Genomic DNA, 122,553 nt, shown 5'->3' on the forward strand with positions numbered 1-122,553 from the left:
TTAAAGAAGGAATAATATGTTGGGATGTAAATAACATAGTTTGATGGTTTGTTGTTGTTTTGAACTTCTATTCCTTTTCTGAAAGGATGTCATGTTAAAGGTTAGTCTGTGTCGTCTTTTTGAGCAGCATGATCCATAGGACTGACTATAACCAGACAACAGCATTTTATACCCAACTGTTACTCACAATTCAGCTTGACCAATGAGGACATGTGATTGGTAATGCTAACCTGCCTGTTAACTATATACTGAACAAACATGTCAATTATTTAAACTCCGTTACAGTTCATTTAATGAAATCAGTCAATTGAAATAAATTCATTAGATCGTACTCTATGGAATTCACATGATTGGGCAGGGGTGTAGCCATGGGTGGGCCTGGGAGGGCACACACTCAGAATGAGTTTTCCCGACAAAAGGGATTCATTACAGACAGATACTCCTCAGCACCCCCCCCCCTCACGCGATCCCGCAGGTGAAGAAATCCGATGTAGATGACCTGGGCAGGCGTGGTTTCACCTGCAGTTGAGGCGGGTTGGACAGTCTCCCAAATTCACTCACTAAAACGATGTTGGACGCAGCTTATGGAAACAGCTCTGGTGGACATTCCTACAGTCGGCATGCCAATTGCATTCTCCCTCAACTTGAGACATCTGTGGCATGATAACACTGCACATTTTAGTGGCCTTTTTGTCCCCAGCACAAGGTGCACCTGTGTAATGATCATGCTGTTTAATCAGCTTCTTGATATGGATCATCAAGGAGAAGTGTTCACTGAAAGGGACGTGAAACAAAGTTGTGCACAACATTTCTGGGATGTTTTATTTCAGCTCCTCCCAGGAACCGACGTGTTCCGTGTCCTTGAATCCCAGTTATTTTCTACCGTAGTGTTGAGTCACTCAGCGTCAAAAACACTTTCAGTGGGGGGTTTCGCTCCTCCCTGATACTTGATTATATCTGATTAGGAACTCCCCTGACCTGGTTGTCTCTAAGTCTGAAAGGGAGACACCAGGCCCCTTCATGGAATGCGTTTGGCATAAGCCGGCAGGAAATGAGCCGGGTCAACAGGAGGGCCTCAAAACATTTTGGATCGCACCGTTGGCCACGCCCACCACCTCAGCTCCATTTTGAACCTGAAGAACCTGCAGTAAACACCATGTTCATCCAGCTGTACTTACTGTCCAGCCTCTGTAGAATAATCAATACAACGTTAACACATCTCCGTGTTGCACCGGATGTTGAGCTGTATTTGAGTGGTCTGTTATTTATGCCATTGTTACAAATTAATCTTCTTCAGCCCCAGACCAGACTAATGGATATTCAGATATGATCCCAGACAGCTTACCTCCAGACCAGACTAATGGATATTCAGATATGATCCCAGACAGCTTACCTCACTAGACCAGACTAATGGATATTCAGATATGATCCCAGACAGCTTACCTCCAGACCAGACTAATGGATATTCAGATATGATCCCAGACAGTTTACCAGACCAGACCAGACTAATGGATATGATCCCAGACAGCTTACCTCACCAGACCAGACTAATGGATATGATCCCAGACAGCTTACCTCACCAGACCAGACTAATGGATATTCAGAAATGATCCCAGACAGTTTACCAGACCAGACTAATGGATATTCAGAAATGATCCCAGACAGTTTACCAGACCAGACCAGACTAATGGATATGATCCCAGACAGCTTACCTCACCAGACCAGACTAATGGATATGATCCCAGACAGCTTACCTCACCAGACCAGACTAATGGATATGATCCCAGACAGCTTACCTCACCAGACCAGACTAATGGATATGATCCCAGACAGCTTACCTCACCAGACCAGACTAATGGATATTCAGAAATGATCCCAGACAGTTTACCAGACCAGACTAATGGATATTCAGAAATGATCCCAGACAGTTTACCAGACCAGACCAGACTAATGGATATGATCCCAGACAGCTTACCTCACCAGACCAGACTAATGGATATGATCCCAGACAGCTTACCTCACCAGACCAGACTAATGGATATGATCCCAGACAGCTTACCTCACCAGACCAGACTAATGGATATGATCCCAGACAGCTTACCTCACCAGACCAGACTAATGGATATGTTCCCAGACAGCTTACCTCACCAGACCAGACTAATGGATATGATCCCAGACAGCTTACCTCACCAGACCAGACTAATGGATATGATCCCAGACAGCTTACCTCACCAGACCAGACTAATGGATATGATCCCAGACAGCTTACCTCACCAGACCAGACTAATTGATATTCAGAAATTATCCCAGACAGCTTATCTCCAGACCAGACTAATGGATATGATCCCAGACAGCTTACCTCACCAGACTAATGGATATGATCCCAGACAGCTTACCTCCAGACCAGACTAATGGATATTCAGAAATGATCCCAGACAGCTTACCTCACCAGACCAGACTAATGGATATGATCCCAGACAGCTTACCTCACTAGACCAGACTAATGGATATTCAGAAATGATCCCAACCAGCTTATCTCCAGACCAGACTAATGGATATGATCCCAGACAGCTTACCTCCAGACCAGACTAATGGATATTCAGAAATGATCCCAGACAGCTTACCTCACCAGACCAGACTAATGGATATGATCCCAGACAGCTTACCTCACTAGACCAGACTAATGGATATGATCCCAGACAGCTTACCAGACCAGACTAATGGATATTCAGAAATGATCCCAACCAGCTTACCTCCAGACCAGACTAATGGATATTCAGAAATGATCACAGCCAGTTTACCTACAGACCAGACTAATGGATTTAAATCAAGATGATCCAGACTGGATCTAAATGTGGTGTTGGAAAAACAGAACGGATCAAATCTGGCCACCCAGCACCAGGACCGGTTGTGGAGGGGAGACTGAAGGCAGTCAAATGTTTTGGCGGACTGGAGAAGGAAACACAGCACATTTACGAGATATATGTTCATCCTGTATTAATCTGTCTTCATATCTTTATCGGTTCATCAAAACAACATTGAGTGTTTCCTAATCCAGACACCAGGGTTTCTCCTACCAATGGGTGAGAGGTAGTGAGGGAAATCAATCTGGTCAGAGAATCGAGTTCCCAAACGATCTCCTCACCCTGTGAAGCTTTAGTGTTTGTTTTCTTCAGATGTTGGAACAAAGTGACTACCAGGCATTAAATGCAAGTAGATCAATCTGTCATCTTGTATTTTATTATCTGTGGTTAACCTGAATCTCAAGGTTATTTTCCACAGTGATTTTGCCATGAATGAAAAGTAAATCCAAGACACTTCACCCTCTCAAACTTTACAATATTAAAGAGCCCATCCAGTCCAATTAAATTGATCACTCAACGGACAAATCACCCCCCCATGCCAAAATAATCATACTGGTCATAAACAGGAAGTGGAGCGGAGGAAACCGATCCCTTGTCAAATCAGTCTATGAAGACGGACATGCTCACTCGCAGTCAGACACTTCCCCATTGGCTCCTCCGCCAGCTCTCTGCCTGGTGATTGGCTCCTGGAGGGAGTGCCATGGCCAATGCCGTCACTAGCAGATTGGTGCAGCCTTATCCCTTGATCACAGCGATGGGTCGTAGTTTGATGGCTTTCTTGCTGATTCCAGCATCGTGACACGTGTTGACGACATCACACACGTTTTTGTACGACTCCGGAGCCTAGAAATGGTAAGAAAATACTGTTAGCCTTTAAAACACAATAGCCACGACCCCCGCCCCACTGTAGCTATAGCATGACTAGTCTGGGTGAAGCCTACCCCTTCCACGACCCCCCCCCCCACTGTGTAGCTATAGCATGACTAGTCTGGGCGAAGCCTACCCCTTCCACGACCTCCCCCCACTGTAGCTATAGCATGACTAGTCTGGGCGAAGCCTACCCCTTCCATGACCCCCCCCCCCCACCACTGTAGCTATAGCATGACTAGTCTGGGCGAAGCCTACCCCTTCCACGACCTCCCCCCACTGTAGCTATAGCATGACTAGTCTGGGCAAAGCCAACCCCCCCCCACTGTAGCTATAGAATGACTAGTCTGGGCAAAGCCAACCCCCCCCCCCCACTGTAGCTATAGCACGACTAGTCTGGGTGAAGCCTACCCCTTCCACGACCTCCCCCCACTGTAGCTATAGCATGACTAGTCTGGGCGAAGCCAACCCTTCCATGACTAGTCTGGACGAAGCCTACCCCTTCCATGACTAGTCTGGGCGAAGCCAACCCTTCCATGACTAGTCTGGGCGAAGCCAACCCTTCCATGACTAGTCTGGACGAAGCCTACCCCTTCCATGACTAGTCTGGGCGAAGCCAACCCTTCCATGACTAGTCTGGGCGAAGCCAACCATTCCATGACAAGTCTGGGCGAAGCCAACCATTCCATGACTAGTCTGGGCGAAGCCTAACCCTTCCATGACTAGTTTGGGCGAAGCCTAACCCTTCCATGACTAGTTTGGGCGAAGCCTAACCCTTCCATGACTAGTTTGGGCGAAGCCTAACCCTTCCATGACTAGTTTGGGCGAAGCCTAACCCTTCCATGACTAGTTTGGGCGAAGCCTAACCCTTCCATGACTAGTTTGGGCGAAGCCAACCCTTCCATGACTATCTTGGGCGAAGCCAACCCTTCCATGACTATCTTGGGCGAAGCCAACCCTTCCATGACTAGTTTGGGCGAAGCCAACCCTTCCATGACTATCTTGGGCGAAGCGAAGCCAACCCCTTCCATTACTTTTTTGGGCGAAGCCAAGCCTATCCCTTCCATGACTAGTCTGGGCGAAGCCTACCCCTTCCATTACTTTTTTGGGCGAAGCCAACCCCTTCCATGACTAGTCTGGGCGAAGCCTAACTCTTCCATGACTAGTCTGGGCGAAGCCTACCCCTTCCATGACTAGTCTGGGCGAAGCCTACCCCTTCCATTACTTTTTTGGGCGAAGCCAAGCCTATCCCTTCCGTGACTAGCTTGGGCGAAGCCTACCCCTTCCGTGACTAGCTTGGGCGAAGCCTAACTCTTCCATGACTAGCTTGGGCGAAGCCTAACTCTTCCATGACTAGTTTGGGCGAAGCCTACCCCTTCCATGACTAGTCTGGGCGAAGCCTACCCCTTCCATGACTAGTTTGGGCGAAGCCTACCCCTTCCATGACTAGTTTGGGCGAAGCCTACCCCTTCCATGACTAGTTTGGGCGAAGCCTACCTCCTCCATGACTAGTTTGGGCGAAGCGAAGCCTACCTCTTCCATGACTAGTTTGGGCGAAGTGAAGCCTACCCCTTCCATGACTAGTTTGGGCGAAGCGAAGCCTACCTCTTCCATGACTAGTTTGGGCGAAGCCTAACCCTTCCATGACTAGTTTGGGCGAAGCCTACCTCCTCCATAACTAGTTTGGGCGAAGCCACCCTGATGGCGATACCCTTGTCTGCCAGCTTATCCAACACGTCCTGGAAGTCGATGTTCCTGCGGGATTTGGCCCGAGACAGAGCCCGACCCTGGAGACAAGAGTTCAATGTTGAGGAGTAGATAAAACATGTTCTTGATAATGAACAGATGGATGCAGTCCATCGTTACTACTTGTTATAGTATGGGCATACCTAGGAACACAGCGACAGAGAGGTGCAGTAAAGCGACAGAGAGGTGCAGTAAAGCGACAGAGAGGTGCAGTAAAGCGACAGAGAGGTGCAGTAAAGCGACAGAGAGGTGCAGTAAAGCGACAGAGAGGTGCAGTAAAGCGACAGAGAGGTGCAGTAAAGCGACAGAGAGGTGCAGTAAAGCGACAGAGAGGTGCAGTAAAGCGACAGAGAGGTGCAGTAAAGCGACAGAGAGGTGCAGTAAAGCGACAGAGAGGTGCAGTAAAGCGACAGAGAGGTGCAGTAAAGCGACAGAGAGGTGCAGTAAAGCGACAGAGAGGTGCAGTAAAGCGACAGAGAGGTGCAGTAAAGCGACAGAGAGGTGCAGTAAAGCGACAGAGAGGTGCAGTAAAGCGACAGAGAGGTGCAGTAAAGCGACAGAGAGGTGCAGTAAAGCGACAGAGAGGTGCAGTAAAGCGACAGAGAGGTGCAGTAAAGCGACAGAGAGGTGCAGTAAAGCGACAGAGAGGTGCAGTAAAGCGACAGAGAGGTGCAGTAAAGCGACAGAGAGGTGCAGTAAAGCGACAGAGAGGTGCAGTAAAGCGACAGAGAGGTGCAGTAAAGCGACAGAGAGGTGCAGTAAAGCGACAGAGGTGCAGTAAAGCGACAGAGAGGTGCAGTAAAGCGACAGAGGTGCAGTAAAGCGACAGAGAGGTGCAGTAAAGCGACAGAGGTGTAGTAAAGCGACAGAGAGGTGTAGTAAAGCGACAGAGAGGTGCAGTAAAGCGACAGAGAGGTGTAGTAAAGCGACAGAGGTGCAATAAAGCGACAGAGAGGTGTAGTAAAGCAACAGAGGTGCCGTAAAGCGACAGAGGTGCAGTAAAGCGACAGAGGTGCAGTAAAGCCTTACCGCGCCGTGGCAGGTGGTGCCGAAGGTCTCCGTCATGCCCTGTTCCGTGCCCGTCAGGACGTAACTGCAGGTGCCCATCGTGCCCCCGATCAACACCGGCTGGCCTGTCAGCTGATTGGACCAGAAACAGGAAGCATTTTAAAAACAGTCTCTGCATCAAAATGGCACTACTTTAGAGCCAGAGCCACATAGGGCTGTTAGATTGGCCCTAAAGCAGATATGGATTAAGGTTATATGGATTAAGGTAGTCTACAGGGATGAGGGTGGGCACCTGGTAGTCTACAGGGATGAGGGGGGGGGGGGGGGGGCCTGGTAATCTATAGGGATGAGAGGGGGGGGTGGGCACCTGGTAGTCTACAGGGATGAGGGGGGGGGGGGACCTGGTAATCTATAGGGATGAGAGGGGGGGGGGGGCCTGGTAATCTATAGGGATGAGAGGGGGGGACCTGGTAGTCTACAGGGATGAGAGGGGGGGGGGGGTACCTGGTAGTCTACAGGGATGAGAGGGTGGTACCTGGTAGTCTACAGGGATGAGGGGGTGGTACCTGGTAGTCTACAGGAATGAGCGGGTACCTGGTAGTCTACAGGGATGAGAGGAGGTACCTGGTAGTCTACAGGGATGAGAGGGTGGTACCTGGTAGTCTACAGGGATGAGAGGGTGGTACCTGGTAGTCTACAGGGATGAGAGGGGGTACCTGGTAGTCTACAGGGATGAGAGGAGGTACCAGGTAGTCTACAGGCATGAGGGGGGGGGGGGTACCTGGTAGTCTACAGGGATGAGGGGGTGTACCTGGTAGTCTACAGGGATGAGAGGGGGTACCTGGTAGTCTACAGGGATGAGGGGGGGTACCTGGTAGTCTACAGGGATGAGGGGGGGGTACCTGGTAGTCTACAGGGATGAGGAGGAGGTACCTGGTAGTCTACAGGGATGAGGGGGGTGTACCTGGTAGTCTAAAGGGATGCGAGGGGGTACCTGGTAGTCTACAGGGATGAGAGGGGGTACCTGGTAGTCTACAGGGATGAGAGGGGGTACCTGGTAGTCTACAGGGATGAGAGGGGGTACCTGGTAGTCTACAGGGATGAGGGGGGGTACCTGGTAGTCTACAGGGATGGGGGGGGGGGGGGGTACCTGGTAGTCTACAGGGATGGGGGGGGGGGGGTACCTGGTAGTCTACAGGGATGGGGGGGGGGGGGGTACCTGGTAGTTTACAGGGATGAGGGGGGGGTACCTGGTAGTCTACAGGGATGAGAGTGGGTACCTGGTAGTCTACAGGGATGAGGGGGTACCTGGTAGTCTACAGGGATGAGAGGGGGTACCTGGTAGTCTACAGGGATGAGAGGGGGTACCTGGTAGTCTACAGGGATGAGGGGGGGTACCTGGTAGTCTACAGGGATGGGGGGGGGGGGGGGGGTACCTGGTAGTCTACAGGGATGGGGGGGGGGGTACCTGGTAGTCTACAGGGATGGGGGGGGGGGGGGGGGGGGTACCTGGTAGTTTACAGGGATGAGGGGGGGGTACCTGGTAGTCTACAGGGATGAGAGTGGGTACCTGGTAGTCTACAGGGATGAGGGGGTACCTGGTAGTCTACAGGGATGAGAGGGGGTACCTGGTAGTCTACAGGGATGAGAGGAGGTACCTGGTAGTCTACAGGGATGAGAGGAGGTACCTGGTAGTCTACAGGGATGAGAGGGGGGTACCTGGTAGTCTACAGGGATGAGAGGGGGTACCTGGTAGTCTACAGGGATGAGAGGGGGTACCTGGTAGTCTACATGGATGAGAGGGGGTACCTGGTAGTCTACATGGATGAGAGGGGGTACCTGGTAGTCTACAGGGATGAGAGGGGGTACCTGGTAGTCTACAGGGATGAGATGGGGTACCTGGTAGTCTACAGGGATGAGGGGGGGTACCTGGTAGTCTACAGGGATGAGGGGGGGTACCTGGTAGTCTACAGGGATGAGGGGGTACCTGGTAGTCTACAGGGATGAGAGGAGGTACCTGGTAGTCTACAGGGATGAGGGGGTACCTGGTAGTCTACAGGGATGAGAGGAGGTACCTGGTAGTCTACAGGGATGAGGGGGTACCTGGTAGTCTACAGGTATGAGAGGGGGTACCTGGTAGTTTACAGGGATGAGAGGGGGTACCTGGTAGTCTACAGGGATGAGGGGGTACCTGGTAGTCTACAGGGATGAGAGGAGGTACCTGGTAGTCTACAGGGATCAGAGGGGGTACCTGGTAGTCTACAGGGATGAGAGGGGGTACCTGGTAGTCTACAGGGATGAGAGGGGGTACCTGGTAGTCTACAGGGATGAGAGGGGGTACCTGGTAGTCTACAGGGATGAGAGGGGGTACCTGGTAGTCTACAGGGATGAGAGGGGGTACCTGGTAGTCTACAGGGATGAGGGAGTACCTGGTAGTCTACAGGGATGAGGGGGTGGTGTGGAGGGAAGGCCCGGGTGGATCCCTTGCGATGCAGCAGTAGAGTCTTCTGTTTCCCATCTACCATGTGTTCCTCCACCTTGGCGATGTTATGAGACACGTCATAGATCACATGCATGTCCAGGTCATCAGGAGTGGTGGTGAACACCTTGGCAAACGCCTGGAGGAGACAGAGACACGGAGAAGTCAAACTGGAGTGGTCAGTTACCTGGGTCAGTTACCTGTCTCAGGTGGGGTCAGTTACCAGTCTCAGGTGGGGTCAGTTAGGGTCAGTTACCCGTCTCAGGTAGGGTCAGTTACCTGTCTCAGGTAGGGTCAGTTACCCGTCTCAGGTAGGGTCAGTTACCTGTCTCAGGTGGGGTCAGTTAGGGTCAGTTACCCGTCTCAGGTAGGGTCAGTTACCTGTCTCAGGTGGGGTCAGTTAGGGTCAGTTACCCGTCTCAGGTGGGGTCAGTTACCTGTCTCAGGTGGGGTCAGTTAGGGTCAGTTACCCGTCTCAGGTGGGGTCAGTTACCCGTCTCAGGTGGGGTCAGTTACCTGTCTCAGGTGGGGTCAGTTAGGGTCAGTTACCCGTCTCAGGTGGGGTCAGTTAGGGTCAGTTACCTGTCTCAGGTGGGGTCAGTTAGGGTCAGTTACCCGTCTCAGGTGGGGTCAGTTACCCGTCTCAGGTGGGGCCAGTTACCTGTCTCAGGTGGGGTCAGTTAGGGTCAGTTACCCGTCTCAGGTGGGGTCAGTTAGGGTCAGTTACCTGTCTCAGGTGGGGTCAGTTAGGGTCAGTTACCTGTCTCAGGTGGGGTCAGTTACCCGTCTCAGGTGGGGTCAGTTAGGGTCAGTTACCTGTCTCAGGTGGGGTCAGTTAGGGTCAGTTACCTGTCTCAGGTGGGGTCAGTTACCTGTCTCAGGTGGTGTCAGTTAGGGTCAGTTACCCGTCTCAGGTGGGGTCAGTTACCTGTCTCAGGTGGTGTCAGTTAGGGTCAGTTACCTGTCTCAGGTGGGGTCAGTTAGGGTCAGTTACCTGTCTCAGGTGGGGTCAGTTACCTGTCTCAGGTGGTGTCAGTTAGGGTCAGTTACCCGTCTCAGGTGGGGTCAGTTAGGGTCAGTTACCTGTCTCAGGTGGGGTCAGTTACCCGTCTCAGGTGGGGTCAGTTACCCGTCTCAGGTGGGGTCAGTTACCCGTCTCAGGTGGGGTCAGTTACCCGTCTCAGGTGGGGTCAGTTACCTGTCTCAGGTGGTGTCAGTTAGGGTCAGTTACCCGTCTCAGGTGGGGTCAGTTACCCGTCTCAGGTGGGGTCAGTTACCCGTCTCAGGTGGGGTCAGTTACCTGTCTCAGGTGGTGTCAGTTAGGGTCAGTTACCTGTCTCAGGTGGGGTCAGTTACCAGTCTCAGGTGGGGTCAGTTACCTGTCTCAGGTGGTGTCAGTTAGGGTCAGTTACCCGTCTCAGGTGGGGTCAGTTAGGGTCAGTTACCTGTCTCAGGTGGGGTCAGTTAGGGTCAGTTACCTGTCTCAGGTGGGGTCAGTTACCCGTCTCAGGTGGGGTCAGTTACCTGTCTCAGGTGGTGTCAGTTAGGGTCAGTTACCCGTCTCAGGTGGGGTCAGTTAGGGTCAGTTACCTGTCTCAGGTGGGGTCAGTTACCAGTCTCAGGTGGGGTCAGTTACCTGTCTCAGGTGGTGTCAGTTAGGGTCAGTTACCTGTCTCAGGTGGGGTCAGTTACCAGTCTCAGGTGGGGTCAGTTACCTGTCTCAGGTGGTGTCAGTTAGGGTCAGTTACCCGTCTCAGGTGGGGTCAGTTAGGGTCAGTTACCTGTCTCAGGTGGGGTCAGTTAGGGTCAGTTACCTGTCTCAGGTGGGGTCAGTTACCCGTCTCAGGTGGGGTCAGTTACCTGTCTCAGGTGGTGTCAGTTAGGGTCAGTTACCCGTCTCAGGTGGGGTCAGTTATGGTCAGTTACCTGTCTCAGGTGGGGTCAGTTACCAGTCTCAGGTGGGGTCAGTTACCTGTCTCAGGTGGTGTCAGTTAGGGTCAGTTACCCGTCTCAGGTGGGGTCAGTTACCCGTCTCAGGTGGGGTCAGTTACCTGTCTCAGGTGGGGTCAGTTACCCGTCTCAGGTGGGGTCAGTTACCTGTCTCAGGTGGGGTCAGTTACCAGTCTCAGGTGGGGTCAGTTAGGGTCAGTTACCAGTCTCAGGTGGGGTCAGTTACCTGTCTCAGGCGGGGTCAGTTACCTGTCTCAGGCGGGGTCAGTTACCTGTCTCAGGCGGGGTCAGTTACCTGTCTCAGGCGGGGTCAGTTACCTGTCTCAGGCGGGGTCAGTTACCTGTCTCAGGCGGGGTCAGTTACCTGTCTCAGGCGGGGTCAGTTACCTGGGTCAGTTACCTGTCTCAGGCGGGGTCAGTTACCTGGGTCAGTTACCTGGGTCAGTTACCCGTCTCAGGCGGGGTCAGTTACCTGTCTCAGGTGGGGTCAGTTAGGGTCAGTTACCCGTCTCAGGTGCGGTCAATTAGGGTCAGTTACCTCTCTCAGGTGCGGTCAGTTAGGGTCAGTTTCCTGTCTCAGGTGCGGTCAGGTAGGGTCAGTTACCTGTCGTGTGAGGAAGGTCATAGAGGAACGGTTGACCCAGGCATAGTTGCCGGCGGCGGCCATTCCTTTCAGGTAGTCTTGTCCCTCCTCTGAAAAGATACGGGCGCACGCCAGCTGACGATCGTTCACCTGGATCTTGTCTCGCTTCATCGCCTTCTCCATGGCAACCAGGGCATCTACCAGAACATATACAGTACCAGTCAAATGTTAGGACCCCTAATCATTCAAGGGTTTTTCTTCAGTGGCTTCAGGAAGTATTCAGACCCCTTGACTTTTTCCACATTTTGTTACGTGACTTATTCTAAAATGGATTCAATTGTCCCCCCACAATCTGTGCACAATGCCCCATAATGACAAAGTAAAAAGGTTTTTACTAATTTATAAAAAAAGTATTCAGACCCTTAATTCAGTACTTTGTTGCAGCACCTTAGGCAGTAATTACAGGCTCGAGTCTTCTTGGGTTTGACCCTACAAGCTTGGTACACCTGTATTTGGGGAGTTTCTCCCATTCTTCTCTGCAGTTCCTCTCCAGCTCTGTCAGGTTAGATGGGGAGCATCGCTGCACAGCTATTTTCAGGTCTCTCCAGAGATGTTCAAGTCTGGGCTCCGGCTGGGCCACTCAAGGACATTCAGAGACTTGTCCTAAAGCCACTCCTGTGTTGTCTTGGCTGTGCGCTTAGGGTCGTTGTCCTGTTGGAAGGTGAACCTTTGCGCCCCCCCACCAGTCTGAGGTCCTGAGTGCTCTGGAGCAGGTTATCAAGGATCTCTCTGTAATTTGTTCTGTTCATCTTTCCCTCGATCCTGACTAGTCTCCCAGGCCCTGCTGCTGAAAAACATCCCCACAGCATGATGCTGCCACCACCATGCTTCACCATAGGGATGGTGCCAGGTTTCCTCCAGACATGACGCTTGGCATTCAGGCCAAGAGTCCAATCTTGGTTTCATCAGACCAGAGAATATTGTTTCTCATGGTCTGAGTCCTTTAGGTGCCTTCAGGAAAACTCATAGCGGGCTATCATGTGTCTTTTTACTGAGGAGTGGCTTCCGTCTGGCCACTCTACCATAAAGGCCTGATTGGTGGGGTTCTGCAGAGATGGTTGTCCTTCTGGAAGGTTCTCCCATCTCCACAGAGGAACTCTGGAGCTCTGCCAGAGTGACCATCGGGTTCTTGGTCACCTCCCTGACCAAGGCCCATCTCCCCCGATTGCTCAGTTTGGCCAGGCGGCCGGCTCTAGGAAGGGTCTTGGTGGTTCCAAACTTCTTCCATTTAAGAATGATGGAGGCCACTGTGTTCTTGGGGACCTTCAATGCTGCAGAAATGTTTTGGTACCCTTCCCCAGATCTGTGCCTCGACACAATTCTGTCTCGGAGCTCTACAGACAATTCCTTCGACCTCGTGGCTTGGTTTTTGCTCTGACATGCACTGTCAACTGTGGGACCTTATATATAGACAGGTGTGTGCCTTTCCAAATCATGTCCAATCAATGTCATTTATGACAGGTGGACTCCAATCAAATTGTAGAAACATTTCAAGGATGATCAATGGAAACAGGTTGCACCTGAGCTCAATGGAAACAGGAAGCACCTGAGGTCAATGGAAACAGGATGCACCCGAGCTCAATGGAAACAGGAAGCACCCGAGGTCAATGGAAACAGGAAGCACCCGAGGTCAATGGAAACAGGAAGCACCCGAGGTCAATGGAAACAGGAAGCACCCGAGGTCAATGGAAACAGGAAGCACCTGAGCTCAATGGAAACAGGAAGCACCTGAGCTCAATGGAAACAGGAAGCACCTGAGGTCAATGGAAACAGGATGCACCTGAGGTCAATGGAAACAGGATGCACCTGAGGTCAATGGAAACAGGAAGCACCTGAGCTCAATGGAAACAGGAAGCACCTGAGGTCAATGGAAACAGGAAGCACCTGAGCTCAATGGAAACAGGAAGCACCTGAGGTCAATGGAAACAGGATGCACCTGAGGTCAATGGAAACAGGATGCACCTGAGGTCAATGGAAACAGGAAGCACCTGAGGTCAATGGAAACAGGAAGCACCTGAGCTCAATGGAAACAGGAAGCACCTGAGCTCAATGGAAACAGGAAGCACCTGAGCTCAATGGAAACAGGAGGCACCTGAGCTCAATGGAAACAGGAGGCACCTGAGCTCAATGGAAACAGGATGCACCTGAGCTCAATGGAAACAGGATGCACCTGAGCTCAATGGAAACAGGATGCACCTGAGCTCAATGGAAACAGGATGCACCTGAGGTCAATGGAAACAGGAAGCACCTGAGGTCAATGGAAACAGGATGCACCTGAGCTCAATGGAAACAGGATGCACCTGAGCTCAATGGAAACAGGATGCACCTGAGCTCAATGGAAACAGGATGCACCTGAGGTCAATGGAAACAGGAAGCACCTGAGGTCAATGGAAACAGGAAGCACCTGAGCTCAATGGAAACAGGAAGCACCTGAGGTCAATGGAAACAGGATGCACCTGAGGTCAATGGAAACAGGAAGCACCTGAGCTCAATGGAAACAGGATGCACCTGAGCTCAATGGAAACAGGATGCACCTGAGCTCAATGGAAACAGGATGCACCTGAGCTCAATTTCAAGTCTCACAGCAAAGGGTCTGAATACTTATGTAAGGTATCCGTTTTTCTAATAAACCGTTTTCCCTTATGGGGTAGTGTATTTATGTGTATTTATGTGTATTTGTGTATTTATGTGTATTTGTGTATTTGTGTATTTATGTGTATTTATGTGTATTTATGTGTATTTGTGTATTTGTGTGTATTTATGTGTATTTATGTGTATTTATTTAGTCCATTTTAGAACAAAGCAGTAACGTAACAGTCTTATTCTAAAATGGATCAATTATTTTTTTCCCTCAATGTATATTTTTACCTTTATTTAACCTGGTAAGTCATAGAAAAACACACCATTTACAACAACAACCTGACCAAGACAAGAACCAATACACCGTGCAGGAAACGCAGACAGGAGACCACGTTACAGACAATTCTTTAAAACGAAACAAAAATGCATATTTCCAACATGGGTAGAGAGAGCAGTCCTACCTGTCGCCACCTGGTGGCCCAGCCCCCTGCTGCCACTGTGGATCATCACACACACCTGGCCCTTGTGGTCGATGCCCATCTTCTTAGCAGCATAGTCATTATAGATCTCATCCACCACCTGGATCTCAGCGTAGTGGTTCCCTGCCCCCAGAGTACCTAGCTGGAATAAGGACAGGTCATTATAGATCTCATCTACCACCTGGATCTCAGCGTAGTGGTTCCCTTCCCCCAGAGTACCTAGCTGGAATAAGGACAGGTCATTATAGATCTTAGCCCCCAGAGTACCCAGCTGGAATAAGGACAGGTCATTATAGATCTCATCTACCACCTGGATCTCAGCGTAGTGGTTCCCTGCCCCCAGAGTACCCAGCTGGAATAAGGACAGGTCATTATACAGTGCCTTGCGAAAGTATTCGGCCCCCTTGAACTTCGCGACCTTTTGCCACATTTCAGGCCTCAAACATAAAGATATAAAACTGTATTTTTTTGTGAAGAATCAACAACAAGTGGGACACTTGACATTCGACATTTATTGGATATTTATTGGATATTTCAAACTTTTTTAACAAATCAAAAACTGAAAAATTGGGCGTGCAAAATTATTCAGCCCTCTTAAGTTAATACTTTGTAGCGCCACCTTTTGCTGCGATTACAGCTGTAAGTCGCTTGGGGTATGTCTCTATCAGTTTTGCACATCGAGAGACTGAAATTTTTTCCCATTCCTCCTTGCAAAACAGCTCGAGCTCAGTGAGGTTGGATGGAGAGCATTTGTGAACAGCAGTGTTCAGTTCTTTCCACAGATTCTCGATTGGATTCAGGTCTGGACTTTGACTTGGCCATTCTAACACCTGGATATGTTTATTTTTGAACCATTCCATTTTAGATTTTGCTTTATGTTTTGGATCATTGTCTTGTTGGAAGACAAATCTCCGTCCCAGTCTCAGGTCTTTTGCAGACTCCATCAGGTTTTCTTCCAGAATGGTCCTGTATTTGGCTCCATCCATCTTCCCATCAATTTTAACCATCTTCCCTGTCCCTGCTGAAGAAAAGCAGGCCCAAACCATGATGCTGCCACCACCATGTTTGACAGTGGGGATGGTGTGTTCAGCTGTGTTGCTTTTACGCCAAACATAATGTTTTGCATTGTTGCCAAAAAGTTCAATTTTGGTTTCATCTGACCAGAGCACCTTCTTCCACATGTTTGGTGTGTCTCCCAGGTGGCTTGTGGCAAACTTTAAACAACACTTTTTATGGATATCTTTAAGAAATGGCTTTCTTCTTGCCACTCTTCCATAAAGGCCAGATTTGTGCAATAGACTACTGATTGTTGTCCTATGGACAGAGTCTCCCACCTCAGCTGTAGATCTCTGCAGTTCATCCAGAGTGATCATGGGCCTCTTGGCTGCATCTCTGATCAGTCTTCTCCTTGTATGAGCTGAAAGTTTAGAGGGACGGCCAGGTCTTGGTAGATTTGCAGTGGTCTGATACTCCTTCCATTTCAATATTATCGCTTGCACAGTGCTCCTTGGGATGTTTAAAGCTTGGGAAATCTTTTTGTATCCAAATCCGGCTTTAAACTTCTTCACAACAGTATCTCGGACCTGCCTGGTGTGTTCCTTGTTCTTCATGATGCTCTCTGCGCTTTTAACGGACCTCTGAGACTATCACAGTGCAGGTGCATTTATACGGAGACTTGATTACACACAGGTGGATTGTATTTATCATCATTAGTCATTTAGGTCAACATTGGATCATTCAGAGATCCTCACTGAACTTCTGGAGAGAGTTTGCTGCACTGAAAGTAAAGGGGCTGAATAATTTTGCACGCCCAATTTTTCAGTTTTTGATTTGTTTAAAAAAGTTTGAAATATCCAATAAATGTCGTTCTACTTCATGATTGTGTCCCACTTGTTGTTGATTCTTCACAAAAAAATACAGTTTTATATCTTTATGTTTGAAGCCTGAAATGTGGCAAAAGGTCGCAAAGTTCAAGGGGGCCGAATACTTTCGCAAGGCACTGTAGATCTCAGCCCCCAGAGTACCCAGCTGGAATAAGGACAGGTCATTATAGATCTCAGCGTAGTGGTTCCCTGACCCCAGAGTACCCAGCTGGAATAAGGACAGGTCATTATAGATCTCAGCCCCCAGAGTACCCAGCTGGAATAAGGACAGGTCATTATAGATCTCAGCCCCCAGAGTACCCAGCTGGTATTAGGACAGGTCATTATAGATCTCATCCACCACCTGGATCTCAGCGTAGTGGTTCCCTGCCCCCAGAGTACCCAGCTGGAATAAGGACAGGTCATTATAGGTTAGGGAGTGGCATTACCTGAGGCAGGCCACTCTTCTTGGCCTGGGAGGAGACCTTGTTGGGGGTCAGGGGTCACTTAGGGAGTGGTGTTACCTGAGGCAGGCCTCTCTTCTTGGCCTTGGAGGAGACCTTGTTGGGGTCGGCCTGCAGCATCCTGCCATACTCCTCACAGTGCTCCTTATCCTCTGCCCAGGCATAGCCTTCTCTCAGGGACCAGTCCACTCCCATCTCTAGAGCCTCCTCTAGATCCCTGTAACAGACACCAGGTTATAGTCTCTACACAGCCTTCTCTCAGGGACCAGTCCCCTCCCATCTCTAGAGCCTCCTCTAGATCCCTGTAACAGACAGCCTTCTCTCAGGGACCAGTCCCCTCCCATCTCTAGAGCCTCCTCTAGATCCCTGTAACAGACACCAGGTTATTAGTCTATAGACAGCCTTCTCTCAGGGACCAGTCCCCTCCCATCTCTAGAGCCTCATCTAGATGCCTGTAACAGACAGAGCTTGAGAGGATCTGCAGAGAAGAACAGGAGAAATTCCCCAAATACAAGCTTGTAGCAACAATTTATAAACCTGTTCTTGCTTGGTCATTATGGAGTATTGTGTGTAGATTGTTTTTTACCTTCATCCATTTTAGAATAAGGCTGTAACGTAACAAAATGTGTAAAAAGTCCAGGGGTCTGAATACTTTCAGAAGGCCCTAACCTTAACCCCTAACCCCTAACCTTAACCCTGCTCTATCCAAAGGGATTGGGTTAATGTTGTATTGGTGTCTGCGGACAGCAGGGTATTGGTGTCTGTAGACAGCAGGGTATTGGTGCCTGTAGACAGCAGGGTATTGGTGTCTGTAGACAGCAGGGTATTGGTGTCTGTAGACAGCAGGGTATTGGTGTATTGGTGCCTGTAGACAGCAGGGTATTGGTGTCTGTAGACAGCAGGGTATTGGTGTATTGGTGCCTGTAGACAGCAGGGTATTGGTGTCTGCAGACAGCAGGGTATTGGTGTATTGGTGCCTGTAGACAGCAGGGTATTGGTGTCTGTAGACAGCAGGGTATTGGTGTATTGGTTTCTGTAGACAGCAGGGTATTGGTGTATTGGTGCCTGTAGACAGCAGGGTATTGGTGTATTGGTGCCTGTAGACAGCAGGGTATTGGTGTCTGCAGACAGCAGGGTATTGGTGCCTGTAGACAGCAGGGTATTGGTGCCTGTAGACAGCAGGGTATTGGTGTATTGGTGTCTGTAGACAGCAGGGTATTGGTGCCTGTAGACAGCAGGGTATTGGTGCCTGTAGACAGCAGGGTATTGGTGCCTGTAGACAGCAGGGTATTGGTGTATTGGTGTCTGTAGACAGCAGGGTATTGGTGTATTGGTGCCTGTAGACAGCAGGGTATTGGTGTCTGTAGACAGCAGGGTATTGGTGTATTGGTGTCTGCAGACAGCAGGGTATTGGTGTATTGGTGTCTGTAGACAGCAGGGTATTGGTGTATTGGTGCCTGTAGACAGCAGGGTATTGGTGTCTGTAGACAGCAGGGTATTGGTGTATTGGTGTCTGCAGACAGCAGGGTATTGGTGTATTGGTGTCTGTAGACAGCAGGGTATTGGTGTCTGTAGACAGCAGGGTATTGGTGTCTGTAGACAGCAGGGTATTGGTGTCTGTAGACAGCAGGGTATTGGTGTATTGGTGCCTGTAGACAGCAGGGTATTGGTGTCTGTAGACAGCAGGGTATTGGTGTCTGTAGACAGCAGGGTATTGGTGTATTGGTGCCTGTAGACAGCAGGGTATTGGTGTCTGTAGACAGCAGGGTATTGGTGTATTGGTGTCTGCAGACAGCAGTGTATTGGTGCCTCCTTACTTGGCGGTCATAGGGATGACTCCCTTGGAGCCGACTCCTACAGGGATGTGGTCAAACAGGGCCTGAGCCAGCTGCTCCTTGACAGGCTGGACGTCTCCCTCGTCTAGGTTGGTCCTTAGTAGACGCACTCCACAGTTAATATCAAACCCCACACCACCTAGCTCACACACACACACACACACACACGGTTAATGTCAAAACCCACACCAGAGATTAGACAGGACAGCCTGTTGGACTGTGTGTATCCTCTGTACCTGGGGATACGACAGCGTTGGGGTCGCTCATGTCGAAGGCAGCCATGTTTCCGATGGCGAACCCATACCCCGAGTGGCAGTCTGGCAGGCCGATGGACCTCTGAGGGAGAGAGAGAGAGAGAGAGAGGTTTGGGGACACTATTAGGCCTTGTTTCCTGGACACAGGTTAAGAGAAATCCTGGACTGACAAGCAAACTCATTGAATGTGCTTCTTAGTCTGTGACAAGGCTAAATATGTCTGGGGGAAACCGGTGAGATATTACAGAGGTGTCAATATGTCAGTTTATAGCTGGTTAGATAACGGCTGTCAGCGTCATCTCCACTGACTTGTGTTAAGGACTGATCCGGACCGGACATCTACTTACATGGACTATACCCGGCAGAGCTGCAACGTTTCCAATCTGTTTCATGGCAGGGAGAAACCCACCAAAACCTGACGACAATAACAACAACAACAACAACAACCAAATCAGTCAAATCAACTGGGGAAAACAATACAGGAGCGGGCTTGTCTGTTAACATGGCATCATGTGTTGTTGTTGTTGTTGTCTACCTCCTCCTTTACACGCGTTACGCAGCTCCTCAAACATCAGCTTCTCCAGGGACTCGTTGACGTAAAACACCCCTTCCACCTGGAATCAAAGGGGAAGGATTTGATGAGCTGTCAAGTCCATAGGCCATAATAGGTTAGCTAAATGAGATAGCTTAGTAAGCTACTATGCTCTTACACCTTATCTACATACAAAAGACAAGAGCAACAATAACAGAGTCAAGCTGGATAGTAAGCAAGCCACGTCTGAAGCTATCAAACTACGGACATGTGCTAACGTTAATTCATTCCATTTAAGTTCGTTTTAGCTAATCACCTGCATATTTGGGACGAAACCTTTCTTGATTCGCCAGCAGTTCTTGTCAATCTTGTCCAAATATTGTAACTCGTCATTGTACGATCGACTCATGATATGATTATGTAGCTCGCTGTTTATTTCACTTATATTTCAGCAGTGTCTGATTCTGTTCTGAACCAACAAACTACAACTACGGCAACTCAGAGGCGTTCGTACAAAACGCGTTTTTGGAAAACTGAATAATGACGCAGCTGTAAATGTTTTTAAATCTATCGCGTTTATTTTTTAATGGATTGAAATATTGATCTTGGATAACACCATCTTATAGTCGTTCCTAACAAATACATGTTCCCTAATGTCCTAGCAAAGTTTTATTTTTTGAAAACATTTGTGGTTATTATTTTCCTATATTAGTATTTTTTGACTTTCCGTAGTTGAAGTCAGAACGCTCATTTCTTTCCGTAGTTGAAGTCAGAACGCTAATCTCTTTCCGTAGTTGAAGTCAGAACGCTAATCTCTTTCCGTAGTTGAAGTCAGAACGCTAATCTCTTTCCGTAGTTGAAGTCAACTATTTGATAACATTTTGTTGACCATCTAGCTTCTGTCAAAGCCTCTTCTACTTCTCGATTGTAATACGTGGAAATCTTCAACCATCTCTACTTGCAATTAAGACCTCTTTAGTTAACATGAACTGTATGGTGTGACATGATTAAGGCTTGCAATAAGTTAACAAGAGACAACAACTAAACTAAAGTAAGTGAAATGCTGCTGGCTAGCTAGCTACCAGATAGGTTAACCAGCTAGCTGCTCTTCTACATGTAGGTTTGTATTGTTCTCGCTAGATAAACACCATCATACCAGAAGTGTGCTGTGCATAATGAAACGTATCTGTATACTATATGAATTTCTAGGCCAGTGTACCTGCTATAACGTTAGATTGTTACACTGATGAATGTTACCATTTTACCTTCATAATTCAGTCTTTCTTAACACAGTTGGCAGGAAATGAAAGTGAAAGAATTCCAGCTAGCATTGTGTTTCTACTGTAAAGAGGTGACTTGGCGTTGCCAAGTGTTTTCTACTTCAATGTGAATACTGACATCATGCTCAGAAAGTTGGGCGTTTTGTGAAAGGGTGTTTTGGAAGATGACCGTAATGATTCATGATGAACCAGGGAGAGAAGACCACAATTAAGTGTCTTGGGTCTGAATGATTGAATTTGTGTCCTTAACCTGTCTGATCGTGTTCTGTGTGTTGGTTACCTAACCCTGTCCCATCAGTCTCTCTCTCTCTCTCTCTCCCTCCCTGTCCTTCTGTCTCTCTCTCCCTCCCTGTCTGTCTGTCTCTCTCTCTCTCCCTCCCTCCCTGTCCGTCGGTCTCTCTCTCCTAAGCATGAAACTACGTGTGAGGATAAACAAGCAGACCAGCCGGGTGAAGCTGGAGGGAGAGGAGCCCACTCTGACAGAGCTCAACGTTCAAATCAGAGAGATCCTTCTGCCTTCACATGGCCTCAGGTTAGTTAGTCCCTCAGGTTAGTTAGTCCCTCAGGTGAGTTAGACCCCCAGGTTAGTCCCTCAGGTTGGTTAGTCCCTCAGGTTAGTTAGACCCTCAGGTTAGTTAGACCCTCAGGTTAGACCCTCAGGTTAGTTAGACCCTCAGGTTAGTTAGACCCTCAGGTTAGTTAGACCCTCAGGTTAGTCCCTCAGGTTAGTTAGACCCTCAGGTTAGTTAGTCCCTCAGGTTAGTTAGTCCCTCAAGTTAGTTAGTCCCTCAGGTTAGTTAGACCCTCAGGTTAGTTAGTCCCTCAGGTTAGTTAGTCCCTCAAGTTAGTTAGTCCCTCAGGTTAGTTAGTCCCTCAGGTTAGTCCCTCAGGTTAGTTAGACCCTCAGGTTAGTTAGACCCTCAGGTTAGTTAGACCCTCAGGTTAGACACTTTCTCCTTCTGTTGCTAAAGGGCAATTCCATGGTAGACTCAGATTTTCACTCTAAAATGTCTGCCGAACAAAAAACATTGATTTCAAGGTTTAACAAACCATACAACTCTATGCACAAGGACGACTTTTAAAAATGCCCACTTACAATTTTCCAAAAATAACTTTAGAGGAAAAACTGGGCAGAAACTAAGTTTGCTAACAGAATAAAACTAAGGGAGATTTTACTGTAATTCTGGAACCAAACTTTGCATCTGGTGTTTTTCCAGTAAATGTGGTCTTTTTATAAATGTATTGTGTAAATTATTCAAAGAGGTCATTGTTCATAGTTGTATGGTTTATTAAACTTAGAAATCAATTGTTTGTGTTTAGCAAACATTTCAAAGTGAAAAATTGATGTCTCGGTGTAATTCCGTTAGCATGGAAGAAGTAGCAGTAGCTGTAGCAGTAGCTGTGTATTATTTGTGTTTATATATTGTTAGTAAAGTATGAGGACCACATGTTGAATGCTGTAAAGTTTACCCATAGTGGTTGGGGCTCAGATCCTAACTCTCCTCTGTCCCCCACAGCCCAGACACAGAGTTCACCTTGTCCCTGAACGGCTCAGATCTTCTATCTGACTCTGGTCAGACTTTGTCCTCCTGTGGCATCGTCACTGGGGACCTGGTCTGTGTCATCTTGCCTCCATCTGTGGCTGTGCCCTCCGCCGCCTCTGCCCCCTCCGCTGCCCCTGCTCCCTCCACTCGCCAGGCTGTGCCCTCAGGCTCCTCTGCCCCCTCCGCTGCCCCTGCTCCCTCAGCCCGCCAGTCATCCAGCAGCAGCAGCAGTAGTAGTAGTCCTGGGCTGTACCAAGCTGTACACCCACCAGCCCAACGCTCCAGTGAGGTGAGCCCTCATCTCCTAACACCAGTAGTATATTATATTACAGTGTAGTAGTAGTAGAATATAGTAGTAGTAGTATATTACAATACAAGTATTCAGACCCCTTGACTTATTCCACATTTTGTTAAGTTACAACCTTATTCTATAATTGATTTTTAATAATTCATTTTTTCCTCTTCAATCTACACACAATACCCCATAATGACATCACAATACCCCATAATGACATCACAATACCCCATAATGACATCACAATACCCCATAATGACATCACAATACCCCATAATGACATCACAGTACCCCATAATGACATCACAGTACCCCATAATGACATCACAATACCCCATAATGACATCACAATACCCCATAATGACATCACAATACCCCATAATGACATCACAATACCCCATAATGACATCACAATACCCCATAATGACATCACAATACCCCATAATGACATCACAATACCCCATAATGACAACGTGAAAACTGATTTTTTTGAATGTTTTGCAAATTTATAAAAAAAATAAAAAAAACAGATACCTTATTTACACAAGTATTCAGACCCTTTGCTGTGAGACTCAAAATTGAGCTCAGGTGCATCCTGTTTCCATTGATCATCCTTGAGATTTTTCTACAACTTGATTGGAGTCCACCTGTGGTAAATTCAACTGATTGGACATGATTTGGAAAGGCACACACCTGTCTATATAAGGTCCCACCGTTGTTGCCAGTGCATGTCAGAGCAAAAACCAAGCCATGAGGTCGAACTAATTTTCCACAGAGCTCAGAGACAGGATTGTGTCGAGGCACAGGTCTGGGGAAGGGTACCAATCAATTTCTGCAGCATTGAAGGTACCCAAGAACACGGTGGCCTCCATTTTTAAATGGAAGAAGTTTGGAACCACCAAGACTCGAGCAGGGCCATGGTCAAGGAGCTGACCAAGAACCCGATGGTCACTCTGACAGAACTCCAGAGTTTCTCTGTGGAGATGGGAGAACCTTCCAGAAGGACAACCATCTCTGCAGCACTCCACCAATCAGGCCCTTATGTTAGAGTGGCCAGATGGAAGCCACTCCTCAGTAAAAGGCACATGACAGCCCACTTGGAGTTTGCCAAAAGGCACCTGAAGACTCTCAGACCATGAGAAACAAGATTCTCTGGTCTGATGAAACCAAGATTGAACTCTTTAGCCTGAATGCCAAGCGTCACGTGTTGGAGGAAACCTGGAACCATCCCTACGATGAAGCATGGAGGTAGCAGCATCATGCTGTGGGGATGTTTTTCAGCAGCAGGGCCTGGGAGACTAGTCAGGATCGAGGGAAAGATGAACGGAGCAAGGTACAGAGATATCCTTGATGAAAACCTGCTCCAGAAACCTCAGGACCTCAGACTGAGGCGAAGGTTCACCTTCCAACAGGACAACGACCCTAAGCACAGAGCCAAGACAACGCAGGAGTTGCTTCGAGACAAGTCTCTGAATGTCCTTGAGTGGTCCAGCCGGAGCCCGGACTTGAACCCGATCGAACATCTCCGGAGAGATCTGAAAATAGCTGTGCAGCGACGCTCCCCATCCAACCTGACAGAGCTTGAGAGGATCTGCAGAGAAGAATAGGAGAAGGGTCTGAATACTTATGTAAATGTGATATTTTAGTTTTTTTTAATGTCTTAACCTGTTTTTGCTTTCTCATTATGGGCTATTGTGAGGAAAAAATAGAATGTGTATGTAAATCGTATGCTTGTACTGTGAGTTTTGTTTTACTCTAATAGGACACTGCTGTTGACTTTCTTCTCAGTACCAGATAGTCACCATGGTGATTTGTGTTGTTGATCCAGGCCAGCACGAGCAAGGGGGCGGAGCCTCAACAGGAAGTGGTCAGAGAGGAGGAGGAGCAGGAAGAAGAGGCAGGTCAGTGGGTGTGGGAGCCCATGCTGTGTGGGGAGGCAGAAGGAGGGAAGGTACCCCATTCCCTGGAGGTTCTGTACCACCAGGCTCAGAGCAGCAGTACCTGTGATGCCCTGATGGTGGCAGTCCACCTCCTGATGGTGGAGACTGGCTTCCTGTGTCAGGTAAGCCTCTACAGGAGACTGGGGGAGACAATCTCAATTGAATACTCCTCGCATTCCTCTCTGCTTCCTTCCTCAAAACCCATTGGAGGAGAAGGTCAGGTGGGAGGGACCTCTGGCTTTCTCATCCAATGGGTTTGAGAAGGAGGCGAGGAGAGAGGACGCTAGGAGTATGCAATTGAGATTCTCTCTGGGATTTGCATCCCAAATGGCACCCTAGTCCCTACATAGTGCACTACTGTTGACCAGAACCCTATTCCCTAAATATGTGTGTGTGTGTGTGTGTAGGGCTCTGAGGGGCGTCCTGGTGAGATGCCAGCTGGGTGGAGGGCACCAGGAGGGCTGTACAGACTGCAGTATGCCCATCCTCTCTGTGACGACAGCCTGGCCTTGGTCCTAGCTGTCCCCATGGGACCCGTTCTGGTTATCAACGGTCAGTCTCACTGTTTCTCAAAGCTGTGTCCCAAATGGGGTTTATTACTTCTGACCAGGGACCATAGGGCTCCTCTATAGGGGCCATCTGGAAGGGCTCTATAGGGGGCCATCTGGAAGGGCTCTATAGGGGGCCATCTGGAAGGGCTCTATAGGGGCCATGTGGAAGGGCTCTATAGGGGTCCATGTGGAAGGGCTCTATAGGGGGCCATGTGGAAGGGCTCTATAGGGGGCCATCTGGAAGGGCTCTATAGGGGCCATCTGGAAGGACCATAGGGCTCTATAGGGGCCATCTGGAAGGGCTCTATAGGGGGCCATCTGAAGGGCTCTATAGGGGGCCATCTGAAGGGCTCTATAGGGGGCCATCTGGAAGGGCTCTATAGGGGGCCATCTGGAAGGACCATAGGGCTCTATAGGGGCCATCTGGAAGGGCTCTATAGGGGCCATCTGGAAGGACCATAGGGCTCTATAGGGGCCATCTGGAAGGACCACGGGGCTCTATAGGGGCCATCTGGAAGGACCATGGGGCTCTATAGGGGGCCATCTGGAAGGACCATGGGGCTCTATAGGGGCCATCTAGAAGGGCTCTATAGGGGGCCATCGGGAAGCCCCATATAACTCTATAGGGGCCATCTGGAAGGACCATAGGGCTCTATAGGGGGCCATGTGGAAGGGCTCTATACGGGGTCATCTGGAAGGACCATAGGGCTCTATAGGGGCCATCTGGAAGGGCTCTATAGGGGCCATCTGGAAGGACCATAGGGCTCTATAGGGGCCATCTGGAAGGACCACAGGGCTCTATAGGGGCCATCTGGAAGGACCATAGGGCTCTATAGGGGGCCATCTGGAAGGACCATAGGGCTCTATAGGGGCCATCGGGAAGGACCATAGGGCTCTATAGGGGCCATCTGGAAGGTCTCTATAGGGGGCCATCTGGAAGCCCCATATAACTCTATAGGGGTCATCTGGAAGGACCATAGGGCTCTATAGGGGCCATCTGGAAGGACCATAGGGCTCTATAGGGGGCCATCTGGAAGGACCGTAGGGCTCTATAGGGGTCCATCTGGAAGGACCGTAGGGCTCTATAGGGGGCCATCTGGAAGGACCGTAGGGCTCTATAGGGGGCCATCTGGAAGGACCGTGGGGCTCTATAGGGGCCATCTGGAAGGACCGTAGGGCTCTATAGGGGGCCATCTGGAAGGACCGTAGGGCTCTATAGGGAGCCATCTGGAAGGACCGTAGGGCTCTATAGGGAGCCATCTGGAAGGACCGTAGGGCTCTATAGGGGCCATCTGGAAGGACCGTAGGGCTCTATAGGGAGCCATCTGGAAGGACCGTAGGGCTCTATAGGGAGCCATCTGGAAGGACCGTAGGGCTCTATAGGGGCCATCTGGAAGGACCATAGGGCTCTATAGGGAGCCATCTGGAAGGACCGTAGGGCTCTATAGGGAGCCATCTGGAAGGACCGTAGGGCTCTATAGGCCATCTGGAAGGGCTCTATAGGGGCCATCTGGAAGGGCTCTATAGGGGCCATCTGGAAGGGCTCTATAGGGGCCATGTGGAAGGGCTCTATAGGGGGCCATCTGGAAGGACCATAGGGCTCTATAGGGGGCCATCTGGAAGGGCTATATAGGGGGCCATCTGAAGGGCTCTATAGGGGGCCATGTGGAAGGGCTATATAGGGGGCCATCTGAAGGGCTCTATAGGGGGCCATCTGGAAGGGCTCGATAGGGGGCCATCTGGAAGGGCTCGATAGGGGGCCATGTGGAAGGGCTCTATAGGGGGCCATGTGGAAGGGCTCTATAGGGGGCCATCTGGAAGGGCTCTATAGTGGCCATCTGGAAGGGCTCTATAGTGGCCATCTGGAAGGGCTCTATAGGGGGCCATCTGGAAGGGCTCTATAGTGGCCATCTGGAAGGGCTCTATAGTGGCCATCTGGAAGGGCTCTATAGGGGGCCATCTGGAAGGGCTCTATAGGGGCCATCTGGAAGGGCTCTATAGGGGCCATCTGGAAGGGCTCTATAGGGGCCATCTGGAAGGGCTCTATAGTGGCCATCTGGAAGGGCTCTATAGTGGCCATCTGGAAGGGCTCTATAGTGGCCATCTGGAAGGGCTCTATAGTGGCCATCTGGAAGGGCTCTATAGGGGGCCATCTGGAAGGGCTCTATAGGGGCCATCTGGAAGGGCTCTATAGTGGCCATCTGGAAGGGCTCTATAGTGGCCATCTGGAAGGGCTCTATAGTGGCCATCTGGAAGGGCTCTATAGTGGCCATCTGGAAGGGCTCTATAGTGGCCATGTGGAAGGGCTCTATAGGGGCCATCTGGAAGGGCTCTATAGTGGCCATCTGGAAGGGCTCTATAGTGGCCATCTGGAAGGGCTCTATAGGGGCCATCTGGAAGGGCTCTATAGGGGCCATCTGGAAGGGCTCTATAGTGGCCATCTGGAAGGGCTCTATAGTGGCCATCTGGAAGGGCTCTATAGGGGCCATCTGGAAGGGCTCTATAGTGGCCATGTGGAAGGGCTCTATAGGGGCCATCCGGAAGGGCTCTATAGGGGCCATCCGGAAGGGCTCTATAGTAGCCATCTGGAAGGGCTCTATAGTGGCCATCTGGAAGGGCTCTATAGGGGCCATCTGGAAGGGCTCTATAGTGGCCATCTGGAAGGGCTCTATAGGGGCCATCTGGAAGGGCTCTATAGTGGCCATGTGGAAGGGCTCTATAGGGGCCATCTGGAAGGGCTCTATAGTGGCCATCTGGAAGGGCTCTATAGGGGCCATCTGGAAGGGCTCTATAGGGGGCCATCTGGAAGGGCTCTATAGGGGCCATCTGGAAGGGCTCTATAGGGGCCATCTGGAAGGGCTCTATAGTGGCCATCTGGAAGGGCTCTATAGGGGCCATCTGGAAGGGCTCTATAGTGGCCATCTGGAAGGGCTCTATAGGGGGCCATCTGGAAGGGCTCTATAGGGGGCCATCTGGAAGGGCTCTATAGGGGCCATCTGGAAGGGCTCGATAGGGGCCATGTGGAAGGGCTCGATAGGGGCCATCTGGAAGGGCTCTATAGGGGGCCATGTGGAAGGGCTCTATAGGGGGCCATGTGGAAGGGCTCGATAGGGGCCATGTGGAAGGGCTCTATAGGTGGCCATCTGGAAGGGCTCTATAGGGGGCCATCTGGAAGGACCATGGGGCTCTCTAGGGGCCATCTGGAAAGGCTCTATAGGGACCCATGTGGAAGGGCTCTATAGGGGCCATGTGGAAGGGCTCTATAGGGGGCCATCTGGAAGGGCTCTATAGGGGGCCATCTGGAAGGGCTCTATAGTGGCTCTCTAGGGGCCATCTGGAAAGGCTCTATAGGGACCCATGTGGAAGGGCTCTATAGGGGCCATGTGGAAGGGCTCTATAGGGGGCCATCTGGAAGGGCTCTATAGGGGGCCATCTGGAAGGGCTCTATAGGGGCCATCTGGAAGGGCTCTATAGGGGGCCATCTGAAAGGACCATAGGGCTCTATAGTGGCCATCTGGAAGGGCTCTATAGGGGCCATGTGGAAGGGCTCGATAGGGGCCATGTGGAAGGGCTCTATAGGGGGCCATCTGGAAGGGCTCTATAGGGGGCCATGTGGAAGGGCTCTATAGGGGGCCATGTGGAAGGGCTCGATAGTGGCCATCTGGAAGGGCTCTATAGGGGCCATCTGGAAGGGCTCTATAGGGGGCCATCTGGAAGGGCTCTATAGGGGCCATCTGGAAGGGCTCTATAGGGGCCATCTGGAAGGGCTCTATAGTGGCCATCTGGAAGGGCTCTATAGGGGCCATCTGGAAGGGCTCTATAGTGGCCATCTGGAAGGGCTCTATAGGGGGCCATCTGGAAGGGCTCTATAGGGGGCCATCTGGAAGGGCTCTATAGGGGCCATCTGGAAGGGCTCTATAGGGGCCATGTGGAAGGGCTCGATAGGGGCCATGTGGAAGGGCTCTATAGGGGGCCATCTGGAAGGGCTCTATAGGGGGCCATGTGGAAGGGCTCTATAGGGGGCCGTGTGGAAGGGCTCGATAGGGGCCATGTGGAAGGGCTCTATAGGGGGCCATCTGGAAGGGCTCTATAGGGGGCCATCTGGAAGGACCATGGGGCTCTCTAGGGGCCATCTGGAAAGGCTCTATAGGGGCCATGTGGAAGGGCTCTATAGGGGGCCATCTGGAAGGGCTCTATAGGGGGCCATCTGGAAGGGCTCTATAGTGGCCATCTGGAAGGACCATGGGGCTCTCTAGGGGCCATCTGGAAAGGCTCTATAGGGACCCATGTGGAAGGGCTCTATAGGGGCCATGTGGAAGGGCTCTATAGGGGGCCATCTGGAAGGGCTCTATAGGGGGCCATCTGGAAGGGCTCTATAGGGGCCATCTGGAAGGGCTCTATAGGGGGCCATCTGAAAGGACCATAGGGCTCTATAGTGGCCATCTGGAAGGGCTCTATAGTGGCCATCTGGAAGGGCTCTATAGTGGCCATCTGGAAGGCAGTCTCAGTCTTTAACATAGCTATATGTTTGATCCATCTCTGCTTATTGATTGGTCTCCCCCCTGATTGATCGGTATATTGCTCCCCTCTGCAGCCACACTGAAGATGAACCAGCAGGTGGACACAGTGAGGAAACTGTCGCTGAAACCCTCCACCTATGTGACTGACCAGTGGACAGGTTAGTGTGACTGACCAGTGGACAGGTTAGTGTGACTGACCAGTGGACAGGTTAGTGTGACTGACCAGTGGACAGGTTAGTGTGACTGACCAGTGGACAGGTTAGTGTGACTGACCAGTGGACAGGTTAGTGTGTCTGGTGACTGACCAGTGGACAGGTTAGTGTGACTGACCAGTGGACAGGTTAGTGTGACTGACCAGTGGACAGGTTAGTGTGACTGACCAGTGGACAGGTTAGTGTCTGTCTGGTGACTGACCAGTGGACAGGTTAGTGTGACTGAGCAGTGGACAGGTTAGTGTGTCTGACCAGTGGACAGGTTAGTGTCTGTCTGGTGACTGACCAGTGGACAGGTTAGTGTGACTGACCAGTGGACAGGTTAGTGTGACTGACCAGTGGACAGGTTAGTGTCTGTCTGGTGACTGACCAGTGGACAGGTTAGTGTGACTGACCAGTGGACAGGTTAGTGTGACTGACCAGTGGACAGGTTAGTGTGACTGACCAGTGGACAGGTTAGTGTGACTGACCAGTGGACAGGTTAGTGTGACTGACCAGTGGACAGGTTAGTGTGTCTGGTGACTGACCAGTGGACAGGTTAGTGTGACTGACCAGTGGACAGATTAGTGTATGTCTGGTGACTGACCAGTGGACAGGTTAGTGTGACTGACCAGTGGACAGGTTAGTGTGACTGACCAGTGGACAGGTTAGTGTGACTGACCAGTGGACAGGTTAGTGTGACTGACCAGTGGACAGGTTAGTGTGACTGACCAGTGGACAGGTTAGTGTGACTGACCAGTGGACAGGTTAGTGTGTCTGGTGACTGACCAGTGGACAGGCTAGTGTGTGCCTGGTGACTGACCAGTGGACAGGTTAGTGTGTGTCTGGTGACTGACCAGTGGACAGGTTAGTGTGTGTCTGTCTGGTGACTGACCAGTGGACATGTTAGTGTGACTGACCAGTGGACAGGTTAGTGTGACTGACCAGTGGACAGGTTAGTGTGACTGACCAGTGGGCAAGTTAATGTGACTGACCAGTGGACAGGTTAATGTGACTGACCAGTGGGCAGGTTAATGTGACTGACCAGTGGACAGGTTAGTGTGACTGACCAGTGGACAGGTTAGTGTGTCTGGTGACTGACCAGTGGACAGGTTAGCGTGTGTTAATCTACAGTTGGTAGTGTCTGTTCTGTCTGTCCTGTTCCAGGTGATATTGTCTGTCCTGTTCCAGGTGATATTGTCTGTCCTGTTCCAGGTTGATGGTGTCTGTTCTGTCTGTCATGTTCCAGGTTGATAGTGTCTGTTCTGTCTGTTCTGTCCCAGCTGATAGTGTCTGTTCTGTTCCAGCTGATAGTGTCTGTCCTGTTCCAGGTTGATAGTGTCTGTCCTGTTCCAGGTTGATGGTGTCTGTTCTGTCTGTCCTGTTCCAGGTTGATAGTGTCTGTTCTGTCTGTTCTGTCCCAGCTGATAGTGTCTGTTCTGTTCCAGCTGATAGTGTCTGTCCTGTTCCAGGTTGATAGTGTCTGTCCTGTTCCAGGTGATAGTGTCTGTCCTGTTCCAGGTTGATAGTGTCTGTCCTGTTCCAGGTGATAGTGTCTGTTCTGTTCCAGGTGATAGTGTCTGTTCCGTTCCAGGTGATAGTGTCTGTTCTGTCTGTCCTGTTCCAGGTGATAGTGTCTGTTCTGTTCCAGGTGATAGTGTCTGTTCTGTTCCAGGTGTGTCTGTTCTGTTCCAGGTTATAGTGTCTGTTCTGTCTGTCCTGTTCCAGGTGACAGTGTAAGTTCTGTCTGTCCTGTTCCAGGTGATAGTGTCTGTTCTGTCTGTCCTGTTCCAGGTGATAGTGTCTGTTCTGTCCCAGGTGACAGTGTCTGTTCTGTCCCAGGTGACAGTGTCTGTTCTGTCCCAGCTGATAGTGTCTGTCCTGTTCCAGGTGATAGTGTCTGTTCTGTCTGTCCTGTTCCAGGTGATAGTGTCTGTTCTGTTCCAGGTGATAGTGTCTGTTCTGTCTGTTCTGTTCCAGGTGATAGTGTCTATCCTGTTCCAGGTGATAGTGTCGGTTCTGTCTGTACTGTTCCAGGTGACAGTGTCTGTTCTGTCTGTACTGTTCCAGGTGACAGTGTCTGTTCTGTGTGTTGATCCACAGGTGACAGTGCAGCGGCCGTCTACACAGAGCTGAGGAAGTTGTCCCGGGTCTTCAAAGACCAGCTGGTGTATCCTCTGATATCTTCAGCCAGAGAAGGTACTGGGATGTAAATATATAGTACTGTTATTAAATAAATAGTACTAGGATGTAGATATATAGTACTGTTATTAAATAAATAGTACTGGGATGTAGATATATAGTACTGGGATGTAGTAGATATATAGTACTGTTTTTAAATATATAGTACTGGGATGTAGATATATAGTACTGTTATTAAATAAATAGTACTGGGATGTAGATATATAGTGCTGGGATGTAGATATATAGTACTGGGATGTAAATATATAGTACTGGGATGTAGATATATAGTACTATTATTAAATAAATAGTACTGGGATGTAGATATAGTACTGGGATGTAGATATATAGTACTGTTATTAAATAAATAGTACTGGGATGTAGATATATAGTACTGTTATTAAATATATAGTACTGGGAGGTAGGTATATAGTACTGTTATTAAATAAATAGTAATGTTATTAAATATATAGTACTGGGATGTAGATATATAGTACTGTTATTAAATATATAGTACTGGGATGTAGATATATAGTACTGTTATTAAATAAATAGTACTGGGATGTAGATATATAGTACTGTTATTAAATATATAGTACTGGGATGTAGATATATATAGTACTGTTATTAAATATATAGTACTGGGATGTAGATATATAGTACTGGGATGTAGATATATAGTACTGGGATGTAGATATATTGTACTGTTAAATATATAGTACTGGGATGTAGATATATCGTACTGTTAAATATATAGTACTGGGATGTAGATATATAATACTGTTATTAAATAAATAGTACTGGAAGGTAGATATGTAGTACTGTTATTAAATAAATAGTACTGGGAGGTAGATACAGTATGTAGTAGTACTGGGAGGTAGATATGTAGTACTGTTATTAAGTAATAAATAGTACTGTGAAGTAGATATGTAGTACTGTTATTAAGAAGGAAATATCTGGAAATATGACATTGGTCTCAGATCTCACTGCAATCATTTAAAATAATTTAATAGCAAATGTTAATGACCAATTTGTCAAATCCATTACTCCCTGTCTCCCCCTGTTGTCTAGTGGTGGTATAACAGCCATGGCCCTGCCAGCAGTGTTGTAACTCTCTGTCTCCCCCTGTTGTCTGGTGGTGGTATAACAGCCATGGCCCTGCCAACAGTGTTGTAACTCTCTGTCTCCCCCTGTTGTCTGGTGGTGGTATAACAGCCATGGCCCTGCCAGCAGTGTTGTAACTCTCTGTCTCCCCCTGTTGTCGGGTGGTGGTATAACAGCCATGGCCCTGCCAACAGTGTTGTAACTCTCTGTCTCCCCCTGTTGTCTGGTGGTGGTATAACAGCCATGGCCCTGCCAGCAGTGTTGTAACTCTCTGTCTCCCCCTGTTGTCTGGTGGTGGTATAACAGCCATGGCCCTGCCAACAGTGTTGTAACTCTCTGTCTCCCCCTGTTGTCTGGTGGTGGTATAACAGCCATGGCCCTGCCAGCAGTGTTGTAACTCTCTGTCTCCCCCTGTTGTCTGGTGGTGGTATAACAGCCATGGCCCTGCCAGCAGTGTTGTAACTCTCTGTCTCCCCCTGTTGTCTGGTGGTGGTATAACAGCCATGGCCCTGCCAACAGTGTTGTAACTCTCTGTCTCCCCCTGTTGTCTGGTGGTGGTATAACAGCCATGGCCCTGCCAACAGTGTTGTAACTCTGTCTCCCCCTGTTGTCTAGTGGTGGTATAACAGCCATGGCCCTGCCAGCAGTGTTGTAACTCTCTGTCTCCCCCTGTTGTCTGGTGGTGGTATAACAGCCATGGCCCTGCCAACAGTGTTGTAACTCCCTGTCTCCCCCTGTTGTCTGGTGGTGGTATAACAGCCATGGCCCTGCCAGCAGTGTTGTAACTCTGTCTCCCCCTGTTGTCTGGTGGTGGTATAACAGCCATGGCCCTGCCAGCAGTGTTGTAACTCTCTGTCTCCCCCTGTTGTCTGGTGGTGGTATAACAGCCATGGCCCTGCCAACAGTGTTGTAACTCTCTGTCTCCCCCTGTTGTCTGGTGGTGGTATAACAGCCATGGCCCTGCCAACAGTGTTGTAACTCTCTGTCTCCCCCTGTTGTCTAGTGGTGGTATAACAGCCATGGCCCTGCCAGCAGTGTTGTAACTCTCTGTCTCCCCCTGTTGTCTGGTGGTGGTATAACAGCCATGGCCCTGCCAGCAGTGTTGTAACTCTCTGTCTCCCCCTGTTGTCTGGTGGTGGTATAACAGCCATGGCCCTGCCAACAGTGTTGTAACTCCCTGTCTCCCCCTGTTGTCTGGTGGTGGTATAACAGCCATGGCCCTGCCAGCAGTGTTGTAACTCTCTGTCTCCCCCTGTTGTCTGGTGGTGGCATTTCGCTACACTTGCATTAACATCTGCTACCATGTGTATGTGACAAATAAAAATTGATTTTATAACAGCCATGGCCCTGCCAACAGTGTTGTAACTCTCTGTCTCCCCCTGTTGTCTGGTGGTGGTATAACAGCCATGGCCCTGCCAGCAGTGTTTGGCCTGCCAGTCCTTCCTCCAGAGCTGTTACTGAGGGTCCTGAGACTGCTGGATGTCTCCTCTCTCCTGGCCCTCTCCTCGGTCAACAGACACCTCCACCAGACCACCACAGACCCGGCCCTCTGGAGACACCTCTACCGCAGAGACTTCCGAGGTAGGACGAACGCACACACACACACACACACACGGATATATTTATAAACACACATAAAAGACAGGAGGTTTCTGGTCTGTCTCGGGGTCTCTGGTCTGTCTCGGGGTCTCTGGTCTGTCTCGGGGTCTCTGGCCTGTCTCGGGGTCTCTGGTCTGTCTCGGGGTCTCTGGCCTGTCTGGAGGTCTCTGGCCTGTCTGGAGGTCTCTGGCCTGTCTGGAGGTCTCTGGCCTGTCTGGAGGTCTCTGGCCTGTCTGGAGGTCTCTGGTCTGTCTGGAGGTCTGTGGCCTGTCTGGAGGTCTCTGGTCTGTCTGGAGGTCTCTGGTTTGTCTGGAGGTCTCTGGCCTGTCTGGAGGTCTCTGGCCTGTCTGGAGGTCTCGGTTCTGTCTGGAGGTCTCGGGTCTGTCTGGAGGTCTCTGGTCTGTCTGGAGGTCTCTGGTCTGTCTGGAGGTCTCTGGTCTGTCTGGAGGTCTCTGGTCTGTCTGGAGGTCTCTGGTCTGTCTGGAGGTCTCTGGTCTGTCTGGAGGTCTCTGGCCTGTCTGGAGGTCTCTGGCCTGTCTGGAGGGACTCTGGCCTGTCTGGAGGGACTCTGGCCTGTCTGGAGGGACTCTGGCCTGTCTGGAGGGACTCTGGCCTGTCTGGAGGGACTCTGGCCTGTCTGGAGGGACTCCGGCCTGTCTGGAGGGACTCCGGCCTGTCTGGAGGGACTCTGGTCTGTCTGGAGGGACTCTGGTCTGTCTGGAGGGACTCCGGTCTGTCTGGAGGGACTCCGGTCTGTCTGGAGGGACTCCGGTCTGTCTGGAGGGACTCTGGTCTGTCTGGAGGGACTCCGGTCTGTCTGGAGGTCTCTGGTCTGTCTGGAGGTCTATCTGGAGGGTCTCTTTCCAGAGTGTCTGTTAAATGACATGTCGGTGTCTGTATTAAAGATATGTTAGTTCTGCTCTGACATGTAGAATCTAGGTCTGTTCTCCTGAGACGTCTGTATTATAGATATGTTAGATTCTACATGTCAGAGCAGAACTAAGTCTATTAAATATATGTTAGATATTGAGTGCATATTGTGTAATGGAGATTGTTATTTGACTGTTGCAGACGGCCAAGACCACAGCAGAGCCAGAGACACTCAGTGGAGAGAGGTGAGTCAGGTCCCAGTATTCTCAGCTCTATTTATTCTATACATCATCCCTGTAATCAACCCACAGATAGTAAGTCTCTAGTCATTAGTGACTGTTTTTAGATATCAATAGAACTACAATCTGACGTGACTGAAACCCCAGCTACAATCTGACATCACTGAAACCCCAGCTACAATCTGACATCACTGAAACCCCAGCTACAATCTGACATCACTGAAACCCCAGCTACAATCTGACGTCACTGAAACCCCAGCTACAATCTGACATCACTGAAACCCCAGCTACAATCTGACATCACTGAAACCCCAGCTACAATCTGACATCACTGAAACCCCAGCTACAATCTGACATCACTGAAACCCCAGCTACAATCTGACGTCACTGAAACCCCAGCTACAATCTGACATGAATAAAACCCCAACTACAATCTGACATGAATAAAACCCCAGCTACAATCTGACATCACTGAAACCCCAGCTACAATCTGACATCACTGAAACCCCAGCTACAATCTGACGTCACTGAAACCCCAGCTACAATCTGACATGAATAAAACCCCAACTACAATCTGACATCACTGAAACCCCAGCTACAATCTGACGTGACTGAAACCCCAGCTACAATCTGACATCACTGAAACCCCAGCTACAATCTGACATCACTGAAACCCCAGCTACAATCTGACATCACTGAAACCCCAGCTACAATCTGACATCACTGAAACCCCAGCTACAATCTGACATCACTGAAACCCCAGCTACAATCTGACATCACTGAAACCCCAGCTACAATCTGACGTCACTGAAACCCCAGCTACAATCTGACATGAATAAAACCCCAGCTACAATCTGACATGAATAAAACCCCAGCTACAATCTGACATCACTGAAACCCCAGCTACAATCTGACGTGACTGAAACCCCAGCTACAATCTGACATCACTGAAACCCCAGCTACAATCTGACGTGACTGAAACCCCAGCTACAATCTGACGTGACTGAACCCCAGCTACAATCTGACATGAATATAACCCCAGCTACAATCTGACATCACTGAAACCCCAGCTACAATCTGACATCACTGAAACCCCAGCTACAATCTGACATCACTGAAACCCCAGCTACAATCTGACATCACTGAAACCCCAGCTACAATCTGACATCACTGAAACCCCAGCTACAATCTGACATGAATAAAACCCCAACTACAATCTGACATCACTGAAACCCCAGCTACAATCTGACGTCACTGAAACCCCAGCTACAATCTGACGTCACTGAAACCCCAGCTACAATCTGACGTCACTGAAACCCCAGCTACAATCTGACGTCACTGAAACCCCAGCTACAATCTGACGTCACTGAAACCCCAGCTACAATCTGACGTCACTGAAACCCCAGCTACAATCTGACGTGACTGAAACCCCAGCTACAATCTGACATCACTGAAACCCCAGCTACAATCTGACATCACTGAAACCCCAGCTACAATCTGACATCACTGAAACCCCAGCTACAATCTGACGTCACTGAAACCCCAGCTACAATCTGACATGAATAAAACCCCAACTACAATCTGACATGAATAAAACCCCAGCTACAATCTGACATCACTGAAACCCCAGCTACAATCTGACATCACTGAAACCCCAGCTACAATCTGACGTCACTGAAACCCCAGCTACAATCTGACATGAATAAAACCCCAACTACAATCTGACATCACTGAAACCCCAGCTACAATCTGACGTGACTGAAACCCCAGCTACAATCTGACATCACTGAAACCCCAGCTACAATCTGACATCACTGAAACCCCAGCTACAATCTGACATCACTGAAACCCCAGCTACAATCTGACATCACTGAAACCCCAGCTACAATCTGACATCACTGAAACCCCAGCTACAATCTGACGTCACTGAAACCCCAGCTACAATCTGACATGAATAAAACCCCAGCTACAATCTGACATGAATAAAACCCCAGCTACAATCTGACATCACTGAAACCCCAGCTACAATCTGACGTGACTGAAACCCCAGCTACAATCTGACATCACTGAAACCCCAGCTACAATCTGACGTGACTGAAACCCCAGCTACAATCTGACGTGACTGAACCCCAGCTACAATCTGACATGAATATAACCCCAGCTACAATCTGACATCACTGAAACCCCATTTACAATCTGACATCACTGAAACCCCAGCTACAATCTGACATCACTGAAACCCCAGCTACAATCTGACATCACTGAAACCCCAGCTACAATCTGACATCACTGAAACCCCAGCTACAATCTGACATGAATAAAACCCCAACTACAATCTGACATCACTGAAACCCCAGCTACAATCTGACGTCACTGAAACCCCAGCTACAATCTGACGTCACTGAAACCCCAGCTACAATCTGACGTCACTGAAACCCCAGCTACAATCTGACGTCACTGAAACCCCAGCTACAATCTGACGTCACTGAAACCCCAGCTACAATCTGACGTCACTGAAACCCCAGCTACAATCTGACGTGACTGAAACCCCAGCTACAATCTGACATGAATAAAACCCCAGCTACAATCTGACATCACTGAAACCCCAGCTACAATCTGACGTCACTGAAACCCCAGCTACAATCTGACATGAATAAAACCCCAACTACAATCTGACATGAATAAAACCCCAGCTACAATCTGACATCACTGAAACCCCAACTACAATCTGACATGAATAAAACTACAATCTGACATGAATAAAACCCCAACTACAATCTGACATGAATAAAACCCCAGCTACAATCTGACGTCACTGAAACCCCAGCTACAATCTGACGTCACTGAAACCCCAGCTACAATCTGACATGAATAAAACCCCAACTACAATCTGACATGAATAAAACCCCAGCTACAATCTGACATCACTGAAACCCCAGCTACAATCTGACATGAATAAAACCCCAACTACAATCTGACATGAATAAAACCCCAGCTACAATCTGACGTCACTGAAACCCCAGCTACAATCTGACATCACTGAAACCCCAGCTACAATCTGACATCACTGAAACCCCAGCTACAATCTGACATCACTGAAACCCCAGCTACAATCTGACATCACTGAAACCCCAACTACAATCTGACATGAATAAAACCCCAGCTACAATCTGACATGAATAAAACCCCAGCTACAATCTGACATGAATAAAACCCCAACTACAATCTGACATCACTGAAACCCCAGCTACAATCTGACATCACTGAAACCCCAGCTACAATCTGACGTGACTAAAACCCCAGCTACAATCTGACATCACTGAAACCCCAGCTACAATCTGACGTCACTGAAACCCCAGCTACAATCTGACATCACTGAAACCCCAGCTACAATCTGACATCACTGAAACCCCAGCTACAATCTGACATGAATAAAACCCCAGCTACAATCTGACATCACTGAAACCCCAGCTACAATCTGACGTCACTGAAACCCCAGCTACAATCTGACATCACTGAAACCCCAGCTACAATCTGACGTCACTGAAACCCCAGCTACAATCTGACGTCACTGAAACCCCAGCTACAATCTGACATGAATAAAACCCCAGCTACAATCAGACGTCACTGAAACCCCAGCCACAATCTGACATCACTGAAACCCCAGCTACAATCTGACATCACTGAAACCCCAGCTACAATCTGACATGAATAAAACCCCAGCTACAATCTGACATCACTGAAACCCCAGCTACAATCTGATGTCACTGAAACCCCAGCTACAATCTGACGTGACTGAAACCCCAGCTACAATCTGACATGAATAAAACCCCAGCTACAATCTGACATCACTGAAACCCCAGCTACAATCTGACGTCACTGAAACCCCAGCTACAATCTGACATGAATAAAACCCCAACTACAATCTGACATGAATAAAACCCCAGCTACAATCTGACATCACTGAAACCCCAGCTACAATCTGACATGAATAAAACCCCAACTACAATCTGACATGAATAAAACCCCAACTACAATCTGACATTAATAAAACCCCAGCTACAATCTGACGTCACTGAAACCCCAGCTACAATCTGACGTCACTGAAACCCCAGCTACAATCTGACATGAATAAAACCCCAACTACAATCTGACATGAATAAAACCCCAGCTACAATCTGACATCACTGAAACCCCAGCTACAATCTGACATGAATAAAACCCCAACTACAATCTGACATGAATAAAACCCCAGCTACAATCTGACGTCACTGAAACCCCAGCTACAATCTGACATCACTGAAACCCCAGCTACAATCTGACATCACTGAAACCCCAGCTACAATCTGACATCACTGAAACCCCAGCTACAATCTGACATCACTGAAACCCCAACTACAATCTGACATGAATAAAACCCCAGCTACAATCTGACATGAATAAAACCCCAGCTACAATCTGACATGAATAAAACCCCAACTACAATCTGACATCACTGAAACCCCAGCTACAATCTGACATCACTGAAACCCCAGCTACAATCTGACGTGAATAAAACCCCAGCTACAATCTGACATCACTGAAACCCCAGCTACAATCTGACGTCACTGAAACCCCAGCTACAATCTGACATCACTGAAACCCCAGCTACAATCTGACATCACTGAAACCCCAGCTACAATCTGACATGAATAAAACCCCAGCTACAATCTGACATCACTGAAACCCCAGCTACAATCTGACGTCACTGAAACCCCAGCTACAATCTGACATCACTGAAACCCCAGCTACAATCTGACGTCACTGAAACCCCAGCTACAATCTGACGTCACTGAAACCCCAGCTACAATCTGACATGAATAAAACCCCAGCTACAATCTGACGTCACTGAAACCCCAGCTACAATCTGACATCACTGAAACCCCAGCTACAATCTGACATCACTGAAACCCCAGCTACAATCTGACATGAATAAAACCCCAGCTACAATCTGACATCACTGAAACCCCAGCTACAATCTGACATCACTGAAACCCCAGCTACAATCTGACGTCACTGAAACCCCAGCTACAATCTGACGTCACTGAAACCCCAGCTACAATCTGACGTCACTGAAACCCCAGCTACAATCTGACATGAATAAAACCCCAGCTACAATCTGACATCACTGAAACCCCAGCTACAATCTGACGTCACTGAAACCCCAGCTACAATCTGACGTCACTGAAACCCCAGCTACAATCTGACGTCACTGAAACCCCAGCTACAATCTGACGTCACTGAAACCCCAGCTACAATCTGACATCACTGAAACCCCAGCTACAATCTGACGTCACTGAAACCCCAGCTACAATCTGACGTCACTGAAACCCCAGCTACAATCTGACGTCACTGAAACCCCAGCTACAATCTGACGTCACTGAAACCCCAGCTACAATCTGACGTCACTGAAACCCCAGCTACAATCTGACGTCACTGAAACCCCAGCTACAATCTGACGTCACTGAAACCCCAGCTACAATCTGACGTCACTGAAACCCCAGCTACAATCTGACATCACTGAAACCCCGGCTGACATCAGAGTAACATGCTGTCTCATCAGTATCTGTTCCTGTTTACAACAGATGGATATAGATTCTATAGATACAACACATATCCACTCATCTATAGATACAACACATATCAACATCGGATCTGGTCTATAGTAGTGCACTATGTAGGGTTCTGGTCTAAAGAAGTGCACTATATAGGGAATAGGGCTCTAGTCTAAAGTAGTGCACTATATAGGGAATAGGGTTCTGGTCTAAAGTAGTGCACTATATAGGGAATAGGGCTCTGGTCTAAAGTAGTGCACTATATAGGGAATAGGGCCCTGGTCTATAGTAGTGCACTATATAGGGAATAGGGCCCTGGTCTATAGTAGTGTACTATATAGGGAATAGGGCTCTGGTGTAAAGTAGTGCACTATATAGGGAATAGGGCTCAGGTCTAAAGTAGTGTACTATATAGGGAATAGGGCTCTGGTCTAAAGTAGTGCACTATATAGGGAATAGGGCCCTGGTCTATAGTAGTGTACTATATAGGGAATAGGGCTCTGGTCTAAAGTAGTGCACTATATAGGGAATAGGCCTCTGGTCTATAGTAGTGCACTATATAGGGAGTAGGGCTCTGGTCTAAAGTAGTGTACTATATAGGGAATAGGGCTCTGGTCTATAGTAGTGCACTATATAGGGAATAGGGTTCCCTTTGGGACTCAGACACTGTCTAACTCTCTGGTATCGTTTAGGACTCAGACACTGTCTAACTCTCTGGTATCGTTTAGGACTCAGACACTGTCTAACTCTCTGGTATCATTTAGGACTCAGACACTGTCTAACTCTCTGGTATCATTTAGGACACTGTCTAACTCTCTGGTATCGTTTAGGACTCAGACACTGTCTAACTCTCTGGTATCATTTAGGACTCAGACACTGTCTAACTCTCTGGTATCATTTAGGACACTGTCTAACTCTCTGGTATCGTTTAGGACTCAACCACTGTCTAACTCTCTGGTATCATTTAGGACTCAGACACTGTCTAACTCTCTGGTATCGTTTTAATTTCAGCTCTACAAGAAGAAGTACAAGTGGAGGAGAGAAGCAGCCAGTTACCGGCACCACATGCCCCGTTACCACCCTGTCCCCCCACCGCTCTACCCCCTCCACCCCCTCCCCAACAACCCCTTCCCCTTCTACCCGCCTGGCATCATCGGTGGGGAGTACGACCAGAGACCTGGCATCCCCGGTGGTATTCTGCCCCGCCCCCGCTATGACCCTATTGGTCCGCTCCCGGGTCACGATCCCACAGCAGGAGGGCTGATTGGACGAAGGGGGCTGAGACCTGCTGGGAACCGGCCGGCTGACATCAGAAGAGGGTTCATATGACCTCCCTGACCAGTGACCTCTAGTGGTGGTGTAGGAGTATGACCACCACACAGAGAAGCTTAAATAAAACAGAGATGTTGAAGACTGACTGATTAGCCTACCTTAAATAAGGTGCTATAGTCACAGATAAATGGCGTTGTTCGGTCTATAAACACTAACCCTCACCCAGCCTGCTTATTATCCCCTAAACCTCATCCCGGTGTTTTTTATAAACCCTATCCTTGACCCAGAATCAGCTTTTAATAGCTCATGTTCTCCTGTGTGTGTTTAGTAAGTGATGAGGTCAGATCATACCGATCTGCTATCTTCATTTGATCTCTCTGTTGTTGCAGAGAATGTTGCTGCACAGCAGGAAATGTAAACTTCTAAAAGTTTTCCCGTGAGAAACCGGTCAAATTTAAGATAGTAGATCTGTAAGGGTGCCTGGGGGATTGAGGTAGGCCGTTTCGATCTTCCACCATTCACTATGAAGACATTTTGTACTTGTTTCCTCGCAGACTAAAAGCTGTAAATAAAATGAGAAAATGTCAATCGACTGGTTTTTAGCTGTGGTCATATTTGAGCCCTCAGTCTGTCTCTGAAAACCAGACTGTTCAGGGAGGATTCAATAGTCATGTACACTGAGCTACAATATAAACACAACATGTAAAGTGTCTCTATGTTTTATGAGCTGAAATAAAAGATCCCAGAAATGTTTCATACGCACAAACATTTCTCAAAAACACAACTTTTACATCACTGCTGGTGAGCATTTCTCCTTTGCCAAGATAATCCATCCACCTGACAGGTGTGGCATATCAAGAAGCTGATTAAACAGCATGATCATTACATAGGTGCACCTTGTGCTGTGGGCAATAAAAAGTCTGCTCTAAAATGTGCAGTTTTGTTGCACAATGACATGACACAGATGTCTCAAGTTTGGCATGTTGACTGCAGGAATGTCCACCAGAGCTGTTGAATGTTAATTTCTCGACCATAAGCCGCCTCCAAAGTCGTTTTTGAGAATTTGGAAGTAAGTACAACCGGGCCTCACAACCGAAGACGGCGTGTTGATGAGCGGTTTTCTGATGTCAACGTTGTGAACAGAGTGCCCCATGGTGGCGGTGGGGTTATGGGTAGGCATAAGCTACAGACAACAGACACAATTGCATTTTATCTATGGCAATTTGAACGCACAGAGATGCTGTGATGAAATCCTGAGGTCCATTGTCGGGCCATTCATCCTCCATCACCTCATGTTTCAGCATGATAATGCACAGCCCCATGTCACAAGGATCTGTATTCCTGGAAGCTGAAAATGTCCCAGTTCTTCTATAACCTGCATACTCACCAGACATGTCATCCGTTGAGCATGTTTGGGATGCTCTGGATCGACCTGTACGACAGCGTGTTCCAGTTCCCGCCAATATCCAGTAATTTCACACAGCCATTGAAGAGGAGTGGGACAACATTCCACAGGCCACAATCAACAGCCTGATCAACATTTGTTTTAAGCAAGTCAGCCATATCAGCTATGTTTTTATAAAAGGCAGTAAATGAAGCTGAATGAACTGTTTCGCTGCCAGACGAGGCTCTGCTGATAGCCAGGTGTAGCAGTGGTAAGGTGTTGGGACTCTGCTGATAGCCAGGTGTAGCAGTGGTAAGGTGTTGGGACTCTGCTGATAGCCAGGTGTAGTTGTGGTAAGGTGTTGGGACTGCTGATAGCCAGGTGTAGCAGTGGTAAGGTGTTGGGACTCTGCTGATAGCCAGGTGTAGCAGTGGTAAGGTGTTGGGACTCCGCTGATAGCCAGGTGTAGCAGTGGTAAGGTGTTGGGACTCTGCTGATAGCCAGGTGTAGCAGTGGTAAGGTGTTGGGACTCTGCTGATAGCCAGGTGTAGCAGTGGTAAGGTGTTGGGACTCTGCTGATAGCCAGGTGTAGCAGTGGTAAGGTGTTGGGACTCTGCTGATAACCAGGTGTAGCAGTGGTAAGGTGTTGGGACTCTGCTGATAGCCAGGTGTAGCAGTGGTAAGGTGTTGGGACTCTGCTGATAACCAGGTGTAACAGTGGTAAGGTGTTGGGACTCTGCTGATAGCCAGGTGTAGCAGTGGTAAGGTGTTGGGACTCTGCTGATAGCCAGGTGTAGCAGTGGTAAGGTGTTGGGACTCTGCTGATAGCCAGGTGTAGCAGTGGTAAGGTGTTGGGACTCTGCTGATAGCCAGGTGTAGCAGTGGTAAGGTGTTGGGACTCTGCTGATAGCCAGGTGTAGCAGTGGTAAGGTGTTGGGACTCTGCTGATAGCCAGGTGTAGCAGTGGTAAGGTGTTGGGACTCTGCTGATAGCCAGGTGTAGCAGTGGTAAGGTGTTGGGACTCTGCTGATAGCCAGGTGTAGCAGTGGTAAGGTGTTGGGACTCTGCTGATAGCCAGGTGTAGCAGTGGTAAGGTGTTGGGACTCTGCTGATAGCCAGGTGTAGCAGTGGTAAGGTGTTGGGACTCTGCTGATAACCAGGTGTAACAGTGGTAAGGTGTTGGGACTCTGCTGATAGCCAGGTGTAGCAGTGGTAAGGTGTTGGGACTCTGCTGATAGCCAGGTGTAGCAGTGGTAAGGTGTTGGGACTCTGCTGATAGCCAGGTGTAGCAGTGGTAAGGTGTTGGGACTCTGCTGATAGCCAGGTGTAGCAGTGGTAAGGTGTTGGGACTCTGCTGATAGCCAGGTGTAGCAGTGGTAAGGTGTTGGGACTCTGCTGATAACCAGGTGTAACAGTGGTAAGGTGTTGGGACTCTGCTGATAACCAGGTGTAGCAGTGGTAAGGTGTTGGGACTCTGCTGTTGGTACTCTGTTGGGACTCTGTTGTTGGTACTCTGTTGGGACTCTGCTGTTGGGACTCTGCTGTTGGGACTCTGCTGTTGGGACTCTGCTGTTGGGACTCTGCTGTTGGGGCTCTGCTGTTGGGGCTCTGCTGTTGGGACTCTGCTGTTGGGGCTCTGCTGTTGGGACTCTGCTGTTGGTACTCTGCTGTTGGTACTCTGTTGGGACTCTGCTGTTGGTACTCTGCTGTTGGTACTCTGTTGGGACTCTGCTGATAACCAGGTGTAGCAGTGGTAAGGTGTTGGGACTCTGCTGATAGCCAGGTGTAGCAGTGGTAAGGTGTTGGGACTCTGCTGATAACCAGGTGTAACAGTGGTAAGGTGTTGGGACTCTGCTGATAGCCAGGTGTAGCAGTGGTAAGGTGTTGGGACTCTGCTGATAGCCAGGTGTAGCAGTGGTAAGGTGTTGGGACTCTGCTGATAGCCAGGTGTAGCAGTGGTAAGGTGTTGGGACTCTGCTGATAGCCAGGTGTAGCAGTGGTAAGGTGTTGGGACTCTGCTGATAGCCAGGTGTAGCAGTGGTAAGGTGTTGGGACTCTGCTGATAGCCAGGTGTAGCAGTGGTAAGGTGTTGGGACTCTGCTGATAGCCAGGTGTAGCAGTGGTAAGGTGTTGGGACTCTGCTGATAGCCAGGTGTAGCAGTGGTAAGGTGTTGGGACTCTGCTGATAGCCAGGTGTAGCAGTGGTAAGGTGTTGGGACTCTGCTGATAACCAGGTGTAACAGTGGTAAGGTGTTGGGACTCTGCTGATAGCCAGGTGTAGCAGTGGTAAGGTGTTGGGACTCTGCTGATAGCCAGGTGTAGCAGTGGTAAGGTGTTGGGACTCTGCTGATAGCCAGGTGTAGCAGTGGTAAGGTGTTGGGACTCTGCTGATAGCCAGGTGTAGCAGTGGTAAGGTGTTGGGACTCTGCTGATAGCCAGGTGTAGCAGTGGTAAGGTGTTGGGACTCTGCTGATAACCAGGTGTAACAGTGGTAAGGTGTTGGGACTCTGCTGATAACCAGGTGTAGCAGTGGTAAGGTGTTGGGACTCTGCTGTTGGTACTCTGTTGGGACTCTGTTGTTGGTACTCTGTTGGGACTCTGCTGTTGGGACTCTGCTGTTGGGACTCTGCTGTTGGGACTCTGCTGTTGGGACTCTGCTGTTGGGGCTCTGCTGTTGGGGCTCTGCTGTTGGGACTCTGCTGTTGGGGCTCTGCTGTTGGGACTCTGCTGTTGGTACTCTGCTGTTGGTACTCTGTTGGGACTCTGCTGTTGGTACTCTGCTGTTGGTACTCTGTTGGGACTCTGTTGTTGGGACTCTGCTGTTGGGACTCTGCTGTTGGTACTCTGCTGTTGGTACTCTGTTGGGACTCTGCTGTTGGTACTCTGCTGTTGGTACTCTGCTGTTGGGACTCTGCTGTTGGGACTCTGCTGTTGGTACTCTGCTGTTGGTACTCTGTTGGGACTCTGCTGTTGGTACTCTGCTGTTGGGACTCTGCTGTTGGTACTCTGCTGTTGGGACTCTGCTGTTGGGACTCTGCTGTTGGGACTCTGCTGTTGGGACTCTGCTGTTGGTACTCTGCTGTTGGTACAGCTTTATTTAGGCCCTAACAGTTTGTGGGCTCCGTTTGTCACCGTCACAGTGCAATGAATGCACTACACTGTATTCAAAATGACATCCAATTGCCTTTATAGTGCACTAGTTTTTACCAGAGTTCTGGTCGAAAGTAGTGCACTAGCTTTTACCAGAGTTCTGGTCGAAAGTAGTGCACTAGCTTTTACCAGAGTTCTGGTTGAAAGTAGTGCACTAGCTTTTACCAGAGTTCTGGTTGAAAGTAGTGCACTAGATTTTTCCCAGAGTTCTGGTTGAAAGTAGTGCACTAGATTTTTCCCAGTGTTTTGGTTGAAAGTAGTGCACTAGCTTTTTCCCAGAGTTCTGGTTGAAAGTAGTGCACTAGCTTTTACCAGAGTTCTGGTCGAAAGTAGTGCACTAGCTTTTTACCAGAGTTCTGGTCGAAAGTAGTGCACTATAAAGGAAATAGGTTGCCATTTGGAAGGTGTATAAATAGGTCTAGTGTTTCTCCTGTGAGAGGAGAGAGCTGTTGTGGAGCAAGTCTGTATCCTGTTTATTGAGCAGTCTGTATCCTGTTTATTGAGCAGTCTGTATCCTGTTTATTGAGCAGTCTGTATCCTGTTTATTGAGCAGTCTGTATCCTGGTTTATTGAGCAGTCTGTATCCTGTTTATTGAGCAGTCTGTATCCTGTTTATTGAGCAGTCTGTATCCTGGTTTATTGAGCAGTCTGTATCCTGTTTATTGAGCAGTCTGTATCCTGGTTTATTGAGCAGTCTGTATCCTGTTTATTGAGCAGTCTGTATCCTGTTTATTGAGCAGTCTGTATCCTGTTTATTGAGCAGTCTGTATCCTGTTTATTGAGCAGTCTGTATCCTGGTTTATTGAGCAGTCTGTATCCTGTTTATTGAGCAGTCTGTATCCTGTTTATTGAGCAGTCTGCAGTCTGGTTTATTGAGCAGTCTGTAGTCTGGTTTATTGTGGCCTAGGATAGAAATGACATCATCTTTTTTCTTTGCAACAATGACATCAGAGGGGGCTCACATGATTGGCTGTTCGATGCCAGCGACTCGGAGACACTTTTACAGCCACTGCGAGCCATGGGCCAATGACAAGCTGGAAACGGCAGAGAGCCTACAGAACATGAGATGAGCTGGGAGCGATGGTCGCTCCGTCTCTCACATAGAGATAGATAGAGGACTCATCTTTATACCGGTGTCATTATAGCGTCTGTGACAACATGGGAAGCTCCATTGAGGCTACAACCCATAGGAATCCTCAACCAACTGACTACTTTCAACTGTCAGAAGCATGGTGAAAACCTTCAATGTCGCTGCCCATGCCTAAAATCGCCATTTGGACACTAGAGGCCTCTAGCATTCTCTATGGTCTCACATTAATAATTGAGTCAATCTACAACATGATTTTTATCGGCCATTCTTCATCATATCGTGCGATAAACGCGGAACCAGGCTATTTATGGAAGATTGACATGAACTAATGCCTTGGCTTGTGCAGTAGTAGGCCTAGATATAAATTATGACATTAGAAAACGGACAGATGGGTTTGTAGCCTACTGTACTGGATGTGCTGTAATTGACAGTTGTTGATTGTCTGGAAAAAAAATAATAAACACTTATAAATAATTGCATCTAGAACTTGGAGGAATCCTGAAAACGGAGAAAAAAAACGTCTCGTACCAATTCCGTCATCTTCGGAGATCACCGGGAGCTCGCACCGAATATCCGCTGCCCCGCCTCCCCTCCCCTCTTCCCGTCAGCTCGAGACCAACGGAAACATCATAGGCCTGTCCGGCTGATCCACACGCGGGAAACGTATCTAGGAGACATATATACATTTGATTTGTTACAACGTGCCTGGTATTTGACTGTTTGCTAGAATGGAAATGTTCACCTAAAATATCAATTTATGAGAAATCGACGTAAATGGTCACTTCTCCTTTAAATGTTCTCTGTTGTTCTGCATAATATCCAGGAAGTGTGAGAGCATTCCTCCCCAGCTGATCCAGAGAGCCAGACGGAAGTCTCCTACTCAGAGGCTTTAACATTCAGCGTTGACCAGACAAGGGGACCGTGTTATTGGTAAATATCGTCTGGAATAAATCCCGTGGATTATCCGTGGGTGGTTTTAGTGGAGACACGGCCCGGTATCCCCACCTCCTCTGTCTTTCTCCCGGTCGGTCGGGTGGATCTGCCGTGGTGGGACTGTCATGAGCCCGGGCTGGGAATGGCATCCTCTCCCAGTGTTTGTAAGAAGGTCGGGCCGGTGGAGGAGGAGAACGGAGAACCGGATCATTCTCTACAAGAGATGTTGAAGGCGATAGCCGACGAACGGAACCGTCTTACTGTCAGACAAGAAACTAGTGGACTTGGTGAGTAGAGGTTTACAATTTGCACTGTTGAATTGATTAGATCGGTGGCCTATCGCGTCTTGCAATATCACCAACAAATAGCTTGTTTGGTTACACGCTTCATGCTCATCCGGTTATGTGACTTTGTGACTGTAATTTGTAAGGGACAAACTCTCAAACCCTTGTTATTATCTGTAGAGTTTAAAGCAGTCAAACCTATATTTCCCCGCGGTTGGTTGCTTGTGAACCCGCCTACAAATTCCGACTGTTTTAACGTTTTAGAAACGTCGATCATCGCTTGCGAAACGGTTGCTGGTATATCAGCGCGAGAGAATCTTTCTATTGTAAAGACACTTACTGGAGCAGTTTAGCACAGATCCGGTTGAGGAACTACACTTCTTCCCCGGTGATGCTTACCCACAGGTGTTCTGGGGATGCGAGATGTAAAGTGTTGGTCCCTTGTTTTAATGAGCTGAATTAACAGATCCCAGAAATGTTCCAGACAGCACAAAAAGTTATTAAAATGTTGTGCACAACTTTGTTTATATTCCTGTTAGTGAGCATTTCTCCGTTACCAAGATATTCCATCCACCTGACAGGCGTGGCCTATCAAGAAGCTGATTAAACAGCATGATCATTACACAGGTGCACCTTGTGCTGGGGAAAATAAAAGTCCACTCACATGTGCAGTTTTGTCAAACAACACAATGCCACAGATATCTACATTTTTGAGGGAGAGTGCAATTGGCATGCTGACTGCAGGAATGTCCATCAGAGCTGTTGCCAAATAATTAAATGTCAATTCCTCTACCATAAGCCGCTTCCAAAGTCATTTTAGAGAATTTAGCAGTACGTCCAACCGGTCTCACAACCACAGACCACATGTAACCACGCCAGCCCAGGACCTCCACATCCGGCTTCTTCATCTGCGGGATTGTCTGAGGTGGAGGAGGGGGGGGGGGGTGCTGAGGAATATTTCTGTCTGTAATAAAGCCCTTTTGTGGGGGGAAGCTCATTCTGATTGGCTGGGCCTGGCTCCCCAATGGGTGGGCCTAGCTCCTAAGTGGATGAGCCTATCCCCTCCCCTGCCCGGTCATGTGAAATCCATAGACTAGGGCCTCATTTATTTATTTCAATGGACTGATTTTCCTTATGAACTGTAACTCAGTAAAATCGTTCACTGTAGCTACGGCTGCCCAGTTTCTGAAACTAGCTATGTCATAACACTGTAGCTACCTCTATCCAGTCTCTGAAACTAGCTACATCATAACACTGTAGCTACCTCTATCCAGTCTCTGAAACTAGCTACAGCATAACACTGTAGCTACCTCTATCCAGTCTCTGAAACTAGCTACAGCATAACACTGTAGCTACTGTTAGTGTTTAAATACTGGAGAGTTGAGACCAAATCACGGACGCTGGACAGAGTGGATTTCAGTTGTAACAAAAGACAGTTTTAATGAGTCAGAGATATCTTGTCCCGCAGTTTTACGTGCACGGACCTAGTTCACATAACTCGGCAAGGAGCCAGGTGAAAAAGAGACCTTATACTACGGTTCCATTCATTTTTATACATAGAATAAAGTAGGTGGAGTCTTGTCGTTTCGGTCTTCTTGACTGGTCGGAGGGTTGGAGGCGGGCCTTGCTCTAGCCAGAGCGGGCCCCATTGGTGCACAGCAAAAGTCCTTTGCTCTTGGGACCGGCCAGTTAGAGGGAGATGAGATGTGTGTTTATATAAGGAAGAGGGGGTCAGTCTTATGGCTGGGTGTATGTGTTCTTACGACGGAATGTCTTTGTTTATAGGAGCTATGTGTATGAATATTTATATAACACTACCTCTATCCTGTCTCTGAAACTAGCTACATCATAACACTGTAGCTACCTCTATCCAGTCTCTGAAACTAGCTACATCATAACACTGTAGCTACCTCTATCCAGTCTCTGAAACTAGCTACATCATAACACTGTAGCTACCTCTATCCAGTCTCTGAAACAAATGACGATGCTTCATGGCTTTAGACAAGGCTGTCTGTGTATCATAGTGCACTGACCAGTGGACTGATGAGGAATCAGGTGGCCTCAATGGTCCTAAACAGTCGGCTATAGTGTTGAACAACTTGTGATATCCATGTGAATATTATTGCATCCCCAGGCCACCAGACTTGTCCCCGGCCAGGGGAGGGGAGGGGGGAGGGGGGATTCTATATTTTGATTTTGATATAAAACCACATGATAGAAACATTTTAAAAATTGATGTTTCAGGCGATACCACAGCAACCGTAGGGAACTTGGCTCATGGATAGAAACAACATCAGTAACTGTGTTTTCTTTCTTCTCAATGTTTCTGTACCACGGCTGCCTCCTGAACGAGTCCATTCTCATTGTAATGTCACCCACAGCTGCACACCTGCCTGAAGGCTCATTATCATATGAAAAACCCTTAGAGATGAGCTCCGGTGAGGTTATTCATGAATAAAAATGAACCCAAATCGTTATTTTTTTTTAAAAGCAGCCAGAAAGCAGCTGGTGTGGAAACAAAACGGGTGTGTTCATTAGTGCGCATCGCAGGGAAAAAAAAACAAACGTTGCACAATTCCAGGTCGGTCCCTCGACGTTTCAGCACCTCTGTTTCCGTTTGCCTCCTAGTGGTTACACGCCACGCTCGTCAACGGGCCTTTAGTTGGCGATGAGGCACGAGGGGGGTGTGGTATATGGCCGATATACCACGGCTAAGGGCTGTTCTTAGGCACATCCATGTAGTGCTGTTCAAGATAACACATTCCTGTAAAAATGAGCCTTTTGTAATGAGCAGCAGGTGTGTTCTACTGTCAGTTCTGTGAATACTGAGGGTACAGTATTTTTTTAATTTAACCTTTATTTAACTAGGCAAGTCAGTTAAGAACAAATTCTTATTTACAATGACGGCCTACCGGGGGAACAGTGCCTGTTCAGGGGGCAGAACGACAGATTTTTACCTTGTCAACTCGGGGATTCGATCGATTCAGCAACCTTTCGGGTTACTGGCCCAACTCTCTAACCACTAGGTTACCTGCCTCCCCCCTGTATGACCATCTAAATATAGTCTCTGGTATCCCAATGTGGACTGAAGACCGGATTATCTCTCTCTGAGTGTCAAGGTGAATGTGAACGCAACATCTAGGCTCGTCTACAAAAAGTCCTTGGTTCAACAGCGTAATCTGAGGGAGAACCTCAGAACACTAATCTGCATTCTACACTAGAAACGTGGTGATTTTGCCAAGCGTTTGTTTGTCTCTCAGTAGTGGTATTGTTCTGTCAGGGACGTGTCATCTGTATTCCGTTCTCAGCATGACGTCGCCGCAGAGCGCTGGGCCTCGTGTCAATATGATGTCACCACAGAGCGCTGGGTCTCCTTGTGTCAATGTCTTTCTCTCGTTCTCGATCTGTCTTTCTCTGAGGCATTTTACACATCTAATCAATAGCTCTGTTACTGTTATCACTGAAGGATTAGGATGGATGGACATTTTAAAATATAATGACTAGTTGAACGGCAGCATGAATAGCCAGTGTCCGGGACAAGGTACCACGTCTGGTGAACTGGTCAAGGCTCGGTAGCCGCAGGCAGAACAGCAGAGACTGGATCAGCAGCACGACCAGGTGGACTGGAGACTGGGTACAGCCAGGAGTCATCAGACCAGGTAGTCATGAGGGAGGGTCTTAGGGCTCAGGTCCGTCTGAAGGGGAGAGGGAGAGAGATGGGAGAATTAGAGGTCATTAATTAATGAATTAAGATCACACAGGACACCAGATAAGACAGACTGACCCTCGCCCCCCAGCACATAGACTGTTGCAGGATACAGTGGGGCAAAAAAGTATTTAGTCAGCCACCAATTGTGCAAGTTCTCCCACGTAAAAAGATGAGAGGCCTGTAATTTTCATCATAGGTACACTTCAACTATGACAGACAAAATTAGGAAAAAAATCCAGAAAATCACATTGTAGGATTTTTTTATAAATTTATTTGCAAATTATGGTGGAAAATAAGTATTTGATCACCTACAAACAAGCAAGATTTCTGGCTCTCACAGACCTGTAACTTCTTCTTTAAGAGGCTCCTCTGTCCTCCACTCATTACCTGTATTAATGGCACCTGTTTGAACTTGTTATCAGTATAAAAGACACCTGTCCACAACCTCAAACAGTCACACTCCAAACTCCACTATGGCCAAGACCAAAGAGCTGTCCAAAGGACACCATCTTTTTAAGTGGGAGAACTTTGGCACAATTGGTGGCTGACTAAATACTTTTTTGCCCCACTGTATATACTGGAGACTGAGATGGGGGAGCGGACACTGTGGCCCTGCCTGGTGAGTAGTGCAGAACCCCTTTCTATGTGGGATTTAAAAACAGGAACAGCATCATCCGCTGTGAAAGCTTTCCCTCTGACCACGGCTTTCCAAAGGTTATTAAAGGATAGAGACGACCAAGGTGTTGACACCATTTTTGTTGTTGATTGGCTTCCACATGTTGTTCTGTGGGGACCTGCTCGGGGCCCTGCTCGGGGCCCTGCTCGGCTGTGATGTGGAGTCTGTAACAGTCAGATGCAGGATGGTTTGAGGACTCTACTGTCTCTGTCTCTATAGGACCCTGGTCCCCTGTATCAGAATGCTGTATGTCTCTATAGGACCCTGGTCCCCTGTATCAGAATGCTGTATGTCTCTATATGACCCTGGTCCCCTGTATCAGAATGCTGTATGGCTCCTATGGGCGCGGCCAGTGCGCCTGTGTCTCCCGTCAAGACTTCAACTCATCTGATCTTTATTTGTTGTTTGTGAAAATGGATGGACACGTCATCTCTGCTGTCCCTCACCGTAGAACTCCCATTGAGGAAGCTTTTGGATATCACGGATCCAGATCATCGGGCCAGTTGGCCACGGCCCTCTGACTCCCTGCCCCACTACCCAGTCCTCTATTCTAGTTACTGATGGCCACGGCCCTCTGACTCCCTGCCCCACTACCCAGTCCTCTATTCTAGTTACTGATGGCCACGGCCCTCTGACTCCCTGCCCCACTACCCAGTCCTCTATTCTAGTTACTGATGGCCACGGCCCTCTGACTCCCTGTCCCACTACCCAGTCCTCTACTCTAGTTACTGATGGCCACGGCCCTCTGACTCCCTGCCCCACTACCCATTCCTCTACTGTAGTTACTGATGGCCCTCTGACTCCCTGTCCCACTACCCATTCCTCTACTCTAGTTACTGATGGCCACGGCCCTCTGACTCCCTGCCCCACTACCCATTCCTCTACTGTAGTTACTGATGGCCCTCTGACTCCCTGTCCCACTACCCAGTCCTCTACTCTAGTTACTGATGGCCACGGCCCTCTGACTCCCTGCCCCACTACCCAGTCCTCTACTGTAGTTACTGATGGCCCTCTGACTCCCTGCCCCACTACCCAGTCCTCTACTCTAGTTACTGATGGCCACGGCCCTATGACTCCCTGCCCCACTACCCAGTCCTCTACTCTAGTTACTGATGGCCACGGCCCTCTGACTCCCTGCCCCACTACCCAGTCCTCTACTCTAGTTACTGATGGCCCTCTGACTCCCTGCCCCACTACCCAGTCCTCTACTCTAGTTACTGATGGCCACGGCCCTATGACTCCCTGCCCCACTACCCAGCCCTCTACTCTAGTTACTGATGGCCCTATGACTGACTCCCTGCCCCCCCCCACTACCCAGTCCTCTACTCTAGTTACTGATGGCCACGGCCCTCTGACTCCCTGCCTCACTACCCAGTCCTCTACTCTAGTTACTGATGGCCCTATGACTGACTCCCTGCCCCCCCACTACCCAGTCCTCTACTCTAGTTACTGATGGCCCTCTGACTCTCTGCCCCACTACCCAGTCCTCTACTCTAGTTACTGATGCTGTATGAGCATCTTGAGGAGGACTGCAGGTTATAGGACAATGAGGTCCTGTGTCATGAATTATCTCCCTCTGTCTCTCTCCTCTTGTCTCTCTCCTCTTGTCTCTCTCTCTCCTCTCTCTCTGTCTCTCTCCTCTCTCTCTGTCTCTCTCTGCCATTCAGAGGGACCTTCTGTTTGTCTCATATCTATTGACAGGAGACAATGGGAGGCTGTTAACCAACAGACAAGGGACACACTCAATATGTTTAGTTTAGAAAACGTTCATGTCCTCAATGAGGAGATACATTTGTCAGTAATTCCAGTACATACAGACCACATCCCATAAATAAGCAGAACACATAGCAGAGGAAAGAGGTTGAGTGATGTTTTAAACATGTCCTCTCTTTGTTCTACTACACTTTATGATTTAGACTGTCAGAGCTCGTTGGACAATCCAGCGTTAACCAGTTAACACCTTGTTATTCTCCACTGGGACGTCAGTCAGTCTTAGTGCCATAGAGCCGTGGCCAGTTAGTCTGTCTAATCTCTTTGAGGAGGTACCACGTCTGGCTGTGTGTGTTCCTCTGTGACAACAGTATGGGTTTTATGTTGTAGTTCCCTGTTTGACAGACCACATCAGAGCGCTGGTCTTGTTGTATAAAGTCAACTGAAATAGTTGAAAAAGAAATAGTCACATTATAGCCTAACATTTTGACTGAGGAAACACAAGAATAGATCTGGGTGATTCTCCTGTTGTCATGAGGTGTTCTAGAACAGAGCGGTGTTCTAGAACAGAGCGGTGTTCTAGAACAGAGCGGTGTTCTAGAACAGAGCGGTGTTCTAGAACAGAGCGGTGTTCTAGAACAGAGCGGTGTTCTAGAACAGAGCAGAGCTGATGTGGAGTTCCACTCTCTGGGAGAGGAGCTGTACTCCATATACAGACCATGTCTCTCTGGGAGAGGAGCTGTACTCCATATACAGACCATGTCTCTCTGGGAGAGGAGCTGTACTCCATATACAGACCATGTCTCTCTGGGAGAGGAGCTGTACTCCATATATAGACCATGTCTCTCTGGGAGAGGAGCTGTACTCCATATACAGACCATGTCTCTCTGGGAGAGGAGCTGTACTCCATATACAGACCATGTCTCTCTGGGAGAGGAGCTGTACTCCATATACAGACCATGTCTCTCTGGGAGAGGAGCTGTACTCCATATACAGACCATGTCTCTCTGGGAGAGGAGCTGTACTCCATATACAGACCATGTCTCTCTGGGAGAGGAGCTGTACTCCATATACAGACCATGTCTCTCTGGGAGAGGAGCTGTACTCCATATACAGACCATGTCTCTCTGGGAGAGGAGCTGTACTCCATATACAGACCATGTCTCTCTGGGAGAGGAGCTGTACTCCATATATAGACCATGTCTCTCTGGGAGAGGAGCTGTACTCCATATACAGACCATGTCTCTCTGGGAGAGGAGCTGTACTCCATATACAGACCATGTCTCTCTGGGAGAGGAGCTGTACTCCATATACAGACCATGTCTCTCTGGGAGAGGAGCTGTACTCCATATACAGACCATGTCTCTCTGGGAGAGGAGCTGTACTCCATATACAGACCATGTCTCTCTGGGAGAGGAGCTGTACTCCATATACAGACCATGTCTCTCTGGGAGAGGAGCTGTACTCCATATACAGACCATGTCTCTCTGGGAGAGGAGCTGTACTCCATATACAGACCATGTCTCTCTGGGAGAGGAGCTGTACTCCATATACAGACCATGTCTCTCTGGGAGAGGAGCTGTACTCCATATACAGACCATGTCTCTCTGGGAGAGGAGCTGTACTCCATATACAGACCATGTCTCTCTGGGAGAGGAGCTGTACTCCATATACAGACCATGTCTCTCTGGGAGAGGAGCTGTACTCCATATACAGACCATGTCTCTCTGGGAGAGGAGCTGTACTCCATATACAGACCATGTCTCTCTGGGAGAGGAGCTGTACTCCATATACAGACCATGTCTCTCTGGGAGAGGAGCTGTACTCCATATACAGACCATGTCTCTCTGGGAGAGGAGCTGTACTCCATATACAGACCATGTCTCTCTGGGAGAGGAGCTGTACTCCATATACAGACCATGTCTCTCTGGGAGAGGAGCTGTACTCCATATACAGACCATGTCTCTCTGGGAGAGGAGCTGTACTCCATATACAGACCATGTCTCTCTGGGAGAGGAGCTGTACTCCATATACAGACCATGTCTCTCTGGTACTGCTGCTGTTCACTAGTAGTAGACCTACCAGTCTGGTGGTGGTAGTGCTGCTGTTCACTAGTAGTAGACCTACCAGTCTGATGGTGGTAGTACTGCTGTTCACTAGTAGTAGACCTACCAGTCTGGTGGTGGTAGTACTGCTGTTCACTAGTAGTAGACCTACCAGTCTGGTGGTGGTAGTACTGCTGTTAACTAGTAGTAGACCTACCAGTCTGGTGGTGGTAGTGCTGCTGTTCACTAGTAGTAGACCTACCAGTCTGGTGGTGGTAGTGCTGCTGTTCACTAGTAGTAGACCTACCAGTCTGGTGGTGGTAGTACTGCTGTTCACTAGTAGTAGACCTACCAGGCTGATGGTGATGGTGCTGCTGTTCACTAGTAGTAGACCTACCAGTCTGGTGGTGGTAGTGCTGCTGTTCACTAGTAGTAGACCTACCAGGCTGATGGTGGTAGTACTGCTGTTCACTAGTAGTAGACCTACCAGGCTGATGGTGGTAGTACTGCTGTTCACTAGTAGTAGACCTACCAGGCTGATGGTAGTACTGCTGTTCACTAGTAGTAGACCTACCAGTCTGTTGGTGGTAGTACTGCTGTTCACTAGTAGTAGACCTACCAGGCTGGTGGTGGTAGTACTGCTGTTCACTAGTAGTAGACCTACCAGTCTGGTGGTGGTAGTGCTGCTGTTCACTAGTAGTAGACCTACCAGTCTGGTGGTGGTAGTGCTGCTGTTCACTAGTAGTAGACCTACCAGTCTGGTGGTGGTAGTGCTGCTGTTCACTAGTAGTAGACCTACCAGGCTGATGGTGGATAACAGGAGAGGGCTGAGCACGCACCCTTGTGGGGTACCTGTGTTGATGGTCAGCGTAGCAGAGGTGTTGTTGTCAACCTTCACCACTTGGGGTCGTCCCGTCAGGATCCAGTTGCACAGGGTTCAGACCCAGGGCCCTGAGCTTAACGGTGAGTCTGTGGATCTGTTAGGGCGGTGTGTAAATTGAGGTGGGTTTTGGGTATCAAAGTGGAAATGGTGCTTAACTAGCCTCTCATGACGACAAACGTGCTAGTAATTTAATAGTTACCTTCGCATTCTTGGGTACAAGAACAATGGTGGACATCTTGAAGCAAGTGGGGACAACAGATTTGGTATATGGAGAGATTGAATATGTCCGTGAACACTTCAGGCAGCTGGTCTGCACATGCTCTGAGAATGCAGCTTGGGATGCTGTCTGGGCCTGCAGCCTTGTGAGGGTTAACACGCTTCAATGACTTACGTCAGCCATGGAGAAGAACAGTCCTCGAGAGCGTTAGGGGCCCGCGTCAACGGCTCGATGTTGTATTCTTCGAAGCGGGCGAAGGTGTTTTAGCTTGTCTTGGAGCGAGATGTCAGTGTCTTCGATGTGATTTGTCTGGAGTCCCTGCCACATACGTCTTGCGTCTTAGCAGTTGAATTGCAACTCCACTTTGTCTCTGTACTGTCATTTTGACTTAGATTTTCTTACATAGGATATAGCTAGTCTGTTTGTACACATCCATCTATCTACTCATCAGAGTGGGAACTACATCCTGTATGTACTTCCTGATGAACCCAGTCAGTGTTTATGTCGATACTATTCTGAGGCGACCCAAAACCATTTCCTAGACCGCGTGATCAAAACTATCTTGATACGTAGATTCCGATTGGTCAGACCTTACCACGGGTACTTCCTGTTGAAGTTTCTGCCTAATAGGCGGGGAGGAGCAAAATGGAGGCGTGATTTGATTTGCTGAAGGGAAGGATGGGGAGGGCCTTGTAGCCGTCCCAGAAGAGAGAGTGGCAGTGATCCAGGGTCCGTGATGCGCGTGTAGCAATTTCCTCAGATTTCCTTTATTGAAGTCTCCAGCTACGATAAATGCGGCATCGGGATATGCGGTTTCCAGTTTGCACATAGTCCAATGTAGTTCCTTGAGAGCCGTCATGGTGTCAGCTTTGGGAGGGGGGATATACTCAGCAGTGACAATGACTGAAGAAAATGATCTCCGGAGGCAATGCGATCGGCATTTGATAAGGAATTCCAGATCGGGAGAACAAAAGGACTTGTGTTCCTGTACGTTAACACAATCACACCATGACTAGTTAATAATGAAACAAACTTCTCCGCCTTTCTTTTACCCGGAGAGTTCTTGCTTCCTGTCTGCGCGATGGACGGAGGACCCCGCTGGCTGAATGGAATGGGACAATTATATCCGGAGAGAGCCATGATTCCGTAAAACAGAGTATGTTACAGTCCATGACATCTCTCTGGAAGGAGATCCTCGCCCTGAACTCGTCTACTTTATGTGTCCAGGGACTGAACGTTAGCGAGTAATATACTCTGAAGTGGTGTATGTGATGTACGCCTCCTGAGTCAGACTCGGGCCCCGCTCCTTCTACCTCTTCTCCAGCGTGGGCGTTTTGGTGCAGCCCCCGAGATGAGTAGAGCTGCAAACAAAGGATCCAAGAGTTATGTCTGGTGACCGACCGACGATCTAATCCAACAGTAATGTCTGGTGAGACCGACGATCTAATCCAACAGTAATGTCTGGTGACCGACCGACGATCTAATCCAACAGTAATGTCTGGTGACCGACCGACGATCTAATCCAACAGTTATGTCTGGTGAGACCGACGATCTAATCCAACAGTAATGTCTGGTGACCGACCGACGATCTAATCCAACAGTTATGTCTGGTGAGACCGACGATCTAATCCAACAGTTATTTCTGTCTGTAGGTAAAAATACATGAAACGTTCTGAGAAAATAATGTAAGAAACAACAATGACAATTTTCCGATCTAAGCCAACTAGAAAGAGTTTTCCCTCAGGCCTGGAGGGAAGCAAAAAGTAATTCAGCTTCCCAAGAATAGCAAAGCACTTTATTGGCTCAAACAGCCAACCAATCAGCCTGTTACCAACTCTTAATAAGGGTTGGTAACAGGGTGGGTAACAGGGTTGGTAACAGGGTTATGGGTTGGTAACAGGGTTGGTAACAGAGTTATGGGTCGGTAACAGGGTTGGTAACGGGGTTGGTAACAGGGTTGGTAAAGGGGTTGGTAACGGGGTTGGTAACAGAGTTATGGGTTGGTAACGGGGTTGGTAACAGAGTTATGGGTTGGTAACGGTGTTGGTAACAGGGTTGGTAACAGGGTTGGTAACAGGCTGATTGGTTGGCTGTTTGAGCCAGTAAAGTGTGCTTTACTTTAGCTTCCCTCCAGGCCTGAGGACACTTTGTAGTTGGCTTAGATTGAAGATATGGCAAATAGGAGTCGCAATATCATCCACTATTGTCCTCCGTAGTTTTCCATCCAGGTCGTCAGACCCCGGTGGCTTGTTATTGTTGATAGACAACAATAATCTTTTTTACCATCATTATTTTATGTCATTTATCTTTGTTTCATAGTGTAGTTTATTTTTTAAAATTTTTGTTCAGTTTAGTCACACGATTTCTTAATTTGCAGTACGTTTGCCAATCGGCTGCATCCAGACTTCATTTGCTATTCCTTTTGCCTCATCCCTCTAAACCATAACATTTTTCAATTTCTCCTCAATCAACAGGGATTGAACAGTTTTTATAGTAAATTTTCTTACTAGGTGCAATGCTTATTAGTAACTGGGAAGTGCAGCGTCTGGTTGTTCCTCATTACACACTACAGACCAGGAAATAGGATTGATTAAAGTCACCTTGTCCTAGAGAGATTTAAACAGATTTGTCTGTCTGTTGCCACATGGGTTCATGAGTCAAACTGACTGATGATGAGTCTACACACAGCACCGAGACTCTCTCTCTCTCTCCTGACATCAACCACAGCCTTCCTTGCATCCAGACTCTGAATTTAAGGGTTTAAACTTATGTTTACATTGACAAAGCAAGTGAAATGCATAATAAACAGAAGTGAAATGAACAGTAAACAGTAAAACAGTAAACATTACACTCATATTTTTTATTTTTTATGTTAAAATAGGGACATTTCAAATGTCATTATTTTTATATATATATATATAAATATATATAACACACACACAGTGTTGTGACGATGTGCAAATGGTTAAAGTACAAAAGATAAAATAAAAAAAAAAAGATAAAATAAATAAGCATAAATATGGGTTGTATTTACAATGGTGTTTGTTCTTCACTGGTTGCCCTTTTCTCGTGGCAACAGGTCACAAATCTTGCTGCTGTGATGTCACACTGTGGAATTTCACCCAGTAGATATGGGAGTTTATCAAGATCGGGTTTGTTTTCAAATTCTTTGTGGGTCTGTGTAATCTGATGGAAATATATATCTCTAATATGGTCATACATTGGGCAGGAGGTTAGGAAGTGCAGCTCAGTTTCCACCTCATTTTGTGGGCAGTGAGCACATAGCCTGTCTTCTCTTGAGAGCCGTGTCTGCCTACGGCGGCCTTTCTCAATAGCAAGGCTATGCTCACTGTGTCTGTACATAGTCAAAGCTTTCCTTAAGTTTGGGTCAGTCACAGTGGTCAGGTTCATCTCGCTGTAGGGGTTGGCTTTGTTGTGGAAGGTTTGTGTGTGTGTGTGTGTTGAAGAGGGTGGGGGATTAAGCTGCGTCCCCGTCTCACCCCACATTTTGATTTGTTTCTTTGACAATAAGGGTGTGCAGGGTGAATCTGTGGTCCGTCGTACTTTAATAAGGTGTCCACCAACTAGCCTCCCAGTAGCCACTCGCTCTACATCCACCAACTAGCCTCCCGGTAGCCACTCGCTCTACATCCACCAACTAGCCTCCCGGTAGCCACTCGCTCTACATCCACCAACTAGCCTCCCGGTAGCCACTCGCTCTACATCCACCAACTAGCCTCCCGGTAGCCACTCGCTCTACATCCACCAACTAGCCTCCCGGTAGCCACTCGCTCTACATCCACCAACTAGCCTCCCGGTAGCCACTCGCTCTACATCCACCAACTAGCCTCCCGGTAGCCACTCGCTCTACATCCACCAACTAGCCTCCCGGTAGCCACTCGCTCTACATCCACCAACTAGCCTCCCGGTAGCCACTCGCTCTACATCCACCAACTAGCCTCCCGGTAGCCACTTGCTCCGCATCCACCAACTAGCCTCCCGGTAGCCACTCGCTCTGCATCCACCAACTAGCCTCCCAGTAGCCACTCGCTCTACATCCACCAACTAGCCACTCGCTCTACATCCACCAACTAGCCTCCCAGTAGCCACTCGCTCTACATCCACCAACTAGCCTCCCGGTAGCCACTCGCTCTACATCCACCAACTAGCCACTCGCTCTACATCCACCGACTAGCCTCCCGGTAGCCACTCGCTCTACATCCACCGACTAGCCTCCCGGTAGCCACTCGCTCTACATCCACCAACTAGCCACTCGCTCTACATCCACCAACTAGCCTCCCGGTAGCCACTCGCTCTACATCCACCGACTAGCCTCCCGGTAGCCACTCGCTCTACATCCACCGACTAGCCTCCCAGTAGCCACTCGCTCTACATCCACCGACTAGCCTCCCGGTAGCCACTCGCTCTACATCCACCAACTAGCCTCCCGGTAGCCACTCGCTCTACATCCACCAACTAGCCTCCCGGTAGCCACTCGCTCTACATCCACCAACTAGCCTCCCGGTAGCCACTCGTTCTACATCCACCAACTAGCCACTCGCTCTACATCCACCGACTAGCCTCCCAGTAGCCACTCGCTCTACATCCACAGACTAGCCTCCCGGTAGCCACTCGCTCTACATCCACCGACTAGCCACTCGCTCTACATCCACCAACTAGCCTCCCAGTAGCCACTCGCTCTACATCCACCAACTAGCCTCCCGGTAGCCACTCGCTCTACATCCACCAACTAGCCTCCCGGTAGCCACTCGCTCTACATCCACCAACTAGCCTCCCGGTAGCCACTCGCTCTACATCCACCAACTAGCCTCCCGGTAGCCACTCGCTCTACATCCACCAACTAGCCTCCCAGTAGCCACTCGCTCTACATCCACCAACTAGCCTCCCGGTAGCCACTCGCTCTACATCCACCAACTAGCCTCCCGGTAGCCACAGGGCCCTATTCCCTATATAGTGGTACTATTATAGACCAGGCTCCATAAGGCTACTGTTCTAGGTAGGAGGCTTCTTGTATCTGTGTCTGTGTTGCACCACGTTGGAGAAAACAGGCCCTGCTCCTTTCGCTTCTCTCTCCCCCTCTCCTCCCTCTCTCTTCCTCCCCCTCTCCTCCCTCTCTCTTCCTCCCCCTCTCCTCCCTCTCTCTCCCTTCCCCTCTCCTCCCTTCTCACCTTCCCCACCTCTCTCCCCACTCCTCTCACTCCCCCTCTCCTCCCTCCCTCCTCACACTCTCTCCCTCCCCCTTCTCTCCGCCCCCTCTCCTCCCTCCCTCCTCACACTCTCTCTCTCCCCCTTCTCCCTCCTCACCTCTCACCTTCCCCCTCTCTCTCCCCCTCTCCTCCCTCCCCCTCACCTCTCCCCTTCCCTGTGTAGTGAGGGGAGTGGAGAAGGCTGTGAAGGGAGAAACGGTGAGCTCATGGTTGAGTCCAGAGGACAAATCAGTGGTCAAATCCTGCTGCTGTCAGCATCCTGGATGAACTCCCTCCCCCTCTCTCTCCCACTCCTCTCCCTCCCCCTCTCTCTCCCACTCCTCTCCCTCCTTGTTTTTCCATGACGGGCCAGATATCGAGGAGAGGAGAACAGAGGACAACACTGCAGGACAAGGACAAACTCATCAGTCGTCTCCAGGATTGTCTCACTATCTGCCAGACAGCAGTGGGTCTGTCACTTCTAGCCAGTCTTGTGTTCCTCTGGTGTGGAAGAGGTATTGATTTGGAATCAGTCCTCCTCTGTCCTCCTCCAGGCTCAGGATGAGACACAGGCTGTGTCCCAACATGACACCCTATTCTCTCCTACCTCGTCTCACTTATCTCCTTGCTCTAGATCAGAACAGTGTGCCATTTGGCACGGAGCCTGAGCCACACAGTGATGAACAACCTCTGTGGTGATTCTCTCCTCCAATCAGCATCGGGGGGAGAGAGTTGTTGAGGTTCTGTTGTGACAACAAGGGATGGCAGGGTTGAGGTTCTGTTGTGACAACAAGGGATGGCAGGGTAGAGGTTCTGTTGTGACAACAAGGGATGGCAGGGTAGAGGTTCTGTTGTGACAACAAGGAATGGCAGGGTAGAGGTTCTGTTGTGACAACAAGGAATGGCAGGGTAGAGGTTCTGTTGTGACATCAAGGGATGGCAGGGTAGAGGTTCTGTTGTGACAACAAGGAATGGCAGGGTAGAGGTTCTGTTGTGACAACAAGGGATGGCAGGGTAGAGGTTCTGTTGTGACATCAAGGGATGGCAGGGTAGAGGTTCTGTTGTGACAACAAGGGATGGCAGGGTAGAGGTTCTGTTGTGACATCAAGGGATGGCAGGGTAGAGGTTCTGTTGTGACATCAAGGGATGGCAGGGTCGAGGTTCTGTTGTGACAACAAGGGATGGCAGGGTAGAGGTTCTGTTGTGACGTGACACAACAAGGGATGGCAGGGTAGAGGTTCTGTTGTGACGTGACACAACAAGGGATGGCAGGGTAGAGGTTCTGTTGTGACATCAAGGGATGGCAGGGTAGAGGTTCTGTTGTGACAACAAGGGATGGCAGGGTCGAGGTTCTGTTGTGACAACAAGGGATGGCAGGGTAGAGGTTCTGTTGTGACAACAAGGGATGGCAGGGTAGAGGTTCTGTTGTGACATCAAGGGATGGCAGGGTAGAGGTTCTGTTGTGACAACAAGGAATGGCAGGGTCGAGGTTCTGTTGTGACATCAAGGGATGGCAGGGTAGAGGTTCTGTTGTGACATCAAGGGATGGCAGGGTCGAGGTTCTGTTGTGACAACAAGGGATGGCAGGGTAGAGGTTCTGTTGTGACGTGACACAACAAGGGATGGCAGGGTAGAGGTTCTGTTGTGACGTGACACAACAAGGGATGGCAGGGTAGAGGTTCTGTTGTGACATCAAGGGATGGCAGGGTAGAGGTTCTGTTGTGACATCAAGGGATGGCAGGGTAGAGGTTCTGTTGTGACAACAAGGGATGGCAGGGTAGAGGTTCTGTTGTGACGTGACACAACAAGGGATGGCAGGGTAGAGGTTCTGTTGTGACGTGACACAACAAGGGATGTCAGGGTAGAAGTTCTGTTGTGACGTGACACAACAAGGGATGGCAGGGTAGAGGTTCTGTTGTGACGTGACACAACAAGGGATGGCAGGGTCTCTACACACTTTCTCTATGCGTCACTTATCTCACTCTCTACACCCTCTCTCTCTCCACCCTCTCTCTCTCCACCCTCTCTCTCTCCACCCTCTCTCTTTCCACCCTCTCTCTTTCCACCCTCTCTCTCTCCACCCTCTCTCTCTCCACCCTCTCTCTCTCCACCCTCACTCTCTCCACCCTCACTCTCTCCACCCTCACTCTCTCCACGCACTATTACCCTACGAAGTTAAAGCTCAGTGTTTCACTTCCTGACTCTCCCTCTCCTGGGCCCTTGGCTGGTTAGCTAGGTGTTGTGGTTGGGGGGGCCCTCGGCTGGTGAGCTAGGTGTTGTGGTTGGGGGGGCCCTCGGCTGGTGAGCTAGGTGTTGTGGTTGGGGGGGCCCTCGGCTGGTGAGCTAGGTGTTGTGGATGGGGGGAGGGGGGCCCTTGGCTGGTGAGCTAGGTGTTGTGGTTGAGGGGGGACCCTCGGCTGGTGAGCTAGGTGTTGTGGATGGGGGGGGCTCTCGGCTGGTTAGCTAGGTGTTGTGGATGGGGTGGGGGGGGGGCCCTCGGCTGGTTAGCTAGGTGTTGTGGATGGGGGGGGCCCTCGGCTAGTTAGCTAGGTGTTGTGGATGGGGTGGGGGGGGGGCCCTCGGCTGGTTAGCTAGGTGTTGTGGTTGGGGAGACCCTATTCCAAACCTTAACCCTAACCATAAACAGTCAAAATTAACCATCGACTTAACCATCGAGTTTTGAAGTTTATGGACAAGTGTTCTGAAGTGAGACCGTGAGAAATATATACATTTAAAAACCTGTTACCCCTTTTGTCCACAATTTGGTGATATCTGGTAGTTAGTCTTGTCCCATCGCTGCAACTCCCCTACGGACTCTGGAGATGCGGAGGTCGAGAGCCGTGCGTCCTCCGAAACACGACCCTGCCAAGCCGCACTGCTTCTTGACACGCTGCTCCCTTCACCCGGAAACCAGCCGCACCAATGTGTTGGAGGAAACACTGTCAGCCGCACCAATGTGTTGGAGGAAACACCATCCAATGACGAAGTCAGCTTGCAGGTGCCCCGGCCCACCACAAGGAGTCGCTAGAGCGCGATGCGACAAGGATATCATGGCCGGTCAAACCCTCCCCTAACCTGGACGACACTGGGCCAAACCCACCCCTAACCTGGACGACGCTGGGCCAAACCCTCCCCTAACCTGGAGGACGCTAGGCCAAACCCTCCCCTAACCTGGAGGACGCTGGGCCAAACCCTCCCCTAACCTGGAGGACGCTGGGCCAAACCCTCCCCTAACCTGGACGACGCTGGGCCAAACCCTCCCCTAACCTGGACGACGCTGGGCCAAACCCTCCCCTAACCTGGAGGACGCTGGGCCAAACCCTCCCCTAACCTGGAGGACGCTGGGCCAAACCCTCCCCTAACCCGGACGACGCTGGGCCAAACCCTCCCCTAACCCGGACGACGCTGGGCCAAACCCTCCCCTAACCCGGACGACGCTGGGCCAAACCTTCCCCTAACCCTTGACGACGCTGGGCCAAACCCTCCCCTAACCCGGACGACGCTGGGCCAAACCCTCCCCTAACCCGGACGACGCTGGGCCAAACCCTCCCCTAACCCGGACGACGCTGGGCCAAACCCTCCCCTAACCCGGACGACGCTGGGCCAAACCCTCCCCTAACCCAGACGACGCTGGGCCAAACCCTCCCCTAACCCGGACGACGCTGGGCTAATTGTGCGTCGCCTCATAGGTCTCCCGGTCACGGCCGGCTGTGACACAGCTTGGGATCGAACCCGGGGCTGTAGTGAAACCGCAAGCACTGCGCCACTCGGGAGGCAAGACCCGTGAGCTCTTGTTGCTCATGGAAGCAGTCAGGTATTGGGTGAGTCGTGGTCACTGATGACTGCCCTGTGTGCTGGTGTGTGTGTGTGACTATCCTGATGACTATCCTGTGTGTGTGTGTGTACTGGTGTGTGTGTGTGTGTGTGTGTGTGTGTGTGACTATCCTGATGACTAGCCTCAGTAGCCTGAGTCTCTGTCAGGGGGAGAAGTTGTTGATGAGGAGATTTCCTGGAAGCAGTGTCCGCTTGGCTGGAGGTTTCATATAACTGCTGAAGTGTCTGTTAGCTCAGCCTCCCAGGTAGATGTGATATGCTGGCTGCATTCTGTACTCTGGTGGGGAATGTTCAGCAGCGCTGTCAGATTGTGTGTGTTGGGGCTCCCGGGTGGCGCAGCACTCTAAGGCACTGCATCTCAGTACTAGAGGCATCACTACAGACGCCCTGGTTCCAATCCAGGCTGAATCGCAAGCGGCCGTGATTGGGAGTCCCATAGGGCGGCGCACCATTGGCTCAGTGTCGTCCGGGTTTGGCCGGGGGAGGCCGTCCATTGGGAGTCCCATAGGGCGGCCCACCATTGGCTCAGTGTCGTCCGGGGTTGGCCGGGGGAGGCCGTCCATTGGTAGTCCCATAGGGCGGCCCACCATTGGCTCAGTGTCGTCCGGGGGAGGCCGTCCATTGGGAGTCCCATAGGGCGGCCCACCATTTGCTCAGTGTCGTCCGGGGTTGGCCGGGGGAGGCCCACCATTGTAAATGTAATCGTTTGTTCTTAACTGACTTGTTATATAAAGGTAGAATAAAATAAAAAAATCAGGATCAGGAAATGTAGTGGTATTTCAGTTCCCTTTCGTTCTGTCTGTAGAAACTAGACTCGTCTGAGAGGAACAAAGGCTTCAGTTTCAGCATTTATGGTGTCAGCATTAAGAGGAGATTTTCTTTGAATAATGTACACACATAGATACAAGTTATTTAATCCAAATGCGATCTTTTTGACACCATGTTATTTGTCAACAATAATGAATTTCAAAAATTGAAGCAATCAAAGCCAGACAGCGCTTCAGTAGATTGAGTTACACTGAATTGAATCTCACTGTAATGAAATGGCATGGAGGAATGTGTTTCTCTGAATGAGCAGTTTAAACTGAATGGCCATTTTGTGTCAGAAGCTGCTGTCTTCCATTAGAGAAGAACCCTGTCTGTCTCCGAAATGGTAGCCCTATTGCCTATATAGTGCCCCAGTGAAACTATATGGAATGGAAACTACTGAGTCTATGGGCTCTGGTCAAAAGTAGTGCACAATGTACAGAGCCTTCAGGAAGTATTCACACTCCTGGACTTTTTCCACATTTTGTTGTGGAAGTGGGATTAAACTGGATTCTGTTGTCATTTTGTTGTGGGATTAAACTGGATTCTGTTGTCATTTTGTTGTGGGATTAAACTGGATTCTGTTGTCATTTTGTTGTGGGATTAAACTGGATTCTGTTGTCATTTTGTTGTGGGATTAAACTGGATTCTGTTGTCATTTTGTTGTGGGATTAAACTGGATTCTGTTGTCATTTTGTTGTGGGATTAAACTGGATTATGTTGTCATTTTGTTGTGGAAGTGGGATTAAACTGGATTAGGTTGTCATTTTGTTGTCACAAAATGCGCTGTCAAAGTGCTTAACAAATTCTAACATATTTGTAAAGCACTTGTATATCTTGATTAGATAATTATTCATCCCCCTGAGTCGATACGTTAAAATCACCTTTAGCAGTGATTACAGCTGTGAGTCTCTGGGTGAGTCTCTAATAGTGATTACAGCTGTGAGTCTCTAATAGTGATTACAGCTGTGAGTCTTTCTGGGTAAATCTCTAAGAGTGATTACAGCGGTGAGTCTCTGGGTGAGTCTCTAAGAGTGATTACAGCTGTGAGTCTCTAATAGTGATTACAGCTGTGAGTCTCTGGGTGAGTCTCTAATAGTGATTACAGCGGTGAGTCTTTCTGGGTAAGTCTCTAAGAGTGATTACAGCTGTGAGTCTCTGGGTGAGTCTCTAAGAGTGATTACAGCTGTGAGTCTCTAATAGTGATTACAGCTGTGAGTCTCTAATAGTGATTACAGATGTGAGTCTCTAATAGTGATTACAGCTGTGAGTCTCTAATAGTGATTACAGCTGTGAGTCTCTAATAGTGATTACAGCTGTGAGTCTCTAATAGTGATTACAGCGGTGAGTCTTTTGGGTAAGTCTCTAAGAGTGATTACAGCTGTGAGTCTCTAATAGTGATTACAGCGGTGAGTCTTTCTGGGTAAGTCTCTAAGAGTGATTACAGCTGTGAGTCTTTTGGGTAAGTCTCTAAGAGTGATTACAGCTGTGAGTCTCTAATAGTGATTACAGCGGTGAGTCTTTCTGGGTAAGTCTCTAAGAGTGATTACAGCTGTGAGTCTCTAATAGTGATTACAGCGGTGAGTCTCTAATAGTGATTACAGCGGTGAGTCTCTAATAGTGATTACAGCGGTGAGTCTTTCTGGGTAAGTCTCAGAGTGATTACAGCTGTGAGTCTCTAATAGTGATTACAGCTGTGAGTCTCTAATAGTGATTACAGCGGTGAGTCTTTCCGGTAAGTCTCAGAGTGATTACAGCTGTGAGTCTCTAATAGTGATTACAGCGGTGAGTCTTTCCGGTAAGTCTCTGAGAGTGATTACAGCTGTGAGTCTCTAATAGTGATTACAGCGGTGAGTCTTTCTGGGTAAGTCTAAGAGTGATTACAGCTGTGAGTCTTTCTGGGTACGTCTCTAAGAGTGATTACAGCTGTGAGTCTTTCTGGGTACGTCTCTAAGAGTGATTTACAGCTGTGAGTCTCTGGGTAAGTCTCTAATAGTGATTACAGCTGTGAGTCTTACTGGGTAAGTCTCTAAGAGCTGTGAGTCTTTCTGGGTAAGTCTCTAAGAGCTTTGCAAACCTGGATTGTACAATTTTTCCAATTTTTTTTAAAAGTTCTTCAAGCTCTGTCAAGATGGTTGTTGATCATTGCTGGACAGACATGTTCAGATGTTGCCGTAGATTTCCAAGCAGATGTGAAAACTGTAACTCAGGAACATTCACTGTCTTCTTGGTAAACAACTCCAGTGTAGATGTGCCCTTGTGTTTTAGGTTATTGTCCTGCTGAAAAGGTGAATTCATCTCCCAGTGTCTGGTGGAAAGCAGACTGAACCAGGGTTTCTCTAGGATTTTGCCTGTGTTCAGCCATAACATGATCCAGCCACCACTATACTAGACAATATGAAGAGTGGTACTCAGTGATGTGTTGTATTGGATTTGCCCCAAACATAACACTTTGTATTCAAGACATAAAGTTAATTTGCTAATTTCTTTTGCAGTTTTACTTTAGTGTCTTGTTGCAAACAGGAAGCATGTTTAGGGATATTTGTTATTCCGTACAGGCTTCCTTCTTTCCACTCTGTCATTTAGGTTAGTATTGTGGAGTAACTACAATGTTGTTGATCCATCCTCAGTTTTCTCCTATCACAGCCATTAAACTCTAACTGTTTTAAAGTCACCATTGGCCTCGTGGTGAAATCCCTGAGTGGTTTCTTTCCTCTCTGGCAACTGAGTTAAGGATGCCTGTATCGTTGTAATGACTGGGTGTATTGATACACCATCCATAGTGTAGTAACTCCACCGTGCTCTAACGGATATTCAATGTCAGCTTTTTAACATTTTTACCCATCTACCAATAGGTGCCCTTCTTTGCAACGCAAAACCTCCCTGGTCTTTGTGGTTGAATCTGTGTTTTGAAATTCACTCCTCGACTGAGGGACCTCACAGATAATTGTATGTGTGGGGGTACGGAGACGAGGTCGTCATTTAAAAAAATCATGCTAAACATTATTATTGCACACAGAGTGAGTCCATGCAACTTTATTATGTGACTTGTTAAGCAACATTTTGACTCCTGAACGTGTTTAGGCTCCTTGACATAACAAATGGGGTTGAATACTTTCTGACTGAAGATATTTCTGCTTTTCATTATGAATTAATTTGTAAAAAATATGAATAAATCTAAAAACAAAATTCCACTTTGGCATTGTGGAGTATCGTGTGTAGATCAGTGACCAGATAAAATGTCAATGTGATCCATTTAAAATGTCTGTAACACGACGACATGTGGAGCAAGTCGAAGGGTGTGAGTACTTCCTGTAACACGACGACATGTGGAGCAAGTCGAAGGGTGTGAGTACTTCCTGTAACACGACGACATGTGGAACAAGTCGAAGGGTGTGAGTACTTCCTGTAACACGACGACATGTGGAACAAGTCGAAGGGTGTGAGTACTTCCTGTAACACGACGACATGTGGAACAAGTCGAAGGGTGTGAGTACTTCCTGTAACACGACGACATGTGGAACAAGTCGAAGGGTGTGAGTACTTCCTGTATGGATGCCGTTTAGGATGGACAGTAGAGGTCGAAAAATCCTAATCGGTCGACCTCTAATGGAAAGCCTGAGATTTAACATCTCCTCCAGTCCATCTCCCTGAGGACCAAAGCCAATAGCCACCGAGACTTATTACAGTAGACCGTTTCTCTTCGAGTTTACTGTAAATCAGGAGTGGCCCGGGTCCCGTCCTCCTCTTGCTCTGATAACTGTGATAGGACCGTTCCAGGGTGTTTTAAGGTCTGACCTCTGTGTTTTTGATCCAGGGTGTTTTAAGGTCTGACCTCTGTGTTTTTGATCCAGGGTGTTTTAAGGACGACCGCATCGTGTTCTGGACATGGATGTTCTCCACGTACTTCATGGAGAAGCTGTCGCCGCGGGAACAGGACGACATGTTGTTTTACGTCCGCAGGAAGCTGTCATACGTCAGCCCCGACCAATCAGAGGGCAAGAAGGTGAGTGAGTGAGTGAGACTGTCTCTGGCAGAAGTTGTTTTCCCTTCACCTCAGTGTGTGTGTGTGGTTTGTTACTGTTGCTCTGGGACACAGTATAGTACTGTGTGTGTGTGTGTGTGTGTGTGTGTGTTACTGTTGCTCTGGGACACAGTATAGTACAGTGTGTGTGGTGTGTTACTGTTGCTCTGGGACACAGTATAGTACTGTGTGTGTGTGTGTGTGTTACTGTTGCTCTGGGACACAGTATAGTACAGTGTGTGTGGTGTGTTACTGTTGCTCTGGGACACAGTATAGTACAGTGTGTGTGGTGTGTTACTGTTGCTCTGGGACACAGTATAGTACAGTGTGTGTGGTGTGTTACTGTTGCTCTGGGACACAGTATAGTACAGTGTGTGGTGTGTTACTGTTGCTCTGGGACACAGTATAGTACAGTGTGTGTGGTTTGTTACTGTTGCTCTGGGACACAGTATAGTACAGTGTGTGTGTGTGTGGTGTGTTACTGTTACTCTGGGACACAGTATAGTACAGTGTGTGTGGTTTGTTACTGTTGCTCTGGGACACAGTATAGTACAGTGTGTGTGGTGTGTTACTGTTGCTCTGGGACACAGTATAGTACAGTGTGTGTGGTGTGTTACTGTTGCTCTGGGACACAGTATAGTACAGTGTGTGTGGTGTGTTACTGTTGCTCTGGGACACAGTATAGTACAGTGTGTGTGGTTTGTTACTGTTGCTCTGGGACACAGTATAGTACAGTGTGTGTGGTTTGTTACTGTTGCTCTGGGACACAGTATAGTACAGTGTGTGTGTGTGTGGTTTGTTACTGTTGCTCTGGGACACAGTATAGTACAGTGTGTGTGGTGTGTTACTGTTGCTCTGGGACACAGTATAGTGTGTGTGGTTTGTTACTGTTGCTCTGGGACACAGTATAGTACAGTGTGTGTGGTTTGTTACTGTTGCTCTGGGACACAGTATAGTACAGTGTGTGTGGTGTGTTACTGTTGCTCTGGGACACAGTATAGTACAGTGTGTGTGTGTGGTTTGTTACTGTTGCTCTGGGACACAGTATAGTACAGTGTGTGTGGTGTGTTACTGTTGCTCTGGGACACAGTATAGTACAGTGTGTGTGGTGTGTTACTGTTACTCTGGGACACAGTATAGTACAGTGTGTGTTACTGTTGCTCTGGGACACAGTATAGTACAGTGTGTGTTACTGTTGCTCTGGGACACAGTATAGTACAGTGTGTGTGGTGTGTTACTGTTGCTCTGGGACACAGTATAGTACAGTGTGTGTGGTTTGTTACTGTTGCTCTGGGACACAGTATAGTACAGTGTGTGTGGTTTGTTACTGTTGCTCTGGGACACAGTATAGTACAGTGTGTGTGGTTTGTTACTGTTACTCTGGGACACAGTATAGTACAGTGTGTGTGGTTTGTTACTGTTGCTCTGGGACACAGTATAGTACAGTGTGTGTGGTGTGTTACTGTTGCTCTGGGACACAGTATAGTACTGTGTGTGTGTGGTTTGTTACTGTTGCTCTGGGACACAGTATAGTACAGTGTGTGTGGTGTGTTACTGTTGCTCTGGGACACAGTATAGTACAGTGTGTGTGTGTGTGGTTTGTTACTGTTGCTCTGGGACACAGTATAGTACAGTGTGTGTGGTTTGTTACTGTTGCTCTGGGACACAGTATAGTACTGTGTGTGTGGTGTGTTACTGTTGCTCTGGGACACAGTATAGTACAGTGTGTGTGGTTTGTTACTGTTATTAGTGGTGACCACTAACCAGTCTGGATATTCTGAGACCTGTATTAGTGGTGACCAATAACCAGTCTGGATGTTCTGAGACCTGTATTAGTGGTCACCACTCTAACCAGTCTGGATGTTCTGAGACCTGTATTAGTGGTCACCACTCTAACCAGTCTGGATATTCTGAGACCTGTATTAGTGGTGACCACTAACCAGTCTGGATGTTCTGAGACCTGTATTAGTGGTCACCACTCTAACCAGTCTGGATATTCTGAGACCTGTATTAGTGGTCACCACTCTAACCAGTCTGGATGTTCTGAGACCTGTATTGGTGGTGACCACTCTAACCAGTCTGGATGTTCTGAGACCTGTATTAGTGGTGACCACTAACCAGTCTGGATGTTCTGAGACCTGTATTGGTGGTGACCACTAACCAGTCTGTGGAATGTTAATTCACATGTTGTTTGTCACATGACCAATTTCCAGTGTAAACTCTTCACTTCCTTGTCTGGCCTTTTTCATATTGATTATGGATATGAGAATGTGAACACAACCGTATATACTTAGATGACCTTGTTTTGCCAAGTAACAGATAAGCATAGCATATATCCATAGACATTTATACCATTAAAGGTAGGAAGCAGGAGTTTTTCCTCACCAATGTAACACAGTATGGTCAAAGACTTAAGTAACTTAGTTGTAGTCATGATCTGGTTACCTGTAAGTACAAACCTAGGTATGTTTTGGGGTTATTATATATTTATTAACCTATTTCCGGATAAGCTACCCACAATGCACCAATGTTCGACTTCATATGGAAGATCTACTCTGCTACTGAGTTTGTATTTTAGCTCAAGCTGTCTTAGCCGCTAGCTATGCTAGCATGTCATTACATTCCAGACCAAGTGTTGGCGGACGAAGTTTGACGTGAACAAGAAGCAGATGGGGGCATGCAGCAAGGACCAGGCCGTTAGTGACCTGATTGCTGTGTAGTCAGTTGGGTTCTACCAAGGACCAGGCCGTTAGTGACCTGATTGGTGTGTAGTCAGTTGGGTTCTACCAAGGACCAGGCCGTTAGGACCTGATTGGTGTGTAATCAGTTTGGTTCTACCAAGGACCAGGCCGTTAGTGACCTGATTGGTGTGTAGTCAGTTGGGTTCTACCAAGGACCAGGCCGTTAGTGACCTGATTGGTGCATAGTCAGTTGGGTGTAACCGCCATGTCCAGAGTTAATTAAAGGAGATGGAAGTTGACTCAGCAGAATGTGACTGTGGTCTTGACTCATGACTGCCGATGTGGCGGTAATATGGGCACCACAACAGCCCCAGACACAAATACCAGTATAGGAACGAGTCAACAACATGATTTGGGTTTAACAGAATATGAGCTATGAAAAGCAGCATTTTTCACGCGACAGTTTTTAGTTTGATCTCAGTCAGTTGTCCTATAAATCTTACACTGTGCATAGAATGGAAGACATTTGCATGTTTTAATTATATTAGATTAGATAGATTATAATTACATTCTTGGGGTTCTGAGATAGTAAAAGCATGCGAGGTATAGTCGCATCAAAGGATGTGTTAAATGGGGTGGTCAATTTATTCCGAACCACAGGTGAGTGAGAGGCACAGGAGGTTGATGGCACCGTAATTGCGGAGGACGGGCTCGTGGTACTGACTGTAGCGTAATAGCTGGAATAGTATCAAATGCATCAAAAATGGTTTACGTTTTAATGCCATGTGTTTGATGCCATTCCATTCGCTCTGTTCCAGCCATTATTCTGCAGTTCATATAACCATGTTTTAACTAAAGGACTTTGTGAAGGACCTTCACAGGTTCACAGGCCTAATCTTCATGGATATGGCTTTCACAGAGTAGAAGGTCTTCCATCCCCTCCAGTTGACCCCAATCTGTGAGTTCAATCCCCATGTATAAAGACCGTTTGGGTTTGAGAAGTAACACTCGTTGTACCAGTAACCTCCGACCGCGTTGACTGCACAGTTGATTTCCTGGTCTCGGTCGAAGGTGGAGAACTTCATACCGCTGTGATAGGTGAGAGAGTCCCCTTGGTTCAAGCAGGAAACACAGGTCAGATGTTATGTAACCTATCAGAGCCCTGGTCAAAATCAGTCTACTATGTCACAGTATGATCTAGGACCAGCCCCCGCCGTCCTTTCTATGTAATACTATTCATTATGATCTCTAATAAACTGATCCCAGATCAGCTCTAAGATGGTGTATCTGTACGCCCCCCCCTGTCCTTTCTATGTAATACTATTCATTATGATCTCTAATAAACTGATCCCAGATCAGCTCTAAGATGGTGTATCTGTACGCCCCCCCCCCCCCCCCCCCCCCCCCCCGTCCTTTCTATGTAATACTATTCATTATGATCTCCAATAAACTGATCCCAGATCAGCTTGTATCAGATCAGGTTGTATTCACTAGGAATCAAACAGAACCGAATGAGGGAACTTAGCTGAACTCTGGACTAATGAATACAGCCCAGATGTTTCTCTAAGGAAGTTTAAACTGTTCTCACCTGAACTCTGGACTAATGAATACAGCCCAGATGTTTCTCTAATGAAGTTTAAACTGTTCTCACCTGAACTCTGGACTAATGAATACAGCCCAGATGTTTCTCTAAGGAAGTTTAAACTGTTCTCACCTGAACTCTGGACTAATGAATACAGGCCAGATGTTTCTCTAAGGAAGTTTAAACTGTTCTCACCTGCTCCTCCGTCTTTAAAGCCAGTAACCTGGAGTTTGTAGCCATCCAGTTCAGGATCTGTGACTTTGGGAGAGATGGCGAAGGAGGAGTAGAAAGCGTAGGCTTTCTGTCCGTCAAAGTCCTCCATGTCCACCCTCAACTCGTAATTCTTTTTCAGGGTCAGGAGGTAGATGGTGTCCAGACCTGCATCGAACAGACGAGAGGGGAACCTTTTTTTAGAACAGAGATATTCAACTGTTACCCCTTACCAGGTTCACAGGCTGCTGGTTTTCTCTTTTACCTGGTAATTAATACCTGGTGTCCCAGGTCTAAACCAGTCCCTGAGGAAGAGAAACAATGTGAAAACATGTAGTGGTGTCGAGGTCAAGAGTTGAGTTTTTAAAAGGATCTCTATTTCTATCATGCAGATGTCTTCGGTCAGCAAGGAGAGTCATGTCTTCGGTCAGCAAGGAAAGTCATGTCTTCGGTCAGCAAGGAGAGTCATGTCTTCGGTCAGCAAGGAAAGTCATGTCTTCGGTTAGCAAGGAGAGTCATGTCTTCGGTTAGCAAGGGAGAGTCATGTCTTCGGTCAGCAAGGAAAGTCATGTCTTCGGTCAGAAAGGGAGAGTCATGTCTTCGGTCAGCAAGGAAAGTCATGTCTTCGGTTAGCAAGGAGAGTCATGTCTTCGGTTAGCAAGGGAGAGTCATGTCTTCGGTCAGCAAGGAAAGTCATGTCTTCGGTCAGAAAGGGAGAGTCATGTCTTCGGTCAGAAAGGGAGAGTCATGTCTTCGGTCAGCAAGGGAGAGTCATGTCTTCGGTCAGCAAGGGAGAGTCATGTCTTCGGTCAGCAAGGGAGAGTCATGTCTTCGGTCAGCAAGGGAGAGTCATGTCTTCGGTCAGCAAGGGAGAGTCATGTCTTCGGTCAGCAAGGGAGAGTCATGTCTTCGGTCAGAAAGGGAGAGTCATGTCTTCGGTCAGAAAGGAAAGTCATGTCTTCGGTCAGAAAGGAAAGTCATGTCTTCGGTCAGAAAGGAAAGTCATGTCTTCGGTCAGAAAGGAAAGTCATGTCTTCTGTCAGCAAGGGAAAGTCATGTCTTCGGTCAGAAAGGGAGAGTCATGTCTTCGGTCAGCAAGGAGAGTCATGTCTTCGGTCAGCAAGGGGCTGTCATGTCTTCGGTCAGCAAGGGAGAGTCATGTCTTCGGTCAGCAAGGAGAGTCATGTCTTCGGTCAGCAAGGAGAGTCATGTCTTCGGTCAGCAAGGGAGAGTCATGTCTTCGGTCAGCAAGGAGAGAGTCATGTCTTCGGTCAGCAAGGGAGAGTCATGTCTTCGGTCAGCAAGGAGAGAGTCATGTCTTCGGTCAGCAAGGGAGAGTCATGTCTTCGGTCAGCAAGGGAGAGTCATGTCTTCGGTCAGCAAGGGAGAGTCATGTCTTCGGTCAGCAAGGGAGAGTCATGTCTTCGGTCAGCAAGGGAGAGTCATGTCTTCGGTCAGCAAGGGAGAGTCATGTCTTCGGTCAGCAAGGGAGAGTCATGTCTTCGGTCAGCAAGGGAGAGTCATGTCTTCGGTCAGCAAGGGAGAGTCATGTCTTCGGTCAGCAAGGGAGAGTCATGTCTTCGGTCAGCAAGGGAGAGTCATGTCTTCGGTCAGCAAGGGAGAGTCATGTCTTCGGTCAGCAAGGGAGAGTCATGTCTTCGGTCAGCAAGGGAGAGTCATGTCTTCGGTCAGCAAGGGAGAGTCATGTCTTCGGTCAGCAAGGGAGAGTCATGTCTTCGGTCAGCAAGGGAGAGTCATGTCTTCGGTCAGCAAGGGAGAGTCATGTCTTCGGTCAGCAAGGGAGAGTCATGTCTTCGGTCAGCAAGGGAGAGTCATGTCTTCGGTCAGCAAGGGAGAGTCATGTCTTCGGTCAGCAAGGGAGAGTCATGTCTTCGGTCAGAAAGGGAGAGTCATGTCTTCGGTCAGAAAGGAAAGTCATGTCTTCGGTCAGAAAGGAAAGTCATGTCTTCTGTCAGCAAGGGAAAGTCATGTCTTCGGTCAGAAAGGAAAGTCATGTCTTCGGTCAGAAAGGAAAGTCATGTCTTCTGTCAGCAAGGGAGAGTCATGTCTTCGGTCAGCAAGGGAGAGTCATGTCTTCGGTCAGCAAGGGAGAGTCATGTCTTCGGTCAGCAAGGGAGAGTCATGTCTTCGGTCAGCAAGGGGCTGTCATGTCTTCGGTCAGCAAGGGAGAGTCATGTCTTCGGTCAGCAAGGAGAGTCATGTCTTCGGTCAGCAAGGAGAGTCATGTCTTCGGTCAGCAAGGGAGAGTCATGTCTTCGGTCAGCAAGGAGAGAGTCATGTCTTCGGTCAGCAAGGGAGAGTCATGTCTTCGGTCAGCAAGGAGAGAGTCATGTCTTCGGTCAGCAAGGGAGAGTCATGTCTTCGGTCAGCAAGGGAGAGTCATGTCTTCGGTCAGCAAGGGAGAGTCATGTCTTCGGTCAGCAAGGGAGAGTCATGTCTTCGGTCAGCAAGGGAGAGTCATGTCTTCGGTCAGCAAGGGAGAGTCATGTCTTCGGTCAGCAAGGGAGAGTCATGTCTTCGGTCAGCAAGGGAGAGTCATGTCTTCGGTCAGCAAGGGAGAGTCATGTCTTCGGTCAGCAAGGGAGAGTCATGTCTTCGGTCAGCAAGGGAGAGTCATGTCTTCGGTCAGCAAGGGAGAGTCATGTCTTCGGTCAGCAAGGGAGAGTCATGTCTTCGGTCAGCAAGGGAGAGTCATGTCTTCGGTCAGCAAGGGAGAGTCATGTCTTCGGTCAGCAAGGGAGAGTCATGTCTTCGGTCAGCACAGCTTGCTTCATTTTTTTGGTATATACTGTACCAGTCAAAAGTTTGGTACTGTTGGAAAATAAATTCCAGGTGAAGCTGGTTGAGAGAATGCCGAGAGTGAACAAAGCTGTCATCAAGGCAAAAGGGTGGCTACCTTGAAGAATCTCAAATATAAAATATATTTTGATGAAACACTTTTTTTTTGTCAAGTCAATTTAACAACCCAATGATTCATTTATATTATCCAGGGTTTTTCCATGGATGATCTGTCCTTGATGAGGCTTTTTGAAAGAAGTCCTTTACCCAGCCAGTACTCTCCTGCTGCGTGTCCAAAGCCGTTCTTGTACTGGTCCCATCCTCTGTAGAAGTTCACTGTTCCATCCATCCTCCTCTGAAACACCTGGAAGGAGGGGAAGAGAAGAGAAGGGGAGAGGAGAAATTGTAAGCATCTAGGCCATGTCGTCAAGTACTGACTCAGGAGAATTCAGTACCAATGGTTGATCAGACCTCTAATCTGGCAGACTAGTATGGTCTGGAGGGGTTGATGCTGACTAGTATGGTCTGGAGGGGTTGAGGCTGACTCTAGTATGGTCTGGAGGGGTTGATGCTGACGAGTCTGGTCTGGAGGGGATGATGCTGACGAGTCTGGTCTGGAGGGGTTGATGCTGACTCTAGTATGGTCTGGAGGGGTTGAGGCTGACTCTAGTCTGGTCTGGAGGGGTTGAGGCTGACTCTAGTCTGGTCTGGAGGGGTTTAGGCTGACTAGTATGGTCTGGAGGGGTTTAGGCTGACTAGTATGGTCTGGAGGGGTTGAGGCTGACTAGTATGGTCTGGAGGGGTTGAGGCCGACTCTAGTCTGGTCTGAACACTGGTTATGTACTCCGTTTAAATAGTTTCCTACTAGGTGACCTACTCACAGTCCATTTCCCTCCGTCGGTGTCCATATCACAGTAGACGTATCGAGGAGAGTTGGGTCCAGCAGGGTACATCCTGTAGACACCACTGGTCTTAGAGCCGTCGTTGTAGATATCAGCACAGTCCAGAGGCTGGAACATCAGCCCCTTAGAATAAACTGCTACTGACAGCAGCAACACATGGAGAATCCTCAGGGCCTGGAACACAGAGAGCCTACTAAATGTGGATGTATTTTATGTCATTCTATGTGTGAAACATAATAATTTTCTGCTCAATATATGGAAATGCGTGTCTGTTTACATATAAACAGTCTGTAGTGGTAAAATGTTTCAGTTGTAAAATGAAGCCTTCAACTTACATGCATTGTTGGGACGGTTAGCTGTCTTTTTCCAGTTGGTTTTCAGCCCGACAAGAAAAATAATGTGCTTGTGACTCTTATCCATCCTTTTTGTGTACTTTTTAGAAGGGGTGGGTTGATCATGATTGGCTGATTTATTATCAGGGAAGCAAACACGATTTCACAATATGGACATTTCCACTTCTGTAGTTTCCTGGACTCTTGTCTTTTTAAACACAGTTTATCTTCTGTCCATATAGCCTAAGCTTTCTCAATGTTACACCATAACATGTGTGTACTCTACTTTTCTGCTCATATTTTGTTAGACAATTGTTGAATGTTGTTTACACAGTCAGGTTCCCTATCGCGGTCAGGTTCCATATCGCGGTCCCTTTCCCTCCCGTCAGGTTCCCTATCGCGGTCAGGTTCCATATCGCGGTCCCTTTCCCTCCCGTCAGGTTCCCTATCGCGGTCCCTTTCCCTCCCGTCAGGTTCCCTATCGCGGTCCCTTTTCCTCCCGTCAGGTTCCCTATCGCGGTCCCTTTCCCTCCCGTCAGGTTCCCTATCGCGGTCCCTTTCCCTCCCGTCAGGTTCCCTATCGCGGTCCCTTTCCCTCCCGTCAGGTTCCCTGTCCGTTAGTCTATAAAAGGCTGTTAACAGATGCAGTAGAAGAATGAAAGTAGTTGTTACGATTTCAAAGTTCTGCTCACGGGGTTCTTCGCTTTCTAAACATCCTGAAACTGTTTCCAACATTTAGAATTTTTTGATTAAAAATGTAGTAAGTACTCTGCAAAACTCTTTAAAAAATGTTTTTAACTAGGCAAGTCGGTTAAGAACAAATTCTTATTTAGGCTGTTCAGGGGCAGAACGACAGATTTTTATCTTGTCAGCTCGGGGATTCCATCTTGCTACCTCCTGGTTCCAAGTCCAACGCTCTAACCACTAAGCTACCTGCTGGTTACTAGTCCAACGCTCTAACCACTAGGCTACCTCCCGGTTCCAAGTCCAACGCTCTAACCACTAGGCTACCTGCTGGTTCCAAGTCCAATGCTCTAACCACTAGGCTACCTTCTGGTTACTGGTCCAACACTCTAACCACTAGGCTACCTGCTCTAACCACTAGGCTACCTGCTGGTTCCAAGTCCAATGCTCTAACCACTAGGCTACCTTCTGGTTACTGGTCCAACACTCTAACCACTAGGCTACCTGCTCTAACCACTAGGCTACCTGCTGGTTACTAGTCCAACACTCTAACCACTAGGCTACCTGCTCTAACCACTAGGCTACCTGCTGGTTACTAGTCCAACGCTCTAACCACTAGGCTACCTGCTGGTTCCAAGTCCAATGCTCTAACCACTAGGCTACCTTCTGGTTCCAAGTCCAATGCTCTAACCACTAGGCTACCTGCTCTAACCACTAGGCTACCTGCTGGTTCCAAGTCCAATGCTCTAACCACTAGTCTACCTGCTGGTTACTAGTCCAACGCTCTAACCAATAGGCTACCTGCTCTAACCACTAGGCTACCTGCTGGTTACTAGTCCAATGCTCTAACCACTAAGCTACCTGCTGGTTACTAGTCCAATGCTCTAACCACTAGGCTACCTGCTGGTTCCAAGTCCAATGCTCTAACCACTAAGCTACCTGCTGGTTCCAAGTCCAATGCTCTAACCACTAAGCTACCTGCTGGTTACTAGTCCAACTCTCTAACCACTAGGCTACCTGCTGGTTCCAAGTCCAATGCTCTAACCACTAAGCTACCTGCTGGTTACTAGTCCAATGCTCTAACCACTAAGCTACCTGCTGGTTACTGACCCAACACTCTAACCACTAGGCTACCTGCTGGTTACTAGTCCAACGCTCTAACCACTAGGCTACCTGCTGGTTACTAGTCCAACACTCTAACCACTAGGCTACCTGCTGGTTCCAAGTCCAATGCTCTAACCACTAAGCTACCTGCTGGTTACTAGTCCAATGCTCTAACCACTAAGCTACCTGCTGGTTACTGACCCAACGCTCTAACCACTAAGCTACCTGCTGGTTACTGACCCAACACTCTAACCACTAAGCTACCTGCTGGTTACTGGTCCAACGCTCTACCTGCTGGTTACTGGTCCAACGCTCTAACCACTAGGCTACCTGCTGGTTACTTGTCCAATGCCCTAACCACTAGGCTACCTGCTGGTTACTTGTCCAATGCTCTAACCACTAGGCTACCTGCTGGTTACTGGCCCAACGCTCTAACCACTAGGCTACCTGCTGGTTACTTGTCCAACGCTCTAACCACTAGGCTACCTGCTGGTTACTAGTCCAACGCTCTAACCACTAGGCTACCTGCTGGTTACTGGCCCAATGCTCTAACCACTAGGCTACCTGCTGGTTACTAGTCCAACGCTCTAACCACTAGGCTACCTGCTGGTTACTAGTCCAACGTTCTAACCACTAGGCTACCTGCTGGTTACTAGTCCAACGCTCTAACCACTAGGCTACCTGCTGGTTACTAGTCCAATCTTCTACCCACTAGGCTACCTGCTGGTTACTTGTCCAATGTTCTACCCACTAGGCTACCTGCTGGTTACTAGTCCAATGCTCTAACCACTAAGCTACCTGCTGGTTACTGACCCAACGCTCTAACCACTAAGCTACCTGCTGGTTACTGACCCAACACTCTAACCACTAAGCTACCTGCTGGTTACTGGTCCAACGCTCTACCTGCTGGTTACTGGTCCAACGCTCTAACCACTAGGCTACCTGCTGGTTACTTGTCCAACGCTCTAACCACTAGGCTACCTGCTGGTTACTGGCCCAACGCTCTAACCACTAGGCTACCTGCTGGTTACTAGTCCAACGTTCTAACCACTAGGCTACCTGCTGGTTACTGGTCCAACGCTCTAACCACTAGGCTACCTGCTGGTTACTAGTCCAATCTTCTACCCACTAGGCTACCTGCTGGTTACTAGTCCAATGTTCTACCCACTAGGCTACCTGCTGGTTACTAGTCCAATGTTCTACTGGCTGGGCTGGAGGTCGTTGAAGGGTGAGATGTGGCTGGGGGTCGTTGAAGGGTGAGATGTGGCTGGAGGTCGTTGAAGGGTGAGATGTGGTTGGGCTGGGGGTCGTTGAAGGGTAAGATGTGGCTGGGCTGGAGGTTGTTGAAGGGTGAGATGTGGCTGGGCTGGAGGTCGTTGAAGGGTGAGATGTGGCTGGAGGTCGTTGAAGGGTGAGATGTGGCTTGGCTGGAGGTCGTTGAAGGGTGAGATGTGGCTGGGGGTTGTTGAAGGGTGAGATGTGGCTGGGGGTCGTTGAAGGGTGAGATGTGGCTGGGGGTCGTTGAAGGGTGAGATGTGGCTGGGCTGGAGGTCGTTGAAGGGTGAGATTTGGCTGGGCTGGAGGTCGTTGAAGCGTGAGATGTGGCTGGGGGTCGTTGAAGGGTGAGATGTGGCTGGAGGTCGTTGAAGGGTGAGATGTGGGTGGGCTGGGGGTTGTTGAAGGGTAAGATGTGGCTGGGCTGGAGGTCGTTGAAGGGTGAGATGTGGCTGGGCTGGAGGTCGTTGAAGGGTGAGATGTGGCTGGGCTGGAGGTCGTTGAAGGGTGAGATGTGGCTGGAGGTCGTTGAAGGGTGAGATGTGGCTGGAGGTCGTTGAAGGGTGAGATGTGGCTGGAGGTCGTTGAAGGGTGAGATGTGGCTGGAGGTCGTTGAAGGGTGAGATGTGGCTGGAGGTCGTTGAAGGGTGAGATGTGGCTGGAGGTCGTTGAAGGGTGAGATGTGGCTGGGGCGGAGTTCGTTGAAGGGTGAGATGTGGCTGGGGCGGAGGTCGTTGAAGGGTGAGATGTGGCTGGGCCGGAGGTCGTTGAAGGGTGAGATGTGGCTGGGCCGGAGTTCGTTGAAGGGTGAGATGTGGCTGGGCCGGAGGTCGTTGAAGGGTGAGATGTGGCTGGGCTGGAGGTCGTTGAATGGTGAGATGTGGCTGGGCTGGAGGTCGTTGAAGGGTGAGATGTGGCTGGGCTGGAGGTCGTTGAAGGGTGAGATGTGGCTGGGGGTCGTTGAAGGGTGAGATGTGGCTGGGCCGGAAGTCGTTGAAGGGTGAGATGTGGCTGGGCCGGAGGTCGTTGAAGGGTGAGATGTGGCTGGGCCGGAGGTCGTTGAAGGGTGAGATGTGGCTGGGCCGGAGGTCGTTGAAGGGTGAGATGTGGCTGGGCCGGAGGTCGTTGAAGGGTGAGATGTGGCTGGGCCGGAGGTCGTTGAAGGGTGAGATGTGGCTGGGCCGGAGGTCGTTGAAGGGTGAGATGTGCCTGGAGGTCGTTGTAGGGTGAGATGTGGCTGGGCTGGAGGTCGTTGAAGGGTGAGATGTGGCTGGGGGTCGTTGAAGGGTGAGATGTGGCTTGGCTGGGGTCTTTGAAGGGTGAGATGTGGCTGGGCTGGAGGTCGTTGAAGGGTGAGATGTGGCTGGGCCGGAGGTCGTTGAAGGGTGAGATGTGGCTCGGCCGGAGGTCGTTGAAGGGTGAGATGTGGCTGGGCCGGAGGTCGTTGAAGGGTGAGATGTGGCTGGGCCGGAGGTCGTTGAAGGGTGAGATGTGGCTGGGCCGGAGGTCGTTGAAGGGTGAGATGTGGCTGGGCCGGAGGTCGTTGAAGGGTGAGATGTGGCTGGGCCGGAGGTCGTTGAAGGGTGAGATGTGGCTGGGCCGGAGGTCGTTGAAGGGTGAGATGTGGCTGGGCCGGAGGTCGTTGAAGGGTGAGATGTGGCTGGACTGGAGGTCGTTGAAGGGTGAGATGTGGCTGGGGGTCGTTGAAGGGTGAGATGTGGCTTGGCTGGGGGTCTTTGAAGGGTGAGATGTGGCTGGGCTGGAGGTCGTTGAAGGGTGAGATGTGGCTGGGGTTCGTTGAAGGGTGAGATGTGGCTGGGGTTCGTTGAAGGGTGAGATGTGGCTGGGGTTCGTTGAAGGGTGAGATGTGGCTGGGGGTCGTTGAAGGGTGAGATGTGGCTGGGGGTCGTTGAAGGGTGAGATGTGGCTGGGGGTCGTTGAAGGGTGAGATGTGGCTGGGGGTCGTTGAAGGGTGAGATGTGGCTGGGGGTCGTTGAAGGGTGAGATGTGGCTGGGGGTCGTTGAAGGGTGAGATGTGGCTGGGGGTCGTTGAAGGGTGAGATGTGGCTGGGGGTCGTTGAAGGGTGAGATGTGGCTGGGGGTCGTTGAAGGGTGTGATGTGGTTGGGCTGGGGGTCGTTGAAGGGTGAGATGTGGCTGGGCTGGGGGTCGTTGAAGGGTGAGATGTGGCTGGGCTGGAGGTCGTTGAAGGGTGAGATGTGGCTGGGCTGGAGGTCGTTGAAGGGTGAGATGTGGCTGTGCTGGAGGTCGTTGAAGGGTGAGATGTGGCTGGAGGTCGTTGAAGTGTGAGATGTGGTTGTGCCGGGGGTCGTTGAAGGGTGAGATGTGGCTGGGCCGGAGGTCGTTGAAGGGTGAGATGTGGCTGGGGGTCGTTGAAGGGTGAGATGTGGCTGGGGGTCGTTGAAGGGTGAGATGTGGCTGGGTGTCGTTGAAGGGTGAGATGTGGCTGGGTGTCGTTGAAGGGTGAGATGTGGCTGGGGGTTGTTGAAGGGTGAGATGTGGCTGGGGGTCGTTGAAGGGTGAGATGTGGTTGGGCTGGGGGTTGTTGAATGGTGAGATGTGGCTGGGCTGGAGGTCGTTGAAGGGTGAGATGTGGCTGGGGGTCGTTGAAGGGTGAGATGTGGCTGCTGGTCGTTGAAGGGTGAGATGTGGCTGGGGGTCGTTGAAGGGTAAGATGTGGCTGGGCTGGAGGTCGTTGAAGGGTGAGATGTGGTTATGCCGGGGGTCGTTGAAGGGTGAGATGTGGCTGGGCCGGAGGTCGTTGAAGGGTAAGATGTGGCTGGGCTGGAGGTCGTTGAAGGGTGAGATGTGGTTATGCCGGGGGTCGTTGAAGGGTGAGATGTGGCTGGGCCGGAGGTCGTTGAAGGGTGAGATGTGGCTGGGGGTCGTTGAAGGTTGAGATGTGGCTGGGTGTCGTTGAAGGTTGAGATGTGGCTCTGGGTTGTTGAAGGGTGAGATGTGGCTGGGGGTCGTTGAAGGGGAGATGTGGCTGGGGGTCGTTGAAGGGTGAGATGTGGCTGGGGGTCGTTGAAGGGTGAGATGTGGCTGGGGGTCGTTGAAGGGTGAGATGTGGCTGGGGGTCGTTGAAGGGTGAGATGTGGCTGGGGGTCGTTGAAGGGTGAGATGTGGCTGGGGGTCGTTGAAGGGTGAGATGTGGCTGGGGGTCGTTGAAGGGTGAGATGTGGCTGGGGGTCGTTGAAGGGTGTGATGTGGTTGGGCTGGGGGTCGTTGAAGGGTGAGATGTGGCTGTGCTGGAGGTCGCTGAAGGGTGAGATGTGGCTGGAGGTCGTTGAAGTGTGAGATGTGGCTGGGCCGGAGGTCGTTGAAGGGTGAGATGTGGCTGGGCCGGAGTTCGTTGAAGGGTGAGATGAGGCTGGGCCGGAGGTCGTTGAAGGGTGAGATGAGGCTGGGCTGGAGGTCGTTGAATGGTGAGATGTGGCTGGGCTGGAGGTCGTTGAAGGGTGAGATGTGGCTGGGCTGGAGGTCGTTGAAGGGTGAGATGTGGCTGGGCTGGAGGTCGTTGAAGGGTGAGATGTGGCTGGGCCGGAGGTCGTTGAAGGGTGAGATGTGGCTGGGCCGGAGGTCGTTGAATGGTGAGATGTGGCTGGGCCGGAGGTCGTTGAAGGGTGAGATGTGGCTGGGCTGGAGGTCGTTGAATGGTGAGATGTGGCTGGGCTGGAGGTCGTTGAAGGGTGAGCTGTGGCTGGGCTGGAGGTCGTTGAATGGTGAGATGTGGCTGGGCTGGAGGTCGTTGAATGGTGAGATGTGGCTGGGCTGGAGGTCGTTGAAGGGTGAGATGTGGCTGGGCCGGGGGTCGTTGAAGGGTGAGATGTGGCTGGGCCGGAGGTCGTTGAAGGGTGAGATGTGGCTGGGCCGGAGGTCGTTGAAGGGTGAGATGTGGCTGGGCCGGAGGTCGTTGAAGGGTGAGATGTGGCTGGGCCGGAGGTCGTTGAAGGGTGAGATGTGGCTGGGCCGGAGGTCGTTGAAGGGAGATATGTGGCTGGGCCGGAGGTCGTTGAAGGGTGAGATGTGCCTGGAGGTCGTTGTAGGGTGAGATGTGGCTGGGCTGGAGGTCGTTGAAGGGTGAGATGTGGCTGGGGGTCGTTGAAGGGTGAGATGTGGCTTGGCTGGGGTCTTTGAAGGGTGAGATGTGGCTGGGCCGGAGGTCGTTGAAGGGTGAGATGTGGCTGGGCCGGAGGTCGTTGAAGGGTGAGATGTGGCTGGGCCGGAGGTCGTTGAAGGGTGAGATGTGGCTGGGCCGGAGGTCGTTGAAGGCTGAGATGTGGCTGGGCCGGAGGTCGTTGAAGGGTGAGATGTGGCTGGGCCGGAGGTCGTTGAAGGGTGAGATGTGGCTGGGCCGGAGGTCGTTGAAGGGTGAGATGTGGCTGGGCCGGAGGTCGTTGAAGGGTGAGATGTGGCTGGGCCGGAGGTCGTTGAAGGGTGAGATGTGGCTGGGCCGGAGGTCGTTGAAGGGTGAGATGTGGCTGGGCCGGAGGTCGTTGAAGGGTGAGATGTGGCTGGACTGGAGGTCGTTGAAGGGTGAGATGTGGCTGGGGGTCGTTGAAGGGTGAGATGTGGCTTGGCTGGGGGTCTTTGAAGGGTGAGATGTGGCTGGGCTGGAGGTCGTTGAAGGGTGAGATGTGGCTGGGCTGGAGGTCGTTGAAGGGTGAGATGTGGCTGGGGTTCGTTGAAGGGTGAGATGTGGCTGGGGGTCGTTGAAGGGTGAGATGTGGCTGGGGGTCGTTGAAGGGTGAGATGTGGCTGGGGGTCGTTGAAGGGTGAGATGTGGCTGGGGGTCGTTGAAGGGTGAGATGTGGCTGGGGGTCGTTGAAGGGTGAGATGTGGCTGGGGGTCGTTGAAGGGTGAGATGTGGCTGGGGGTCGTTGAAGGGTGAGATGTGGCTGGGGTCGTTGAAGGGTGAGATGTGGCTGGGGGTCGTTGAAGGGTGAGATGTGGCTGGGGGTCGTTGAAGGGTGAGATGTGGCTGGGGGTCGTTGAAGGGTGAGATGTGGCTGGGGGTCGTTGAAGGGTGTGATGTGGTTGGGCTGGGGGTCGTTGAAGGGTGAGATGTGGCTGGGCTGGGGGTCGTTGAAGGGTGAGATGTGGCTGGGCTGGAGGTCGTTGAAGGGTGAGATGTGGCTGGGCTGGAGGTCGTTGAAGGGTGAGATGTGGCTGTGCTGGAGGTCGTTGAAGGGTGAGATGTGGCTGGAGGTCGTTGAAGTGTGAGATGTGGTTGTGCCGGGGGTCGTTGAAGGGTGAGATGTGGCTGGGCCGGAGGTCGTTGAAGGGTGAGATGTGGCTGGGGGTCGTTGAAGGGTGAGATGTGGCTGGGGGTCGTTGAAGGGTGAGATGTGGCTGGGTGTCGTTGAAGGGTGAGATGTGGCTGGGTGTCGTTGAAGGGTGAGATGTGGCTGGGTGTCGTTGAAGGGTGAGATGTGGCTGGGGGTTGTTGAAGGGTGAGATGTGGCTGGGGGTCGTTGAAGGGTGAGATGTGGCTGGGCTGGGGGTTGTTGAATGGTGAGATGTGGCTGGGCTGGAGGTCGTTGAAGGGTGAGATGTGGCTGGGGGTCGTTGAAGGGTGAGATGTGGCTGCTGGTCGTTGAAGGGTGAGATGTGGCTGGGGGTCGTTGAAGGGTGAGATGTGGCTGGGCCGGAGGTCGTTGAAGGGTGAGAGGGGGCGGGGCCGGAGGTCATTGAAGGGTGAGATGTGGCTGGGCCGGAGGTCGTTGAAGGGTGAGATGTGGCGGGGCTGGGGGTCGTTGAAGGGTAAGATGTGGCTGGGCTGGAGGTCGTTGAAGGGTGAGATGTGGCTGGGCTGGAGGTCGTTGAAGGGTGAGATGTGGTTATGCCGGGGGTCGTTGAAGGGTGAGATGTGGCTGGGCCGGAGGTCGTTGAAGGGTGAGATGTGGCTGGGGGTCGTTGAAGGTTGAGATGTGGCTGGGGGTTGTTGAAGGGTGAGATGTGGCTGGGCCGGAGGTCGTTGAAGGTTGAGATGTGGCTGGGTGTCGTTGAAGGTTGAGATGTGGCTGGGGGTTGTTGAAGGGTGAGATGTGGCTGGGGGTCGTTGAAGGGGAGATGTGGTTGGGCTGGGGGTTGTTGAAGGGTGAGATGTGGCTGGGGGTCGTTGAAGGGTGAGATGTGGCTGGGGGTCGTTGAAGGTTGTGATGTGGTTGGGCTGGGGGTCGTTGAAGGGTGAGATGTGGCTGGGCCGGAGTTCGTTGAAGGGTTAGATGTGGCTGGGCCGGAGTTCGTTGAAGGGTGAGATGTGGCTGGGCCGGAGGTCGTTGAAGGGTGAGATGTGGCTGGGCCGGAGGTCGTTGAAGGGTGAGATGTGGCTGGGCCGGAGGTCGTTGAAGGGTGAGATGTGGCTGGGCCGGAGGTCGTTGAAGGGTGAGATGTGACTGGGGGTCGTTGAAGGGTGAGATGTGGCTGGAGGTCGTTGAAGGGTGAGATGTGGCTGGGGGTCGTTGAAGGGTGAGATGTGGCTGGGGGTCGTTGAAGGTTGAGATGTGGCTGGGGGTCGTTGAAGGGTGAGATGTGGCTGGGCCGGAGGTCGTTGAAGGGTGAGATGTGGCTGGGCCGTAGGTCGTTGAAGGGAGAGATGTGGCTGGGCCGGAGTTCGTCGAAGGGTGAGATGTGGCTCGGCCGGAGTTCGTCGAAGGGTGAGATGTGGCTGGGCCGGAGGTCGTTGAAGGGTGAGATGTGGCTGGGCCGGAGGTCGTTGAAGGGTGAGATGTGGCTGGGCCCGAGGTCGTTGAAGGGTGAGATGTGGCTGGGCCGGAGGTCGTTGAAGGGTGAGATGTGGCTGGGGGTCGTTGAAGGGTGAGATGTGGCTGGGGGTCGTTGAAGGGTGAGATGTGGCTGGGGGTCGTTGAAGGGTGAGATGTGGCTGGGGGTCGTTGAAGGGTGAGATGTGGCTGGGGGTCGTTGAAGGGTGAGATGTGGCTGGGGGTCGTTGAAGGGTGAGATGTGGCTGGGGGTCGTTGAAGGGTGAGATGTGGCTGGGGGTCGTTGAAGGGTGAGATGTGGCTGGGGGTCGTTGAAGGGTGAGATGTGGCTGGGGGTCGTTGAAGGGTGTGATGTGGCTGGGCTGGGGGTCGTTGAAGGGTAAGATGTGGCTGGGGGTCGTTGAAGGGTGAGATGTGGCTGGGGGTCGTTGAAGGGTGAGATGTGGCTGGGGGTCGTTGAAGGGTGTGATGTGTTTGGGCTGGGGGTCGTTGAAGGGTGTGATGTGGCTGGGCTGGGGGTCGTTGAAGGGTAAGATGTGGCTGGGCTGGGGGTCGTTGAAGGGTAAGATGTGGCTGGGCTGGAGGTCGTTGAAGGGTGAGATGTGGCTGGGCTGGAGGTCGTTGAAGGGTGAGATGTGGCTGGAGGTCGTTGAAGGGTGAGATGTGGTTGTGCCGGGGGTCGTTGAAGGGTGAGATGTGGCTGGGCCGGAGGTCGTTGAAGGGTGAGATGTGGCTGGGGGTCGTTGAAGGTTGAGATGTGGCTGGGGGTTGTTGAAGGGTGAGATGTGGCTGGGCCGGAGGTCGTTGAAGGGTGAGATGTGGCTGGGTGTCGTTGAAGGTTGAGATGTGGCTGGGTGTCGTTGAAGGGTGAGATGTGGCTGGGTGTCGTTGAAGGGTGAGATGTGGCTGGGGGTCGTTGAAGGGTGTGATGTGGTTGGGCTGGGGGTCGTTGAAGGGTGAGATGTGGTTGTGCCGGGGGTCGTTGAAGGGTGAGATGTGGCTGGGCCGGAGGTCGTTGAAGGGTGAGATGTGGCTGGAGGTCGTTGAAGTGTGAGATGTGGTTGTGCCGGGGGTCGTTGAAGGGTGAGATGTGGCTGGGCCGGAGGTCGTTGAAGGGTGAGATGTGGCTGGGGGTCGTTGAAGGGTGAGCTGTGGCTGGGGGTCGTTGAAGGGTGAGATGTAGCTGAGCTAAGGAGCTGTCCTGGAGTATAGCCAGGGTTGATTTAACCTGCACTCTGTGTGCTGCATCAGGACATTTCTATACAACCAGACTATATGATCATCACACTGGAAGTCAGCAGCAAAGAGACTACAGTGTTCAAATAGTGAAGGGCGGTGTTGTGTATTGTAGGTGGGATAATTCAGTGTAATTGTCACGTCTGTATTTTCCAGGTAGATGTGGAATATGATTATATAATGTATATATCTCTGTATTCCAGGTAGATGTGGAGGTGTACAGGAGAGACTCTAAGAAGCTTCCAGGTTTAGGAGAACCTGACATCGACTGGGAGGAGAGTGTTTACCTGAATCTGATCTTAATGAAGGTTGGTATGACAACATGCTCATTCCCAGGCTGTCTCCTGTCCCAGTACTAACCAGGCCCGACCCTGAACAGGTTGCCTCCCGTCCCAGTACTAACCAGGCCCGACCCTGAACAGGTTGCCTCCCGTCCCAGTACTAACCAGGCCCGACCCTGAACAGGTTGCCTCCCGTCCCAGTACTATCCAGGCCCGACCCTGAACAGGCTGTCTCCTGTCCCAGTACTAACCAGGCCGACCCTTAACAGGCTGTCTCCCGTCCCAGTACTAACCAGGCCCGACCCTGAACAGGCCGTCCCAGTACTAACCAGGCCGACCCTGAACAGGCTGTCTCCCGTCCCAGTACTAACCAGGCCGACCCTGAACAGGTTGTCTCCCGTCCCAGTACTAACCAGGCCGACCCTGAACAGGCTGTCTCCCGTCCCAGTACTAACCAGGCCGACCCTGAACAGGCTGTCTCCTGTCCCAGTACTAACCAGGCCTGACCCTGAACAGGCTGTCTCCCGTCCCAGTACTAACCAGGCCCGACCCTGAACAGGTTGCCTCCCGTCCCAGTACTATCCAGGCCCGACCCTGAACAGGCTGTCCCAGTACTAACCAGGCCGACCCTGAACAGGTTGCCTCCCGTCCCAGTACTATCCAGGCCCGACCCTGAACAGGCTGTCCCAGTACTAACCAGGCCCGACCCTGAACAGGTTGCCTCCCGTCCCAGTACTAACCAGGCCGACCCTGAACAGGTTGTCTCCCGTCCCAGTACTAACCAGGACCGACCCTGAACAGGTTGTCCCAGTACTATCCAGGCCCGACCCTGAACAGGCTGTCTCCCGTCCCAGTACTAACCAGGCCGACCCTTAACAGGCTGTCTCCCGTCCCAGTACTAACCAGGCCCGACCCTGAACAGGCCGTCCCAGTACTAACCAGGCCGACCCTGAACAGGTTGCCTCCCGTCCCAGTACTATCCAGGCCCGACCCTGAACGGGTTGTCTCCCGTCCCAGTACTAACCAGGCCGACCCTGAACAGGCTGTCTCCTGTCCCAGTACTAACCAGGCCTGACCCTGAACAGGCTGTCTCCCGTCCCAGTACTAACCAGGCCCGACCCTGAACAGGTTGCCTCCCGTCCCAGTACTATCCAGGCCCGACCCTGAACAGGCTGTCCCAGTACTAACCAGGCCGACCCTGAACAGGTTGCCTCCCGTCCCAATACTATCCAGGCCCGACCCTGAACAGGCTGTCCCAGTACTAACCAGGCCCGACCCTGAACAGGTTGCCTCCCGTCCCAGTGCTAACCAGGCCGACCCTGAACAGGTTGTCTCCCGTCCCAGTACTAACCAGGCCGACCCTGAACAGGCTGTCCCAGTACTAACCAGGCCGACCCTGAACAGGTTGCCTCCCGTCCCAGTACTATCCAGGCCCGACCCTGAACAGGCTGTCCCAGTACTAACCAGGCCTGACCCCGAACAGGTTGCCTCCCGTCCCAGTACTAACCAGGCCGACCCTGAACAGGTTGTCTCCCGTCCCAGTACTAACCAGGCCCGACCCTGAACAGGTTGTCCCAGTACTATCCAGGCCCGACCCTGAACAGGCTGTCTCCCGTCCCAGTACTATCCAGGCCCGACCCTGAACAGGTTGTCCCAGTACTATCCAGGCCCGACCCTGAACAGGTTGTCCCAGTACTAACCAGGCCCGACCCTGAACAGGTTGTCCCAGTACTATCCAGGCCCGACCCTGAGCAGGTTGTCTCCCGTCCCAGTACTAACCAGGCCCGACCCTGAACAGGCCGTCCCAGTACTAACCAGGCCCGACCCTGAACAGGCTGTCTCCCGTCCCAGTACTAACCAGGCCGACCCTGAACAGGCTGTCTCCCGTCCCAGTACTAACCAGGCCGACCCACTCACATGGCTCTCTCAGATATCCACATTTTTATTAGCCATTGCCCGTCACGTGATCGGGTCCTTCTAGCAGCCATCTTGGGTCCTTCTAGCAGCCATCTTGGGTCCTTCTAGCAGCCATCTTGGGTCCTTCTAGCAGCCATCTTGGGTCCTTCTAGCAGCCATCTTGGGTCCACCTCACAGGCTATGAGCACGATGTTCCTAAATGGCAGCAATGCCCCCGGCAGGAGGCTATGAGCACGATGTTCCTAAATGGCAGCAATGCCCCTGGCAGGAGGCTTTGAGCACGATGTTCCTAAATGGCAGCAATGCCCCTGGCAGGAGGCTATGAGCACGATGTTCCTAAATGGCAGCAATGCCCCCGGCAGGAGGCTATGAGCACAATGTTCCTAAATGGCAGCAATGCCCCCGGCAGGAGGCTATGAGCACGATGTTCCTAAATGGCAGCAATGCCCCCGGCAGGAGGCTATGAGCACAATGTTCCTAAATGGCAGCAATGCCCCCGGCAGGAGGCTATGAGCACGATGTTCCTAAATGGCAGCAATGCCCCCGGCAGGAGGCTATGAGCACGATGTTCCTAAATGGCAGCAATGCCCCTGGCTGGAGGCTATGAGCACGATGTTCCTAAATGGCAGCCATGCCCCCGGCAGGAGGCTATGAGCACAATGTTACTAAATGGAAGCAATGCCCCCGGCAGGAGGCTATGAGCACGATGTTCCTAAATGGCAGCAATGCCCCCGGCAGGAGGCTATGAGCACGATGTTCCTAAATGGCAGCAATGCCCCCGGCAGGAGGCTATGAGCACGATGTTCCTAAATGGCAGCAATGCCCCCGGCAGGAGGCTATGAGCACGATGTTCCTAAATGGCAGCAATGCCCCCGGCAGGAGGCTATGAGCACGATGTTCCTAAATGGCAGCCATGCCCCCGGCAGGAGGCTATGAGCACGATGTTCCTAAATGGCAGCCATGCACCCGGCAGGAGGCTATGAGCACGATGTTCCTAAATGGCAGCAATGCCCCCGGCAGGAGGCTATGAGCACGATGTTCCTAAATGGCAGAAATGCCCCCGGCAGGAGGCTATGAGCACGATGTTCCTAAATGGCAGCAATGCCCCCGGCAGGAGGCTATGAGCACAATGTTCCTAAATGGCAGCAATGCCCCCGGCAGGAGGCTATGAGCACGATGTTCCTAAATGGCAGCAATGCCCCCGGCAGGAGGCTATGAGCACGATGTTCCTAAATGGCAGCAATGCCCCCGGCAGGAGGCTATGAGCACGATGTTCCTAAATGGCAGCCATGCCCCCGGCAGGAGGCTATGAGCACGATGTTCCTAAATGGCAGCAATGCCCCCGGCAGGAGGCTATGAGCACGATGTTCCTAAATGGCAGCCATGCCCCCGGCAGGAGGCTATGAGCACGATGTTCCTAAATGGCAGCCATGCCCCCGGCAGGAGGCTATGAGCACGATGTTCCTAAATGGCAGCAATGCCCCCGGCAGGAGGCTATGAGCACGATGTTCCTAAATGGCAGCAATGCCCCCGGCAGGAGGCTATGAGCACGATGTTCCTAAATGGCAGCCATGCCCCCGGCAGGAGGCTATGAGCACGATGTTCCTAAATGGCAGCCATGCCCCCGGCAGGAGGCTATGAGCACGATGTTCCTAAATGGCAGCCATGCCCCCGGCAGGAGGCTATGAGCACGATGTTCCTAAATGGCAGCAATGCCCCTGGCAGGAGGCTATGAGCACGATGTTCCTAAATGGCAGCAATGCCCCCGGCAGGAGGCTATGAGCACGATGTTCCTAAATGGCAGCAATGCCCCCGGCAGGAGGCTATGAGCACGATGTTCCTAAATGGCAGCAATGCCCCCGGTAGGAGGCTATGAGCACGATGTTCCTAAATGGCAGCAATGCCCCCGGCAGGAGGCTATGAGCACGATGTTCCTAAATGGCAGCAATGCCCCTGGCAGGAGGCTATGAGCACGATGTTCCTAAATGGCAGCAATGCCCCCGGCAGGAGGCTATGAGCACGATGTTCCTAAATGGCAGCAATGCCCCCGGCAGGAGGCTATGAGCACGATGTTCCTAAATGGCAGCAATGCCCCTGGCAGGAGGCTATGAGCACGATGTTCCTAAATGGCAGCAATGCCCCCGGCAGGAGGCTATGAGCACGATGTTCCTAAATGGCAGCAATGCCCCTGGCAGGAGGCTATGAGCACGATGTTCCTAAATTGGCAGCAATGCCCCCGGCAGGAGGCTATGGCACGATGTTCCTAGGCAGCAATGCCCCTGGCAGGAGGCTATGAGCACGATGTTCCTAAATGGCAGCAATGCCCCCGGCAGGAGGCTATGAGCACGATGTTCCTAAATGGCAGCAATGCCCCCGGCAGGAGGCTATGAGCACGATGTTCCTAAATGGCAGCAATGCCCCTGGCAGGAGACTATGAGCACGATGTTCCTAAATGGCAGCAATGCCCCTGGCAGGAGGCTATGAGCACGATGTTCCTAAATGGCAGCAATGCCCCCGGCAGGAGGCTATGAGCACGATGTTCCTAAATGGCAGCAATGCCCCCGGCAGGAGGCTATGAGCACGATGTTCCTAAATGGCAGCAATGCCCCCGGCAGGAGGCTATGAGCACGATGTTCCTAAATGGCAGCAATGCCCCCGGCAGGAGGCTATGAGCACGATGTTCCTAAATGGCAGCAATGCCCCCGGCAGGAGGCTATGAGCACGATGTTCCTAAATGGCAGCAATGCCCCTGGCAGGAGGCTATGAGCACGATGTTCCTAAATGGCAGCAATGCCCCTGGCAGGAGGCTATGAGCACGATGTTCCTAAATGGCAGCAATGCCCCTGGCAGGAGGCTATGAGCACGATGTTCCTAAATGGCAGCAATGCCCCCGGCAGGAGGCTATGAGCACGATGTTCCTAAATGGCAGCAATGCCCCTGGCAGGAGGCTATGAGCACGATGTTCCTAAATGGCAGCAATGCCCCTGGCAGGAGGCTATGAGCACGATGTTCCTAAATGGCAGCAATGCCCCTGGCAGGAGGCTATGAGCACGATGTTCCTAAATGGCAGCAATGCCCCTGGCAGGAGGCTATGAGCACGATGTTCCTAAATGGCAGCAATGCCCCCGGCAGGAGGCTATGAGCACGATGTTCCTAAATGGCAGCAATGCCCCTGGCAGGAGGCTATGAGCACGATGTTCCTAAATGGCAGCAATGCCCCTGGCAGGAGGCTATGAGCACGATGTTCCTAAATGGCAGCAATGCCCCCGGCAGGAGGCTATGAGCACGATGTTCCTAAATGGCAGCAATGCCCCCGGCAGGAGGCTATGAGCACGATGTTCCTAAATGGCAGCAATGCCCCCGGCAGGAGGCTATGAGCACGATGTTCCTAAATGAAAGCAATGCCCCCGGCAGGAGGCTATGAGCACGAAATGTTCCTAAATGGCAGCAATGCCCCCGGCAGGAGGCTATGAGCACGAAATGTTCCAAAATGCAATTAATTAGTGGGAAACAACTGGTATCAAAAGTGTTCCTGCGTGTAATGCTTTCTTATAAAGGGGCATTTTTTATGGTGAAAAATGATCTTCCCCAAACTGGAAACTGACACGGTGTCTATGTAGGCCAGTTTGGCTGTCTATGTAGGCCAGTTTGGCTGTCTATGTAGGCCAGTTTGGCTGTCTATGTAGGCCAGTTTGGCTGTCTATGTAGGCCAGTTTGGCTGTCTATGTAGGCCAGTTTGGCTGTCTATGTAGGCCAGTTTGGCTGTCTATGTAGGCCAGTTTGGCTGTCTATGTAGGCCAGTTTGGCTGTCTATGTAGGCCAGTTTGGCTGTCTATGTAGGCCAGTTTGGCTGTCTATGTAGGCCAGTTTGGCTGTCTATGTAGGCCAGTTTGGCTGTCTATGTAGGCCAGTTTGGCTGTCTATGTAGGCCAGTTTGGCTGTCTATGTAGGCCAGTTTGGCTGTCTATGTAGGCCAGTTTGGCTGTCTATGTAGGCCAGTTTGGCTGTCTATGTAGGCCAGTTTGGCTGTCTATGTAGGCCAGTTTGGCTGTCTATGTAGGCCAGTTTGGCTGTCTATGTAGGCCAGTTTGGCTGTCTAGGTACGCCAGTTTGGCTGTCTATGTAGGCCAGTTTGGCTGTCTATGTAGGCCAGTTTGGCTGTCTATGTAGGCCAGTTTGGCTGTCTGTGTGTTCCAGTTTGGCTGTCTATGTAGGCCAGTTTGGCTGTCTATGTAGGCCAGTTTGGCTGTCTGTGTGTTCCAGTTTGGCTGTCTATGTAGGCCAGTTTGGCTGTCTATGTAGGCCAGTTTGGCTGTCTATGTAGGCCAGTTTGGCTGTCTATGTAGGCCAGTTTGGCTGTCTATGTAGGCCAGTTTGGCTGTCTATGTAGGCCAGTTTGGCTGTCTATGTAGGCCAGTTTGGCTGTCTATGTAGGCCAGTTTGGCTGTCTATGTAGGCCAGTTTGGCTGTCTATGTAGGCCAGTTTGGCTGTCTATGTAGGCCAGTTTGGCTGTCTATGTAGGCCAGTTTGGCTGTCTATGTAGGCCAGTTTGGCTGTCTATGTAGGCCAGTTTGGCTGTCTATGTAGGCCAGTTTGGCTGTCTATGTAGGCCAGTTTGGCTGTCTATGTAGGCCAGTTTGGCTGTCTATGTAGGCCAGTTTGGCTGCCTATGTAGGCCAGTTTGGCTGTCTATGTAGGCCAGTTTGGCTGTCTATGTAGGCCAGTTTGGCTGTCTATGTAGGCCAGTTTGGCTGTCTATGTAGGCCAGTTTGGCTGTCTATGTAGGCCAGTTTGGCTGTCTATGTAGGCCAGTTTGGCTGTCTATGTAGGCCAGTTTGGCTGTCTATGTAGGCCAGTTTGGCTGTCTATGTAGGCCAGTTTGGCTGTCTATGTAGGCCAGTTTGGCTGTCTATGTAGGCCAGTTTGGCTGTCTATGTGTGCCAGTTTGGCTGTCTATGTAGGCCAGTTTGGCTGTCTATGTAGGCCAGTTTGGCTGTCTATGTAGGCCAGTTTGGCTGTCTATGTAGGCCAGTTTGGCTGTCTATGTAGGCCAGTTTGGCTGTCTATGTAGGCCAGTTTGGCTGTCTATGTAGGCCAGTTTGGCTGTCTATGTAGGCCAGTTTGGCTGTCTATGTAGGCCAGTTTGGCTGTCTATGTAGGCCAGTTTGGCTGTCTATGTAGGCCAGTTTGGCTGTCTATGTAGGCCAGTTTGGCTGTCTATGTAGGCCAGTTTGGCTGTCTATGTAGGCCAGTTTGGCTGTCTATGTAGGCCAGTTTGGCTGTCTATGTAGGCCAGTTTGGCTGTCTATGTAGGCCAGTTTGGCTGTCTATGTGTGCCAGTTTGGCTGTCTATGTAGGCCAGTTTGGCTGTCTATGTAGGCCAGTTTGGCTGTCTATGTAGGCCAGTTTGGCTGTCTATGTAGGCCAGTTTGGCTGTCTATGTAGGCCAGTTTGGCTGTCTATGTAGGCCAGTTTGGCTGTCTATGTAGGCCAGTTTGGCTGTCTATGTAGGCCAGTTTGGCTGTCTATGTAGGCCAGTTTGGCTGTCTATGTAGGCCAGTTTGGCTGTCTATGTAGGCCAGTTTGGCTGTCTATGTAGGCCAGTTTGGCTGTCTATGTAGGCCAGTTTGGCTGTCTATGTAGGCCAGTTTGGCTGTCTATGTAGGCCAGTTTGGCTGTCTATGTAGGCCAGTTTGGCTGTCTATGTAGGCCAGTTTGGCTGTCTATGTAGGCCAGTTTGGCTGTCTATGTAGGCCAGTTTGGCTGTCTATGTAGGCCAGTTTGGCTGTCTATGTCGGCCAGTTTGGCTGTCTATGTAGGCCAGTTTGGCTGTCTATGTAGGCCAGTTTGGCTGTCTATGTAGGCCAGTTTGGCTGTCTATGTGTGCCAGTTTGGCTGTCTATGTAGGCCAGTTTGGCTGTCTATGTAGGCCAGTTTGGCTGTCTATGTAGGCCAGTTTGGCTGTCTATGTAGGCCAGTTTGGCTGTCTATGTAGGCCAGTTTGGCTGTCTATGTAGGCCAGTTTGGCTGTCTATGTAGGCCAGTTTGGCTGTCTATGTAGGCCAGTTTGGCTGTCTATGTAGGCCAGTTTGGCTGTCTATGTAGGCCAGTTTGGCTGTCTATGTAGGCCAGTTTGGCTGTCTATGTAGGCCAGTTTGGCTGTCTATGTAGGCCAGTTTGGCTGTCTATGTAGGCCAGTTTGGCTGTCTATGTAGGCCAGTTTGGCTGTCTATGTAGGCCAGTTTGGCTGTCTATGTGTGCCAGTTTGGCTGTCTATGTGTGCCAGTTTGGCTGTCTATGTGTGCCAGTTTGGCTGTCTATGTAGGCCAGTTTGGCTGTCTATGTAGGCCAGTTTGGCTGTCTATGTAGGCCAGTTTGGCTGTCTATGTAGGCCAGTTTGGCTGTCTATGTAGGCCAGTTTGGCTGTCTATGTAGGCCAGTTTGGCTGTCTATGTAGGCCAGTTTGGCTGTCTATGTAGGCCAGTTTGGCTGTCTATGTAGGCCAGTTTGGCTGTCTATGTAGGCCAGTTTGGCTGTCTATGTAGGCCAGTTTGGCTGTCTATGTAGGCCAGTTTGGCTGTCTATGTAGGCCAGTTTGGCTTTCTATGTAGGCCAGTTTGGCTGTCTATGTAGGCCAGTTTGGCTGTCTATGTAGGCCAGTTTGGCTGTCTATGTAGGCCAGTTTGGCTGTCTATGTAGGCCAGTTTGGCTGTCTATGTAGGCCAGTTTGGCTGTCTATGTAGGCCAGTTTGGCTGTCTATGTAGGCCAGTTTGGCTGTCTATGTAGGCCAGTTTGGCTGTCTATGTAGGCCAGTTTGGCTGTCTATGTAGGCCAGTTTGGCTGTCTATGTAGGCCAGTTTGGCTGTCTATGTAGGCCAGTTTGGCTGTCTATGTAGGCCAGTTTGGCTGTCTATGTAGGCCAGTTTGGCTGTCTATGTAGGCCAGTTTGGCTGTCTATGTAGGCCAGTTTGGCTGTCTATGTAGGCCAGTTTGGCTGTCTATGTAGGCCAGTTTGGCTGTCTATGTGTGCCAGTTTGGCTGTCTATGTAGGCCAGTTTGGCTGTCTATGTAGGCCAGTTTGGCTGTCTATGTAGGCCAGTTTGGCTGTCTATGTAGGCCAGTTTGGCTTTCTATGTAGGCCAGTTTGGCTGTCTGTATTGTCTGTATGCCAGTTTGGCTGTCTATGTGTGCCAGTTTGGCTGTCTGTATGCCAGTTTGGCTGTCTGTATGCCAGTTTGGCTGTCTGTATTGTCTGTATGCCAGTTTGGCTGTCTATGTAGGCCAGTTTGGCTGTCTATGTAGGCCAGTTTGGCTGTCTATGTAGGCCAGTTTGGCTGTCTGTGTGTTCCAGTTTGGCTGTCTATGTATTCCAGTTTGGCTGTCTATGTATTCCAGTTTGGCTGTCTGTGTGTTCCAGTTTGGCTGTCTGTGTGTTCCAGTTTGGCTGTCTATGTATTCCAGTTTGGCTGTCTGTGTGTGCCAGTTTGGCTGTCTGTGTGTTCCAGTTTGGCTGTCTGTGTATTCCAGTTTGGCTGTCTGTGTATTCCAGTTTGGCTGTCTGTGTATTCCAGTTTGGCTGTCTATGTATTCCAGTTTGGCTGTCTGTGTGTTCCAGTTTGGCTGTCTGTGTGTTCCAGTTTGGCTGTCTGTGTGTTCCAGTTTGGCTGTCTGTGTGTTCCAGTTTGGCTGTCTGTGTATTCCAGTTTGGCTGTCTATGTATTCCAGTTTGGCTGTCTGTGTGTTCCAGTTTGGCTGTCTGTAGGCCAGTTTGGCTGTCTATGTAGGCCAGTTTGGCTGTCTATGTAGGCCAGTTTGGCTGTCTATGTAGGCCAGTTTGGCTGTCTATGTAGGCCAGTTTGGCTGTCTATGTAGGCCAGCTTGGATGTCTATGTATTCCAGTTTGGCTGTCTGTGTATTCCAGTTTGGCTGTCTGTGTGTTCCAGTTTGGCTGTCTATGTGTGCCAGTTTGGCTGTCTATGTGTGCCAGTTTGGCTGTCTATGTGTGCCAGTTTGGCTGTCTATGTGTGCCAGTTTGGCTGTCTATGTGTGCCAGTTTGGCTGTCTGTATGCCAGTTTGGCTGTCTGTATGCCAGTTTGGCTGTCTGTATGCCAGTTTGGCTGTCTGTATGCCAGTTTGGCTGTCTGTATGCCAGTTTGGCTGTCTGTATGCCAGTTTGGCTGTCTGTAGGCCAGTTTGGCTGTCTATGTAGGCCAGTTTGGCTGTCTATGTAGGCCAGTTTGGCTGTCTATGTAGGCCAGTTTGGCTGTCTGTGTGTTCCAGTTTGGCTGTCTGTAGGCCAGTTTGACTGTCTATGTATTCCAGTTTGGCTGTCTGTGTATTCCAGTTTGGCTGTCTGTATTGTCTGTATGCCAGTTTGGCTGTCTGTATGCCAGTTTGGCTGTCTGTATGCCAGTTTGGCTGTCTGTATGCCAGTTTGGCTGTCTATGTTTGGCTGTCTATGTAGGCCAGTTTGGCTGTCTATGTAGGCCAGTTTGGCTTTACACTGGTTCTAAAGGGGATTAATGTGCTTAATTGTTATTTGGCATCTTTAGCTGTGATTCAAATCAAAACATATAGGCCTATGGGCTAACACGTCATTGATAGTGATAGCCTAATATTGTCACCCATCACACTTTGGGTGTAAAACTGTTATCTATTACATCTTTTCCCCTTATTCTCCCCAATTTTGATCTTGTCTCATCGTTGCAACTCCCCAAACGGGCTCGGGATTCGAAGGTGGAGTCGTGCGTTCTCTGAAACATGACACGCCAAACCGCGCTCCTTAACACCCGCCAGCCTAAACCGGAAGTCAGCCGCACCAATGTGTCGGAGGAAACACTGTTCAACTGGCGACTGAAGTCAGCCTGCAGATACCCGGCCCGCCACAAGGAGTCGCTAGAGAGCGATGAGCTTTACTTGGCTCTTGGCTCTCTGGCGACTCCTTGTGGCAGGCCGGGTGTCTGCAGGCTGACCTCAGTTGCCAGTTGAATGAACCCAGGTCTGTAGTATCACCTCTAGCACTGCGATGCAGTACCTTAGACCACTGGGCCACTTGTAATTTTCCAGGAAACTCTAGTTCAGAATATGGTTGAATAAAACCAAGTTCATGGCCTCTTTTTTTTTTTTTTCCTATCAGCTGGACTATGTGGTGACGTGTGCCGTCTGCACGCGCTCAGACGCAGGAGACATCCACATTCACAGGAAGAAGTCTCAGGTAAGAGACAGGACTCTTCAGACTACGTCCCATTGGATTTACTGATGTAGCTATGGATAGATGGGCCTCTACAGAACCTGACCCAGTAACTCTCTCTTTCTCGCTTTCTCTCTCTCTCTCTCGGTTTCTCTCTCTCCCCCTTTCTCGCTCTCTCTCTCTCTCTCTCTCTCTCCCCCTTTCTCGCTCTCTCTCTCTCTCTCTCTCCCCCTTTCTCGTTCTCTCTCTCCCCCTTTCTCTCTATCTCTCTCTCCCCCTTTCTCGCTCTCTCTCTCTCTCTCTCTCCCCCTTTCTCGCTCTCTCTCTCTCTCTCTCCCCCTTTCTCGCTCTCTCTCTCTCTCCCCCTTTCTCGCTCTCTCTCCCCCTTTCTCGCTCTCTCTCTCTCTCTCTCACCCTTTCTCTCTCTCTCACCCTTTCTCGCTCTCACCCTTTCTCGCTCTCTCACCCTTTCTCGCTCTCTCATCGTCCATCTTTCCCTTCCTCTCTCTCTCCCCCCTTCCTCTCTCTCCCCCCTTCCTCTCTCTCCCCCCTTCCTCTCTCTCCCCCTTCCTCTCTCTCCCCCTTCCTCTCTCTCCCCCCTTCCTCTCTCTCCCCCCTTCCTCTCTCTCCCCCCTTCCTCTCTCTCCCCCCTTCCTCTCTCTCCCCCCTTCCTCTCTCTCCCCCCTTCCTCTCTCTCCCCCCTTCCTCTCTCTCCCCCCTTCCTCTCTCTCTCCCCCCTTCCTCTCTCTCTCCCCCTTCCTCTCTCTCTCCCCCTTCCTCTCTCTCTCTCTCTCTCCCCCCTTCCTCTCTCTCTCTCTCCCCCCCTTCCTCTCCCTCTCTCTCTCATCACAGCAAGTGTATGCGTCACCAAGTAAACACGCCATGGACAGTAAAGGAGAGGAGTCTAAGATGAGCTACCCCAACATCTTCTTCATGATTGACAACTTTGAGGAGGTAACCGTGACAACCGCCCACAATCCCCTCCTCCCCAATCAGGCACCTGACAGGTTGTGATTGACTGCCGGGGCCTCTAGGAGGGCCCCCTGGGAGATGGGCTGTGTGTTGAAGTGTGACCTGGGGTGTATTCATTATTCGGTCTCCGTTGCAACCCGGAAACCATTTACTCCAAATGGAAAACGTTTTACAATGAAAACGAGAGTTTCTATTGGACAAATTCAGGTAGGAACCTCCCCCGTTTCATTCCATTTCCTCTGTTTGCTTCCGTTGGTTCGTTAGAGTAAACGGTTTCCGTTGCAAAACGTTTTAGCAACAGACAAGACATTTTTCACAACGGAATCTAACTAATGAATACACCCCTGATGCTGTCGGTCCATTTAAAAGCCACAGTCCCCTGATTCCAGTGTATTAACCTCATGGCAGACCCCTGATTCTAGTGTATTAACCTCATGGCAGACCCCTGATTCTAGTGTATTAACCTCATGGTAGACCCCTGATTCTAGTGTATTAACCTCATGGCAGTCCTCTGATTCTAGTGTATTAACCTCATGGCAGACCCCTGATTCTAGTGTATTAACCTCATGGCAGTCCTCTGATTCTAGTGTATTAACCTCATGGCAGACCCCTGATTCTAGTGTATTAACCTCATGGCAGACCCCTGATTCTAGTGTATTAACCTCATGGCAGACCCCTGATTCTAGTGTATTAACCTCATGGCAGTCCCCTGATTCTAGTGTATTAACCTCATGGCAGACCCCTGATTCTAGTGTATTAACCTCATGGCAGACCCCTGATTCTAGTGTATTAACCTCATGGCAGACCCCTGATTCTAGTGTATTAACCTCATGGCAGACCCCTGATTCTAGTGTATTAACCTCATAGCAGACCCCTGATTCTAGTGTATTAACCTCATGGCAGTCCCCTGATTCCAGTGTATTAACCTCATGGCAGACCCCTGATTCTAGTGTATTAACCTCATGGCAGACCCCTGATTCTAGTGTATTAACCTCATGGCAGACCCCTGATTCTAGTGTATTAACCTCATGGCAGTCCCCTGATTCTAGTGTATTAACCTCATGGCAGACCCCTGATTCTAGTGTATTAACCTCATGGCAGACCCCTGATTCTAGTGTATTAACCTCATGGCAGACCCCTGATTCTAGTGTATTAACCTCATGGCAGACCCCTGATTCTAGTGTATTAACCTCATGGCAGACCCCTGATTCTAGTGTATTAACCTCATGGCAGACCCCTGATTCTAGTGTATTAACCTCATGGCAGACCCCTGATTCTAGTGTATTAACCTCATGGCAGTCCCCTGATTCTAGTGTATTAACCTCATGGCAGTCCCCTGATTCTAGTGTATTAACCTCATGGCAGACCCCTGATTCTAGTGTATTAACCTCATGGCAGTCCCCTGATTCCAGTGTATTAACCTCATGGCAGACCCCTGATTCTAGTGTATTAACCTCATGGCAGTCCCCTGATTCCAGTGTATTAACCTCATGGCAGTCCCCTGATTCCAGTGTATTAACCTCATGGCAGACCCCTGATTCTAGTGTATTAATGGCAGACCCCTGATTCTAGTGTATTAACCTCATGGCAGACCCCTGATTCTAGTGTATTAACCTCATGGCAGACCCCTGATTCTAGTGTATTAATGGTAGTCCCCTGATTCCAGTGTATTAACCTCATGGCAGACAGTTACAAATGGATTATTTGCCTGGGAAGGAAATCGATGACTTTCTTTACGTTTTTACAGTGATAATATAAAACAGCAGTGATTGAACCGGTCTTTTCAGTTCCTGGTATCAGCTTTCTCAGCTAAACGACTTGACTCTGCAAACCATTCTTGTAAACAGACACTCCGTGTTCTAACGCAGCGGTTCTCAACTGGTTTTGCTTCGGGAAACATAATTGAACCAGGTTGTCTGTCACGACTTAATATTCACATCGCGGAAAATAATATAGAAAAGTATTTTTTTTTATGCTATATTGATATTTAATAAACCAATTATATGACTATAAAATGTTGCCCATATTCTTGAAGAATGTAAAGTTCACTGGTTTCAGACGACGACGACCAAATCCACTTAATAGCGCTGCTGATAATTTAAATCACAGTATTTTAAAAATACATACAGTACATATAGTATAATATACAGTACCAGTTAAACGTTTGGACACACCTACTCATTCCAGGGTTCTAGAACACCTACTCATTCCAGGGTTCTAGAACACCTTCTCATTCCAGGGTTTTTCTTTATTTTTTACTATGTTCTACATTGTAGAATAATAGTGAAGACATAACTAGGAAATAACACATATGGAATCATGTAGTAACCAGAAAAGTGTTAAACAAATCAAAATATATTGTAGATTCTTCAAAGTAGCCACCCTTTGCCTTGATGACAGCTTTGCACTCTGGGCATTCTCTCAACCAGCTTTTTAAATGTGTTTTTATTTAACCTTTATTTAACGAGGCAAGTCAGTCAAGAATCAATTCTTATTTACAATGACAGCCTACCCCGGCCAAACCCAGACAACGCTGGGCCAATTGTGCGCTGCCCTATGGGACTCCCAATCACGTCCGGATGTGATACAGCCTGGATTCGAACCAGGGACTGTAGTGACGCCTCTTAGACCCCTGCGCCACTCGGGAGCCCTAAGTTTCATGAGGTATTAACAGGTGTGTTTTGTTAAAAGTGAATTTGTTGAATTTCTTTACTTAATGGGTGCGAGCCTGTCAGTTGTGTTGTGACAAGGTAGGGGTGGTATACAGAAGATAGCCCTATTTGGTAAAAGACCAAGTCCATATTGTGGCAAGATCAGCTCAAATAAGCAAAGAGAAACAACAGTCAATCGTTACTTTAAGACATGAAGGTCAGTCCATCGTTACTTTAAGACATGAAGGTCAGTCCATCGTTACTTTAAGACATGAAGGTCAGTCCATCATTAGACCCAGAGTTACCTCTCCTGCAGAGGATACGTTCATTAGAGATACCCGCGACCCATTCAGAACCTCCCGAGACCCAATTTGGGTCGCAACCCACTAGTTGAGAATCACTGTTCTAACGTGTGTGTCTCTCTCTCTCTCTGTCTCTCTGTCTCTGTCTCTGTCTCTGGCTCTGGCTCTGGCTCTCTCACTCTGTCTCTCTGTCTCTCTGTGTGTGTGTAGGTGTTTTGTGACATGACGGTAGGCGAGGGGGAGATGGTGTGTGTGGAGTTGGTAGCCAGTGATAAGAGCAACACGTTCCAAGGAGTCGTCTTCCAAGGTTCCATCCGCTACGAAGCTCTGAAGAAGGTTTACGACAACAGGGTAAGTCTCTCTACTCTATAGATATCTATCTGGGATTCCTCTCTACTCTATAGATATCTATCTGGGATTCCTCTCTGAAGAAGGTTTACGACAACAGAATAAGTCTCTCTACTCTATAGATGTATATCTGGGATGTCTCTCTACTCTATAGATATATATCTGGGATGTCTCTCTACTCTATAGATATATATCTGGGATTCCTCTCTCTGGAGAATTCCCCTACAGTGTATTTGGAAAGTTTGCGAACCCGTAGACTTTTTCTCCAAAATTTGTTACATCATTATTCTATTTATTTCATTATTATTATCATTATTTTTTTTAAATCATCAATCTACACACAATACGACAAGCATTTTTGCAATTGTGTTAATAATGTAAAAAATATCAAATTTACATAAGTATTCAGACCCTTTACTCAGTACTTTGTTGAAGCACCTTTGGCAGTGATTACAGCCTCCAGTCTTATTGGGTCTGATGCTACAAGCTTGGCACACCTGTATTTGGGGAGTTTCTCCCATTCTTCTCTGCAGATCCTCTCAAGCTCTGTCAGGTTGGATGGGGAGTGTCGCTGCACAGCTATTTTCAAGTCTCTACAGAGATGTTCGATCGGGTTCAAGTCCGGGCTCTGGCCGGGCCACTCAAGGACATTGAGACTTGTCCTGAAGCCACTCTTGCGTTGTCTTGTCTGTGTGCTTAGGGTTATTGTCCTGTCGGAAGGTGAACCTTCGCCCCAGTCTGAGGTCCTGAGCGCTCTGGAGCAGCTTTTCATCAAGGATCTCTCTGTACTTTGCTCCATTCTTCTTTCCCTCGATCCTGACTAGTCTCCCAGTCCCTGCCCCTGAAAAACATCCCCACAGCATGATGCTGCCACCACCATGCTTCACCATAGGGATGCTGCCAGGTTTCCTCCAGACATGACGTTTGGCCTTCAGGCCAAAGAGTTCAATCAGACCAGAGAATCTTGTTTCTCATGGTCTGAGATTCCTTTTGGCAAACTCCAAGAGGGCTGTCATGTGCCTTTTACTGAGGAGTGGCTTCCGTCTGGACACTCTACCATAAAGGCCTGATTGGTGGAGTGCTGCAGAGATGGTTGTCCTTCTGGAAGGTTCTCCCATCTCCACAGAGGAACTCTGGAGCTCTGTCAGAGTGACCACCAAGGCCCTTCTCCCCCGATTGCTCAGTTTGGCTGGGCGGCCAGCTCTAGGAAGAGTCTCGATGGTTCCAAAATTCTTCCATTTAAAAATGGAGGCCATTGTGTTCTTGGGGACCTTCAATGCTGCATAAATGTTTTGGTACCCTTCCCCAGACACAATCCTGTCTAGGAGCTCTGTGGACAATTCATTCGACCTCATGTCAACTGTGGGACCTTATATAGACAGGTGTGTGCTTTTCCAAAGTAAGTCCAATCAATTTAATTCATGACAGGTGGACTCCAATCAAGTTGTAGAAACATCTTTCTGAATATTCTGTGAAAATGTGAAATCAGCCTCAAGCTGTGAGAAACTTTACTGCTTGAATTATATAAAGACCTTGGAAAGAAGAACTGGATATGTTTGTCTTAATGAAATGGAGTTTACAGACATTACTAACAGAAAAACACAGGACTTTGTAGTTTGTGGACCAGACATTACTAACAGAAAAACACAAGACATTGTAGTTTGTGGACCAGACATTACTAACAGAAAAACACAGGACTTTGTAGTTGATGGTAAAATACAAGACAAGATTCAAAACGATCCATATCAAGTCTTCCTGTTGTGTGTTTGTCTTGTAGGTGAGTGTGGCAGCGAAGATGGCCCAGCGCATGTCGTTCGGCTTCTACAAGTACAACAACATGGAGTTTGTCAGGATGAAGGGGCCGCAGGGCAAAGGTCACGCTGAGATGGCGGTCAGCCGGGTCCCGACCGGAGACACGTCCCCCTGCGGCACAGAGGAGGACCTGGACTCACCCCTACACGAGAGGGTAGGTAGAGTAGACAAATAGGCACGCACGCACACACACACATATACGAGAGGGTTAGGACACACAAAAAACGTGCATGGACACATTAGGAACACCTTCTCTTTCCATGACCGACTGACCAGGTGAATGCTGTGATCCCTGATTGATGTCACCTGTTAAATCCACTTCAATCAGCGTAGATGAAGGGGAGGAGACAGGTGGTTGAAGAAGGATTTTTAAACCTTGAGACAATTGAGACATGGATTGTATGTGTGTGCCATTCAGCGGGCGAATGGGCAAGACTAAAGATTTAAGTTCCTTTGAACGGGGTACGGTAGTAGGTGCCAGGCGCACCGGTTTGAGTCAAGAACTAGAGGGTCAGGACGCTGACCGTCCGCTAGACTAGAGGGTCAGGACGCTGACCGTCCGCTAGACTAAAGGGTCGGGACGCTGACCGTCCGCTAGACTAGAGGGTCGGGACGCTGACCGTCCGCTAGACTAGAGGGTCGGGACGCTGACCGTCCGCTAGACTAGAGGGTCGGGACGCTGACCGTCCGCTAGACTAGAGGGTCGGGACGCTGACCGTCCGCTAGACTAGAGGGTCGGGACGCTGACCGTCCGCTAGACTAGAGGGTCGGGGCGCTGACCGTCCGCTAGACTAGAGGGTCGGGGCGCTGACCGTCCGCTAGAGGGTCGGGAAAGCATTATGGTAGAACCACAAACATTCCATGTTCTCAGGTACATACATATACATGGAGGGGAAATGGTTTCATAATCAGAGAAATTACCCACAGAATATCCAACATGAAATAGTCAGAGGCCAGGAATGGACATGTAGATGGCTGGAACACACTTCTATTCTGTAACGTGTGTGTGTTCCCCTTTAACTGAGGTTCTGTATATCCTGAGGTTCTGTATGTCCTGAGGTACTGTATGTCCTGAGGTTCTGTATGTCCTGAGGTTCTGTATGTCCTGAGGTTCTGTATGTCCTGAGGTTCTGTATATCCTGAGGTATGTCCTGAGGTTCTGTATGTCCTGAGGTACTGTCCCCCTTTAACTGAGGTTCTGTATGTCCTGAGGTTCTGTATGTCCTGAGGTTCTGTTCCCCTTTAACTGAGGTTCTGTATGTCCTGAGGTACTGTCCCCCTTTAACTGAGGTTCTGTATGTCCTGAGGTTCTGTATGTCCTGAGATACTGTCCCCCTTTAACTGAGGTACTGTTCCCCTTTAACTGAGGTTCTGTATGTCCTGAGGTACTGTCCCCCTTTAACTGAGGTTCTGTATGTCCTGAGGTACTGTCCCCCTTTAACTGAGGTTCTGTATGTCCTGAGGTACTGTCCCCCTTTAACTGAGGTTCTGTATGTCCTGAGGTACTGTCCCCCTTTAACTGAGGTTCTGTATGTCCTGAGGTACTGTCCCCCTTTAACTGAGGTTCTGTATGTCCTGAGGTACTGTCCCCCTTTAACTGAGGTTCTGTATGTCCTGAGATACTGTCCCCCTTTAACTGAGGTACTGTCTCCCTTTAACTGAGGTTCTGTATGTCCTGAGGTACTGTCCCCCCTTTAACTGAGGTTCTGTATGTCCTGAGATACTGTCCCCCTTTAACTGAGGTTCTGTTCCCCTTTAACTGAGGTTCTGTATGTCCTGAGGTTCTGTATATCCTGAGATACTGTCCCCCCTTTAACTGAGGTTCTGTATGTCCTGAGATACTGTCCCCCTTTAACTGAGGTTCAGTGTGATGTCCACTAGAGTTGTGGATATCAGAGACTGGATTTGACTCAGTTGGGGGGTTGTTCTGGAGGATAGACTGGATTTGACTCAGTTGGGGGGGTTGTTCTGGAGGATAGACTGGATTTGACTCAGTTGGGGGGTTGTTCTGGAGGATAGACTGGATTTGACTCAGTTGGGGGGTTGTTCTGGAGGATAGACTGGATTTGACTCAGTTGGGGGGTTGTTCTGGAGGATAGACTGGATTTGACTCAGTTGGGGGGTTGTTCTGGAGGATAGACTGGATTTGACTCAGTTGGGGGGTTGTTCTGGAGGATAGACTGGATTTGACTCAGTTGGGGGGTTGTTCTGGAGGATAGACTGGATTGACATTATGTTACTACTGAGTTACTGCCATGTTTAATACACTGTTATATTACTACTGAGGTACTGCCATGTTTAATACACTGTAGTATATTATATTACTACTGAGGTACTGCCATGTTTAATACACTATATTACTACTGAGGTACTGCCATGTTTAATACACTGTAGTATATTATATTACTACTGAGGTACTGCCATGTTTAATACACTGTAGTATATTATATTACTACTGATGTACTGCCGTGTTTAATACACTATAATATTACTACTGAGTTACTGGCAAGTTTAATACACTATAATATTACTACTGAGGTACTGCCATGTTTAATACACTATAATATTACTACTGAGGTACTGCCATGTTTAATACACTGTAGTATATTATATTACTACTGAGTTACTGCCATGTTTAATACACTATAATATTACTACTGAGGTACTGCCATGTTTAATACACTGTAGTATATTATATTACTACTGAGGTACTGCCATGTTTAATACACTATATTACTACTGAGGTACTGCCGTGTTTAATACACTATAATATTACTACTGAGGTACTGCCATGTTTAATACACTGTAGTATATTATATTACTACTGAGGTACTGCCATGTTTAATACACTATATTACTACTGAGGTACTGCCATGTTTAATACACTATATTACTACTGAGGTACTGCCGTGTTTAATACACTAATATTACTACTGAGGTACTGCCATGTTTAATACACTGTAGTATATTATGTTACTACTGAGTTACTGCCGTGTTTAATACACTATAATATTACTACTGAGTTACTGCCATGTTTAATACACTGTAGTATATTATATTACTACTGAGGTACTGCCATGTTTAATACACTATATTACTACTGAGGTACTGGCGTGTTTAATACACTATATTACTACTGAGGTACTGGCGTGTTTAATACACTATATTACTACTGAGGTACTGCCATGTTTAATACACTATATTACTACTGAGGTACTGCCATGTTTAATACACTGTAGTATATTATATTACTACTGAGGTACTGCCATGTTTAATACACTGTAGCATATTATATTACTACTGAGGTACTGCCATGTTTAATACACTATATTACTACTGAGGTACTGCCATGTTTAATACACTATAATATTACTACTGAGTTACTGCCATGTTTAATACACTATATTACTACTGAGGTACTGCCATGTTTAATACACTATATTACTACTGAGGTACTGCCGTGTTTAATACACTATTATATTACTACTGAGGTACTGCCATGTTTAATACACTGTAGTATATTATATTACTACTGAGTTACTGCCGTGTTTAATACACTATAATATTACTGAGTTACTGCCATGTTTAATACACTATTATATTACTACTGAGTTACTGCCATGTTTAATACACTGTAGTATATTATATTACTACTGAGTTACTGCAGTGTGTTTAATACACTGTAGTATATTATATTACTACTGAGGTACTGCCATGTTTAATACACTTATATTACTACTGAGGTACTGCCATGTTTAATACACTGTAGTATATTATATTACTACTGAGTTACTGCCATGTTTAATACACTATAATATTACTACTGAGTTACTGCCGTGTTTAATACACTATTATATTACTACTGAGTTACTGCCGTGTTTAATACACTGTAGTATGTTATATTACTACTGAGTTACTGCCATGTTTAATACACTGTAGTATATTATATTACTACTGAGTTACTGCCGTGTTTAATACACTATTATATTACTGAGTTACTGCCATGTTTAATACACTGTATTACTACTGAGTTACTGCCGTGTTTAATACACTGTAGTATATTATATTACTACTGAGTTACTGCCGTGTTTAATACACTATATTACTACTGAGTTACTGCCGTGTTTAATACACTATATTACTACTGAGTTACTGCCGTGTTTAATACACTATATTACTACTGAGGTACTGCCATGTTTAATACACTATTATATTACTACTGAGTTACTGCCGTGTTTAATACACTGTAGTATATTATATTACTACTGAGGTACTGCCATGTTTAATACACTGTAGTATATTATATTACTACTGAGTTACTGCCGTGTTTAATACACTATTATATTACTACTGAGTTACTGCCATGTTTAATACACTATATTACTACTGAGTTACTGCCGTGTTTAATACACTGTAGTATATTATATTACTACTGAGGTACTGCCATGTTTAATACACTGTAGTATATTATATTACTACTGAGTTACTGCCATGTTTAATACACTGTAGTATATTATATTACTACTGAGGTACTGCCATGTTTAATACACTATTATATTACTACTGAGTTACTGCCATGTTTAATACACTATATTACTACTGAGGTACTGCCATGTTTAATACACTGTTATATTACTACTGAGGTACTGCCATGTTTAATACACTATATTACTACTGAGGTACTGCCATGTTTAATACACTATTATATTACTACTGAGTTACTGCCATGTTTAATACACTGTAGTATATTATGTTACTACTGAGGTACTGCCATGTTTAATACACTATTATATTACTGAGGTACTGCCATGTTTAATACACTATATTACTACTGAGGTACTGCCATGTTTAATACACTATATTACTACTGAGTTACTGCCATGTTTAATACACTGTAGTATATTATATTACTGAGTTACTGCCATGTTTAATACACTATAATATTACTACTGAGTTACTGCCATGTTTAATACACTGTAGTATATTATATTACTACTGAGTTACTGTAGTATATTATATTACTACTGAGTTACTGCCATGTTTAATACACTTATATTACTACTGAGTTACTGCCATGTTTAATACACTGTAGTATATTATATTACTACTGAGTTACTGTAGTATATTATATTACTACTGAGTTACTGCCATGTTTAATTTACTACAGTTTAACTACACAGGTAAAAGAGCAACTGATGGTAGTATTAGATATGTTCTGATTGGCTGTCTGGGTGTTGGTTCTGATTGGCTGTCTGTGTGTTTTCCCTGTAGTACGTTGGTTCTGATTGGCTGTCTGTGTTCTGTTTGGTCAGGTGACGTCGTTCAGCACCCCTCCCACCCCGGAGAGGAACCGCCCCTCGTTCTTCTCCCCTTCTCTCCGTCGGAAGGTCCCCAGGAACCGTATCACTGAGATGAAGAAGAGTCACTCAGCCAACGATAGTGAAGAGTTCTTCAGGGAAGAGGACGACGAGGGTAATGATATTTTATACCCAAACACCACGTGTTGTGTAGGATGTGTTGGAGAGTGTAGAACCCGGATGTGTTGGAGAGTGTAGAACCCGGATGTGTTGGAGAGTGTAGAACCCGGATGTGTTGGAGAGTGTAGAACCCGGATGTGTTGGAGAGTGTAGAACCCGGATGTGTTGGAGAGTGTAGAACCCGGATGTGTTGGAGAGTGTAGAACCCGGATGTGTTGGAGAGTGTAGAACCCGGATGTGTTGGAGAGTGTAGAACCCGGATGTGTTGGAGAGTGTAGAACCCGGATGTGTTGGAGAGTGTAGAACCCGGATGTGTTGGAGAGAGAGGGAGAGTGTAGAACCCGGATGTGTTGAAGACACAGAGAGTGTAGAACCAGGATGTGTTGAATAGAGAGAGTGTTTAACCTATAACCTGGATCATGTGACCCCATGCAGACCTGTGTAACCAGTCCAACCTGCGGTCTCGCTCCCTGTCGGGTACAGGTCGGTCCCTGGTGGGATCTTGGCTCAAACTGAACCGTACGGAGGAGTACTTCCTGCTTTACTCCCACCTGACCTACGTCACCCTGCCGCTGCACCGCATCACCTCAGGTCAAGACCCACACCATCAGTCCCTAATGGTTCCCTATCACCTCAGGTCAAGACCCACACACCATCAGTCCCTAATAGTTCCCTATCACTTCAGGTCAAGACCCACACACTATCAGTCCCTAATGGTTCCCTATCACCTCAGGTCCAGACCCACACACCATCAGTCCCTAATGGTTCCCTATCACCTCAGGTCAAGACCCACACACTATCAGTCCCTAATGGTTCCCTATCACCTCAGGTCAAGACCCACACACTATCAGTCCCTAATGGTTCCCTATCACCTCAGGTCAAGACCCACACACTATCAGTCCCTAATGGTTCCCTATCACCTCAGGTCCAGACCCACACACTATCAGTCCCAAATGGTTCCCTATCACCTCAGGTCAAGACCCACACACTATCAGTCCCTAATGGTTCCCTATCACCTCAGGTCCAGACCCACACACCATCAGTCCCTAATGGTTCCCTATCACCTCAGGTCAAGACCCACACACCATCAGTCCCTAATGGTTCCCTATCACCTCAGGTCCAGACCCACACACCATCAGTCCCTAATGGTTCCCTATCACCTCAGGTCAAGACCCACACACTATCAGTCCCTAATGGTTCCCTATCACCTCAGGTCCAGACCCACACACCATCAGTCCCTAATGGTTCCCTATCACCTCAGGTCAAGACCCACACACCATCAGTCCCTAATGGTTCCCTATCACCTCAGGTCAAGACCCACACACCATCAGTCCCTAATGGTTCCCTATCACCTCAGGTCCAGACCCACCATCAGTCCCTAATGGTTCCCTATCACCTCAGGTCAAGACCCATACACCATCAGTCCCTAATGGTCACTAGTCCCTATCACCTCAGGTCAAGACCCACACACTATCAGTCCCTAATGGTTCCCTATCACCTCAGGTCCAGACCCACACACCATCAGTCCCTAATGGTTCCCTATCACCTCAGGTCAAGACCCACACACTATCAGTCCCTAATGGGTCACTATTCCCTATCACCTCAGGTCAAGACCCACACACTATCAGTCCCTAATGGGTCACTATTCCCTATCACCTCAGGTCAAGACCCACACACCATCAGTCCCTAATGGTTCCCTATCACCTCAGGTCCAGACCCACACACCATCAGTCCCTAATGGTTCCCTATCACCTCAGGTCAAGACCCACACACCATCAGTCCCTAATGGTTCCCTATCATCTCAGGTCTAGACCCACACACTATCAGTCCCTAATGGGTCACTATTCCCTATCACCTCAGGTCAAGACCCACACACTATCAGTCCCTAATGGGTCACTATTCCCTATCACCTCAGGTCAAGACCCACGATGGTGGGGATAACAACCTGAGCTAGAGAGAGTGAAAATGTTCTGATAACACAACAGCCAGCTGGTCTGGCCATGCTCTGAGGGTGCGGCTAGCGTCTTCTAATCTAGATTCTTTACACTTTCTAGAGGATATGCTCTGAGGGTGCGGCTAGCGTCCTCTAATCTAGATTCTTTACACTTTCTAGAGGACAGGGAGCCATTATGGACTGTCCCTGTCGTGTAAATTACAGTATTGACTGCTCATTGACTCTGTTGTCTGTCATCAGATATCCTGGAGGTGAGACAGAAGCCCATCCTGATGACATAGCAGATCAGAGCTCCAGTCCTCCTAACTGCCCCAGAGCCTCCCTACGAAGTGCCTTCCTGCATCAGGCACCACTACAAACCAGTGGTGAGATGGAAAACTACAGCAACACTACCACCATCTGTTGGTGAGATGGAGGAAGTACAGCAACCCTACCACCATCTGGTGGTGAGATGGAGGAATTACAGCAACACTACCACCATCTGGTGGTGAGATGGAGGAATTACAGCAACACTACCATCTGATGGTGAGATGGAGGAATTACAGCAACACTACCACCATCTGGTGGCGAGACAGAGAACTACAACCAAACCTGGAGTCAATGGCAAGAGGTGACTAAAAAACAACTTTGGAACAATGAAAACCAGCCAATCAAAAAAGTGCCTCTTCCCTGTCATGTTCCTGCTCGATGAGGATTCGCCGGTGGGTGTGAGGCGGTCGCCAGGGAAACGGGCATAGCAACCCACCTGTCCTGTCAGGATCACAATGGTCGTGAAGTGCAGTACCATTGGCTGAACTAAAATGATTTAGAATGTCTCTGGACGAATCTAAAATGGAACTCTCTTCCCAGTTTAGTGCACTAACGTTGGCCTTAGCCCTATGTGGACTCTGATCTAAAGTAGTGCCCTGTTAAAGGGAATAGGGTGCCATTTTGGACAACGTCTCCTGTTTTCTTGTAAATATCCTGCTGCTTAACTATTCACTGATAAGCCTTTAGGAAAGGTTACGCTTCTCCTGATGGGAACATAAAGCTTCTGTCTGTTTTGTCGTTGCGTGTTTGTGTTTCTGTCTGCGAGGCGGGGAAGATTAAAGGGAGTGTGTGTCTAACATCGTTGTCTAAGTCCCAGGGCTTTGTGGATGTGCTGCCTTCAGTCTATCAGCACACCACTGGCACATAAAGGATGTTCCTCTGAGACCAGAAGGGCTGCGTATTGACCAGGGAGTAGGCTTCCATCAGGCTCACAGTCTGGAGACCCTTCAACTCTTCAGTTTAACGTGACAAACTTTCAACAGGGAACCGAAATTATCATCTAAAAACAATGACTTGGAAATTCACACACACACACACGTACGTGTGAGAAAGATTTTCCTCAGCACTGGAACAAGATGGCTGAATATAGAAACGCAGGGCCTGCTGATACTCGGCTTCAGTAGCCGTAAGATACTAAACCCTGTTTCTGTCTGGTCTCGTCCCCCAGGCTGCTGTTACGTAGAGCCTGGTGACTGTGGGACTGTCTGGAACTAAGGGGGTGTGGATTTACTGAGTGATATGCTAATCACAGGACTCTGAGGAGAAAGGTGGAGGGAGCGAGCCTGGGATAGTTGTATTTATGGAAGCCCATTCCTGCCACCCAAAATACAATTAAATGTCGACACTGCCTCAACATTTTGAGCTTCTAACTAAAACCATTTAGACAGAACATACGTACACCACATGGACAAAAGTATGTGGACACCTGGTCGTCAAACATCTCATTTCAAAATCATGAGCATTAGTATGGAGTTGGTCCCCCCCCCTTCGCTGCTGTAACAGCCTCCACTCTTCTGGGAAGGCTTTCCACTAGATGTTGGAACATTGCTGATATAACAGCCTCCACTCTTCTGGGAAGGCTTTCCACTAGATGTTGGAACATTGCTGCTGGGACTTGCTTCCATTCAGCCATTAGAGCATTAGTGAAGTCGGGCACCGATGTTGAGCGATTAGGTTTGGCTTGCAGTCGTCGTTCCAATTCATCCCAAAAGTGTTCGATGGGATTGAGGACAGGGTTCTGTGCAGGCCAGTCAAGTTCTTCCACACCGATCTCGACACACCACTTTTGTATGGAGCTCACTTTGTGCACGGGGGGGGCATTGTCATGGTAAAACAGGAAAGGGCCTTCCCCAAACTGACTTGTTGGAAAGGTGCCACATTGAAGGTCACCGAGCTCTTCAGTATGGCCATTCTACTGCCACTGTTTGTCTATGGAGATTGCATGGCTGTGTGCTTGATTTTATGTCAGCAACGGGTGTGGCTGAAATAGCCAAATCCACTCATTTGAAGGGGTGTCCACATACTTCTGTGTTTCCTCATGTGTAGCATTATGAAGTCTATCTGTCCACGTTGCAGAGTCCATTGCTGAACTGGCATTTGTCCCAACACTTTATATTGTTTAATAAAATAATTGACACAAAAGCACCGAAAAGAGGGACAAATTACTGGTGTTAAGACTGATTCGCCTCATGATTTGATTGGTCAACTCCTGCTTCAGTCTGATAAACCACAGCTGTCCTAGAGTAGCCTACTGATAAACCACAGCTGTCCTAGAGTAGTCTACTGATAAACCACAGCTGTCCTAGAGTAGTCTACTGATAAACCACAGCTGACCTAGAGTAGCCTACTGATAAACCACAGCTGTCCTAGAGTAGCCTACTGATAAACCACAGCTGTCCTAGAGTAGTCTACTGATAAACCACAGCTGTCCTAGAGTAGCCTACTGATAAACCACAGCTGTCCTAGAGTAGCCTACTGATAAACCACAGCTGGTCTAGAGTAGCCTACTGATAAACCACAGCTGGTCTAGAGTAGTCTACTGATAAACCACAGCTGTCCTAGAGTAGTCTACTGATAAACCACAGCTGGTCTAGAGTAGCCTACTGATAAACCACAGCTGGTCTAGAGTAGCCTACTGATAAACCACAGCTACAGGTAGCCTACTGATAAACCACAGCTGCAGGTAGCCTAGACAAGCCTTTGCACCCAGATCCACTCTGGTCATGTATTACAGTCTAAAATAGGACTATTTACTGTATGTGTTAATAAGAGAGAATGTGATGAAATTGGTTTCCTATTCAAACTGTGGGTGGCTGAGCTACCTAGACCGTATCAACACAATAGTGAAGACATTGTGACTTTTAATTCCAGATGATACAACCCTACATACCTGTGACCAGTCCTGGTCATTCTACTGTCACAGTCCTGGTCATTCTACTGTCACAGTCCTGGTCATTCTACTGTCACAGTCCTGGTCACAGTCCTGGTCATTCTACTGTCACAGTCCTGGTCATTATACTGTAACAGTCCTGGTCATTCTACTGTCACAGTCCTGGTCATTCTACTGTCACAGTCCTGGTCACAGTCCTAGTCATTCTACTGTCACAGTCCTGGTTATTCTACTGTCACAGTCCTGGTCACAGTCCTGGTTATTCTACTGTCACAGTCCTGGGCACAGTCCTGGGCATTCTACTGTCACAGTCCTGGTCATTCTACTGTCACAGTCCTGGTTATTCTACTGTCACAGTCCTGGTCACAGTCCTGGTCATTCTACTGTCACAGTCCTGGTCATTCTACTGTAACAGTCCTTGTCATTCTACTGTCACAGTCCTGGTCATTCTACTGTCACAGTCCTGGTCATTCTACTGTCACAGTCCTGGTCATTCTACTGTCACAGTCCTGGTCATTCTACTGTCACAGTCCTGGTCATTCTGTCACAGTCCTGGTCATTCTACTGTCACAGTCCTGGTCACAGTCCTGGTCACAGTCCTGGTCATTCTACTGTCACAGTCCTGGTCACAGTCCTGGTCATTCTACTGTCACAGTCCTGGTCATTCTACTGTCACAGTCCTGGTCACAGTCCTGGTCATTCTACTGTCACAGTCCTGGTCATTCTACTGTCACAGTCCTGGTCACAGTCCTGGTCATTTGACTGTCACAGTCCTGGTCATTCTACTGTCACAGTCCTGGTCACAGTCCTGGTCATTCTACTGTCACAGTCCTGGTCATTCTACTGTCACAGTCCTGGTCACAGTCCTGGTCATTCTACTGTCACAGTCCTGGTCACAGTCCTGGTCATTCTACTGTCACAGTCCTGGTCATTCTACTGTCACAGTCCTGGTCATGCTACTGTCACAGTGCTGGTCATTCTACTGTCACAGTCCTGGTTATTCTACTGTCACAGTCCTGGTCATTCTACTGTCACAGTCCTGGTCACAGTCCTGGTCACAGTCCTGGTTATTCTACTGTCACAGTCCTGGTTATTCTACTGTCACAGTCCTGGTCATTCTACTGTCACAGTCCTGGTTATTCTACTGTCACAGTCCTGGTCACAGTCCTGGTTATTCTACTGTCACAGTCCTGGTCACAGTCCTGGTCATTCTACTGTCACAGTCCTGGTCATTCTACTGTCACAGTCCTGGTCACAGTCCTGGTCATTCTACTGTCACAGTCCTGGTCATTCTACTGTCACAGTCCTGGTCATTCTAACCCTATGACCTGACGAGAAAATATCTGGCCCCATCATAGTCCACATAGTCATTTTTTATTACTGTCATATCATACTACTAGGGCCTGGAGTTTTACCTGGTTTATTACTGTGTCATACCATACTACTAGGGTCTGGAGTTTTACCTGGTTTATTACGGTCATATCATACTACTAGGGCCTGGAGTTTTACCTGGTTTATTACTGTGTCATATCATACTACTAGGGCCTGGAGTTTTACCTGGTTTATTACTGTGTCATATCATACTACTAGGGTCTGGAGTTTTACCTGGTTTATTACTGTGTCATATCATACTACTAGGGTCTGGAGTTTTACCTGGTTTATTACTATGTCATATCATACTACTAGGGCCTGGAGTTTTACCTGGTTTATTACTGTGTCATATCATACTACTAGGGTCTGGAGTTTTACCTGGTTTATTACGGTCATATCATACTACTAGGGCCTGGAGTTTTACCTGGTTTATTACTGTGTCATATCATACTACTAGGGTCTGGAGTTTTACCTGGTTTATTACGGTCATATCATACTACTAGGGCGTGGAGTTTTACCTGGTTTATTACTATGTCATATCATATACTAGGGTCTGGAGTTTTACCTGGTTTATTACTATGTCATATCATATACTAGGGTCTGGAGTTTTACCTGGTTTATTACTATGTCATATCATACTACTAGGGTCTGGAGTTTTACCTGGTTTATTACTATGTCATATCATACTAGGGTCTGGAGTTTTACCTGGTTTATTACTGTCATATCATACTCGGGTCTGGAGTTTTACCTGGTTTATTACTGTCATATCATACTCCTAGGGCCTGGAGTTTTACCTGGTTTATTACTGTGTCATATCATACTACTAG

At 49.2% G+C, this 122,553-nt stretch overlaps 4 protein-coding genes across 12 annotated transcripts; 2 read left to right on the plus strand and 2 right to left on the minus strand.

Annotated features, from left to right (window-relative positions):
- Window positions 1-3,003: 3,003 nt before the first annotated feature.
- On the minus strand, window positions 3,004-20,059 carry LOC139379272 (RNA-splicing ligase RtcB homolog). Of its 3 annotated transcripts, none has more exons than XM_071122071.1 (13): window positions 19,880-20,059; window positions 19,567-19,645; window positions 19,379-19,446; window positions 19,014-19,113; window positions 18,760-18,916; window positions 17,003-17,159; window positions 14,798-14,839; window positions 14,599-14,716; window positions 11,519-11,694; window positions 8,915-9,103; window positions 6,507-6,617; window positions 5,399-5,518; window positions 3,004-3,707 (listed from the first exon to the last, which is right to left on the minus strand). In XM_071122071.1, the coding sequence occupies exons 1-13, from the start codon at window positions 19,970-19,972 to the stop codon at window positions 3,600-3,602; spliced, it is 1,518 nt and encodes a 505-aa protein (XP_070978172.1). In that variant the 5' UTR covers window positions 19,973-20,059; the 3' UTR covers window positions 3,004-3,599. The 3 variants fall into 3 exon arrangements, with proteins under 3 accessions (XP_070978172.1, XP_070978171.1, XP_070978170.1); XM_071122069.1 differs by lacking the exon at window positions 14,798-14,839 and adding an exon at window positions 5,337-5,363 and having other exon boundaries at window positions 3,021-3,707; window positions 5,426-5,518; window positions 14,599-14,758; XM_071122070.1 differs by lacking the exon at window positions 14,798-14,839 and having other exon boundaries at window positions 3,012-3,707; window positions 14,599-14,758.
- A 244-nt stretch (window positions 20,060-20,303) lies between these two features.
- LOC139379273 (F-box only protein 7-like) lies at window positions 20,304-43,331 on the plus strand. 4 transcript variants are annotated; one of them, XM_071122073.1, is made up of 10 exons: window positions 20,304-20,614; window positions 21,253-21,375; window positions 22,361-22,676; window positions 24,511-24,744; window positions 25,030-25,174; window positions 29,768-29,851; window positions 31,988-32,083; window positions 34,574-34,750; window positions 35,840-35,883; window positions 42,483-43,331. In XM_071122073.1, the coding sequence occupies exons 2-10, from the start codon at window positions 21,254-21,256 to the stop codon at window positions 42,798-42,800; spliced, it is 1,536 nt and encodes a 511-aa protein (XP_070978174.1). In that variant the 5' UTR covers window positions 20,304-20,614; window position 21,253; the 3' UTR covers window positions 42,801-43,331. The 4 variants fall into 4 exon arrangements, with proteins under 4 accessions (XP_070978174.1, XP_070978175.1, XP_070978176.1 ...); XM_071122074.1 differs by having other exon boundaries at window positions 34,592-34,750; XM_071122075.1 differs by lacking the exon at window positions 35,840-35,883.
- Window positions 43,332-49,222: 5,891 nt separating this feature from the next.
- On the plus strand, window positions 49,223-119,607 carry LOC139379635 (uncharacterized protein KIAA0930 homolog). Of its 2 annotated transcripts, none has more exons than XM_071122441.1 (10): window positions 49,223-49,587; window positions 72,527-72,678; window positions 92,453-92,557; window positions 103,587-103,664; window positions 104,493-104,594; window positions 107,776-107,916; window positions 109,691-109,879; window positions 115,038-115,197; window positions 115,638-115,793; window positions 117,397-119,607. In XM_071122441.1, exons 1-10 carry the CDS (start codon window positions 49,443-49,445, stop codon window positions 117,435-117,437), a joined length of 1,269 nt encoding a protein of 422 aa, XP_070978542.1. In that variant the 5' UTR covers window positions 49,223-49,442; the 3' UTR covers window positions 117,438-119,607. The 2 variants fall into 2 exon arrangements, with proteins under 2 accessions (XP_070978542.1, XP_070978541.1); XM_071122440.1 differs by having other exon boundaries at window positions 49,229-49,587; window positions 115,638-115,731; window positions 117,397-117,763.
- On the minus strand, window positions 50,999-81,287 carry LOC139379636 (microfibril-associated glycoprotein 4-like). Of its 3 annotated transcripts, XR_011628399.1 has the most exons (7): window positions 81,206-81,287; window positions 80,850-81,044; window positions 80,236-80,332; window positions 77,155-77,337; window positions 74,747-76,488; window positions 72,182-73,722; window positions 71,673-71,937 (listed from the first exon to the last, which is right to left on the minus strand). XR_011628399.1 is itself a non-coding variant. In XM_071122444.1 (6 exons), coding segments are annotated over exons 1-6 (576 nt in total). In that variant the 5' UTR covers window positions 81,212-81,287; the 3' UTR covers window positions 50,999-53,278. The 3 variants fall into 3 exon arrangements, 2 of the variants coding, with proteins under 2 accessions (XP_070978545.1, XP_070978544.1); XM_071122444.1 differs by lacking the exons at window positions 71,673-71,937; window positions 72,182-73,722 and adding an exon at window positions 50,999-53,279 and having other exon boundaries at window positions 76,395-76,488; XM_071122443.1 differs by lacking the exon at window positions 71,673-71,937 and having other exon boundaries at window positions 72,674-76,488.
- Window positions 119,608-122,553: the final 2,946 nt, after the last annotated feature.

The sequence above is a fragment of the Oncorhynchus clarkii genome, chromosome 21, assembly GCF_045791955.1.
Source record: "Oncorhynchus clarkii lewisi isolate Uvic-CL-2024 chromosome 21, UVic_Ocla_1.0, whole genome shotgun sequence".
In the NCBI taxonomy this organism is placed as follows: Eukaryota; Metazoa; Chordata; class Actinopteri; order Salmoniformes; family Salmonidae; genus Oncorhynchus; species Oncorhynchus clarkii.

What these genes read in the sequence shown, in the direction of transcription:
- LOC139379273 (XM_071122073.1), top strand. Translation starts at nt 21,254, where the DNA reads ATGAAACTACGTGTGAGGATAAACAAGCAGACCAGCCGGGTGAAGCTG. An exon ending in ACCCGTTCTGGTTATCAACG is followed by an intron (nt 25,175 to 29,767) that starts GTCAGTCTCACT and finishes TCCCCTCTGCAG; the next exon opens with CCACACTGAAGATGAACCAG. An exon ending in TGTGACTGACCAGTGGACAG is followed by an intron (nt 29,852 to 31,987) that starts GTTAGTGTGACT and finishes GTTGATCCACAG; the next exon opens with GTGACAGTGCAGCGGCCGTC.
- LOC139379635 (XM_071122440.1), top strand. Translation starts at nt 49,443, where the DNA reads ATGGCATCCTCTCCCAGTGTTTGTAAGAAGGTCGGGCCGGTGGAGGAG. An exon ending in TGAATCTGATCTTAATGAAG is followed by an intron (nt 92,558 to 103,586) that starts GTTGGTATGACA and finishes TTTTCCTATCAG; the next exon opens with CTGGACTATGTGGTGACGTG. An exon ending in TGATTGACAACTTTGAGGAG is followed by an intron (nt 104,595 to 107,775) that starts GTAACCGTGACA and finishes GTGTGTGTGTAG; the next exon opens with GTGTTTTGTGACATGACGGT.
- LOC139379272 (XM_071122071.1), bottom strand. Translation starts at nt 19,972, where the DNA reads ATGAGTCGATCGTACAATGACGAGTTACAATATTTGGACAAGATTGAC. An exon ending in CAACGCTGTCGTATCCCCAG is followed by an intron (nt 18,917 to 19,013) that starts GTACAGAGGATA and finishes TGTGTGAGCTAG; the next exon opens with GTGGTGTGGGGTTTGATATT. An exon ending in ACCACTACGCTGAGATCCAG is followed by an intron (nt 14,717 to 14,797) that starts GTGGTAGATGAG and finishes GCTGAGATCCAG; the next exon opens with GTGGTGGATGAGATCTATAA.
- LOC139379636 (XM_071122443.1), bottom strand. An exon ending in CCGACGGAGGGAAATGGACT is followed by an intron (nt 80,333 to 80,849) that starts GTGAGTAGGTCA and finishes CCCTCCTTCCAG; the next exon opens with GTGTTTCAGAGGAGGATGGA. An exon ending in AGCAGGAGAGTACTGGCTGG is followed by an intron (nt 77,338 to 80,235) that starts GTAAAGGACTTC and finishes TGTTCGATGCAG; the next exon opens with GTCTGGACACCATCTACCTC.